This window comes from Leptodactylus fuscus, chromosome 5 (assembly GCF_031893055.1).
Source record: "Leptodactylus fuscus isolate aLepFus1 chromosome 5, aLepFus1.hap2, whole genome shotgun sequence".
Taxonomy (NCBI): Eukaryota; Metazoa; Chordata; class Amphibia; order Anura; family Leptodactylidae; genus Leptodactylus; species Leptodactylus fuscus.
Window position 1 is genome coordinate 26,496,850 of NC_134269.1, and position 144,179 is coordinate 26,641,028.

The 144,179-nt window shown below is 45.3% G+C and overlaps 1 protein-coding gene across 2 annotated transcripts; it reads left to right on the plus strand.

Moving 5' to 3' along the window:
• Positions 1 to 25,780: 25,780 nt before the first annotated feature.
• DPYSL2 (dihydropyrimidinase like 2) lies at positions 25,781 to 101,573 on the plus strand. Of its 2 annotated transcripts, none has more exons than XM_075272679.1 (14): positions 25,781 to 26,083; positions 78,199 to 78,287; positions 78,629 to 78,813; positions 79,288 to 79,452; positions 82,151 to 82,212; positions 83,379 to 83,459; positions 86,185 to 86,253; positions 88,380 to 88,500; positions 89,201 to 89,357; positions 91,028 to 91,169; positions 94,083 to 94,253; positions 94,335 to 94,514; positions 96,248 to 96,413; positions 100,499 to 101,573. In XM_075272679.1, exons 1-14 carry the CDS (start codon positions 25,805 to 25,807, stop codon positions 100,588 to 100,590), a joined length of 1,959 nt encoding a protein of 652 aa, XP_075128780.1. In that variant the 5' UTR covers positions 25,781 to 25,804; the 3' UTR covers positions 100,591 to 101,573. The 2 variants fall into 2 exon arrangements, with proteins under 2 accessions (XP_075128780.1, XP_075128781.1); XM_075272680.1 differs by lacking the exon at positions 25,781 to 26,083 and adding an exon at positions 54,041 to 54,226.
• Positions 101,574 to 144,179: the final 42,606 nt, after the last annotated feature.

Sequence of the window (144,179 nt, forward strand, 5' to 3'; positions counted from 1 at the left end):
ACTGTCAGGGCTCCTAGGAACCTATCTATAAAACATAGTGTAGAATACTGTCAGGGCTCCTAGGAACCTATCTATAAAACATAGTGTAGAACACAGTCAGGACTCATAGGGACCTCTCTATTAAACATAGTGTAGAGCACTGTCAGGGCTTCTAGGAACCTATCTATAAAATATAGTGTAGAACACTGTCAGGACTCCTAGGAACCTATCTATAAATCATAGTTTAGAATACTGTCAGGGATCCTAGGAACCTATCTATAAAACATAGTGTATAACACTGTCAGGGCTCCTAGGAACCTATCTATAATACATAGTGTATAACACTGTCAGGGCTCCTAGGAACCTATCTATAATACATAGTGTATAACACTGTCAGGGCTCCTAGGAACCTATCTATAAAACATAGTGTAGAATACTGTCAGGGCTCCTAGGGACCTATCTATAAAACATAGTGTAGAACACTGTCAGGGCTCCTAGGGACCTATCTATAAAACATAGTGTAGAACACTGTCAGGGCTCCTAGGAACCTATCTATAAAACATAGTGTAGAACAGTGTCAGGGCTCCTAGGAACCTATCTATAAAACATACTGTAGAACACTGTCAGGGCTCCTAGGAACTTATCTATAAAACATAGCGTAGAACACTGTCAGGGCTCCTAGGAACCTATCTATAAAACATAGTGTAGAATACTGTCAGGGCTCCTAGGAACCTATCTATAAAACATAGTGTAGAACACAGTCAGGACTCCTAGGGACCTCTCTATTAAACATAGTGTAGAACACTGTCAGGGCTTCTAGGAACCTATCTATAAAATATAGTGTAGAACACTGTCAGGACTCCTAGGAACCTATCTATAAAACATAGTGTAGAACACAGTCAGGACTCCTAGGAACCTATCTATAAAACATAGTGTAGAACACTATCAGGGCTCCTAGGAACCTATCTATAAAACATAGTGTAGAACACTGTCAGGGCTCCTAGTTACCTATCTATAAAACATAGTGTAGAGCCCTGTCAGGGCTCCTAGGAACCTCTCTATAAAACATAGTGTAAAACACTGTCAGGGCTCCTAGTTACCTATGTATAAAACATAGTGTAGAGCCCTGTCAGGGCTCCTAGGAACCTCTCTATAAAACATAGTGTAAAACACTGTCAGGACTCCTAGGAACCTATCTATAAAACATAGTGTAGAACACTGTCAGGGCTCCTAGGAACCTATCTATAAAACATAGTGTAGAACACTGTCAGGGCTCCTAGGAACCTATCTATAAAACATAGTGTAGAACACTGTCAGGGATCCTAGGAACCTATCTATAAAACATAGTGTAGAACACTGTCAGGGCTCCTAGGAACCTATCTATAAAACATAGTGTAGAACACTGTCAGGGTACCTAGGGACCTATCTATAAAACATAGTGTAGAACACTGTCAGGGCTCCTAGGAACCTATCTATAAAACATACTGTAGAACACTGTCAGGGCTCCTAGGAACCTATCTATAAAACATAGTGTAGAATACTGTCAGGGCTCCTAGGAACCTATCTATAAAACATAGTGTAGAACACAGTCAGGACTCATAGGGACCTCTCTATTAAACATAGTGTAGAACACTGTCAGGGCTTCTAGGAACCTATCTATAAAACATAGTGTAGAACACTGTCAGGACTCCTAGGAATCTATCTATAAAACATAGTGTAGAACACTGTCAGGGCTCCTAGGAACCTATCTATAAATCATAGTTTAGAATACTGTCAGGGATCCTAGGAACCTATCTATAAAACATAGTGTAGAACACTGACAGGGCTCCTAGGAACCTATCTATAAAACATAGTGTATAACACTGTCAGGGCTCCTAGGAACCTATCTATAATACATAGTGTAGAACACTGTCAGGGCTCCTAGGAACCTATCTATAAAATATAGTGTAGAACACTGTCAGGGCTCCTAGGAACCTATCTATAATACATAGTGTAGAACACAGTCAGGGCTCCTAGGAACCTATCTATAAAACATAGTGTAGAATACTGTCAGGGCTCCTAGGAACCTATCTATAAAACATAGTGTAGAACAGTGTCAGGGCTCCTAGGAACCTATCTATAAAACATACTGTAGAACACTGTCAGGGCTCCTAGGAACCTATCTGTAAAACATAGTGTAGAATACTGTCAGGGCTCCTAGGAACCTATCTATAAAACATAGTGTAGAACACTGTCAGGGCTCCTAGGAACCTATCTATAAAACATAGTGTAGAATACTGTCAGGGCTCCTAGGAACCTATCAATAAAACATAGTGTAGAATACTGTCAGGGCTCCTAGGAACCTATCTCTAAAACATAGTGTAGAACACTGTCAGGGCTCCTAGGAACCTATCTATACAACATAGTGTAGAATACTGTCAGGGCTCCTAGGAACTTATCTATAAAACATAGTGTAGAACACTGTCAGGGCTCCTAGGAACCTATCTATAAAACATAGTGTAGAATACTGTCAGGGCTCCTAGGAACCTATCTATAAAACATAGTGTAGAACACAGTCAGGACTCCTAGGGACCTCTCTATTAAACACAGTGTAGAACACTGTCAGGGCTTCTAGGAACCTATCTATAAAATATAGTGTAGAACACTGTCAGGACTCCTAGGAACCTATCTATAAAACATAGTGTAGAACACAGTCAGGACTCCTAGGGACCTCTCTATTAAACATAGTGTAGAACACTATCAGGGCTCCTAGGAACCTATCTATAAAACATAGTGTAGAACACTATCAGGGCTCCTAGGAACCTATCTATAAAACATAGTGTAGAACACTGTCAGGGCTCCTAGGGACCTATCTATAAAACATAGTGTAGAACACTGTCAGGGCTCCTAGGACTCTATCTATAAAACATAGTGTAGAACACTGTCAGGGCTCCTAGGAACCTATCTATAAAACATAGTGTAGAACACTGTCAGGGCTCCTAGTTACCTATCTATAAAACATAGTGTAGAGCCCTGTCAGGGCTCCTAGGAACCTCTCTATAAAACATAGTGTAAAACACTGTCAGGGCTCCTAGTTACCTATCTATAAAACATAGTGTAGAGCCCTGTCAGGGCTCCTAGGAATCTCTCTATAAAACATAGTGTAAAACACTGTCAGGACTCCTAGGAACCTATCTATAAAACATAGTGTAGAACACTGTCAGGGCTCCTAGGAACCTATCTATAAAACATAGTGTAGAACACTGTCAGGGCTCCTAGGAACCTATCTATAAAACATAGTGTAGAACACTGTCAGGGCTCCTAGGAACCTATCTATAAAACATAGTGTAGAACAGTGTCAGGGCTCTTAGGAACCTATCTATAAAACATAGTGTAGAACACTGTCAGGGCTCCTAGAAACCTATCTATAAAACATAGTGTAGAACACTGTCAGGGCTCCTAGAAACCTATCTATAAAACATAGTGTAGAACACTGTCAGGACTCCTAGGAACCTATCTATAAAACATAGTGTAGAACACTGTCAGGGCTCCTAGAAACCTATCTATAAAACATAGTGTAGAACACTGTCAGGACTCCTAGAAACCTATTTATAAAACATAGTGTATAACACTGTCAGGGCTCCTAGAAACCTATCTATAAAACGTAGTGTAGAACACTGTCAGGGCTCCTAGGAACCTATATATAAAACATAGTGTAGAACACTGTCTGGACTCCTAGGAACCTATATATAAAACATAGTGTAGAATACCATTATGGTCTGTTCACACACAGTTTTTTTGGCAGTGGATTTTGACACAGAATTTGCCTCAAAATCCGCTGCCAAAAATGGCTCCCGTTGACTATTACATTCTGGGGTTTCCGCAATCACAGGCAACAGCAGTGACCCTGGGCACATGATGTCACCAGAAGAGTACCGGACACCAAATGGAGGCTCTAAAGTGGTAAGGGAAGGTGAGTATGAATGTTATAAATTTTTTATATCTTCCCTGGGCCTCCAAGTATTATATTCTGGGGTCTGAAGAGACCCCAGAACATAATGCGGTGGCCATATTAGCTCACCCTACTCAAATCTCTATTCTGTAAAAATACAAAATTTGCAATATTCAAGTCGAGCCCATCTTGGTACAAGTTGAGTCACCCATCTCTAATGCTAATGAGGACCACTTTACAGAGCAGCTCAAGAAGATAGCCATTGATTCCCAGTACTGTAGTGCAGGAGTACATTTATTTAACCCTCTAGTAGCACATTCTTATTTTTCTTTTTCATCACCATCTTCAAAGGATGCAACCGATTCTCCGCAGTTGTGCCAACCCAAGTTGTTAAAATTACCTTGGGTACAGTAGGAAGCTATAGACTTCTTGTCATACCACTCTTCTACTTGTCTTAGTCTTGGTGGTGAGAACATAGACAAGACCAGTGGCGTAACTAGGAATGGCGGGGCCCCGTGGCGAACTTTTGACATGGCCCCCCCCCCAACCGACACTGACGCCGTAGACCTCGACCGACCCCTCCTCCACAGTCTATTATGTCCCTTAGTAAGCCCTGAACACAGTATTATGTCCATTAGTGGCCCCTGCATACAGTATTATCACCCATAGTGGCCCCTGCATACAGTATTATGTCCCTTAGTGGCCCTGCACACAGTATTATGTCCAGGATCGGCAAGTAAATAGGGCCCGTAACGGCCTATTTAAAAAAAAACCAGCTGTAGCAGCTGTCACCGGGCCCCCTAATGGCCCGGGCCCTGTGGCAGCCGCCTCCGCTGCCTCTATGGTAGTTACGCCCCTGGACAAGACGTCTGTGATGACATCACTGCACCGTGATGCTCAGTGGTCCTGGGTATTTTGCTTATTGGGGAGAATATTAATATAAAGGAGATATTATGGGGAATAATAATATACAGGGACACTGACGGGGAATAATAATATAGGGGCATCAGTGGACATTGGGGCAAATAATATAGGGGGCATCAGGGGGAAATAAGGCAGGAATATCCATATAGGGGGGAGTCAGGGGGCATTAAGGATGTGTGGCCATCCTAATGTATGGAGAGGGCTGCCCCATACATCCCCCGTGGGCATGTAATATACATAAGCATCACATGTTACCAAGATGTAGAAGTTTGTGAAAAGAAAGGAAGAAGAACAGACACAAGTATTATTTTCTGAGCTGGAGGTTTCCTTTAATACTTAAAGGGTTTGTATAGTAGTATTAAAAAGTCATTGATTTGTTCCACAAACAGCGCCACCTCTGTCCATTGACCATGCCTGGTACTGCAACTAATTCAAATGAATGGAGCTGAGCTGCAATACCAGACACAACCACATGGACAGATGTGGCGCTCTGTTGTGATGGATTTTATGTCTATGCTTTATAAATAGGGACATACTAATGATATTAGATGTTATCGTAGTGGAATAGTCTCCTTGGGTCGGCCTCAAGCAGGTCTGACTTTGCCTTGGGATTCTCTAATGCCTTGTGTCTGATCGGCCATGATGGCGGTGTAATACACCCGGCCTGGTCCTGAGCACAATGTAATATACCCTGCTTCATCTTATGTATTGTGCGTGGCAGCCAAGTGCGGGGATTGGCTGCCTGTTCGGTGGCCTGACAGCAGATGTCACCACGTCTGGGCCATTAAAGCCTTCAGCAGCTTTCTGCCTGCACTTATGCTAATGCCTAGCGAGGGGGCATCTGCTATAGATCCGCTGTCTCCCCTGAGCGTGCCTGGGAAAGCTCCTATGGCATTAGGTTACAATAGAAGGGGCAGTGACAGCTTGGTGAGCTCACACCCCATTATGCCATGTGTTTATTAGCATTTCCTTATAGTTTCCAGACCTTTCCATGTTCTCTGATCATTAGCATGCCGCACACGGCTATAGACCATGTGACTGGAGAGCCATGCCGAATAATGAGGAGCAAGTCTCACAATGCAATGCTGATACCAAGGGCATGGCTGCGTCTGGTCAGGGGGGGATAGATGGCCCCCGGAGGACAAGGGACCTGCTAGAGAGATCATGGGCTCCAATGCAATATTTGTAGCAGGTCTCCCACCATACTGGTGTCCCCGCATGTGGCAAATGGACTTTAGGGCCCCCTTAGGTTATTAAAAAGAACATTTTATTCCCAACCCTGAGCCAAGCTTTACCTGCCTGATAGTGCTGGGACAGAGCAAATTTGCTGAGATTGGCACTTAAAAATTGGGACGGTTCTGAAAAATACAAGACTGTTTGCAAAAAGGTCTCCTCTATAGTAACAGCCATGGGAGTAAGTACCAGGTACAGACCTAGCAGCTACAGTATGTGGCCCTACAACTAAAGGGGCCACAGAGACCAAGGGTGAAATCAGTGAGAGCTATGGATGTTCATGTGGAAATCTGACTGCACCTCCACTGGAACATCATCAAACCTGCAGGTGACATCATTACATTAACCTTCGTAATATGCTGTGATGTCACAGTAATCTGTGCTCTATCCCTGTCTGGTGATGTTAAAACTGGCAATAAACATGTACTATGACATCACTGTGTGTATTATCTCTGTACTGTGACATCACTGTGTGTATTCTCTGTACTGTGATATCACTGTGTGTATTATCCTGAACTGTGACATCACTGTGTGCATTATCCCTGTACTGTGACATCACTGTGTGCATTATCCCTGTACTGTGACATCACTGTGTGTATTATCCCTGTACTGTGACATCACTGTGTGTATTATCCCTGTACTGTGACATCACTGTGTGTATTATCTCTGTACTATGACATCACTGTGTGTATTATCTCTGTACTGTGACATCACTGTGTGTATTATCCCTGTACTGTGACATCACTGTGTGTATTCTCTGTACTGTGATATCACTGTGTGTATTATCCTGAACTGTGACACCACTGTGTGCATTATCCCTGTACTGTGACATCACTGTGTGTATTATCTCTGTACTGTGATATCACTGTGTGTATTATCCCTGTACTGTGACATCACTGTGTGTATTATCCCTGTATTGTGACATCACTGTGTGTATTATCCCTGTACTGTGACATCACTGTGTATTATCTCTGTACTGTGACATCACCGTGTGTATTATCTCTGTACTGTGACATCACTGTGTGTATTATCCCTGTACTGTGACATCACTGTGTGTATTATCCTGTACTGTGACATCACTGTGTGTATTATCTCTGTACTGTGACATCACTGTGTGTATTATCCCTGTACTGTGACATCACTGTGTGTATTATCCCTGTACTGTGACATCACTGTGTGTATTATCTCTGTACTGTAACATCACTGTGTGTATTATCCCTGTACTGTGACATCACTGTGTGTATTATCTCTGTACTGTGACATCACTGTGTATTATCCCTGTACTGTGACATCACTGTGTGTATTATCCCTGTACTGTGACATCACTGTGTGTATTATCCCTGTACTGTGACATCACTGTGTGTATTATCCTGTACTATGACATCACTGTGTGTATTATCCTGTACTGTGACATCACTGTGTGTATTATCCCTGTACTGTGACATCACTGTGTATTATCTCTGTACTGTGACATCACTGTGTATTATCCCTGTACTGTGACATCACTGTGTGTATTATCTCTGTACTGTGACATCACTGTGTGTATTATCTCTGTACTGTGACATCACTGTGTGTATTATCTCTGTACTGTGACATCACTGTGTGTATTATCTCTGTACTGTGACATCACTGTGTGTATTATCCTGTACTGTGACATCACTGTGTGTATTATCCTGTACTGTGACATCACTGTGTGTATTATCCCTGTACTGTGACATCACTGTGTGTATTATCTCTGTACTGTGACATCATAGTGTATTATCCCTGTACTGTGACATCACTGTGTGTATTATCTCTGTACTGTGACATCACTGTGTATTATCTCTGTACTGTGACATCACTGTGTGTATTATCCTGTACTGTGACATCACTGTGTGTATTATCTCTGTACTGTGACATCACTGTGTGTATTATCCTGTACTGTGACATCACTGTGTGTATTATCTCTGTACTGTGACATCACTGTATTATCCCTGTACTGTGACATCACTGTGTGTATTATCCCTGTACTGTGACATCACTGTGTGTATTATCCCTGTACTGTGACATCACTGTGTGTATTATCTCTGTACTGTGACATCACTGTGTATTATCCCTGTACTGTGACATCACTGTGTGTATTATCTCTGTACTGTGACATCACTGTGTGTATTATCCTGTACTGTGACATCACTGTGTGTATTATCCTGTACTGTGACATCACTGTGTGTATTATCTCTGTACTGTAACATCACTGTGTGTATTATCTCTGTACTGTGACATCACTGTGTGTATTATCCTGTACTGTGACATCACTGTGTGTATTATCCTGTATTGTGACATCATTGTGTGCATTATCCCTGTACTGTGACATCACTGTGTGTATTATCCTGTACTGTGACATCACTGTGTGTATTATCCCTGTACTGTGACATCACTGTGTGTATTATCTCTGTACTGTGACATCACTGTGTGTATTATCTCTGTACTGTGACATCACTGTGTGTATTATCCCTGTACTGTGACATCACTGTGTGTATTATCCCTGTACTGTGACATCACTGTGTGTACAATCCCTGTACTGTGACATCACTGTGTGTATCATCCTGTACTGTGACATCACTGTGTGTATTATCCCTGTACTGTGACATCACTGTGTGTATTATCCTGTACTGTGACATCACTGTGTGTATTATCCTGTACTGTGACATCACTGTGTGTATTATCCTATACTGTGACATCGCTGTGTGTATTATCCTGTACTGTGACATCACTGTGTGTATTATCCCTGTACTGTGACATCACTGTGTTTATTATCCCTGTACTGTGACATCACTGTGTGTATTATCCTGTACTGTGACATCACTGTGTGTATTATCTCTGTACTGTGACATCACTGTGTGTATTATCCCTATACTGTGACATCACTGTGTGTATTATCCCTGTACTGTGATATCACTGTGTGTATTATCCCTGTACTGTGACATCACTGTGTGTATTATCCCTGTACTGTGACATCACTGTGTGTATTATCCTGTACTGTGGCATCACTGTGTGTATTATCCCTGTACTGTGACATCACTGTGTGTATTATCCCTGTACTGTGACATCACTGTGTGTATTATCCCTGCACTGTGACATCACTGTGTGTATTATCTCTGTACTGTGACATCACTGTGTGTATTATCTCTGTACTGTGACATCACTGTGTGTATTATCCCTGTACTGTGACATCACTGTGTGTATTATCCCTGTACTGTGATATCACTGTGTGTATTATCCCTGTACTGTGACATCACTGTGTGTATTATCTCTGTACTGTGACATCACTGTGTGTATTATCTCTGTACTGTGACATCACTGTGTGTACTATCCCTGTACTGTGACATCACTGTGTATATTATCCCTGTACTGTGACATCACTGTGTGTACTATCCCTGTACTGTGACATCACTGTGTGTATCATCCTGTACTGTGACATCACTGTGTGTATTATCCCTGTACTGTGACATCACTGTGTGTATTATCCTGTACTGTGACATCACTGTGTGTATTATCCCTGTACTGTGACATCACTGTGTGTATTATCCCTGTACTGTGACATCACTGTGTGTATTATCTCTGTACTGTCACATCGCTGTGTGTATTATCCTGTACTGTGACATCACTGTGTGTACTATCCCTGTACTGTGACATCACTGTGTGTATCATCCTGTACTGTGACATCACTGTGTGTATTATCCCTGTACTGTGACATCACTGTGTGTATTATCCCTGTACTGTGACATCACTGTGTGTATTATCCCTGTACTGTGATATCACTGTGTGTATTATCCCTGTACTGTGACATCACTGTGTGTATTATCTCTGTACTGTGACATCACTGTGTGTATTATCTCTGTACTGTGACATCACTGTGTGTACTATCCCTGTACTGTGACATCACTGTGTGTATTATCCCTGTACTGTGACATCACTGTGTGTACTATCCCTGTACTGTGACATCACTGTGTGTATCATCCTGTACTGTGACATCACTGTGTGTATTATCCCTGTACTGTGACATCACTGTGTGTATTATCCTGTACTGTGACATCACTGTGTGTATTATCCTGTACTGTGACATCACTGTGTGTATTATCTCTGTACTGTGACATCACTGTGTGTATTATCTCTGTACTGTGACATCGCTGTGTGTATTATCCTGTACTGTGACATCACTGTGTGTACTATCCCTGTACTGTGACATCACTGTGTGTATCATCCTGTACTGTGACATCACTGTGTGTATTATCCCTGTACTGTGACATCACTGTGTGTATTATCCCTGTACTGTGACATCACTGTGTGTATTATCCTGTACTGTGACATCACTGTGTGTATTATCCCTGTACTGTGACATCACTGTGTGTATTATCCTGTACTGTGACATCACTGTGTGTATTATCCTGTACTGTGACATCACTGTGTGTATTATCCCTGTACTGTGACATCACTGTGTTTATTATCCCTGTACTGTGACATCACTGTGTGTATTATCCTGTACTGTGACATCACTGTGTGTATTATCTCTGTACTGTGACATCACTGTGTGTATTATCCCTATACTGTGACATCACTGTGTGTATTATCCCTGTACTGTGATATCACTGTGTGTATTATCCCTGTACTGTGACATCACTGTGTGTATTATCCCTGTACTGTGACATCACTGTGTGTATTATCCTGTACTGTGACATCACTGTGTGTATTATCCCTGTACTGTGACATCACTGTGTGTATTATCCCTGTACTGTGACATCACTGTGTGTATTATCCCTGCACTGTGACATCACTGTGTGTATTATCTCTGTACTGTGACATCACTGTGTGTATTATCCCTGTACTGTGACATCACTGTGTGTATTATCCCTGTACTGTGACATCACTGTTTGTATTATCCCTGCACTGTGACATCACTGTGTGTATTATCTCTGTACTGTGACATCACTGTGTGTATTATCCCTGTACTGTGATATCACTGTGTGTATTATCCCTGTACTGTGACATCACTGTGTGTATTATCTCTGTACTGTGACATCACTGTGTGTATTATCCCTGTACTGTGACATCACTGTGTGTATTATCCCTGTACTGTGACATCACTGTGTGTATTATCCCTGTACTGTGACATCACTGTGTGTATTATCCCTGTACTGTGACATCACTGTGTGTATTATCCCTGTACTGTGACATCACTGTGTGTATTATCCCTGTACTGTGACATCACTGTGTGTATTATCCCTGTACTGTGACATCACTGTGTGTATTATCCCTGTACTGTGACATCACTGTGTATATTATCCCTGTACTGTGACATCACTGTGTGTATTATTCTGTACTGTGACATCACTGTGTGTATTATCTCTGTACTGTGACATCACTGTGTGTATTATCCCTGTACTGTGACATCACTGTGTGTATTATCTCTGTACTGTGACATCACTGTGTGTATTATCCCTGTACTGTGACATCACTGTGTGTATTATCCCTGCACTGTGACATCACTGTGTGTATTATCTCTGTACTGTGACATCACTGTGTGTATTATCCCTGTACTGTGATATCACTGTGTGTATTATCCCTGTACTGTGACATCACTGTGTGTATTATCTCTGTACTGTGACATCACTGTGTGTATTATCCCTGTACTGTGACATCACTGTGTGTATTATCCCTGCACTGTGACATCACTGTGTGTATTATCTCTGTACTGTGACATCACTGTGTGTATTATCCTGTACTGTGACATCACTGTGTGTATTATCCCTGTACTGTGACATCACTGTGTGTATTATCCCTGTACTGTGATATCACTGTGTGTATTATCCCTGTACTGTGACATCACTGTGTGTATTATCTCTGTACTGTGACATCACTGTGTGTACTATCCCTGTACTGTGACATCACTGTGTGTACTATCCCTGTACTGTGACATCACTGTGTGTATCATCCTGTACTGTGACATCACTGTGTGTATTATCCCTGTACTGTGACATCACTGTGTGTATTATCCTGTACTGTGACATCACTGTGTGTATTATCCTGTACTGTGACATCACTGTGTGTATTATCCTGTACTGTGACATCACTGTGTGTATTATCTCTGTACTGTGACATCACTGTGTGTATTATCTCTGTACTGTGACATCGCTGTGTGTATTATCCTGTACTGTGACATCACTGTGTGTACTATCCCTGTACTGTGACATCACTGTGTGTATCATCCTGTACTGTGACATCACTGTGTGTATTATCCCTGTACTGTGACATCACTGTGTGTATTATCCCTGTACTGTGACATCACTGTGTGTATTATCCTGTACTGTGACATCACTGTGTGTATTATCCCTGTACTGTGACATCACTGTGTGTATTATCTCTGTACTGTGACATCACTGTGTGTATTATCCTGTACTGTGACATCACTGTGTGTATTATCCCTGTACTGTGACATCACTGTGTTTATTATCCCTGTACTGTGACATCACTGTGTGTATTATCCTGTACTGTGACATCACTGTGTGTATTATCTCTGTACTGTGACATCACTGTGTGTATTATCCCTATACTGTGACATCACTGTGTGTATTATCCCTGTACTGTGATATCACTGTGTGTATTATCCCTGTACTGTGACATCACTGTGTGTATTATCCCTGTACTGTGACATCACTGTGTGTATTATCCTGTACTGTGACATCACTGTGTGTATTATCCCTGTACTGTGACATCACTGTGTGTATTATCCCTGTACTGTGACATCACTGTGTGTATTATCCCTGCACTGTGACATCACTGTGTGTATTATCTCTGTACTGTGACATCACTGTGTATTATCCCTGTACTGTGACATCACTGTGTGTATTATCCCTGTACTGTGACATCACTGTGTGTATTATCTCTGTACTGTGACATCACTGTGTGTATTATCCCTGTACTGTGACATCACTGTTTGTATTATCCCTGCACTGTGACATCACTGTGTGTATTATCTCTGTACTGTGACATCACTGTGTGTATTATCCCTGTACTGTGATATCACTGTGTGTATTATCCCTGTACTGTGACATCACTGTGTGTATTATCTCTGTACTGTGACATCACTGTGTGTATTATCCCTGTACTGTGACATCACTGTGTGTATTATCCCTGTACTGTGACATCACTGTGTGTATTATCCCTGTACTGTGACATCACTGTGTGTATTATCCCTGTACTGTGACATCACTGTGTGTATTATCCCTGTACTGTGACATCACTGTGTGTATTATCCCTGTACTGTGACATCACTGTGTGTATTATCCCTGTACTGTGACATCACTGTGTGTATTATCCCTATACTGTGACATCACTGTGTGTATTATCTCTGTACTGTGACATCACTGTTTGTATTATCCTGTACTGTGACATCACTGTGTGTATTATCCCTGTACTGTGACATCACTGTGTGTATTATCCCTGTACTGTGACATCACTGTGTGTATTATCCCTGTACTGTGACATCACTGTGTGTATTATCTCTGTACTGTGACATCACTCTGTGTATTATTCTGTACTGTGACATCACTGTGTGTATTATCTCTGTACTGTGACATCACTGTGTGTATTATCCCTGTACTGTGACATCACTGTGTGTATTATTCTGTACTGTGACATCACTCTGTGTATTATTCTGTACTGTGACATCACTGTGTGTATTATCTCATGGTCATGGTTACAGGAGGACCCCATTACAAATGATACTATGAGGCCCTGTGATTACTTATTACTCCCTGGCTACCCCCATGCTGCCGGTCTTGGGTACAACATTAATGAGAGGAGGTGATGATAATTTCAATGCCCTTCCCTGACTGCAGGGGGAGCAGTATTTTGGTAGATATACTGACCCATCCCTCTGCTAGCAGTAAGGGCTCGTTCACATCTGCGTTCATCTGTCCTTATTGCAGGTTTCCATTTCCTGCATAAAACAGATGCAGGAGACGGAAATCTGCAGGAGTCTCTCTCAACCATTCATTTGAATGGGTGAGAAAGCTGTCCGGCTGTGAGCGGCGGTGAGCGTTTTACGCTCTCCGCCGCGAACCCGGGTTTTATAATCCAGACACAGAGTCGGACATGCACTACTCTGTGTCCGGATTAAAAAATCCGGTTTCGCGGTGGAGAGCCTAAAACGCTCACCACCGCTCACGGCCGGACCCGGTCTGTGGTTTCCGTCTTCTGCCATGCAGAAGACGGAAACCATAGAACGGAGACATGAACACAGGTGTGAACCTAGCGTAACTATCATTAATAATGGCGGCATATACATCCTGAGACACAAATCTCTCTGACAGACCGCTCACATCTGCCAATCACTTTAGACAGCTGATCGGCCAGCAGCTATTCCTCTCATCCTCACCATGTGTGTGCACACTTGGCTTGTCAGCGCAGGCGTCTCTTCAGAATGAGGGGAGGGGAGTAAGTCGCGGTCATATTGCTCTGGCCGTGGCTTATCTCTTGTGAGAACAAAGGACCTGTGCATTTATTTCTCTACATAAACCAAAAACTAACATTGGGCTGGGCCTAGTCTAGTGTGTGTGTCCACTTCATGGTCGTAGCCAATATTTTCCAGACGAGTGTCCCCCTACTTCAAGTCCCAATGAAGGATTGGTGGCCCTTGTAGGAAATCAGGCTGCCATACTACTGCACAAGGACTTCTGGAAAGGAGAGTCCATAGTAGACGGGAGACCAGAAATAGAACCACAAGACCACCACCATCTTGAGGATGATCACCATCGTCATTCAGGAGAGCGATGGCAGGTCGCAGACCCAACCAACCAATCCTTGGTGTACAGGGTCACTGTATCTTCAATCCCTCTTTCCTACCTTCAGCTGTAGGGGGCAGCCTTTCGATTTCCATCTTGAGAGTAAAGTGGGCAGGTGGGGGATGTTGCCCAGGAATTGGGTGGTGTTGGCAATGAGCCATCCAAGAGTCAGAACTGATTGTCTGCCCCAGTGATGAAGAACAAATAACCTTCCTATGGTGGGAATCAGAATTGCGCCACTTTAGGGCACATCTGGGGCTGGCACTAGTACAGGGAATTTTCCATATTATGGGTTATTCCGTCAGGACTCAGCAAAACGGGCCGTGAGAAAGGTAATGGATTGATTTCAGTAAAACCTCCGAGCTTCCAAGTAGATCAGAGCTGATGACTCAGGGGAGGTCAGAATCCAATATCCATTATCCGTAACAGGAGGGGAAGGGGGCGGCAGCGCGTGCGAGAACATTGAGGAATGGCAGACACTGGAACCATAGTAATGATGTAGACATTATAGAAATTGTACCTTGTAGTATAGATGCAATGAGGTCTATGGAGAGAAGGAGCTCCGCTCTATTCCCTTTGATACTGAGAGGCTAAAACCTGTGCAGGACTCCCCTCTCCGTAGTATTAACACAAGGGGTAGGGAAATTTACCCCAGGTCCGTTTGAACATAGCCAGGCAGACAGCCATACCGTACCTTCTTAAAGGGGTTGTCCAGTCCAATACTTAGGATAGGTCCCACACTTGGCGATCCCAGCTATTCAAAAAGGCTTCAAGAGTCTCCAAACACAGCGCCGTACATTGTATAGTGGCTGTTTTTGGTATTGCAGGTCATTCCTATTCACTTCAATAGAACAGAGATGCTAACACACAACGTGACGAGTAAGGTTCATTTGACACAGCACCATGGTCTCTTCAGAAACGCTGATCAGCAGGGGTACCAGGTGTTGGACTTCCACTGATCAGATATTGATGACCTATCCAAATATAATTGTTCCATGATCAGATGTCATGTTATGGAGGTATTCTATCTATCTATCTATCTATCTATCTATCTATCTATCTATCATCTATTTATCTATCTATCTATCTATCTATCTCCTATCTATCTATCTATCTATCTATCTATCTATCTATCTCCTATCTATCTATCTATCTATCTATCTATCTCCTATCTATCTATCTATCTATCTATCTATCTATCATCTATTTATCTATCTATCTATCTATCTATCTATCTATCTATCTCCTATCTATCTATCTATCTATCTATCTATCTATCATCTATCTATCTATCTATCTATCTATCTCCTATCTATCTATCTATCTATCTATCTCCTATCTATCTATCTATCTATCATCTATCTATCTATCTATCTATCTATCTATCTATCTATCATCTATCTATCTATCTCCTATCTATCTATCTATCTATCTATCTATCTATCTATCTATCTATCTATTATCTATCTATCTATCTATCTATCTATCTATCTATCTATCTCCTATCTATCTATCTATCTATCTATCTCCTATCTATCTATCTATCTATCTATCTATCTATCTATCTATCTCCTATCTATCTATCTATCTCCTATCTATCTATCTATCTATCTATCTATCTATCTATCTATCTATCTATCTATCATCTATCTATCTATCTATCTATCTATCTATCTATCTCCTATCTATCTATCTATCTATCTCCTATCTATCTATCTATCTATCTATCTATCTATCTCCTATCTATCTATCTATCTATCTATCTATCTATCTATCTATCTATCTAAGTATCTATCTATCTATCGTATTAGAATAGTAGAACAGTTGGGGTGTCTACTACACATTTGGGGTGCCCACTATTATTAAAACAAAGCTGCTTTCTTCTTCCAATAGTTTCTCATCTGTCCATAAGTTTTGTCTTGTATTACAACTGAATTTGATTGAAGTGAATGCAGCTCAGCTGCAGTACCATGCACAGCCTGTGGACAGGTGTGGTGCTGTTTTTGGACAAAGTAGTCATGTTTTTGTTATCCTGTAACTTTACCTACTGCTGATGATAAGTGTGTATTCCTATTTATGTCTTGTATCCCCCCCGGGTTTTAGCTGTTGTCTGATGCCTACTACAGACAGTCTGAGACTAGCTATCCTCTTTATCAAAGGCCCATTCAGTGGTGGGCCTGCGGCACTGCCATTCCTGCACGTGTCTAGACTGTGTTGTCCAGTGTCCTATGATATATGCAGCAGATTGGCCTGCTGGGATAGGGTGGCGCCAGGGTTGGCTGGCACATTAGAGAGGACAAGGCTGCGCCCTACCATCAGGCCCCCACCTATTGCTGGTTCTTAGATGAAGATTCAGACTCGGCCACTTCTCTCACAAAAAAATCTGCAAATGTCAAATGAAATTAGTTTTCGGCGCAGTGAGTGACCCAGGTTCACGTGTTTCAGCTGCTCCTTTTTTTCTCTGGGGTCTCCTTGTTTTGCCCTTTTTGAAAGGCATGAAAACCGGAGCTTTATGTGTGCGGGGCCTGAAGGGCAACACACAGGCAGCGGTGTACGGCAGTCTGAATGTACACACCGGTGCTTGGAAATTTGTGAATCCTTCAGAATTTATAGTTTTGCTTAAATTTGACCTAAAACTATATCAAATGTTCACGAGTCCTAAAACTACATAAAGAGAACCAAATCTAATAAAGGGGTTAAAAATATTAGACTTTATAGAAGAAAATGACCCAATATCAGAAGTAGCAGTAGGGTTGAGCGATCGGGATTGGGAAAGATCAGATCTCGATTGGCGATCGAGCAAATTTCACGATTGGCTGGAAAATGATCGTAAATCGGATTTTAAAAATGATCCTGAAACCTCAAGATCGGCTCAACCCAGTCATAGACAAACTGCTGAGTAGGGTTGAGCGATCGGGATCGTGAAAGATCGGATCCCGATCGGCGATCGAGCAAATTTCACGATCGGGATCAGGATCGGCTGGAAAATGATCGAAAATCAGATTTTAAAAAAGATCCTGAAATCTCAAGATTGGCTCAACCCTAACCAGCAGACAATCTGAAGATGAAATTACAATCAGGTTTTTTCATTTTAGGGGATGACATGGTGTGAATGGGCGACATGTTTTATTTACCAAGCAGGGATCTGTCAAAGTTTGATCTACACAACACGTGGTTGTGGATCATGGTATGATCAAAGGAGAGTGCTGAGGACCTCAAAAGGAGAGTTGCCGATGCTCGTCAGGTTGGAAAAGGTTACAAACGCATTTCTAAAGAATTTGGACTCCAAAAATCCACAGTCAGACAGATTGTATACTAATAGAGGAAATTCAAGACCATTATTACCCTCCCTAGGAGTGGTTGACCACAGGGGCATATCTATAGAAGGGGCAGAGGTCGCAGTCACCACCAGGCCTTGGAAAATAAGGGTGAAGCATAAAATATGCCACTATTCTATATTGCACAAGATAGGCCCCTTATAGACTTTGCACCGGGGCCCAGGAGCTTCAATTTAGGTCTCTAAGATCAAGAGCAAGGCGTATAATAATCCATGAGATCAGAAAGGAACCAAATGTAACCTCTAAGCAACTAAAGGCCTTTCTCATTTGCTATTGTCAATGTTTAAGAGTCCACCATCAGGCGGACACTGAACCACAATGGTGTATACGGCAGGATTACAAGGAAAGAGACAATGTTCTCCAAAATGGACATTGTTTGGTGAAAAATCACCTGGACAAACCAGAAGGCTATCGGTACTATGAGACGAAAATAGAGGCTTTTGGCGTAACTGAGAAACATTATGGTTGGAAACACCGTATTCTAGCATCAAAATCTCATACCATTTGTAAAACACGGTGGTGGTAGTGTCATGGCTTGGGCCTGTTTTGCTGGCTCTGGACCAGAATGGCTAACCATTAGGGTTGAGCCGATCTTAACTTTTCAGGATCGATTTTGAAATCCGATTTCTGATCATTTTTCATTCGAATCCGATCTCGATCCCAATGCAAGTCAATGGGATTTTTTTACTAATCGGAGATCGGATTTTAAAAACAATCCTATTCATTATACAGCATGGAATCTAACAATTGAACGCTTTAATTGTTAGAATCCACGCTGTGTAGTGATTTTTTTTTAATCACTAAGTAGCCAGAAGATTTTTTTTTAATCCTCTCTCTACTTAGTCCCCCCTGGTGTCCACTTACCTGCAGAGATGGCTGGTCCGGTGCCTGGTGTTCTCGTTCTTCTTCGCCTCACTGCCCCCTGCCTCCCAGGTTAGGAGGGTGTGGGCGGGTTAGGAGAGTGTGAGCCGGTACTGGGAGGGGAGACGTCACATCTCCCAGCCCTGTACCCGCCCACACTCTCCTAAGCCACAAGCCCCGCCTTCTTCCTAGCTCTTTAACACTAACCTGGGAGGCGGGGGCAGCGAGGTGAAGAAGAACGAGAACACCGGGCACCGGACCAGCCATCTCTGCAGGTAAGTAGCTATTAGAGATGATAGCTAGTCTCCCATTAGAATGAATGGACGCAGCCAGCGCGCAGGGGGTTAAGGCTGTGCACCGGCTGCTTTCATTCATTCCTATGGAACCGCAGCGGAGCCTTCACACTGAGTATACACTCCACTCAGAATGAGTGGAGCGTACCAGTAGCAAAGCATTGTGGGAAATAATCACCGATCTCGTTCCCATCTAAAAAGATCGTGTTCGGAATTCCGATTGCGATCGTGAAATTTTCTTGATCACCGATCGGAATCCGATCTTTTCTGAACACGATCGCTCAATCCTAGTAACCATCAGTGAAGGAACAATGAATTCTGACTGAAGGAGAATGTCAGGACATCTGTCCATGGCCTGAATCGATGGAGAATATGGGTCAGGCAGCAAGACAATGACCCTAAACACACAAGTTCTTCTACCAAAGAATGGTTACAGAAGAATAAAGTTGAAGTTTTGAAATGGCCAAGTCAAAGTCTTGGTCTTAATCCAAGAGAAATATTTTGGAAGGACCTAAAGTAAGAAGTTCATGGGAGGAAAACCAGCAACAGAACAGAGCAGAAGCTATTTTGTATGGAGGAATGGCCAAAAAGTTCTCCAAGTCAATGTACAGGATTAAACAACGCTCACTGGAAATGTTGAGATGCCGCTTTTGCTGTACAAGGAGGTCACCAGATATTGAAAGCAAAGGTTCACATACTTTTGCCACTCACAGATAGGTTATATTGGAAGAAGTCTAATATTTTTGAGTCATTTGTTTAGTTTTTGTTCTCTTCATTTACTTCTTGACCTTGAGTGAACATCTGATGTAGTTTTAGGTCAAACCCGTGGAGAAATATAGAAAAGTCTTAAGGGTTCACAAACTTTCAAGCACCAATGTGTTCCACCCAACCTCCTCCAAACACATCATGGCATTCTTGGCTGGAATCCAAAAAGTTTGGCAAACGCTAATCTAATGTGTATGGCCAGCTTTACCCCATTGGTGCCCATGAAGGGGCAGTTCAGTAGACCCTGCTGTAGGTGATATAGGCGTCATCTCTGCCCCTCCCTGCATTGTGGGCACTCCGCTTATGTTATGCATGGTGTGGTGCATTTCGTAATACAAGCAAGCATGAAGTCTCCTGTGGACCTCCTACTCCTCCTGGGCACATGGTTTGGTAGAGTGGACACTCTACTGTGTGGGGGCACTATGGTGGCATTATTCAGTGTGTGGGTACTAATGGGGTGCTGGAACTATACTGCGAGGGGCCAACAATTAAGCATTATACCATTGGAGGCCGCTAAAGAGGGTATTTATACTGTGTGGGAGCATGACAGGGAATTATACCGTGTGGGGTAACTAAGGGGGCATTATATTGTGTGGGACATTATAGAGTGTGTAGAACATCATACTGTCTGTATACGGGGAAATATAGTGTGTGGGCGACCTAAGGGGGTATTATACTGTGTAGGATACTAGGGGACATTACACTGTGTTGAGACCAATAGGACATTATACCAAGTGGAGCCCACTTTGGGGAATTATACTGTGTCAGGCACCAATGGGATATTATACCATCCTAAGGCCATTAAGCGGGCACTATTCTGGGTGTTGGATAGGGTTTTAGTGATCGGGATCGGAAAAGATCGGATCCCGATCGGCAATCGAGCAAATTTCACGATCAGGATTGGCTGGAAAATGATCGGAAATCGGATTTTAAAATCAATCCTGAAATCTCAAGATTGGCTCAACCCTAGTGTTGGACATTATAGTGTGTGGGGGCACTAAGGTGGTATTATACTGTGTGGGGGCACTGAGGTGGTATTATACTGTGTGGGGGCACTGAGGTGGTATTATAGTGTGTGGGGGCACTGAGGTGGTATTATACTGTGTGGGGGCACTGAGGTGGTATTATACTGTGTGGGGGCACTGAGGTGGTATTATAGTGTGTGTGGGCTCTAAGGTGGTATTATAGTGTGTGGGGGCTCTAAGGTGGTATTATAGTGTGTGGGGGCACTGAGGTGGTATTATAGTGTGTGGGGGAACTGAGGTGGTATTATACTGTGTGGGGCTCTAAGGTGGTATTATAGTGTGTGTGGGCACTGAGATGGTATTATACTGTGTGGGGCTCCAAGGTGGTATTATACTGTGTGGGGGCACTGAGGTGGTATTATACTGTGTCAGGGCACTGATGTGGTATTATACTGTGTGGGGGCACTGAGGTGGTATTATACTGTGTGGGGGCACTGAGGTGGTATTATACTGTGTGGGGGCACTGAGGTGGTATTATACTGTGTGGGGGCACTGAGGTGGTATTATAGTGTGTGGGGGCACTGAGGTGGTATTATAGTGTGTGGGGGCACTGAGGTGGTATTATAGTGTGTGGGGGCACTGAGGTGGTATTATACTGTGTGGGGGCACTGAGGTGGTATTATACTGTGTGGGGGCACTGAGGTGGTATTATACTGTGTGGGGGCACTGAGGTGGTATTATAGTGTGTGGGGGCACTGAGGTGGTATTATAGTGTGTGGGGGCACTGAGGTGGTATTATACTGTGTGGGGCACTGAGGTGGTATTATACTGTGTGGGGGCACTGAGGTGGTATTATAGTGTGTGGGGCACTAGGCAAAATTACACAGTGTTGGGACAAAAATAGGACATTCTGCCATGTGGAGGGCACTATGGAGTATTATACTGTGCTGATGTAATTAAGTGGTCATTATACTGTGTAGGCCAACCAAAGGGGCATGTCACCATATTGAGGACACTAAGACCATTATGTGGGGCCGTATACTGTGTGAGGGCACTAAGGAGGCATGACACTGTTTTAGGCCCTAAGGAGGCTTTATCACTGCATGTTACATAAAGGAAGCCATTATTACCAGGGGCACAAACGGAACTGGGTGGGGGTCATAAGTTATAGGAGTGAGACTGAGCGAGGTTAGAGGCATGTCTTAACACACACATATATATATATATATATATATATATATATATATATATTGGACACGTTCAGCTTGGTGCAGACCCAGGTCTGTGGACCTTTAGTAAAAGTAGACGAGTACCCCTGATCAGCAGGGATTTTTTCCCCATGACTATTCCTCGCATTCAGTTTTTAACCTGGATCAACAACTCCGCCATCTCCGGCAATTCAACTTTTTGCATAATGCATTGGGCAAATTTTATGGCGTTAATGTGCAAACCTTTCATCATGAATACTTTATTCATCTCTTCTGTATTATGAAGAGCTCAGCTCATGGGGAAAAAGCAAATCACGAAGTAGACTGAACCTTGACTGTAGAACACGAGACCCTCCCCGTCTCTTACACGGAGTTTTCCTGAGAACAATGCGAAACTCGGCTTACCATGGCAACTGCAAATATCAACCATGAAAGCCAACTGAGACAGAAGCTGGTAATGTCACATATAGGGATCGGGGACGTGGGGGGGGGAGTCTTACATGATAGGGTCAGCTAAAGAACTGCCCATAGGTCATAGTCAGGCGGCCATTATATGGGTGTTAAAGCCATAAAACTTGGACTTGCGTGAACCAAATTTGCTTCACCGTAACCGCCGATGTTGATCTAAGTCCGGTTTGCTTATACCGTGGCCAGTGCGATGGTCTGAGTCTTACGTCTATGGTATACTGCCACTTTTTAGACGCCTACGTGAAACCTTACACTCCATTCACAGGAATGTCAAAAACAATCGTGCGGGGAATTCGTTGTTCCCCCTACTCCAATTTTCTGATGTAGAGCGTTGATATTGAGGCCCATGTTTGGCGCAAGGCCAATAGTGCACCACAAGCCCCGATACATGCCTTCTCCGCCATATTGTGCCACAGTGGGGCAGATCAGGGTGGGGGCAGCCCAAGGCCCAACTGAGGGGTGAAGAAATTTACAAATGTTGAGCAATAAAAGTCAGGGGGTCTGGAAGAGAGCCCGGGCACTTCAGTCTAAAAAAAAAAATATCTCAAGTACCATTTGGCAAAGAGGCTGAAGGGAAGTTCATTTTAATTTTTTCTTGAAACCCATGAATTTCCTATTTGCTAGTTGACATAGTTTTAAGAGGGCTTGTTTTTTGTGTGATGAGTTTTTTTTCCAAATTCCTACCAATTTTATATCTTTTATTTGTGTTTTTTTCCCAAAGCTATACAAATTTATATTTTTTCATGTTTTTCTACTTTTGTTCCATAAAATGCTTTAAAACAAAATTACTTATTTCTTATGCGGCCATAGTATTTTTTTTTTTTTTAGTTTTTCCTAACAGGGATTTGTGAGAACTTCTTTCCCCGGTCTATTTGGATAGTATTCACATTTAATAGTTTTTTGTTATATTGATCAGCAGTTTTATCTCTGGGGTTCGGACAACCGGTTTATTAGGTACTTGATGGATGATGTAGGTTGAACTCTGATACACAAAAAATTGAACTATGGATTGGATAATACTCGTATTAGGATCCACTTGATTTATCACGAAAGAATGCTGCAACTACAAATCTGTCACGGGAAATCTGGACAGATGTAAGGGATCTAGACAGCCTTTTGGAGAAGTTTCACTGTGGATGTGAGATAGTGGGAGAGCAAGAGAGAGGGAAGAGAGGTAAAAACTGAAAAATATGACGGATTATAGATAGATAGATAGGTGGATGGATGGATAGATAGATAGATAGATAGATAGGAGATAGATAGATAGATAGATAGATAGATAGATAGATAGGAGATAGATAGATAGGAGATAGATAGATAGGAGATAGATAGATAGATAGATAGATAGATAGATAGGAGATAGATAGATAGGTGGATGGATAGATAGGAGATAGATAGATAGATAGGAGATAGATAGATAGATAGATAGATGGATAGGTGGATGGATAGATAGATGATAGATAGATAGATAGATAGATAGGAGATAGATAGATATGAGAGATGATAGATAGATAGGAGATAGATAGATAGATAAATAGATAGATGGATAGATACCAACTCTTCAAGAATGGAAGCTCCTTCAAGACCTCCCAGACACCCACAAGTGTTGGCTCATCTCCAAGGGCCATAGAAGCTTCCCAACATGCAACATATTTTTGTGCATGACACTAGGAACTGGCAACATAAGATGAAGCCCAATAGCTAAACAAACATTCGAGAGATGGTCGTGAAAAGTAGGTGTGGCTGTTGATAAAGAAGTGTGGTTATGGATATGATAGCTATCTATAATATAGAGTAATAGCATCAGGATATGAGACAGATAGACATAAAAAGAATGAAAAGACTAGATAATATAGAAATACGTGAGAGATAGATAGATAGATAGATAGATAGATAGATAAATAGATAGATGATAGATAGATAGATAGATAGATAAATAGATAGATGATAGATAGATAGATAGATAGGAGATAGATAGATAGATAGATAGATAGATGACAGATAGGAGATAGATAGATATGAGATAGATCGATAGATAGATAGATAGATAGATAGGAGATAGATAGATAGATGATAGATAGATAGATATTAGATATATAGATAGGAGATAGATTGATATTAGATAGATAGATAGATAGATAGATAGATAGATAGATATGAGATAGATAACAGACATATAGATAGACAGATAGATAGATAGACAAATAGACGGATAGGTGGATGGATAGATAGATAGATAGATAGATAGATAGGAGATAGATAGATAGGAGATAGATGACAGACATATAGATAGATAGATAGATAGATAGATAGATAGATAGATAGATAGGTGGATGGATATATAGATGATAGATAGATAATAGACAGACATATAGCTAGATGGATAGATGGTCAGACATGCAGATGAGACCCCACATGATGACGGGCACATGTCTCCTCTCGGGGGCGCTGTCTCCTGTGTCTTCTGGGTGGTGCTGAATGGACAGCGCCCGGAGGTAGCCGAGTACCGCGCCTGCAGTCACTCCTATCTGCTCCATGTGCAGCGCTCCTCCTATTGTTCCTTACCTAGCAGCCCCTGCACCCCCAGGAGGGCCCCCCTGTAGGACAGAGGCAGGTGACCCCAGCCATACTCTGCAGCCTGTCCCTGCCACTTGCTGTCCTCATCACTTCCGGATCTGGGTAGCTTTCTGCTGCAGACCCCCCCACCCCCCACCCACACTCTTCCTTCCTTCCCTCCCTGCTCCTTAATTCTGCTAAGTTGAGGAGCAGGCTGTGCACTTGAGGAGGATCTGAGGAGGCTCCCAGCAGATTCTTCAGTGGTCTCAGCATGGTGTGAGGAGTAGTCCTCCTTTCTTTTGTTTGCTCCTAACCTGCAGTGCCTTCTCCTCCCACCTCTTCTCAGTCCTCCCCCTGCAGTCTCTAGATTTTTTCCCCCATTTTTTGAATCTTTTTTTTTTTTTGTGTGTTGTCTGATCTACCTGGTCCATCTTGTCCATCTCTAGGGGAGGGGGTGCAGGATGGCAGACAAGAGGCAACAAGGTGGGGAGGAGGTCCCAGCCTTCTTCAAGAACATGGGCTCTGGAAGCCCCAAGCCAAGGCAGAAATTCTGTGGGATGTTCTGCCCTGTGGAAGGGTCTTCTGAGAACAAGACCATCAATTTTGACTCTCTATCTGCCTGTCGGGGGTCAGGGAAAGTCATTGAGCAGCAGAAGGATGTGACACCCTCAGACGTAGGGAGGAAGATTGAGATCAAGTGCTCTTATGGCAAAGAAGCTCTCCAGTACCTCAATGATAAGGTGGGTGATGTCTCCTGACTATGTCCATACAGGTTCCTGGGCAGGGCATTGACCCTTTCCTTGCTGCAGGGGTGTGGGTATAAAGTTGATTGATTGGCATGTGGGGGTGTCGGTGCCCTTTGTGTGGCCCGACCTCTATATACCCCTTCCTCCCCGCCTGTATACTCCCATGGCTATGCTGTATCCTCCATGGCTTAGACTCCAGCTGTATTGATAAGGCTGTCCATGTGGACTCCACCCTATAGGTGGCTTCAGATTTACTGCAGATGAACCAGGACCTATATAATCCGTAATAAATCTCATATCATCTGTAATCAACCCCATACAATCTTTCTTCATGAGACCCCCCCAAAAAAGTTTGGGATTGGTGGGAAGTGCTGAGAAAGTACAGACTACGGTACGGGGACGTAATCCAGATACAATGTTTCTCTATAAATGTATCCATCATGTCATAATTCCAGATATTTAGCTCTGAAGAGAATGCTAGAGTCGCAGTTAAGACTGACACAAGAGAGGAAGGTGTCTCATTCTGCATGACGGTACAGATTTAGGTTTGGTAGAAATCTGGCAGACAATGCATGTGATAGTTGCCATTGAACTTTTTAGGCCCCAAGCAAAATCTGTGATCACCCCCTCCTAGAATTCTGGCTTGGGACCTCTGTACGCCCTATAACTACGCCCCTGGTTGTTACCCGGCATCTGTTCCATAGCTGAATGGGATAGATACACAAGTCAGGGACACCCTAAACATACGCCTTTGTTGATCTTGAGTTTACTGGTTTATGAATAGAATGCTAAATCTGCAGTAAAGACTGACACAGACAGAACCCTACACTAAAATAGGCATTTGGATAAATATGTACCTCTGAAACTTAATAGACAGCCCCTATAGACAGTATAATGGCGGCCATTAGTGACTGTCTCCTGAAATGATGGATGCATAAGAGAAATGGCAGGAGGACATAGGGATTCTTTATGTTTTTGGGAAGTTTTCTGCATGTTATATAACACTTGTAAAGTTCAGATCGAGTTCTTTTATTGGCCGGCCTTGAATTCAGGAAAATTGCACGGACAGGGAAGGGTTTAGTGGATGACTTGCACTTTTAATGTGCTGAACATTAAAGGGGGCCTCTGCCTAGTCACCACTCCTACAGGGACTGCTGGGATCTGAGCGCACACACCCATCTCTGTATATAGGACTGGAGGCATGGTCTTCTCTCCACTATCATTCTCATTTTTGGGGGTCTCACGGGGACTAAGACACTAGGAGACAAAGTTTTTTGACATGTCTCGTACTCGTTTTTTTGGGAAAACATATGGATGGACTATTATTAGGTTAAAGGGGTTTTCCAAAAGTTACTAATTGATGACCAATTCTTAGAAAAGGTAATCAATTGAATATTAACGGCGGGTCGACACCCAACACCCTAACTCAACACCCAGCACCCCCACAGATCAGCTGTTTGAAGTGGCAACAGTGTTCCCTAAAGGCTGTTTCCACTTCACAGGCCATGTGATGTCACGTTCATGGGTCATTCGGCCTGATCACAGGTCAGTCCCATTCAAGTGAATGGGCTGAGCTGCAAAACCAAGCACGGCCATTATATCAATGTACGGCGCTGTGCTTGGTAAGTAGTGAAGAGGCTGCAACTTTTTGAACCAGCTGATAAGAAGGGGTCCTGGGTGTAGGACCCCTGCCAGTCTTCCATTGATGACTTATGCTAAGGAAAAGCCTGAAAATGGAGAGTTATATCTCCGATTCACCGGACAAGGGAATAAGTGTTCGATTGCTGGGGGGCCCAATTGGCGGGTTCCCCCAGTTATAAGAAGGGTAGAGGTTGAAAGTCCACCTAAGGCCTCCTTGTGAATGGAGTGCCCTTGTTTGACCAGCGCTCCATACACTTCTATGGGGCTGTAATTTTCAGCAGCACTCACAGCCCCATAGAAGCAAATGGAGCACTGGTCATTCAATTGCACTGGTGCCCCATTCACAACGAGGTCTTAGGGGGACTTTGGTCCTCCGTCCTCCTGATCCCTGGGGGATCCACCAATTGGGTCCCCAGTGATCAGACTTGTGGATAGAGGATTAGTGGCCATATTGGTACAAACCCTATAGGCCTGTGTGACTGGTCGGGTACTATCTACTAAGTCGACAGCATATTAAGTACGGGATTAAAAAAAAACATAGCTTGTTCCTACCAAAAACAGCACCACACCAGTCCATAGGCCACGTCTGGTATTGCATCTCAACTACATGAAAGTGAATAGGATTGAGATGCAATACCGCAAACAACCTGTGGTCTGCTGTGGCGCTGTTATCTACTAGCCAGAGTGGAGAGAAGCTATTAAGTTATATATTATATTCTAATGTAATTCTTAGTTATCCTTGTGGGGGCGCTGTAGAGATAGGGTTCACTTGCTGCCAGCCCCCCCATAGCAGATGGTTGGGGGTCCCAGTAATAGGACCCTCTGTTATCAGTATTTTGTCAGGGGTCTCATCTTGCCAAAAAGGAATCCAAACTTTACAGAAGTTCTCAAAAATTTCCTCTTTATTTGTGCAAAAAAATCGGAATAGGAAGAATAATGACTGAACAAACATGGCCGCCGGGTCGGTCTGGTAACATACAGGTCATAGCGGAAGTAGAAGGGGTGCGGTTTATGTAAGCCCCACCCAAAAGTGGACATTCGTGGGGGTCGTGTGACGTCTCGAAAGTGTCTCCATGTTTGCTTTAGTAGTTGATGGAAATCTCCTGCCCGACATTCACATATCAAAGGTTATAGCTGACTGAGCTGAACTATGAGGCTGTGAGTTTGGGAAATGCGGCCTATCATCGGACCGTGTTTCCTAACCCGAAAATGGCTGCCTGCGTGGGGCCTTAAACAGTGTAACCATAGCAACCGGTCTCCTCAAAAAACCACACAGGATCCTTATGCAAAAGGAACGTGAGACCGTCAACGAATAGCGGAGGTGCCCGTCTGTAACACCCCAAAATGTATACAGACCCCCTAAGCCAAGCGAGACGCCATAACAGATTTCCTTAAAGGGGTTGTCGAGCGAATGAAAATGACGTTTTTAAAACAGCTAAAAATAATGGCCACAAATAAAGTCACCTCACCTCTACTCCGTCACCCCCCCCAAGACCCTGCCGAAACAGAGACGTGACTGGTTACAATGGCGGCACGTCCCTGCATTGTGATGTCATCGCTGTCATCGGAGATATGAGGTGAATGACTATATAATGACTAATCTTATAAAGACCCCCGACCAGACCCCTCAAAGTAATACGGACCCCAGAACAGACCTTTCAAAGTAATATGGCCCCAGACACGACCCAAAGTGAACAAATACAGACCTTAGACCAAACCCACTACCAGAGACCCCAAATACAGACCTCACATCGACCTGCTAAATAGAGACTCCAAATAGAGATCTTAGATTGGACTTGATAAATAGACATACTAAGTGCAACCCTTAAAGAGGACCTTTCACCACTTTTGGGCACATGCAGTGTTATATACTGCTGGAAAGCTGACAGTGCGCTGAATTCAGCGCACTGTCGGCTTTCCCGATCTGTGCCCGGTGTAAAGAGCTTACGGTGCCGGTACCGTAGTGCTCTATGGTCAGAAGGGCGTTTCTGACCATTAGCCAGAGACGTCCTTCTGCCTCGCGGCGCCAATCGCGCTGTGCTGTGGAGCGGGGAGGAACTCCCCCCTCCCTCTGCTCACACAGCTCGTCCATAGACGAGCATTATCAGGAGGGGAGGGGGGCGTTCCTCCCCGCTCCACAGCACAGCGCGATTGGCGCCGCGAGGCAGAAGGACGTCTCTGGCTAATGGTCAGAAACGCCCTTCTGACCATAGAGCACTACGGTACCGGCACCGTAAGCTCTTCACACCGGGCACAGTTCGGGAAAGCCGACAGTGCGCTGAATTCAGCGCACTGTCAGCTTTCCAGCAGTATATAACACTGCATGTGCCCAAAAGTGGTGAAAGGTCCTCTTTAAACCAAACCCACTAATAGAGACCCCAAATACAGACCATACACCAGACCCCCTAAATAGAGACCTAATATACAGACTTTAGACCAGACCCGCTAAGTAAACATTCAAAATACAGACCTGAAAAGAGACCTGCTAAATAGACATCCTAAATGCAGACAATACCCCAGACCCTCTAAATAGAGACCCTAAATACAGACCTTACATGAGACCTAATAAATGTAGACGCTAAATACAAACCTTACATCAGACTCCCTAAGTAGAGACTCCAAATGCAGACCTACCTTATACCAGAGCCTCTAAATAGACATCCTAAGTATAGACCTTAGACCAGACCCCCTAAGTAGAGACCCAAAATACAGACCTTAGACCAGATCTGCTAAGTAGACATTCCAAATACAGACCTGAGAAGAGACCTGCTAAATAGACATCCCAAATACAGACCTTACCCCAGACCCGCTAAATAGACACCCTAAATAAAGACCTTACCCCAGACCCGCTAAATAGACACCCTAAATAAAGACCTTACCCCAGACCCGCTAAATAGACACCCTAAATAAAGACCTTACCCCAGACCCGCTAAATAGACACCCTAAATAAAGACCTTACCCCAGACCCGCTAAATAGACACCCTAAATACAGATCTTACACCGGACCCGCTAAGTAGAGACTCCAAATATAGACCTGAGACCTAACCCGCTAAATAAAGACCCCAAAAACAGATCTTAGACAGGAGTCTTTGTGAGACAAGGAAATATTGTAGTTGGAGGTTGTATGAGATTGTCGGCCTCAGCTGCTGTTTCTCTGAGATGGTCTTCTTAGAGTCCATACTGGAGTCCATGTTATTACTTTGCCCAATGATATTGGCAATTCGGAGTATTCAGAACAGTCCCTGAAGCTCCTACACCAGACCCTCTAAATAGGGACCCCAAATACAGATCTTACACCAGATTCAGATTCGCTAAATAGAGACCTTACACCAGACCTGCTAGAGACCCCAGATACAGACCTTAAGCCAGATCCACTAAATAGAGACCCCAAAATAAAGACTTACCCCTAGTCTTAGAAGTCAGTACAAGTGTACGTACTTGGGCTTTGAGTCCATGTTATGGCTTTGCCCAATGATATTGGTGTGTTCAGATTACCCCTGAAGCTCTCAGACCTTCTAAATAGAGACCCCAAATACAGGCCTGGCTCAAACCAGACTGGCTCAATAGAGACCCTGAATCTAGACCTTAGAGCAGACCCTCTAGAGACCCCAAATACAGACCTTGGCCTCATCTGCTGATCCTCTGAGATGGTCTTTTTAGAGTCCATATTGGAGGCCATGTTATGGCTTTGCTTGAAGTTATTGGTAGGGGATTCAGATCTTCCAAGGCTATGGTTTGAAGTTGTCACACGGGATGGCCCATAATACGGCAGTGATTGGTAGGCCCATGAACCCCTTTAATTATTAAGCATGATACAACCCATTTATAGGAGCAATCTATGGGCCCCCTTATGATGTTGGCTCCTCGGTGTACGTGGTGAGTCTATATACTGTATCTAGCATATCCCACATGACGCCATTCCTGTACTTTACAGCTTCCCATCAGAGGGTCTCCCCAGTGCTCACCGATAGGATGTTGGTAAATAGGAGCTAATTGAGATCTAATAGCCGATAATGACTGACATAATCCTATTTCTGCTGGTCTTGCACTCACTAATGAGTGAGGAGCGGTCACTGACTATTATCTCACAGATGGACTTACTAATGGGTATATGGATATCAGAGAACTGCATATACAGCGGATTCCTAATATATATCTATTCCAGAACCATCTGATCCCGATCGACCTGTCACAAGACATAGAGGACTGTACTATATACAGGATACAGGCTGCTGTAAATGGTACCGTATTGTACCGACAGATTCATGGGGCATTAGATTCCCCCACAATGTCCTGCTCTATTATATGATTGGATCTCCAGGACGTATTTTTCTATAGGCTTTGTAGGCCTTTGCCTAAGGCGTCTCTTAGAGAGGAGTCTGCTAAAGGGTCAAGTGCCGTGGGCATAAAAGGAAAATACTGCTGTACATGTATGTGCCTATAGGCACACGTGCACTACCGAATTTTTTTGCAATGATTTCACACCCCCTGCCCCCATTCTAAAAATAAATGGGGGCTAAGAGTCTAAAGTGAGATAACCCCTTCAACCAGTTAGCTAACGTTTGATTCAACGGGGAGCGCGCGTATGCCAGCACCCATTCAAGTCAATGGGATCTGTTTTTTACGCCGCTCACTCTGAACGATTTTTACCTTCAGAATGAACGAGCGTAAACTCCATGTGAAGGCTCGTGGCGAACATTTATCAAACTGCACCAGAAAAGTGACCTGACGGCGGAGATTTATCAAAACTAGTGCAATTGAAAAGTGGAACGGTTGCCCATAGGCTTGTGACCACCACAAATGACTTGTATAACAGTATTATGTATGTACTAACAGGGTTAGTACTAGCGGTGTGTGACCTCTGAGGTTACGCATGTTGCATCACCTATCTTAACTGAAGCAGTGAAGGGGAGTTGGACCACACCCTCACCAATTTGTACCCATAAAGTGCACCTCCAGTTATAAACAATCTGTCATAAATGGATAGTACAGGTGAATATAAGAAACTTCGTAATATATCTTATTAAGGAGATCTGTTTCCTTCACCACTTATTCAGCTGTTCTCCTGTTCCTTATCTTTAAAGGGATTCTACCATTAAAACTGTTTTTTTTGTGGATAAGATGTCGAAATAGCCTTTAGAAAGGCTATTCGTCTCTTACCTTTAGACGTGGTCTCCGCTGCGCTGTTCCTCAGAAATACCTGTTTTTACCGGTATGCAAATGAGTGCTCTCGCAGCGATGGGGGCGGGCCCACTGCTGCCAGAGAAGTGTCTCCAACGCCACCTCCTTCTTCGTCCGCAGTGTCATCTTCAATGTCTTATTTTGGTGCAGGCTCGCAACTAGCAGACCAGAGCAGACTGTGCAGGCGCACAGGCCACGGGAAAATGGCCACTAACAATACTGTGCAAACGGACATTTTCCCGTGGCCTGTGTGCCTGCACAGTCTACTCTGCTCTGCTAGAAGTTACGAGCATGCTCCGGAAGACAATGAAGATGACGCAGCGGACGAAGAAGGAGGCTTCGCTTGGATACACTTCTCTGGAAGCGGTGGGGAGGCCCTCATCGCTGTTTGAGCGCTGGCGCCCACCCCCATCACTGTGAGAGAACTCATTAGCATACTGGTAAAAACCGGTATTTCTAAGGAACGGCGCGGCGGAGACCATGTCTAAAGGTAGGAGACAAATAGCTAGCCTTTCTAAAGGCTATTCCAACGTTTTATCCACAAAAAAAATGTTTTAATGATAGAATCCCTTTAATCTGACTACTTGTTTACATTCTATCTATCTTCATATTTAGCCTCACACATGGAATTCTATGGAGCAAGTGGGGTGGAGTAGGCTTTTCCTACTGACTGGTTATGATTTAATGCCTCATTCTGTGCACTGGAAGCCTCTTATCTACAACCTAGCAGTGATAAAAGAGCACAGAGTATCAGCCTCATCCTCCACTTTCCATGTTCCATGTTTTATATGTAGAAAGTAACTGCCTAAAAAACAGGAGAAAATTTACTTCTTTAATAAGATACAATACAAAGTTTGTTATATTCACTTGAACTATTCATTTATGCAAAAATTTTATAGCTGGGAGATCACTTTAAGTGTGTATGACTTCTGTAACTGTTGTGAACGGCTGTGAAGTCCTGCGTCAAGTAGAGTGCCCAATATAATTGTGACCTGCAAGTGTCGGTGTGCTTTTTTTTTGGAACTGACTTCTGGTAGTGCTGGCATATTGGGAAGACTGTTGTAAAAGGAAGCACAATGTCCCTGCCTGGTGCTGTTAACGGGGGGCGCTATAGGCTAGTCCTGGGCGGTTAATGGAAAAATAAGCGAAACCGAACATCAATTGAAATACCTTGTCGCGATTTTGTGTATTTCGGTTATTTCTGTTTGGTTATTACAACATTTGTGAGGTTCCACCTGCACTGTCATTCAGAATGAACACGTCTAAACCAAAACTGATATTATGATACTGAGGGGTCTCTTTAGACTCCGGAGTACAATAATCGGAGGTCCAGGGGAGGTGACGAACATAACTAAGACTGTTACTCACCTCTCCTGGGCTCCAGTGTGACTCCTTGCTCTGTTTGACATCAGACCCAATCACATGGGTCACACACCGTGACAATGCTTGTGTCTATGTGTCACAACACCACGTGACCGCTGAGGCCTAATCACAGGCCTCAGAAAGCCCAAAGAGAACAGGGGGCTGTGTCGGAGCCCAGGAGAGGTGCGAGACGTTTTGGGATATTTGAGTTGAACCCGTCTTATGACTAAACATTTTACACATTTCTATTCCTCATTAATATTCACAGCAATGAGATGACATCATAGTACAGCGAATACTAATGAGCAGCTGTCACTGAAGGGCACATAAGGCGTCACTTTTCGTAATTCGCATCAAACCACAAATAACACTGAATGTTGTTGCATCACCTCAGGAAGTTTCGCTAGTCTTTTATTCTGGGGTATCATGTGTGTCTTGCAAGACCCCTGATGAAGCTCCGCTTATCTAGGAGGGGGGAGACATTGGACCAGTAGAAATGGGACATTGGGTATCTGTTATCAGCACATGGGGATGACACCATGGTCACTACTTATCATGTATGAGTATTATCTTCATCAAGGAATGAGTCGCCAATTTTAGGGCTATCTAGGGATACCGATTTGGAGTCGTCGTGGCATTATCATCATGAAACTCAATTTTGGACTATAGTATGATCGTACTGCTGCCCCCTGATGAGTACTAGCAACTGTGAGTAAGTAGCACCTTCAATTCTGTTAAAGGGGTTGTCTAGATGCACACCAATATTGAGAGACCAATGTTATAAGTTATAACATTGTTCAATATACTTTCTGGATCAATTCCTCACAGTTTTCTAGATCTCTGCTTGTTGTTAATCATTGTTTACTTCTAGTAGATAAAGATCAGTCCATGGTCATGTGATATACAGTCCATGGTCATGTGATATACAGTCCATGGTCATGTGATGAATACACAGCACAGCACAGTAATCAGACATCTGCCTGGTAATGAGTTGTGCACCTGTGTGTACATCACATGACCATGACAGTACATCACATGACCATGGACTGTATATCACATGACCATGGACTGTATATCACATGACCATGGACTGTATATCACCTGACCATGGACAGTACATCACATGACCATGGACTGATCTTTATCTACTAGAAGTAAACAATGATTGACAACAAGCAGAGATCTAGAAAACCGTGTGGAAATGATACAGAAAGTACAACTTTTTATCACACAAGCAATAACATTTATCTCTTACTGTCCTGAAAGTGGACAACCCCTTTAAGCTGATGTGTTATGGGTTATGGTTGGTTCCTTATGTGATTTGTGAATATCCAGTTTTATTGGGTTGGTTATTTATGAATTTATGAAATGTGACGTGTTATGTGCCTTAGTACAGGCCTAGGGTGATTTTGTATTTCACCACTTTTTTTATACTATGTATTTCATAGTAATGAGCTGACATGCGGGGTACAAGTGAAGTTCGGATGAGGGAACCTGAAAAATGGGAGACTCCCTTGTGCTGTGTAAGGCCGTTTCATCATAATGGTGGGACCAGTGCAAAGGTGTCATAAGTGAGTCCCCCCATCACCACCAAATAGACATAAATGACCCCCACAAATTATAATCCACCCTCAGTGGCCCCATACAATATAATATAATTTCATGACCCCCCAGGTAGCCCCACAGTTTCATGTAGGCCTCCGGATTGACCTCATAGTTTCATGTAGCCCTCCAGGTTGACCTAATAGTTTCATGACCCCCCAGGTTGACCCACAGTTTCATGTAGGCCTCCAGGTTGCCCCCACAGTATCATGTCTCCCTTCCAGGTTGCCCCCCCCCAGTTGCTCCCACAGTTTCTTGCCCCTTCCTTCCCCCAGGTTGCCCTCATCGTTTCATGTAGCCCTCCAGGTTGCCCCCACAGTGTAAGTGACATCATTACATCGAGCCTCCTGCTCCAAGGACACCTGGAGCAAAGACAGCAGCTGAATGTTGACGCAGGCAATGGATTTCCCACTGCTTCATCATTGTCTTCAACTCATCGGCATCTTGCAGCAAATGCAGGACCGTCCCGCTGCCCCAAGAGGGGGCACCTGCAACCATAGGGAGAATGGATGACAGCAAGTAGAGACTTAGAAAACAGAAAGTATATTGGAAAATTGAAGAACTTTTTATTATACAAACAATAATATTTGTCTCTCAATATTGGTCTGAAAGTAGACAACCCCTTTAAGAATTTAAAGAAGTCATTTCACCATAAATGCATTATTTTTTTGCAAATGCGTACCCCTCCCCGAGAAGAAATCTTCAAATTCCCTACATCCTAGTGTTATCCTAGTACATCCTAGAGGTATTGAACTGTAGAAAACTTCTAAATCTATGCTCACGAGCCTGTATCTCTACTGACAGTATACACCGTCCAAGTGATGTAGGTCATCATCGTAACCCTAACCAAGGACAGAAGTGACAACACAAATGGCCTCAAAACTTGGTTTCCCTTTGAGGTAAATTTCCCCCTTATGGATTTTTTGGTAATGAGTAGAACGTCGATATTTGGAGCCTTTACTGAGACATAAAGGAACACTCTTTGTCAATCATCCTCAAAGCTTCTGTTGGAATTCCGAGGTTCCGAGGACAAAACTGCATAGCATGAGCTATTACTCAAAATCTGATAACAGTCTATGGGGTTTGACTTAAAGAGCGGTGTCTGTGCTTATTTTTTTATGGCGTATCTTCAGGATAGGCCATAAATAACTGACCAATATGGTGCCAGCACCCATCCCCATGGACAGATCATCTGTATAGAGCCATCTACCTGATCGATGGGGACTGACACCCAACCCCTTAATCTGTATAGAATCAGTTCCAATACCCATCCTGAATACAATATGGGGCCAGAAACAGAAAGCTCTGTCCACTGTATAGCAGCCTAATGCCTTCGCTCAGCTTCCACTGACTTCACTGGTTGCTGACCTGCAGTGATGGAGTCCAACCACTAGACAATGGATGGAGCATCCTGCTTCCAGCCCTATATTGCATACAGGAGAGGAGCCGGAAGCTGCTCTGTACAGATAATTGGTCAAGGGGCTGGGTGTCGGCCCTCTATTGATCAGACTCTATATGGATGATCGGTCTTAGAGGCTGGGTGTCAGCTCTCTATTGATCAGGTAGATGGCTCTATACGGAGGATCGGTCTTAGGTTGGGTGTCGGCCCTCTATTGATCAGGTAGATGGCTCTATACGGAGGATCGGTCTTAGGTTGGGTGTCGGCTCTCTATTGATCAGGTAGATGGCTCTATACGGAGGATCGGTCTTAGGTTGGGTGTCGGCCCTCTATTGATCAGGTAGATGGCTCTATACGGATGATCGGTCTTAGGCTGGGTGTCGGCCCTCTATTGATCAGGTAGATGGCTCTATACGGATGATCGGTCTTAGGCTGGGTGTCGGCCCTCTATTGATCAGGTAGATGGCTCTATACGGAGGATCGGTCTTAGGTTGGGTGTCGGCCCTCTATTGATCAGGTAGATGGCTCTATACGGATGATCGGTCTTAGGGGCTGGGTGTCAGCTCTCTATTGATCAGGTAGATGGCTCTATACGGAGGATCGGTCTTAGGTTGGGTGTCGGCCCTCTATTGATCAGGTAGATGGCTCTATACGGAGGATCGGTCTTAGGTTGGGTGTCGGCTCTCTATTGATCAGGTAGATGGCTCTATACGGAGGATCGGTCTTAGGTTGGGTGTCGGCCCTCTATTGATCAGGTAGATGGCTCTATACGGATGATCGGTCTTAGGCTGGGTGTCGGCCCTCTATTGATCAGGTAGATGGCTCTATACGGATGATCGGTCTTAGGCTGGGTGTCGGCCCTCTATTGATCAGGTAGATGACTCTATACGGATGATCGGTCTTAGGCTCGGTGTCGATCCTCTATTGATCAGGTAGATGACTCTATACGGATGATCGGTCTTAGGCTGGGTGTCGGCCCTCTATTGATCAGGTAGATGTCTCTGTATGGATGATCGGTCTTAGGGGCTGGGTGTCGGCCCTCTATTGATCAGGTAGATGGCTCTATACGGATGATCGGTCTTAGGGGCTGGGTGTCGGCCCTCGATTGATCAGGTAGATGGCGCTATACGGATGATCGGTCTTAGGGGCTGGGTGTCGGCCCTCTATTAATCAGGTAGATGGCTCTATACGGAGGATCGGTCTTAGGTTGGGTGTCGGCCCTCTATTGATCAGGTAGATGGCTCTATACGGAGGATCGGTCTTAGGTTGGGTGTCGGCCCTCTATTGATCAGGTAGATGGCTCTATACGGAGGATCGGTCTTAGGGGCTGGGTGTCGGCCCTCTATTGATCAGGTAGATGGCTCTATACGGAGGATCGGTCTTAGGTTGGGTGTCGGCCCTCTATTGATCAGGTAGATGGCTCTATACGGAGGATCAGTCTTAGGGGCTGGGTGTTGGCCCTCTATTGATCAGGTAGATGGCTCTATACGGATGATCGGTCTTAGGGGCTGGGTGTCGGCCCTCTATTAATCAGGTACATGGCTCTATACGGAGGATCGGTCTTAGGAGCTGGGTGTCGGCCCTCTATTGATCAGGTAGATGACTCTATACGGATGATCGGTCTTAGGCTCGGTGTCGATCCTCTATTGATCAGGTAGATGACTCTATACGGATGATCGGTCTTAGGCTGGGTGTCGGCCCTCTATTGATCAGGTAGATGTCTCTGTATGGATGATCGGTCTTAGGGGCTGGGTGTCGGCCCTCTATTGATCAGGTAGATGGCGCTATACGGATGATCGGTCTTAGGGGCTGGGTGTCGGCCCTCTATTAATCAGGTAGATGGCTCTATACGGAGGATCGGTCTTAGGTTGGGTGTCGGCCCTCTATTGATCAGGTAGATGGCTCTATACGGAGGATCGGTCTTAGGTTGGGTGTCGGCCCTCTATTGATCAGGTAGATGGCTCTATACGGAGGATCGGTCTTAGGGGCTGGGTGTCGGCCCTCTATTGATCAGGTAGATGGCTCTATACGGAGGATCGGTCTTAGGTTGGGTGTCGGCCCTCTATTGATCAGGTAGATGGCTCTATACGGAGGATCAGTCTTAGGGGCTGGGTGTTGGCCCTCTATTGATCAGGTAGATGGCTCTATACGGATGATCGGTCTTAGGGGCTGGGTGTCGGCCCTCTATTAATCAGGTACATGGCTCTATACGGAGGATCGGTCTTAGGAGCTGGGTGTCGGCCCTCTATTGATCAGGTAGATGACTCTATACGGATGATCGGTCTTAGGCTCGGTGTCGATCCTCTATTGATCAGGTAGATGACTCTATACGGATGATCGGTCTTAGGCTGGGTGTCGGCCCTCTATTGATCAGGTAGATGTCTCTGTATGGATGATCGGTCTTAGGGGCTGGGTGTCGGCCCTCTATTGATCAGGTAGATGGCGCTATACGGATGATCGGTCTTAGGGGCTGGGTGTCGGCCCTCTATTAATCAGGTAGATGGCTCTATACGGAGGATCGGTCTTAGGTTGGGTGTCGGCCCTCTATTGATCAGGTAGATGGCTCTATACGGAGGATCGGTCTTAGGTTGGGTGTCGGCCCTCTATTGATCAGGTAGATGGCTCTATACGGAGGATCGGTCTTAGGGGCTGGGTGTCGGCCCTCTATTGATCAGGTAGATGGCTCTATACGGAGGATCGGTCTTAGGTTGGGTGTCGGCCCTCTATTGATCAGGTAGATGGCTCTATACGGAGGATCAGTCTTAGGGGCTGGGTGTTGGCCCTCTATTGATCAGGTAGATGGCTCTATACGGATGATCGGTCTTAGGGGCTGGGTGTCGGCCCTCTATTAATCAGGTACATGGCTCTATACGGAGGATCGGTCTTAGGAGCTGGGTGTCGGCCCTCTATTGATCAGGTAGATGACTCTATACGGATGATCGGTCTTAGGCTCGGTGTCGATCCTCTATTGATCAGGTAGATGACTCTATACGGATGATCGGTCTTAGGCTGGGTGTCGGCCCTCTATTGATCAGGTAGATGTCTCTGTATGGATGATCGGTCTTAGGGGCTGGGTGTCGGCCCTCTATTGATCAGGTAGATGGCGCTATACGGATGATCGGTCTTAGGGGCTGGGTGTCGGCCCTCTATTAATCAGGTAGATGGCTCTATACGGAGGATCGGTCTTAGGTTGGGTGTCGGCCCTCTATTGATCAGGTAGATGGCTCTATACGGAGGATCGGTCTTAGGTTGGGTGTCGGCCCTCTATTGATCAGGTAGATGGCTCTATACGGAGGATCGGTCTTAGGGGCTGGGTGTCGGCCCTCTATTGATCAGGTAGATGGCTCTATACGGAGGATCGGTCTTAGGTTGGGTGTCGGCCCTCTATTGATCAGGTAGATGGCTCTATACGGATGATCGGTCTTAGGGGCTGGGTGTCGGCCCTCTATTGATCAGGTAGATGGCTCTATACGGATGATCGGTCTTAGGGGCTGGGTGTCGGCCCTCTATTGATCAGGTAGATGGCTCTATACGGATGATCGGTCTTAGGGGCTGGGTGTCGGCCCTCTATTGATCAGGTAGATGGCGCTATACGGATGATCGGTCTTAGGTTGGGTGTCGGCCCTCTATCAATCAGGTAGATGGCTCAATATGGATGATCACCAGTCTTAGGTTGGGTGTCGGCTTCCATTTCTGTTCTTGTAATTTTGTATATTGGTTTGTTTTTAATCTGCCTAAGATGCTGAATTACCACTTTAAAAAAGACATCAATAGGGGTGTTCTCACTCACTGGAGGACGTGGAAGTGTCCAATCAGAAAATGCACCATTACCCAGATCATTCTGCTCTTCCTCCCACAGGGACCCTGACCAGTTTAATATCAGAAGTGCTCTCTAGTTTAACACCTCATGCAATGGATATAGGTCAAAGAAACATTTCCTCTCGGAGAGGGGTATGCATTTTCAACAACTTAATTTATTTGTGGTGAAATTTCTACTTTTCTTTCTTGAGCATAATTAGACCACAAGTACTTCCACCAGCTCAGGGGAGGAGCGATGGGCAGCCCATGTGTGGCCACGTATGGCAAACTCTTCCTGAGATGGAGGAAGGAAACGGTTGTGATCAAAGCTGGAATAAACTCTGAAGGTTTGTTTTGGGTTTGGGTAGCCTGGACCAAAGATTTGTTTTGGACCAAACAAGTTTGTCACAGATCAGAAATTTAAAACATAATGTATGACACTGTCAGGGCTCCTAAGGCTCTATCCACAAAACATAGTGTAGAACACTGTCAGGGCTCCTAGGAACCTATCTATAAAACATAGTGTATAACACTGTCAGGGCTCCTAGGAACCTATCTATAAAACATAGTGTAGAACACTGTCAGGGTTCCTAGGAACCTATCTATAAAACATAGTGTAGAACACTGTCAGGGCGCCTAGGAACCTATCTATAAAACATAGTGTAGAACACTGTCAGGACTCCTAGGAACCTATCTATAAAACATAGTGTAGAATACTGTCAGGGCTCCTAGGAACCTATCTATTCAGTATAGTGTAGAACACTGTCAGAATTTCAAGAAAAACAAATAAGGGTCAGCCTCTTCCTCAGCTGTGAAACATCAAGGGCCCCCTCTGTATCCAAAGGAAAGTCTTCCTCCTCCAGTCTAGGAGTCCCAGGCCCTTCACCACCACCCAGAGCCAATTCTCCCTCTTCCTCAAGTTCTTTTTACACCATCCAAGGGGGTAGGGTCAGTGGTGAACCTAGCCTCTCTGCTGCCTGAGGTGGACGATTGAAAGACGCCCCCCCCCCCCCAATTTAGTCCGGGGTGTGTGTTCATCTCTTGATCATCCCATCGGGGGGGGGGGGGGGCACATTACAATAAATACAATGCAGTAATACTCACAGGAGATGTCTCCCCACATTTCCCGTCTCTTCTCTTTAGACCACCATGACCACTTCTTTCAGCTGTGTCTTGACTCTGTAAAGTTTGAAACGTAGACATCTTTGACTCCTCACTTCTCCACACACCCGACCTCTCTCTCTCTATATATATATCCCACAGTGGCACAGTGGCACAATAGACTGTGGGGCATGATAGAGGTTGTAGGGGGCCGCTATGGGGCATAATAGAGGTTACAGGGGCCATAGTGGATGCTTCAAGCTCTATTATTATACTCAGAGGTCTTTTTAGACCCCAAAGTATAATAATCGGAGCCCCAGGGGAGATGAGGGAACATAATAAACACTGTTACTCACCTCCACGGGATCCAATGTTAAAGAGGACCTTTCATGGTTTTGGGCACAGGCAGTGGAAAGCCGAGAGTGTGCTGAATTCGGCTTTTATGATCTGTACCCTGGGTGAAGCGCTATCGGTGCCGGTACCGTAGCTCTTCACAGTCAGAAGGGCGTTCCTGACAGTCTGTCAGGAACGTCCTTCTTCCCAGCAGTGCCTATCGCCAATAGGCGCTGCTGGGAAGAAGGACGTTCCTGACAGACTGTCAGGAACGCCCTTCTGACTGTGAAGAGCTACGGTATCGGTATTCAGTGCACTGTTGGCTTTCCAGCAGTATGTAGAACTCCCTGTGCCCAAACCCATGAAAGGTCCTCTTTATTAGAAGCAGGCTTTGGGCCTATATAGTAATATTCCAGACCATGTGACGTCTGGACATTACCATATAGGCCTGAAGCCAGCTAAGATTAACATCGGATCCCAGAGAGGTAAGTAACACTGTTTATTATGTTCCCTGACCTCCCCTGGGGCTCCGATTATTATACTCGGAGGTCTGAAAAGCGATCCCACTGCAGCTATTATTATACTCGGGGGTCTGAATAATAGCGGCAGTGGGATCACGGCCTGGCCCGTGCCTATTTACTGCCGGCCTCCGCGGCCTATAGTATAAGGGGAAGTGGGGGTGGCAGTGAGCAAGTCCAAGGAGGTTGGTAAATAGGCCGCTACCTGCTGGAGAACCTGCTGGTTCAAAGAAAAAAAAGTAAAAAAAGAAAAAAATCGCCCGGGCTGCCGCCCCACTCCCATGTGCCGCCCAAGGCGGGCGCCTCACCTCACCTCATTAGAGGTGCGGCGCTGGGTAGGGTGGTGGTGATGGTAATCAAGAGGTAGTAGTTTTAGAAAGGGATACAGTAGATTCCAAGTAGTGAAGTAAGGGTCCCAACCCGTCTTGTAGTATAAAGAAGAACTTCACGTTTGTCAGTGTCAAAATTTTTTTTATTAGTAAAGTCAAGTGAACGTTTTCGGTCCCATGGACCTTCATCAGACTCTACATTTGGGATAACAGAAAAGAAACATAAATTTTTTGTAATTTCTATTTCTTTATGTTTCTTTTCTGTTATCCCAAATGTAGAGTCTGATGAAGGTCCATGGGACCGAAAACGTTCACTTGACTTTACTAATAAAAAAATTTTTGACACTGACAAACGTGAAGTTCTTCTTTATACTACAAGATGTAGAAGTTGTTATTCCTCTTCTATCCCTCATTGCATGACTGGGTATCCTATAAGATGTGTATTAAGGGGATGATAGCCCTGTGTCGTCACTTCTGCTGACACATTTGGTAGCCTCCTCCAAAAGGCTTCAGAATACAACTCACTGCTTACAGATCTTGTACCTTGCCATGGTTTTGTCATTTGCTAATTCACAAAAAAATTCCCACATGGGAGATGAACCTCATGTAGTTTTTGCTACAGCAGCACTGGAAGCTTGTCTGCCATAGCTACCGTCACCAACACTGGAGCTTGCCTTTGTCTGCCCCGGGCAGGTTTTTTTGATGTTGGGTTGCACATCAGATGGAATTGTTACCATTGGCGTTGCCACCACTCTTTTCTTCTGATATCATCCTGTCACCCTGACCCGGTTCTTGTGTCCTATCTGCAACAGAATCATCTTCACTTTGGTAATGTCATAATCTTCATTTATTTCTGACTCATCATGGCCATGGTATTCTTGCATAACCTCATAAATACCACTGTCAGATCTTCCCCTAATGTCCCTACCAGCACAGCTACCAGTACCACACCCTATGCCTTTACTACCACCACTAACACCACCAGTTATGACTTCCACCTCTTCCTCTACATCCAAAAAACACTGTTCTCATCCAATTCATCTAGAAGGAGAAGAAGACGAAGACTTGGGCTAAGAGGAATATCTCTCTCAGCAGATGCCATATCACTACTAGGCAATGGGATCTGTGTCAGAGAAGATGAAGGCACAGCTGACAGCACTGAAAGGCTGTGGAGTAAATTACTAGTTACAACAGCAAGGAAGAATGGAGGGCGTCATATCTCATATTCCACTGTGACTAAGATGAGCGAGAAAAGTAATCAAAAACTTCATCTGTTTTCTCAGGAAGAATAACAACCCTGTGGATACTAGCAGTGCTGTCAAGATAAGAAGTAGTGTTGCTGTGGCCACTCACATTCTTATTGTTAGTACTTGCAATGATGCATGTCATGAAAATAGTACAAGTGTTCCTCTTCCTCCTAATATAAGATAATCCTTTAATAGTCGCACAGTGGGGAAATTTCAGTATGTTACAGCAGCATAGTAATACTGATACAGGATAATACACAGTAATATATTACAGACGTAGACACACATATGCTGAGAAGAGAAGATATACAAGGAGTCCATATCAGCTAAGGAACAGAAGAAGAAAGAAAGAAGACGTCATAATCATAATCATTAGTTCTCTGTGCGGAGTGATCTTCGCTTGGTCTGATGTAGATTATACAGCCTGGTCGCGGTTGGAAGGAAGGACTTGCGATAGCTCCTTCTCACACTTGGGGTGAAGAAGACGGTCACTTACAGTGCTGATAAGTGCCATCAAGGTCTCATACATGGGGTGGGATTTGTTCTCCTGCATGGAGGTCACCACGGACAGTGTCCTTCTGTCACCCACCACCTGTACTGAGTCCAGGGGGCTCCCCAGGCCAGAGCTGGCCCTTCTGATCAGCCTGTCAAGTGTATTTCTGTCCCTGGTTGATATACTGCTCCCCCAGCAGGCCACATCGAAAAAGATGGCTGAAGCAACCATAGAGTTGTAAAAGGCCCTAAGAAGTGACCCCTGGACTCCGAAGGCCCTCAGCCTCCTGAGCAGGTAGAGCCTGCTGTGGCCCTTTCTGTGCAGCGCCTCCAGGTGGTCAGCCCAGTCTAGTTTATTATTGAGGAGCACACCCAGATACTTATAGGTCCTGACTATCTCAATGCATGTCTCTTGGATTTCCACCGGGGTCGGAGTCCCCTGCCCTGTTTTTCTCGGTAATTTTACTGCACTGCATATATAATAGTGATCGATGACAACTACACAAATACACGTTTTTGTTTTTTTTTTTAATTCTATTTGAAGATAATTGGGAAAAAAATGAAATTTGGCACTGAAAGCATGACCTGGCCAGAGAGTATTATAATAGAACACATTGCATGAGTCAGTTTGCATTTTGGAAATGGCAGTGAGTAGTTTTACGTTCTAAGCTCTAGTGGATGGTGAGATATGGAGCCTAAAAGTCAAAAGTTCTAAAGATTGTTACCCTTTTGCTTGTCAATGTAGTCAAAATAACGTAAACCATTCTGTGGACAGTCACATATCACCCCGCAGCAATACTAATGGCAGATCTGACACTGTATTTAAAGGGATTCTACCACTAAAACACTTTTTTTTCTAGTTACCATGTCGGAATAGCCTTTAAAAAGGCTATTCGTTTCTTACCTGTGGAAGTGCTCTCCGCCGCGCCGTTCGTTCAAAATACCGGTTTGTACCGGTATGCTAATTAGTTCTCTTGCAGCGATGGGGGCGTCCCCATCGCAGGAGCAGCGATGGGGGCGTCCCCATTGCAGCTCGAAAACCGGTGTCTCTGGTCTTCGGTGTCCTCCCCTTGCCTCTTCAGCGTCTGTCGGACGCCTGCGCAGTATGCTCTCTGTTCGGCGAAGATTGCCGAACGTACTGCGCATGCGCAGCACTATGGCTGGGACCCGCAATTTCGCGCATGCGCAGTACGTTCGGCAATCTTCGCCGAACAGAGAGCATACTGCGCAGGCGTCCGACAGACGCTGAAGAGGCAAGGGGAGGACACCGAAGACCAGAGAGGCGGCGCTGCGGTCGGTTTTCGAGCTGCAATGGGGACGCCCCCATTGCTGCGAGAGAACTAATTAGCATACCGGTACAAACCGGTATTTTGAACGAACGGCGCGGCGGAGAGCACTTCCACAGGTAAGAGACGAATAGCCTTTTTAAAGGCTATTCCGACGTGGTAACTAGAAAAAAAAGTGTTTTAGTGGTAGAATCCCTTTAAGAAACTATTTCAAAAAGAACCTTAGCATGATGATGTTTTTGGCACTGATAGGGTTCCCTAGTAAACACCGCAGACACAGTACAGTGCAGATCTTCTCCCATCCCCACTCCTATGATTTCTCTGTTCCAGACTAGTCTTCCTCTCCGATAATTCCGCGGTACTAACACAATCTTGGTGTTTTTTCCATCAGCGTAATACAATTGTTTTAGCTAAACTGAGACCTCTTAGCTCATTTGACTTCCTTCGATGTTCTAAACTCTAAGATGAAAGCTGGTGGGGCTTATTTACACCCACCGGCAATATTTTACTTACCTCAATAAAAGATATTGTGATTTGGAATTTGCTTCCATGGCTTTTGGATTGCTGTGGTAGTATATGATATTAGGAATACTTTCCATGGCTTTGTGATATGTCATTGAATACGTTTACAGCCAGTTCGGAGGTTCCTGTGGTAACATGATGTCGGTGATCAGGTGGGCAACGCTGCCCCTTCTGGCTGTAATGGGATTGGTATAATAGAGTTGAATTTCAGAGGGTGCTGTTGGTCTCAGTCTGGCACACCACATATCTGTGGTAGGAGGGGTTGCTTTATAAAACAGGCTTCAGATGGTGCAGTGTTATGGGATCTTGCCATCATGCGGCCATTTGTTATATGGGCCAGACAAGTGCCTTGGTGGCCCCGAACCGCAGCTTATACTGACTGCAGAGTGTAACCTCTGTCCTGACAAAAGCCACGATGACGTAAGTCATTGGTGCCTGTGATCTGAAGAAGAAGGAGGACGCTCTTTGTGGGACTGCAGTCATACTGGGTAAGTAGCATAAACTACTGTGTGGAAGTCCTATATGGAGCATACAATATTGTGTGTGGGGTCTACTGTGGAGCATATACTTCTGTGTGGGGGCCACTATGGACCATATAATACTATGTGGAGGTCACTGTGGAGTATATAATACTGTGTCGGGCCCACTGTGAAGCATATAATACTGTGCGGGGGTCAATGTGGAGCATATAATACTGTTTGTGATCCACTGTGGAGCATATAATACTGTGTGTGGGTCATTGTGGAGCATATAATACTGTTCGTGAGCCACTGTGGAGCATATAATACTGTTCAGGGGCCACTTTGAAGCATATAATACTGTGCAGGGGTCAATGTGGAGCATATAATACTGTGTGGGCATATAATACTGTCTGGTGGCCACTTTGGAACGAATTGCACTGTCTGGGGCCCACTGTGGAGTGCATTGTACTGTGTGGGGGCCGATCACTATTTATATCATACAGTATCTGTTTTATAGCAGGCATTTAATATTATTATAAGCTTTACTAAAATTGCATGGTCAGTATTAAACAGATCCTGGTTAATTTAAGGTTAAATTGCTGTGTTGGCACTTGGCGATCATTTAGTAGGTTTTGGGTTGCAGTTTGGGCACTTGGTCTCTAAAAGGTTTGCCATCACTGGTCTAGGAATTAGAAACCTCCTAGAAAGTACGCCACACCTGAAGACATTTATGGCTTTAACCCCTGATCAGCCCTCTATGTCCCCTCTACCATCATTGTGACATCAATTACATCACTACCTAATAAAACCTCCATTATTGTAACCCCGTTATGATGTCATATTCAGTACTGGATGGTCTGGGGTTTCCGTCCACCAACTCGGCCACACCTTACGTTACATATGGGTGTTGTCTCATACCAGACATTTACTCTTGGTTGACAATTCCCTAATGTATACCTATTACCTAACAGCACATACAGGGAGATCAAAGTGGGAATAGTATACAGTATATATAGTATCTGTATACTGTCAACAACAATTATAATGGCATGTAAGTCCCACCGCGCAGACTATCCTTAAACCAGATGGGAATTTCCTCTTTTGGGTGAAATTTGCAAAAAAAAAAAAAAAAAAATCACTTTATATTTGCCTTCAGAGGAAAGTGGACAGGCATGTGCGATGATGTCACTAGCTGTGCCTTCCTCTTCCATTTACTTATGGTGATGATGTCATCGGCTATGCCTGTCTCTTCTTTTTACTTATACTGCTTATGTCACCGGATGTGTCTGTGCCTTTTACTTATATTGCTTACGACTAGAGATGAGCGAACAGTAAAATGTCCGAGGTTCGATATTTGTTTTGAGTAGCCCCTCAGTATTCGACTACTCGAATCGAATATCGAACCCCATTATAGTCTATGGGGGGAAAATGCTCGTTTCAGGGGTAGGCAACATTCGATCAAATTACCAAGTCCACGAGTGAGGGTCGGGCTGGATCCTCCGAGAAGTCTTCTCCGTGCAGCGTCCCCACGGCGTCTTCCGGCTCTGAATTCACTCTGCCAGGCTTCGGGCCTGGGCAGAGTTGACTGCGCATGCCCGAACTACAAGCGGACATGCGCAGTCGGCTCTGCCCAGGCCCGATGCCTGGCAGAGTGAATGAAGAGCCGGAAGACGCCGCGGGGACGCTGCACGGAGAAGACTTCTAAAGGTAGGAGAAGAACCAGCGTTGATTGGCCGACTGTATAGAATTCGGCCAATCAATGCTGGTTCTGCATCAAACTTTTACATTCGAACAGCGAGTGGTACTCGATCGAGTACGACTATTTCGAATACCGTAGTATTCGATTGAATACCTACTCGATCGAGTATTACTCGCTCATCTCTACTTAAGACATTTGCTGTTCCTGCCCCCATTTACTTACAATGGTGATGTCATCAGCGACGTTTGCCCCCTCCATATACCTACATTATTCTGATATCTTTTTACATCGTTCGGCTTAATAAACTACCGCTCCCGTCTGCTACGGAAAGGAGGTGGTAGTCTGAAGTCATGGCCATATTGCTTTCCATGACTACCACCAAGATCATAACTAAAAAGCACTGCTGCAATACTATGGGGCAAGGGTTGACCTAGGCAGATCAGAATATCATAGATTCTATTATGGCGCCCCCAGACTGCTATGGGCACAAACGGTATTTCATGGAATGTTCCATCACAGCCATAAATGACAAGTCTCTATTGTTCCACTGATATAAATCTGTTTTTTAGACCATGCATGGTATTTGCTGTAAGACAATTTTAACAATCTAGGAATATGCGGATGAAGCGACTGCGGTAAATAATCGCCTAAAATTTCAGATTTGCACAATGTTCCTTTGACATAATTATCACGATGAACAGGAATGTATTGTCAGAACCTGGCACTGGATGGCACTGAGTCATCAGGAGCTGGTGCGGCTGGCATTGGCGTGGCTAGACTAGCTGTCACTGTGAAATCACATAGATGGCAGTGACGGTGAACACTCACTGCATTACACTGCAATAGTAGGTTGTGTCACTGGGGCAACAGGGAATGACACTGTAATGCCCAAGCCTGGCACTGTATCACACAGGAGCTAGATCAGTTTGTCGAGTTGGAAAACACTGGCACTGGATCACAGTGTGATATGTAATTCCTTCACTGCAGGCTACAGGATATAGATGGCTCTCACTCCCACTGTAATTTTTTTTAGCACAGGTTTAAGTCACAGCATAAAGCCAGAACATGGCACTGGATTACACTGCAATTGTATTATGTGAGCACTGCATTGTACCAGTTGTGGCGTGTTTTGGCAGTAGGTGACATTGATAATGTATATCACAGTGCAGCTCTGGATGAATCTCGAGGTGAATCAAATGCACAGTCCTCCAAAAATTCAGCACTGGATGACACTGTAACATCAGAACTGGGACAACGCATCATGTGATGACAGAATTGGGACCAGGGTCGTCACTACTGCCATAGCAGCAGTAGAGGCTGCTATGGGGTCTACCCAAGCACACAATATAGTGCCCCCCACCCCTCATATTGACCCCCACAGAGATACGTTAGGCTGCTACCTACTGGATTATTCATGAGTATATGAGAATTGTCTGTTACCTGCTGGAGTAATCTAGTAGGTAGCACCCTAAAATACCTCTGTGGAGGCCGGTATGGGGGGCACTATATTGTGCGGGGGGCCGGTATGGGGTGTGCTTGATGTACGGGGGACTGTAACAAGAGCACTTGCTATACAGGGGCCTGTAACAAAGGCACTTGCTATTTGGGGTTCAGTAAAGGGGGCATTGTACCATGTGGGGGCAGGAGGGTGCCCAACCAAAAGCTTAGTTAGTCTTTCCTAGTTACGCCCCTGATTGGGGCACTTAGTTCACACTGTACCATAAAAGCCCAACACTGAAAAATCACTGAATGTTCCAGTTACACGGTAATATTAAACATTACCACTGCATTGCACTGCATGGTTCTACAATACCCAATCACACTATACTACCAGAACCATAGTCCTGCTGGAAAATCAGCACCTGACACTGGAGCGCACTGTAATAAAAGAGTCTAGAACTAGCACACACTGTAATATAAAACTTATCACTAGATGATACTGTAAAACTAGAGCCCAGCATTATACAATATATATTGTACAAGTCTAGTGCTGGATGACACTGTAATCTAAGAGAAGGCAATATAATAGTACAGCACTGAATAATATAACAATACAAGCAGCCACTGGCATTATATTATATTTCACCACTGTAATATCAGAACCTGGCACTGGATGTTACCGCAATAGCAGAACTCAGTGCTGAATGGTCGAGTAACATCAGAAATAGCATCTGGACCAGGTAGTAATGTCACAGTATAGCAGTGAGATATCAAGGTAGGTCACCTTATACTGTAGCATAAAACAACATCAGAGTCTATCACTGCATCACACTGCAATGTCAGAGCCGAGAAGCACTGAATCACAGTTTAATATCAGAGCTCTCTACTAGATCAAATTGCTATATCAGGGGACAACAGTGGATCATACTATAAGATTAAAGACCAGCAAAACAATAATTGCTCCCACTGAAAGATCTGAGTCCTGCAGCACTGGATCACACTGCTAGATCAGAGTCCATCACTGTATCATGTTGTTATAGCAGAGCGCAGCAGAACTGGATCACACTGATATGTCTGTGCCCATTAGTGGATCACACTGCAATAGCAGTGGCCAGCAACACTGTATGATCAGGGTTCTCAGCACTGGAGCACACTGTTAATATCAGAATCCATTACCGGCTCACGCTGCAAGACCAGTGGTCAGCATTACTGGTAATCAGAACTCACCACTGCCCCATACTGTGAGACACTGGCTTAGCATCACTGGATTAAACAATATCAGACTCTATCACTGCATCAACCATATAATCTGGATCACACTGTTATGTCAATGCCTGATCAGTATATCAGACTGTAATATCAACACTGGATCACAAAACAATAATCAGAACCCATCACTGTAAGACACCAGCTAAGCTTGACTGGCTTTATTTATTTATTTTATGCTTACTTGTTATAGTGCCATCATATTCCTCAGCGCTTTACTGTAACAGAGTCCACCACTGCTTAAACTGTACAACCAGAGACCTTAACCACTGGCTCACACAGTTATATCAGTGCTCAGCACTGGATCAGGCCAGCAGCATTTGATCACACTGTAATATCAAAGGTCAGCAGCACTGAATCACACTGTAATACCAGAGGCCAGCAGCTCTGGATAACAATGTACTATCAGAGGCCAGCAGCACTGGATCACACTGTAATATCAGATGCCAGCAGCACTGGATCACAAATGTACTATCAGTGGCCAGCAGCACTGGATCACACTGTAATATCAGACGCCGGCAGCACTGGATCACACTGTAATATTGAAGCCCAGAAGCATTGGATCTCACTGTAATATCAGAGGCCAGCAGCACTGGATCTCACTGGAATATCAGAGGCCAGCAGCACTGGATCACACTGTAATATCAGAGGCCGGCCGCACCGGATCACACTGTAATATTGAAGCCCAGAAGCACTGGATCTCACTGTAATATCAGAGGCCAGCAGCACTGGATCATACTGTAATATCAGAGGCTGGCCGCACCGGATCACACTGTAATATTGAAGCCCAGAAGCACTGGATCTCACTGTAATATCAGAGGCCAGCAGCACTGGATCACACTGTAATATCAGAGGACAGTAGCACTGGATCACACTGTAATATCAGAGGCCGGCCGCACCGGATCACACTGTAATATTGAAGCCCAGAAGCACTGGATCTCACTGTAATATCAGAGGCCAGCAGCATTGGATCATACTGTAATATCAGAGACCAGCAGCACTGGATCTCACTGTAATATCAGAGGCTGGCCGCACCGGATCACACTGTAATATTGAAGCCCAGAAGCACAGGATCTCACTGTAATATCAGAGGCCAGCAGCACTGGATCATACTGTAATATCAGAGACCAGCAGCACTGGATCTCACTGTAATATCAGAGGCCGGCTGCACCGGATCACACTGTAATATCAGAGGACAGCAGCACTGGATCACACTGTAATATCAGAGGCCGGCCGCACCAGATCACACTGTAATATTGAAGCCCAGAAGCACTGGATCTCACTGTAATATCAGAGGCCAGCAGCATTGGATCATACTGTAATATCAGAGACCAGCAGCACTGGATCTCACTGTAATATCAGAGGCCGGCAGCACTGGATCACACTGTAATATTGAAGCCCAGAAGCACAGGATCTCACTGTAATATCAGAGGCCAGCAGCACTGGATCATACTGTAATATCAGAGACCAGCAGCACTGGATCTCACTGTAATATCAGAGGCCGGCTGCACCGGATCACACTGTAATATCAGAGGACAGCAGCACTGGATCACACTGTAATATCAGAGGCCGGCCGCACCGGATCACACTGTAATATTGAAGCCCAGAAGCACTGGATCTCACTGTAATATCAGAGGCCAGCAGCATTGGATCATACTGTAATATCAGAGGCCGACAGCACTGGATCACACTGTAATATTGAAGCCCAGAAGCACTGGATCTCACTGGAATATCAGAGGCCAGCAGCATTGGATCATACTGTAATATCAGAGGCCGGCAGCACTGGATCACACTGTAATATTGAAGCCCAGAAGCACTGGATCTCACTGGAATATCAGAGGACAGCAGCACTGGATTATACAGTTATATCAGGTCCTATTAGTGAACCACACTGTAAGCACTGTATGATGACAAGCTATTAGTGGCAGCCCTGCATCACACTGCTATCACTGGACCACTATTACATCACACTGTGGGATCAGAGCCCAGCCCTGGACCTTGAGGACACAGCCCGTCACCACTGGATCGCACTGGTCTCTCAGCAGTGGATCCCCGGTTACTATCAGGGCTCGGTATTATTATAGCACAGCCTGGCACTGGATTGCAGCGCATCAATCTCAGCCCCACTGCATTGCAGTGGTTGCATCCTTCGCCGCGGCCCCGCCCATTCTCCAGGCTCCTCATTTGCATAGCGGCAGCCGCCTCAGCCAATCAGGAGCTCCGGGAGCTGTTGCCTCGGATGAGGACAGGGAGTGGCGCGGCGCATGCGTACTGGTGCCTGCTGCAAGTCCTTTATTGCAGCCAGGGTATAGGGAGACCGGGGGCAGCGCATCCTCATCCTCCTCCTCCTCAGCCCTCCGTCCGCAGCACCGGCCTGTGTCCGCCAGCCCCCCGCCCTGCTCCGAGGGGACAGCCGCCAACATGTCCTACCAGGGCAAGAAGAACATTCCCCGCATCACGGTGAGTGCCAGGGCAGGGATTGGCGGTACCGGAGACGTCTGCCGGGGGTGCCAGGGGGCATTGTTATGTGGGCTGAGTGCCCTGGCATCACTGGATGGGGTAGTAGTGTCAGCATAGAGCTGTATACGGTGCATTAGAGGAGGGGGTAGTAGTATCATCACTGGGCTGTATACTGTGCATTAGAGGAGGGGGTAGTAGTGTCATCACTGGGCTGTATACAGTGCATTAGAGGAGGGGGTAGTAGTGTCATCACTGGGCTGTATACTGTGCATTAGAGGAGGGGGTAGTAGTGTCATCACTAGGCTGTATACTGTGCATTAGAGGAGGGGGTAGTAGTATCATCACAGGGCTGTATACTGTGCATTAGAGGAGGGGGTAGTAGTGTCATCACTGGGCTGTATACTGTGCATTAGAGGAGGGGGTAGTAGTGTCATCACTGGGCTGTATACTGTGCATTAGAGGAGGGGGTAGTAGTGTCATCACTAGGCTGTATACTGTGCATTAGAGGAGGGGGGTAGTAGTGTCATCACTAGGCTGTATACTGTGCATTAGAGGAGGGGGTAGTAGTATCATCACTGGGCTGTATACTGTGCATTAGAGGAGGGGGGTAGTAGTGTCAGCACAGGGCTGTATACTGTGCATTAGAGGAGGGGGTAGTAGTGTCAGCACAGGGCTGTATACTGTGCATTAGAGGAGGGGGTAGTAGTGTCATCACAGGGCTGTATACTGTGCATTAGAGGAGGGGGTAGTAGTGTCATCACTAGGCTGTATACTGTGCATTAGAGGAGGGGGTAGTAGTGTCATCACTGGGCTGTATACTGTGCATTAGAGGAGGGGGGTAGTAGTGTCAGCACAGGGCTGTATACTGTGCATTAGAGGAGGGGGTAGTAGTGTCAGCACAGGGCTGTATACTGTGCATTAGAGGAGGGGGGTAGTAGTGTCAGCACAGGGCTGTATACTGTGCATTAGAGGGGGGGGTAGTAGTGTCAGCACAGGGCTGTATACTGTGCATTAGAGGAGGGGGTAGTAGTGTCATCACAGGGCTGTATACTGTGCATTAGAGGAGGGGGTAGTAGTGTCAGTGCAGAGCTGTATACTGTGTATTAGAGGAGGGGGGTAGTAGTGTCATCACTGGGCTGTATACTGTGCATTAGAGGAGGGGGTAGTAGTGTCATCACTAGGCTGTATACTGTGCATTAGAGGAGGGGGTAGTAGTGTCAGTGCAGAGCTGTATACTGTGTATTAGAGGAGGGGGGTAGTAGTGTCATCACTGGGCTGTATACTGTGCATTAGAGGAGGGGGTAGTAGTGTCATCACTAGGCTGTATACTGTGCATTAGAGGAGGGGGAAGTAGTGTCATCACTGGGCTGTATACTGTGCATTAGAGGAGGGGGGTAGTAGTGTCATCACAGGGCTGTATACAGTGCATTAGAGGAGGGGGAAGTAGTGTCATCACTGGGCTGTATACTGTGAATTAGAGGAGGGGGGTAGTAGTGTCATCACTGGGCTGTATACAGTGCATTAGAGGAGGGGGAAGTAGTGTCATCACTGGGCTGTATACAGTGCATTAGAGGAGGGGGGTAGTAGTGTCATCACTGGGCTGTATACTGTGCATTAGAGGAGGGGGGTAGTAGTGTCATCACTGGGCTGTATACAGTGCATTAGAGGAGGGGGGTAGTAGTGTCATCACTGGGCTGTATACAGTGCATTAGAGGAGGGGGGTAGTAGTGTCATCACTGGGCTGTATACAGTGTATTAGAGGAGGGGGCCTAGTGTCATCACTGGGCTGTATACAGTGCATTAGAGGAGGGGGGTAGTAGTGTCATTACTGGGCTGTATACAGTGCATTAGAGGGGGGGGGGTAGTAGTGTCATCACTGGGCTGTATACAGTGCATTAGAGGAGGGGGTAGTAGTGTCATCACTGGGCTGTATACTGTGCATTAGAGGAGGGGGGTAGTAGTGTCATCACTGGGCTGTATACAGTGCATTAGAGGAGGGGGTAGTAGTGTCAGTGCAGAGCTGTATACAGTGCATTAGAGGAGGGGGTAGTAGTGTCAGTGCAGAGCTGTATACTGTGTATTAGAGGAGGGGGAAGTAGTGTCATCACTGGGCTGTATACTGTATTAGAGGAGGGGGTAGTAGTGTCATCGCTGGGCTGTATATAGTGCATTAGAGGAGGGGGTAGTAGTGTCATCACAGGGCTGTATACAGTGCATTAGTGGAGGGGGGTAGTAGTGTCATCACTGGGCTGTATACAGTGCATTAGAGGAGGGGGGTAGTAGTGTCATCACTGGGCTGTATACTGTGCATTAGAGGAGGGGGGTAGTAGTGTCATCACTGGGCTGTATACAGTGCATTAGAGGAGGGGGGTAGTAGTGTCATCACTGGGCTGTATACAGTGTATTAGAGGAGGGGGCCTAGTGTCATCACTGGGCTGTATACAGTGCATTAGAGGAGGGGGGTAGTAGTGTCATTACTGGGCTGTATACAGTGCATTAGAGGAGGGGGGTAGTAGTGTCATTACTGGGCTGTATACAGTGCATTAGAGGAGGGGGGTAGTAGTGTCATCACTGGGCTGTATACAGTGCATTAGAGGAGGGGGGTAGTAGTGTCATCACTGGGCTGTATACAGTGCATTAGAGGAGGGGGTAGTAGTGTCATCACTGGGCTGTATACTGTGCATTAGAGGAGGGGGGTAGTAGTGTCATCACTGGGCTGTATACTGTGCATTAGAGGAGGGGGTAGTAGTGTCATCACTGGGCTGTATACTGTGTATTAGAGGAGGGGGTAGTAGTGTCATCACTGGGCTGTATACAGTGCATTAGAGGAGGGGGTAGTAGTGTCATCACTGGGCTGTATACAGTGCATTAGAGGAGGGGGTAGTAGTGTCAGTGCAGAGCTGTATACAGTGTATTAGAGGAGGGGGAAGTAGTGTCATCACTGGGCTGTATACAGTGCATTAGAAGAGGGGGGTAGTAGTGTCATCGCTGGGCTGTATACTGTGCATTAGAAGAGGGGGGTAGTAGTGTCATCGCTGGGCTGTATATAGTGCATTAGAGGAGGGGGTCTGTAGTGTCACCACAGGGCTGTATACAATCTCTTAGGATGGGAATAGTACTACACTGTATATAGTACTGTGATGTATCGGGATGGGAGTTGCTGTAAATCACAGAGCTGTATACAGCGTAGTAGAGGGTAGAAGTAGTAGTGTCATCCCGGGGGCTGTATACAGTGTATCAGAGGATGGGGGTAGTAGTGTCATCACAGGAGTTGTATACAATGTATCAGAGGATGGGGGTAGTAGTGTCATCACAGGAGTTGTATAGCTACTCCCATCCTTTGACACACTCTTGATAGCTTATATGATGACACTACTACCCCATCCTCTGATACACTGTATACAGCACATGTGATGACACTACTACCCCAATCCTCTGGTGCGCTGTATACAGCACATGTGATGACACTACTACCCCAATCCTCTGGTGCGCTGTATACAGCACATGTGATGACACTACTACCCCAATCCTCTGGTGCGCTGTATACAGCACATGTGATGACACTACTACCCCAATCCTCTGGTGCGCTGTATACAGCACATGTGATGACACTACTACCCCAATCCTCTGGTGCGCTGTATACAGCTGTGTATATCACAGGGCCCTTATACAGTGTAATAGGTGATGTGAGTAGTAGCGTCAACCCAGGAGATGTATACAGTGTATAGAGGATGGGAATATCTGTATATCTCAGGGGCTGTATACACTGTTGCAGAGGATGGGAATAGCAATGTTATTGCAAGCTGTATACAGTGTTTCAGAGGGTGGGGGTAGTAGTGTCACGAAGGCTCTGTACACTGTATGACATGATGGGAGTAGCTGTACATCACAGGGCTGTATACAGTGTATGAGATGATGGGAGTAGCTGTACATCACAGGGCTGTATACAGTGTATGACATGATAGGAGTAGCTGTACAGTACAGGGCTGTATACAGTATATGACATGATGGGAGTAGCTGTACAGTACAAGGGCTGTATACAGTGTATGAGATGATGGGAGTAGCTGTACATCACAGGGCTGTATACAGTATATGACATGATGGGAGTAGCTGTACATCACAGGGCTGTATACAGTGTATGACATGATGGGAGTAGCTGTACATCACAGGGCTGTATACAGTGTATGACATGATGGGAGTAGCTGTACATCACAGGCCTGTATACAGTGTATGACATGATGGGAGTAGCTGTACAGTACAGGGCTGTATACAGTATATGACATGATGGGAGTAGCTGTACAGTACAGGGCTGTATACAGTGTATGACATGATGGGAGTAGCTGTACATCACAGGGCTGTATACAGTGTATGACATGATGGGAGTAGCTGTACAGTACAGGGGCTGTATACAGTATATGACATGATGGGAGTAGCTGTACAGTACAGGGCTGTATACAGTGTATGACATGATGGGAGTAGCTGTACATCACAGGGCTGTATACAGTGTATGACATGATGGGAGTAGCTGTACATCACAGGGCTGTATACAGTGTATGACATGATGGGAGTAGCTGTACAGTACAGGGGCTGTATACAGTGTATGACATGATGGGAGTAGCTGTACATCACAGGGCTGTATACAGTATATGACATGATGGGAGTAGCTGTACGTCACAGGGGCTGTATACAGTGTATGACATGATGGGAGTAGCTGTACATCACAGGGCTGTATACAGTGTATGACATGATGGGAGTAGCTGTACATCACAGGGCTGTATACAGTGTATGAGATGATGGGAGTAGCTGTACAGTACAGGGCTGTATACAGTGTATGACATGATGTGAGTAGTAGCGTCAACCCAGGAGATGTATACAGTGTATAGAGGATGGGAATATCTGTATATCTCAGGGGCTGTATACACTGTTGCAGAGGATGGGAATAGCAATGTTATTGCAAGCTGTATACAGTGTTTCAGAGGGTGGGGGTAGTAGTGTCACGAAGGCTCTGTACACTGTATGACATGATGGGAGTAGCTGTACATCACAGGGCTGTATACAGTGTATGAGATGATGGGAGTAGCTGTACATCACAGGGCTGTATACAGTGTATGACATGATAGGAGTAGCTGTACAGTACAGGGCTGTATACAGTATATGACATGATGGGAGTAGCTGTACAGTACAAGGGCTGTATACAGTGTATGAGATGATGGGAGTAGCTGTACATCACAGGGCTGTATACAGTATATGACATGATGGGAGTAGCTGTACATCACAGGGCTGTATACAGTGTATGACATGATGGGAGTAGCTGTACATCACAGGCCTGTATACAGTGTATGACATGATGGGAGTAGCTGTACAGTACAGGGCTGTATACAGTATATGACATGATGGGAGTAGCTGTACAGTACAGGGCTGTATACAGTGTATGACATGATGGGAGTAGCTGTACAGTACAGGGCTGTATACAGTGTATGACATGATGGGAGTAGCTGTACATCACAGGGGCTGTATACAGTGTATGACATGATGGGAGTAGCTGTACATCACAGGCCTGTATACAGTGTATGACATGATGGGAGTAGCTGTACAGTACAGGGCTGTATACAGTATATGACATGATGGGAGTAGCTGTACAGTACAGGGCTGTATACAGTGTATGACATGATGGGAGTAGCTGTACAGTACAGGGCTGTATACAGTGTATGACATGATGGGAGTAGCTGTACATCACAGGGGCTGTATACAGTGTATGACATGATGGGAGTAGCTGTACATCACAGGCCTGTATACAGTGTATGACATGATGGGAGTAGCTGTACAGTACAGGGCTGTATACAGTGTATGACATGATGGGAGTAGCTGTACATCACAGGGCTGTATACAGTGTATGACATGATGGGAGTAGCTGTACAGTACAGGCCTGTATACAGTGTATGACATGATGGGAGTAGCTGTACATCACAGGGCTGTATACAGTGTATGACATGATGGGAGTAGCTGTACATCACAGGGCTGTATACAGTGTATGACATGATGGGAGTAGCTGTACAGTACAGGGCTGTATACAGTATATGACATGATGGGAGTAGCTGTACAGTACAGGGGCTGTATACAGTGTATGACATGATGGGAGTAGCTGTACAGTACAGGGGCTGTATACAGTATATGACATGATGGGAGTAGCTGTACAGTACAGGGCTGTATACAGTGTATGACATGATGGGAGTAGCTGTACATCACAGGGCTGTATACAGTGTATGACATGATGGGAGTAGCTGTACAGTACAGGGGCTGTATACAGTATATGACATGATGGGAGTAGCTGTACAGTACAGGGCTGTATACAGTGTATGACATGATGGGAGTAGCTGTACATCACAGGGCTGTATACAGTGTATGACATGATGGGAGTAGCTGTACATCACAGGGCTGTATACAGTGTATGACATGATGGGAGTAGCTGTACAGTACAGGGGCTGTATACAGTGTATGACATGATGGGAGTAGCTGTACATCACAGGGGCTGTATACAGTGTATGACATGATGGGAGTAGCTGTACGTCACAGGGGCTGTATACAGTGTATGACATGATGGGAGTAGCTGTACATCACAGGGCTGTATACAGTGTATGACATGATGGGAGTAGCTGTACATCACAGGGCTGTATACAGTGTATGAGATGATGGGAGTAGCTGTACAGTACAGGGCTGTATACAGTGTATGACATGATGGGAGTAGCTGTACATCACAGGGCTGTATACAGTGTATGAGATGATGGGAGTAGCTGTACAGTACAGGGGCTGTATACAGTATATGACATGATGGGAGTAGCTGTACAGTACAGGGCTGTATACAGTGTATGACATGATGGGAGTAGCTGTACATCACAGGGGCTGTATACAGTGTATGAGATGATGGGAGTAGCTGTACAGTACAGGGCTGTATACAGTGTATGACATGATGGGAGTAGCTGTACAGTACAGGGCTGTATACAGTGTATGACATGATGGGAGTAGCTGTACATCACAGGGGCTGTATACAGTATATGACATGATGGGAGTAGCTGTACATCACAGGGCTGTATACAGTGTATGAGATGATGGGAGTAGCTGTACAGTACAGGGCTGTATACAGTGTATGACATGATGGGAGTAGCTGTACAGTACAGGGCTGTATACAGTATATGACATGATGGGAGTAGCTGTACATCACAGGGGCTGTATACAGTATATGACATGATGGGAGTAGCTGTACAGTACAGGGCTGTATACAGTATATGACATGATGGGAGTAGCTGTACAGTACAGGGCTGTATACAGTATATGACATGATGGGAGTAGCTGTACAGTACAGGGCTGTATACAGTGTATGACATGATGGGAGTAGCTGTACATCACAGGGGCTGTATACAGTGTATGACATGATGGGAGTAGCTGTACATCACAGGGCTGTATACAGTGTATGACATGATGGGAGTAGCTGTACATCACAGGGCTGTATACAGTGTATGAGATGATGGGAGTAGCTGTACATCACAGGGCTGTATACAGTGTATGAGATGATGGGAGTAGCTGTACAGTACAGGGGCTGTATACAGTGTATGACATGATGGGAGTAGCTGTACAGTACAGGGGCTGTATACAGTGTATGACATGATGGGAGTAGCTGTACAGTACAGGGGCTGTATACAGTGTATGAGATGATGGGAGTAGCTGTACATCACAGGGCTGTATACAGTGTATGACATGATGGGAGTAGCTGTACATCACAGGGCTGTATACAGTGTATGACATGATGGGAGTAGCTGTACATCACATGGCTGTATACAGTGTATGACATGATGGGAGTAGCTGTACATCACAGGGCTGTATACAGTATATGACATGATGGGAGTAGCTGTACATCACAGGGCTGTATACAGTATATGACATGATGGGAGTAGCTGTACAGTACAGGGGCTGTATACAGTGTATGACATGATGGGAGTAGCTGTACATCACAGGGCTGTATACAGTGTATGACATGATGGGAGTAGCTGTACAGTACAGGGCTGTATACAGTGTATGACATGATGGGAGTAGCTGTACAGTACAGGGGCTGTATACAGTATATGACATGATGGGAGTAGCTGTACAGTACAGGGGCTGTATACAGTGTATGACATGATGGGAGTAGCTGTACAGTACAGGGGCTGTATACAGTGTATGACATGATGGGAGTAGCTGTACAGTACAGGGCTGTATACAGTGTATGACATGATGGGAGTAGCTGTACATCACAGGGGCTGTATACAGTGTATGACATGATGGGAGTAGCTGTACATCACAGGGGCTGTATACAGTATATGACATGATGGGAGTAGCTGTACATCACAGGGCTGTATACAGTGTATGACATGATGGGAGTAGCTGTACATCACAGGGCTGTATACAGTATATGACATGATGGGAGTAGCTGTACATCACAGGGCTGTATACAGTGTATGACATGATGGGAGTAGCTGTACAGTACAGGGCTGTATACAGTGTATGACATGATGGGAGTAGCTGTACAGTACAGGGCTGTATACAGTGTATGACATGATGGGAGTAGCTGTACATCACAGGGCTGTATACAGTATATGACATGATGGGAGTAGCTGTACATCACAGGGCTGTATACAGTGTATGACATGATGGGAGTAGCTGTACATCACAGGGCTGTATACAGTATATGACATGATGGGAGTAGCTGTACATCACAGGGCTGTATACAGTGTATGACATGATGGGAGTAGCTGTACAGTACAGGGCTGTATACAGTGTATGACATGATGGGAGTAGCTGTACATCACAGGGCTGTATACAGTGTATGACATGATGGGAGTAGCTGTACATCACAGGGGCTGTATACAGTGTATGACATGATGGGAGTAGCTGTACATCACAGGGCTGTATACAGTATATGACATGATGGGAGTAGCTGTACATCACAGGGCTGTATACAGTGTATGACATGATGGGAGTAGCTGTACAGTACAGGGCTGTATACAGTGTATGACATGATGGGAGTAGCTGTACAGTACAGGGCTGTATACAGTATATGAGATGATGGGAGTAGCTGTACATCACAGGGGCTGTATACAGTGTATGACATGATGGGAGTAGCTGTACATCACAGGGGCTGTATACAGTGTATGACATGATGGGAGTAGCTGTACAGTACAGGGGCTGTATACAGTGTATGACATGATGGGAGTAGCTGTACAGTACAGGGCTGTATACAGTGTATGACATGATGGGAGTAGCTGTACATCACAGGGCTGTATACAGTATATGACATGATGGGAGTAGCTGTACAGTACAGGGGCTGTATACAGTGTATGAGATGATGGGAGTAGCTGTACATCACAGGGCTGTATACAGTATATGACATGATGGGAGTAGCTGTACAGTACAGGGGCTGTATACAGTGTATGACATGATGGGAGTAGCTGTACAGTACAGGGCTGTATACAGTGTATGAGATGATGGGAGTAGCTGTACATCACAGGGCTGTATACAGTGTATGACATGATGGGAGTAGCTGTACAGTACAGGGCTGTATACAGTGTATGACATGATGGGAGTAGCTGTACATCACAGGGCTGTATACAGTGTATGACATGATGGGAGTAGCTGTACAGTACAGGGCTGTATACAGTGTATGACATGATGGGAGTAGCTGTACATCACAGGGCTGTATACAGTGTATGACATGATGGGAGTAGCTGTACATCACAGGGCTGTATACAGTATATGACATGATGGGAGTAGCTGTACAGTACAGGGCTGTATACAGTGTATGACATGATGGGAGTAGCTGTACAGTACAGGGCTGTATACAGTGTATGACATGATGGGAGTAGCTGTACATCACAGGGCTGTATACAGTGTATGAGATGATGGGAGTAGCTGTACATCACAGGGCTGTATACAGTATATGACATGATGGGAGTAGCTGTACAGTACAGGGGCTGTATACAGTGTATGACATGATGGTAGTAGCTGTACAGTACAGGGCTGTATACAGTGTATGAGATGATGGGAGTAGCTGTACATCACAGGGGCTGTATACAGTGTATGACATGATGGGAGTAGCTGTACAGTACAGGGGCTGTATACAGTGTATGACATGATGGGAGTAGCTGTACAGTACAGGGCTGTATACAGTGTATGACATGATGGGAGTAGCTGTACATCACAGGGCTGTATACAGTGTATGACATGATGGGAGTAGCTGTACAGTACAGGGGCTGTATACAGTGTATGACATGATGGGAGTAGCTGTACATCACAGGGCTGTATACAGTGTATGACATGATGGGAGTAGCTGTACATCACAGGGCTGTATACAGTGTATGACATGATGGGAGTAGCTGTACATCACAGGGGCTGTATACAGTGTATGACATGATGGGAGTAGCTGTACAGTACAGGGCTGTATACAGTGTATGACATGATGGGAGTAGCTGTACAGTACAGGGGCTGTATACAGTGTATGACATGATGGGAGTAGCTGTACATCACAGGGCTGTATACAGTATATGACATGATGGGAGTAGCTGTACATCACAGGGCTGTATACAGTGTATGACATGATGGGAGTAGCTGTACATCACAGGGGCTGTATACAGTGTATGACATGATGGGAGTAGCTGTACATCACATGGCTGTATACAGTGTATAGGATGACGCTAGCAGGTAGTAGCAGTATACAGTGCTGGCAGTCTGGGGTAATTATGTGCTGGGCAGGAGGCGGCGGGTACAGGTAATGTTACATCATGTGTACTGTGATATATATGATACTACTGTATATAGATGATTATATTCCCACAGCAGTATATTGTGTGAGAGTATATCATACAGTCGTGTGCAGTCTATATATACACAGCACAGCAGTATATTGTATATGGTACCAGACTCCCTCTCTACTATATACAGAACTATACACAGTGTATCTGTGTGTCCCATTGGCCACTGAGTCGCCCGTAGTAACCAATCATAGCACAGTTTTCACTTTCCTTCAGCACAATATGAAATGAAAGCTGCGCTGTGATTGGTTGCTATGGGCAACAAGGACAGATTGTATTGTGTAAGGTGCTCTAGGCCACCACAGCAATGTACAGTCTATATACAGTCCTATGAAAAAGTTTGGGCACCCCTATTAATCTTAATCATTTTTTGTTCTAAATATTTTGGTGTTTGCAGCAGCCATTTCAGTTTGATATATCTAATAACTGATGGACACAGTAATATTTCAGGATTGAAATGAGGTTTATTGTACTAACAGAAAATGTGCAATATGCATTAAACCAAAATTTGACCGGTGCAAAAGTATGGGCACCTCAACAGAAAAGTGACATTAATATTTAGTAGATCCTCCTTTTGCAAAGATAACAGCCTCTAGTCGCTTCCTGTAGCTTTTAATCAGTTCCTGGATCCTGGATAAAGGTATTTTGGACAAACAATTCAAGTTCAGTTAAGTTAGATGGTCGCCGAGCATGGACAGCCCGCTTCAAATCATCCCACAGATGTTCAATGATATTCAGGTCTGGGGACTGGGATGGCCATTCCAGAACATTGTAATTGTTCCTCTGCATGAATGCCTGAGGATTTGGAGCGGTGTTTTGGATCATTGTCTTGCTGAAATATCCATCCCCGGCGTAACTTCAACTTCGTCACTGATTCTTGAACATTATTCTCAAGAATCTGCTGATACTGAGTGGAATCCATGCGACCCTCAACTTTAACAAGATTCCCGGTGCCGGCATTGGCCACACAGCCCCAAAGCATGATGGAACCTCCACCAAATTTTACAGTGGGTAGCAAGTGTTTTTCTTGGAATGCTGTTTCTTTTTGGACGCCATGCATAACGCCTTTTTTTATAACCAAACAACTCAATTTTTGTTTCCAAAATGAAGCTGCCTTGTCCAAATGTGCTTTTTCATACCTCAGGCAACTCTATTTGTGGCGTACGTGCAGAAACGGCTTCTTTCTCATCACTCTCCCATACAGCTTCTATTTGTGCAAAGTGCGCTGTATTGTTGACCGATGCACAGTGACACCATCTGCAGCAAGATGATGCTGCAGCTCTTTGGAGGTGGTCTGTGGATTGTCCTTGACTGTTCTCACCATTCTTCTTCTCTGCCTTTCTGATATTTTTCTTGGCCTGCCACTTCTGGGCTTAACAAGAACTGTCCCTGTGGTCTTCCATTTCCTTACTATGTTCCTCACAGTGGAAACTGACAGGTTAAATCTCTGAGACAATGTTTTGTATCCTTCCCCTGAACAACTATGTTGAACAATCTTTGTTTTCAGATCATTTGAGAGCGGGCTGTCCATGTTCGGCGACCATCAAACTTAACTGAACTTGAATTGTTTTGTAGAAAGAAATGGTCCAAAATACCTTCATCCAGGATCCAGGAACTGATTAAAAGCTACAGGAAGCGACTAGAGGCTGTTATCTTTGCAAAAGGAGGATGTACTAAATATTAATGTCACTTTTCTGTTGAGGTGCCCATATTTTTGCACCGGTCAAATTTTGGTTTAATGCATATTGCGCATTTTCTGTTAGTACAATAAACCTCATTTCAATCCTGAAATATTACTGTGTCCATCAGTTATTAGATATATCAAACTGAAATGGCTGTTGCAAACACCAAAATATTTAGAACTAAAAATGATTAAGATTAATAGGGGTGCCCAAACTTTTTCATAGGACTGTATATATAACTCAAATCCTGTAGTATCTGCTCTATACAAATCCACAGTTCTCGCCCGATTTGGGTGAAATTTGGCATGCCCCCTCTCCACCCATAGGAGCAGAATACTGCGCACGTTACATCTCGCTAGCGTCCCCCCGTCATGAGATTTGGGCCCCCGAAGTTAGGCCCTATACATATAATGGGGAAAAGTGAAAGTGAAAGCGCTGAGGGGAAAACAACAGATGTGACTGACAGGGACGGATTATAGCGATGGCGCCAAAGAGTCACTGCTAAAGGGGTCGCACCACAACACACAACACACAAACACCATATAAGCATCACACAGACAGCACACATACACCAACCCACAAGCACAACACCCCACAAATGCCGCAACACCACACAAACACAAGTCCACTCTAGACACACACAACACAAACACCACCCCACAAATACCACATGCACACCACACACACGCATGCACGCAAACACACTCGGATGGATGCACACTATACACACGGACGAACAGAGCACACACAACTACTGCACGCATAGACACTTGCACTGCACACGCACATACACATGGATCACATGCGCGCATACATATACATGGACCACACACGTGCATGCACAGATACATATATACCCATGGATCACACGCATGCACAGACACACACACGGACCACACACGTGCACACACATACACAAGCACGCACTGACGAAACACGTCTGGTCTCCTTAGTGGCTGCTTGCACACTGCAGTATTTTTCACGGGCCTCCAGGCCAAGGATTTTGCAGTTCCATAGACTTCTTTGTGCACAAAGCTGTGAATTTTGCAGCTCTATAGAAGTCTATGGAGATGTAGAATCCACGGCCCAGAGACCCGTGAAAAATCCTGTAGTGTGCAAGCAGCCTTACTGAGCAGCCATATTGGTCAGGCGAAAACTGCTCCATAGCAAGATTGTCATTATTCTTGACTATACAGGGAGCTTTCATCACTGAAGCTGCTGAGGTAAAGCGAAAGCTGAGCTCTGATTGGTTGCTATCGGCCTGTGAGGGGGTTTTCATTACTGAGATGTCCACTCCTTCAGGTCATAGTAAGGGTCCATTCACACGGAGGAAAATGGTGAGGAATTTGGTGTGGAATTTCAACACTGAAAAAAAGCCTCCCATTGACTTGAATGTTTTTTCTTTTTTCTGCTAGAACGGAGTTTTTTGGTGAGGAAAAAATCTGCTTCAGGAATTAAGAAATGGTTTTTTGAAGTGGTTTTCGGAGCTTTTTTTTTTTTTTTTTCCTTCAGCACAATGCATGGACTCTGAAGAAAACCGCTACCGTTTTTTTCCGTGCAGTTTTTGTCAATTCTGTGCCCAAATCCGCGATGTGGATTGTACGCCACCCATTAACTGCGTTGGTTTTTGGAGGCAGAATCCGCCTGAAGGAAGCTTTTTTTTCCGCAAGTGGACAAATAACGCGAGTGGAACCCATAGAACTCTATGGGGCGGTATTTTTTTCCTCGTGGATTCTGACGCGGATTCAGTGTCAAAATCAGTGCCAAAAAAGTAAAATGGCGCTGAATTTTTAGCTAGCCGAAAATTACGTGAGTGGAAAAAAAGGTAGCCAAACCCATTGAAATCAATGGGAGGCTTTTTTTCAGCTCTGAAAATTCAGTGCCAAATACGTCATTTACCTCCGTGTGCACGAGCCCTTATACTGTGTGAGGGCTGCTCTGTATTACTATTCCTCCTATTATATCTCTTATCAGGGTCAGGTGTTGCGACCAAGCGACATGCCCTGCAATTTTAAGCGTCTGCAGTTCCCAATCCGTCTTGCATTTGCTATGACTTTAAAGCATGGGCTGGAAATGCAGCGCTAAAGCTTTGGCGTGAACGCATCGCGGTTCTTCCCGCAGTGCTTAGAACAGAAAGTTCACGGAGTTCTCCTCTGCGGACTTTCTGTTATCATTATATCTACGGGGAAGCCACCGGCGTTTCAGTAGATATAATTGACATGCTGCGATTTTCAAAACCGCAACGGTATTGGAAATCGCAGCATGTCTGTGCTGCAATTTTTTCCACAAAGTGGGGATGGGATTCACATGAATCCCATCCACTTTGCAAGTACTGTAAAACGTTGCGATTTTTCCCACAGCGTTTCCGCCATGGGAAAATCACGACGTTTCCGGTCCGTGGGGCTCTGGCCTAAGGGTAAGTTCACACAGGGTTTTTTGGTCAGGATTTCGAGGCTGTATCCGATTTCAATGGGAGCCGCTCAGGTATTTTTTTCCGGGAGCCATTTTTTTCCGGCTCCTGGAAAAAGAAGTGAGGTGCTCACTCTTCAGGCCGTTTCGCCTCACGGCATCCACCTGAAGACACTCCCTCCCAACTAGGCTCATTCACACCAACTATTCACGGGCCCATGTGGCCCAATCACAGGCCCAGTCTTAGCTACCCGTATTTTGGAGCGCTTCAGGTTCTGGTCCAAAAAACCCAGTGTGAACTTATCCTAAACAAAGCACAAGGTCGATCACTTACAGTAGCCGGCATTAATTTGGAGAGCCCGCGTTTCTCACATGGACAGTGGTACGTTGCTTGCTCTAGAGTGGGTAACCCCAAAAATCTTTTCATATACAGGTACCTGAAGGTCAATCCAGAAACATTGTTACCAAAAAGCCCCACAATAGATAGTTGTGTAACTGGAAACCAATGTTACTCTTTGATCCGTGAACTACTTATAGATGACACTGGAGGGAGGGGGAAGGGTTGCATTATGGTGTTAATTGGGTGTAAAGGTTTTATATGTTTGTGTAAGGGGCAGACATTTTAATTTTTGATAAAAAAAAAATAGTTCAAAAAATAGTTGTAATAGTTTATACTACATAATATGTATTGAATATAGAAAATCAATAAAAACATTGAAATGAAAGAAAAAGTTGTTGTTCACATCAATGTCACGACAAATTAGGAAAATGACAAAATAAAAACGTAAATGCAAAATAAAATTTACTGTAGCTCTGAGAATGGCAATTTCACTGTGACACTGAAAATATTACTTTAGCATAACCAACAATTTAACATGTTTTACGCGAGTGAAGCCGCCGGGTATTCTGCTAGTATTATATATATATATATATATATATATATATACATACACACACACTCACACACTATATTGTACTATATATACACCCACAACACTATATTGTACTATGTATACACAGCATTCTATTGCACTAAATATACACACACATCACTACATTATACTATATATACTATACTACTAGCAGTACCCGCGACTTCGTCCGCCGCCCACTGATCTCCTGCGCAACCCACCTCCTGCGCACGCCCACGCCCACCGTCTTCAACGCACCCCCCCATGTGTCTCCCCCGCCGTGGCGCACCCTTTGCCGCCAGTCCTGCCCGAATGCTCCACCGTCCCTTCTCCGCAGCTTGCGACAATGGCCCCCGCCGGTTGAAGATATGCAAAGCACCCCCCACTGCACCCCTACCACAGTTTCCTGCAGGCCCACCACTGAATACCTGGCCCCCCTTTCCCTTCTGGACCTCCAACAACCCTCTGCATCCCCGGACCCCCAACATCCCTCCCCCCCCAACAACAATATAGACACACATAACAGAAGTGTATTGTACTAATATATACTATATATACAGCCATCACAGCAGTCTGTTGTACTGTATACTGTATAAGCACAGATCATATCAGTGTATTGTCCTATAGGCCACATGTACACACAGCATAGCAGTATATCGTACTATATACCATATGTACAGATTGTTCAACAGTATATTGTACCATATATATATATATATATATATATATATATATATACATCACTGTATTCTATTGTACTATATACATCATGTATACACACAGCACAGTAATATATTCTATTCTGTATTCTATGTATCACTTGTTGGATGAGACATTATAGATGATATTGCTGAATAGAGGACACTATTACATGATGGAGACTGCACAGGAGCGACCTACTGACATAAGATCCATTCACATACCTACAGTACATAAGGGGGGGACGCCTGGTATTCTAGATGGGCAGACATAAGGCTATTTGATGCCATGTGAGGTGCACTGCGCCATATATACACACATCATAGCAGTGTATTGTACACTATATACCCACATACCCCTATTACAACAGTGTATTTATACTAATATATATACTCACACCTATATATAAATACAGGTCCAGTCTTAGTGTGTCGTCTCGGTGGCGTATCTAGCTTCCACTATTTTTTTTTTATTTTCGTAGACATGGAATGGATTCTCAGAATAAAAATCAACCCAAACATGATATAAGCTCAGATATGCCAGCTTTATTATCCAGTATCAGTCACTGTGATAAATCTGGTGTACTGTCAGACTGTCTATCTATCAGTAAATCTGGGTCAAAGATATATGCACAGCCACCGTACAGTCAGTGTGTATGGTGGCCGATACAGCCAGGTCTATTCTCTGATATAAGAGTGAGCAGCCAGTGTTGATGCAGTTACGTAACACATTTGGGTCTGCTCGGGGTATGGTGCCAGCTATATCCAGGGTATTTTCCAGGGCGTGTGGCGTTGCTCTGTGCTCTGGATTGATTTGCATTCTTTTTTCGGGGGGAGGCTGTGTGGGATTGTAGTAATAATAGTGCCATGTAGTGGTGGAGGGTCTGCCTAGTAATGAACAGATGGGAGGACTGTGACACACATAGGAGGAGGGGGCAGCAATCTGACAATAGAGGAGTGTCACCCGTACACACCAGCCGTCCTGCAATTATACTGTTATAATGGGTGCACTGCTGAGCCTGACACTTACTGACACCGTCCTGACTGTCACATGTAGGCACCAGTGCTTGTCACCTGTATGGGGTATATATATGTACATCATGGTTACAGCTACACCCTGCCCTGACATCTATAATACGTGTACTATCCCCCGTATATACTCAGTATCACAACATATGTCCATATGGCGTACTGCAGGCAGAACCGATACTGTATCTATGCCAATTATACAGCGACCCACTTAGGAAATCCCTGGCTGAATGTTAGAATTGTAGCGATATCCACCAAAATATCTATCTATCTATCTATCTATCTATCTATCTATCTATCTATCTATCATCTATCTATCTATCTATCTATCTATCTATCTATCTCCTATCTATCTATCTATCTATCTATCTATCTATCTATCTATCTATCTATCATCTATCTCTCTATCTATCTCCTATCTATCTATCATCTATCTATCTATCTATCTATCTATCTATCTATCTATCTATATATCATCTATCTCTCTATCTATCTATCTATCTATCTATCTATCATCTATCTATCTATCTCCTATCTATCTATCTATCTATCTATCTATCTATCTATCTATCTATCTATCTCTATCTATCATCTATCTATCTATCTATCTCCTATCTCCTATCTATCTATCTATCTATCTATCTATCTATCTATCTATCTATCTGTCTATCTCCTATCTATCAATCTATCTATCTATCTATCTATATATCTATCTCCTATCTATCTATCTATCTATCTATCTATCTATCTATCTATCTATCTATCTATCTCTATCTATCATCTATCTATCTATCTATCTCCTATCTATCTATCTATCTATCTATCTATCTATCTATCTATCTATCTATCTGTCTATCTCCTATCTATCAATCTATCTATCTATCTATCTATCTATCTATCTATCTATCTATCTCCTATCTATCTATCTATCTATCTATCTATCTATCTATCTATCTCCTATCTATATATCTATCTATCTATCTATCTATCTATCTATCTATCTATATATCTATCTCCTATCTATCTATCTATCTATCTATCTATCTATCTATATATCTATCTCCTATCTATCTATCTATATATCTATCTCCTATCTATCTATCTATCTATCTATCTCCTATCTATCTATCTATCTATCTATCTATCTATCTATCTATCTATCATCTATCTATCTATCTCCTATCTATCTATCTATCTATCTATCTATCTATCTATCTATCTATATATCTATCTCCTATCTATCTATCTATCTATCTATCTATATATCTATCTCCTATCTATCTATCTATCTATCTATCTATCTATCTATCTATCTATCTATCTCCTATCTATCTATCTATCTATCTATCTATCTATCATCTATCTATCTATCTCCTATCTATCTATCTATCTATCTATCTATCTATCTATCTATCTATCTCCTATCTATCTATCTATTGCCTATCTATCTATCTATCTATCTATCTATCTATCTATCTATCTATCTATCTATCTATCTATATGTCTGTCATCTATCTCCTATCTATCTATCTATCTATCTATCTATCTATCTCCTATCTATCTATCTATCTATCTATCTATCTATCTATCTATCTATCTATCTCCTATCTATCTATCTATTGCCTATCTATCTATCTATCTATCTATCTATCTATCTATCTATCTATCTATCTATATGTCTGTCATCTATCTCCTATCTATCTATCTATCTATCTATCTATCTATCTATCTATCTATCTATCAATCTATCTATCTTCCTACTGCATATCTGGCCCCCATCTACACCCCTCCCTTATATCTGGATACGCCCTTGGTCACGTTGCATATATCCGGTGTGTCACCGGTGTACCTCCCTGTATTTTATTGTGTGCTTTTGTATATGGATTGGGGGGGGGGGGGCGCAGACACCCTGTGACACCCCAGGTCGGGGATAGAGCAGTACGGCACCATTGGCACAATACATGGCGGGGTCTTGTTTCCATGGCGGCCGCTGCCATCTGATGGGAGACGCTGTGCATTAATGCCTCTCCTCCTCTTCTTCGCTGGAGCAATCTGGAGCATGTCATTTATGTGGAAACGCCCAGCACCCGCACGGTTTACACCATTATCAGGCCGAGAAATGGGAATAAAAGAGCTGAAATCGCTGCGGGTTGTTGATCCGAGCTGGAGGGGTCTTGTATCTGACAGGCGGATCTGAATTACATGTGTCTGGATGATGAGAATATGCGGTGTATGTGGACCAGACTAATGTGAGCCATACGTTATCGCCTCTGCTATAAATAAGTCATGATGATTCTCGAGATGCTGTGGTGAGAAGACGTCTTAAAGGGCCAGTGCTTAATTTCCTTGCAGATGGGCCTATAGGGACACGGCCTCTCGCAGTTTTCGCTTAAGTCACCATGTTGCTGTAGCCTCTGACATAACTCCTAAAAAAGGGCTGTCAGCTCCAGTTTGTTCTATACAAAGGGGGTGATTTCATGGGTACAACTGCCCCCTTGGGTTGTTGGGGGGCACTACTGTGTCTTCAAGTGGTGGCTTCAAACTTCTAGGCCTTGGGCCTAGGGCAAAGCCTGCCGGCCACAAGAAAATGGCCGCTTACACAGTATTGTGCCCCTGTAACACCCCTTTGCCCCTTTCCAAATGGCTATATTTTCACTAATGGCCATTTCTGTTGGTTTTGCAGATTTTTACAGACTTCTATGAAAACTTTTTATCTAATTTTTCAAATCTGTACTAAAACGTGTAAAATCTTTAGTGATTTGCGGGGTTCCGTCTTTCGATAGGTGGCGTTCAACTGATTCCTGCACCGTTGGAATTTTTTCTCTAGCCCCCACCGTTCCTGAGCAATTCTTTTTGTTAGTTTCAGCAGCAATATGCTAATTAGGCTCTCTACTGTCAGGTGGGCGGTCCTTGGCTGGAGCAGACAGCTTTGGACCATCCGCCTGAAAATAACAAAATGATTGCTCGGAAACGGTAGGGGCTAGAGAAGACTTTCTAACTGTGCCGACATCGGTGGAGCGCAACTGTTGAAAGGGGCAAAGAGTTGAAGATGGTGGAGATGGTGAAAGGTTCCCTTTAAGTGGGTCCTTGTACTCTCCAGGACATCGGGGTCACCTTAGTGCTGTTGGTATATTTCTGACGCTATGTAAGAAGCCTTGACTAAATAGGCATTTCCCTTGCAGTGACCACTATTGGGGAAATGTGGTATTACATGGTGACCATTTAGATTAAGCTTAGGCCCTGGTTTTTGCTGAGCTGTTGACCCCCAATCCCTTTATGACATGTATATGGTTACAATGCCATGGGGGGCCTGAGGTGACGGTGCTCCTGGCATAGCATCATGATCCCATTGCCCTTATGTTATTTAGGGGAAGACGTCCCCTCTGATTTTACATAGTGCCGTGTCATAATCTTCTCGTACATTACTTAACCAGGCTGTCGGCACCGGTGAAATTCCTCCGACACTGATCTCATACCGTCTCTGTCCGCCAATGTGCTGAATGCTGGCATCATGACCGTGTTCATAGGAGAAATGTGAGTGAGCTCCTGCCAGGGGTGCGGCAGACCTTCCTTCATTAAAACCTCTCAATATTTAAAGAACATTTCCCTCTTGAGTCTTCCTAATCGTAAAATTAAAGCAAATGGGCGCGAACTAGGTTTTGTCACCCAGCTTGTCTAGAATTCTTAAAGGGGAACCATCATTTCCTTATTGTGGACAGGTTGTCAGGCAGGGACACAATAAGGAAAGCAAGGCTGGGTTAGTGACGATTCCCAGACCATAGAAAGTTCCTGCATTCGTGGTTTTATCCATTGGCAACCGATCAAGACAACAGACTGTCAGCACTAAGATGCTTAGAGAAAGTCTTTCAAACTTGGCAATTTTTTTAAAATTAATTTATTTTTTATTATTGCTAATTAATATCTGCAAAAAATGTGAATTAATTGTGTGCAAATTCATGGGCAAAATCCGTTTAAAAAGGAGCTTTCATGTCCTCAGGCACACGTGGTTTTATGTACCGCTAGAAAGCCGACAGTGCGCTGAACACAACGCACTCTTGGTTTTTTTGTTGTGTGCCATTATGTCGGCACCGATCTCTGCCCACTGTCAGAATGGTGTTCCTGACAGTCTAACTGGGCTATGAGAACCGCCCCCCTCGACAGTACTCGTCCATAGCCCTGTACTGTCAGAGCTTCCTTACCGCCCAGTGAGGACACTAAGCTATGAGGAACGCCCACCCCCTGACTGTACATGTCCATAGACTAGTACTAGTGGACGTTCTTCACAGCTTAGCATCCTCTCTGGGTAGTAAGGAACACCCCTCTGACAGTACAGGGCTATGGACGAGTACTGTCAGGGTGTGTTCCTCACGGCCAAGCTAGACTGTCTGGAACGCGCTTCTGACAGTGGGCAGAGATCGGTGAACAGCACCGATATCTCCAGCCCCGGGGCACATAACGGGGGATGGAGATATTTGTGCCATTGTAACGGCACCGAAGCCCAGGCAAGGGGTATGTTAGGATGAGTTTGAGCTATGAGCTAGTTCACACGGGGCACGGAATGGCGGATTTTGGTCCTGATTCTGATGCGGGAAGCATAAATGCGTCTGCCACGACTGTCGCGGCTTCCAACAGTCGCGACTTCCCCCTCCGGAGTAGGCTCAAATGAATGGACCCAGTCCGGAGGGTGCTGCCGCGAGGCGGACGCGGGACTGACTCAGTCGCGGAATCCGCCTGAAGAAAGGGCAGCTCGCGTCTCTACATAGACCTCCATTGTGAGGGGGCGGATTCTGAGGTGGATTCGGTGTCAGAATCCGCCCCCTCTTGCCCCGTGTGAACGAGCTCTTAGCTTGTAAAATTGGGTGTGACCTGTGTCGTAAGTCTAAGCTAAAAAGTGCACATTCTGATCACGCTGGAAATGTCATTGTCATTGTCCTGTTTGTGCGTAGCCTGGCAGTGCCAGCCTCATCTGCATGGCAGACACATCCCATAGCCAGCAGTGCATCTCGTGGAGCTGTCAGCCTCCGCCCTGGTCCAGGATTCTTCTGTTTGTATGTCGGTCTCCTCTGGTTACCAGACATGGGGTTTGTGTCCTACATGTGACTCACACACAGACCAGCGTTTCCTGTGAAGAGCTGGCACGTTGCGGTCTCTGCTGCCTGTCTGGCTCAGGAAGCCAACACCCTGGCATCTATGGTGGTGCTGCCCACAGTAGTGACACTGGATGGAAGACTGGGCCCTGTACAGGGGGACGATGTGTCACACATAACATAACAATGTACCACCAGTATTAGGCAATTGCAGTATAATTTTTGGGGTCGGACCCTCCTATAACAACAATGGAGACAAAGGCCACTGTGGTCTTGACATATACGGTTCATATACGGACTCGGACCAGAACTAGCTCCTATACAGATCTGTGTTTCTCTAGGGTAACAGACAACAAACTAACTCTGCGGTCTGGTCCTGCAGTCATACGTATTTTTATGGGATATCTCCTACTGGGTGTACGGTAGGAAAAATTGGGGAGCAAATGGAAGTATATGTGTTACTAGGACATATACAAGGCGGGTGTATACTAATGTGTAAGTGATATTGTATGTTCCTAAAGGGATTTTATCATTAAAATTCAATTTATTTCTGGGTACCACATCGTTATAGCCTTAAGAAAGGCTATTCTTCTCCTACATTTAGATGTCTTCTCCGGGCTACCGTTTGGTAGAAATCCTGGTATGCAAATTAGTTCTCTCGCAGCAATGGAGGCGGGCCCCAGCGCACAAACAGCACTGTGTGCATCCCCAATGCTGTGAGAGAACTCTCCAGCGCTGCCTCCATCTTCTTCAGGAACAGGTCTTCTTCTGGCGTTGGCTTCAAACTTCTAGGCCTCGGGCCTAAGGCAAAGTCGACTGCGCAAGCCCGCCAGCCACATGAAAATGGCCGACTACACAGTATTGTAAGCAGCCATTATCTAACGACTGGTAGGCATGCGCAGTTGACTGCCCAAGTCCTAGAAGTTTGAAGCCAGCGCTGGAAGAAGACGCAAAGAGAGGCCGTTTCAGAAGAAGATGGAGAGTTCTCTCGCAGCATTGGGGACGCCCCCAGTGCTGTTTGAGTGCTGGGGCCCGCCCCCAATGCTGCGAGATAACTCATTTGCATACCGGAAAAAAAAACGGGATTTCTACCGAACGGCGGCGCGGAGAAGACATCCAAAAGTAGGAGTAGAATAGTCTTTCTTAAGTCTATAATGATGTAGTACCCAGAAATAAATTGCATTTTAATGATAGAATCCCTTTAGGAACATACAATATCACTTACACATTAGTATACACCCGCCTTGTATATGTCCAGAAAAAAATCTGCACTTCAATGATAGAATCCCTTTAACCGTCTTTATGTCTTTCCTTTCAGAGTGACCGACTCCTTATAAAAGGGGGCAAAATCGTCAACGATGACCAGTCATTTCATGCCGACATTTATATGGAGGATGGGCTCATCAAGTAAGTAGGCTATTACATGGGGTTGTCTCTTTGAGCCAAGCTATTCTGTCTTAGGCTGCCTGCACACGGCCGAGGGGGACACTGATGTCATGGCGGAAAAGATTCGGAAGACATCCAAGTGTCCGCTGCCTCCAGTTGACTTCCGATGCCGCAGAACAGGACTAGATTGGAATGGAATTGGACCCCCCGGGGCAAGAGACTCTGTGTGCACCCTCGGCCATGTGGCCTTATACTATTCGGCACTGAAGATCTAGCTTGTTGAATGTTACCTCAGTATGGTGAAGACATGGTGTAGATGTGACCACAGATCATCTCCTTGATTTCTTATCACTCTCCTACAGGCAGATTGGTGAAAACCTCATTGTGCCGGGTGGTGTGAAGACCATTGAGGCTCATGGCCGGATGGTAGTACCAGGGGGCATTGATGTCCACACCTGCTTCCAGAAACCATGCAACGGGATGGTGTCCGCCGATGACTTCTTCCAGGGAACCAAAGCATCTTTGGCCGGTGGCACGACCATGATCAGTGAGTGGGAATTTGTAGCTTGTCTTATCCTCTATGGGTTTTGCCTTCTGAACATTTTTCATCATTTTGAGATACCCAAATCCCATCTGAATTAGAATCCCCATAACAGTGAAAATAGTGATGTAGGGGGCATTCGGCAGCGCCATTGCTGGACACTTCTTCTCTTCCACAGTCTCATGAAGGACGAGCCCTGTGTCCCCCTGACGTCAGTGTCCATAGAGCATGTAGTGTCCCCATACCCAGCGGCAGGAATGCCCTGCCCCATCCGGGAGCTCCCACCATTGCTCAGACATGACCTTTTAGTAGACAGAGCCATCATACACTGCGGAGAACCGTGCAGCTGTGTGAGCGGGACAGGTTTTCAGTCTCTGTATATACAGTATTGCTTCCATTCACTTACATTATCATTGCGCTCTTCAGGATGAAGGTTTGCAGAATCTATGCTCATCTTTTTTTTTTGCCCCCTGACCACAGTTGACCATGTTGTGCCGGAGCCGGGGACCAGCTTGGTCAGCGCTTTTGACCAGTGGCGAGAGTGGGCCGACAGCAAATCCTGCTGTGACTACTCCTTGCACGTGGACATCACCGAGTGGCACAAGGGGGTGCAGGAAGAAATGGAGGCTCTGGTGAAAGACCATGGTAAGTTCGAGGCACGCATTGGGGTCAGGGGCTTCACGTACGTGGCCGCTCCTATTCCTGTTACAGTTGAAGTTTAAGGGGTTGGCCAGAATGATTATTTTATGTATGGCTTATCTTTAGGATAGGCCGTGAGTATGATCGGTAGGGGGGCTGTCGGGCGACCCCCGGATGGATGAACTGTAAGGGGCCGCTTTAGAGTGTAGAACTGTGGCCTGGCGCCAATATTGCAGCTCAGCCCCTATTGACTTCAGTGTCAATTTCACTGATCTACGGCTCAGTTTGATGGGCTATTACTTGGCTTGCGCCGGGGATGTAATATGTACAATGCTTGGTATGGGGCATGATGGAGGACAGTTATGTGGGCACTGCTGCGGTTAAAGGGCTTCTCCAGACCCTCCACATTTTTTATACTAATGTGCAGGATCTGATCTGTAGGGGTCAAAGCCTGGCCCCCGCACAGATTATCTTCCTCCAGGCATCTCCACGTCTCTTCTTTATCTGTTGAACAGACATAAAAAACATGATCTGAATAGAAGTGGAGCTGCTGCCCCGTTGTATAGTGGCCGCACTCGGTACTGCAGCTCTTACATGAGTAGGTGTAGACTGCTTCTACTCCACGTCCACTGCCTGATAAAAGCTGGATCAGCAGATCCTTGCAAGTTCCCAATGTTGCACCCCATAGATTAGATACTCATAATTAGAGATGAGCGAGTAGTATTCGATCAAGTAGGTATTTGATCGAATACTACGGTATTCGGTATTCGAAATACTCGTACTCGATCGAATACTACTCGCTATTCGAATGGAAAAATTTGGTGCAGAACCAGCATTGATTGGCCGAATGCTATACAGTCGGCCAATCAACGCTGGTTCTTCTCCTACCTTTAGAAGTCTTCTCCGTGCGGCATCTTCCGGCTCTGAATTCACTCTGCCAGGCATCGGGCCTGGACAGAGCCGACTGCGCATGCCTGCGCTACAAGAAAATGGCAGCTTTAACTGTAAGCGGCCATTTTCTTGTAGTGCGGGCATGTGCAGTCGGCTCTGCCCAGGCCTGATGCCTGGTAGAGGGAATTCAGAGCCGGAAGATTCCGCGGGGACGCTGCGCGGAGAAGACTTCTCGGAGGATTCAGCCCGACCGTCACTCGTGGACTTGGTAAGTTCAATTTGATCGAATGTTGCCTACCCCTGAAACGAGCATTTTTCCCCCATAGACTATAATAGGATTCGAGATTCGATTCCAGTAGTCGAATATTGAGGGGCTACTAGAAACGAATATCGAACCTCGAACATTTTACTGTTCGCTCATCTCTACTCATAACAGCACGCTCCCATAGAAATGAATGGTGCTTCCATTCATTTCTATGGGAGCGTGCTGTTCGCTCATCTCTACTCACAACCCATCCTGTGAATAGTTCAATAGTATCAAACATACATATGGGGGCGGAAAATCCCTTTAAGATTCCAGTATGGGCATTTTTGGTCTGGTGGTGGGGGCACTGTATAGTCACTAGTCTTTAGACATGACTAATATATGTATACACACACCGTATTTTTCGGACTATAAGACGCACCTAGGTTTTAGAGGAGGAAAATAGGGAAAAAAAAATTTGAAGCAAAAAATGGTCAAATATTTAATATATGGGAGTTGTAGTTTTGCAACAGCTGCAAGGCCACATTGACAGGTGACCCTGCAGCTGTACGGAGACGCATAGAGCGTTTTTTTTTTTTGCGGGGTCAGATGTACTTTTTAGTTATACCATTTTGGGGAATATCTATTGCTTACATCACCTTTTATTTAAATCAGAGGGAAAACGGTGAAAAAACCCCGGCAGGTTTAGCACTTTTGATTTTGACGTTCACCGTACAGGAAAACTATTAGTAGTCCGGGCATTTTCGGACACAGGGATACCTAATGTGTATGTGTTTCACAGTAGGGAGGTGATTTAGAACTTTTCTTTAATTTATTTATTTTTTTTAACTATTTTATTAGTCCCCCCCCTGTGATAGAACGACGGATGCCGGGGAGAGTTTTAGACGCAGACACAGGTACCGGGGCCTGCGGCATCGCTACACTCCTGTCCTGCAGGAAGCCAGCAGTGGCAGCAGTGTGGCGATGCTGCAATTCTGCTCCTCCACATTCGGACTATAAGACGCACCCTCATTTTCCCCTAAAATTTTGGGGAAAAAAAGTGCGTCTGATAGTCCGAAAAATACAGTATATATATACTGGCTTTCTTGGGGACCGTGTAAAAATACGCACTGCACTGGTTGCCATACACGTGAACGGTCACACAATTCCTCCATTATTGTAAGGGGATTGTCACAGCGCCTCCCATCTGACTTTGTTTATTCATTTAGTATTATCCCAAAGGGGTTGTATAGGATCAGCAAAACATGGCTGCTTTTTTCTGGGAACAGCGCCACCCCTGTCCATGGGATGTGTCTGATATTGCTGAATGGGACTGAGCTGCAATACCTCACACAACCTGTGCACAGAGGTGGCGCTGTGTTTGGAATTAAACCTATATATATATATATATATTTATTAACCCCTGTACAAACTGTAGTCTAAGAGACTGCTGCCATATCATTGCTGGCACCTGGCATCTCTCATAGGTGAAGTCGTTGCATCACCAGTCTCTTTTTGTTGCGTCTTGTGTATTCTTGTATGTTAATGTTGGATCATGTTTTTCTACAGGTGTTAACTCCTTCCTGGTGTACATGGCCTACAAGGACCAGTACCAGCTCACTGACTCCCAGGTAACGTGGTGCGGTCACATAGTCGGGGGAGGCCCGGGGTCAGTCTCTGGCTGTATTGTGCACGCTCTGTCAGCTTTCTGTGTCTGGGTGTGGAATAAGAATGAGCTGGCTCCTGCCAAGAGTCCTGGCCACCTCACAGGCGCAGCACATATTCGGCATTCCTATGACACAGCCTGCACGCCGACCTCTGCCGGCCTCGCTCACTTGTTTATGGAATCTCTTCTGACGTTTCGTTAAAGGGGTGCGATGACATCGGGAAAACTCCGGATACAGCGCCACACATGTCCATGGATCATATCTGGCATTGCAGGTCATGGACAGAAAAAATCAGTTTCAGAATTTTTTTTCCCCGTAAGGTTTTGACTACATGATCAATTGATCACTAGCACAATACACTGCAATACTGTGTAACCCTTGACAGGCCCAGGGCCTACTGGATGTACTAACATAGCAAAGCTAGGGCTCCAAACTAACTGACACCCCCCAGTCCTTCCTTTGGATGTTGGCGCTGGCACATATAGGTGTTGTGCCATGATGGACACTTATTCCCTAACCACAGGATAGAGAATAAGTGTCTGATCACTACCGTGCTGGAAAATGGAGGGCCGATAGTCCTCCTTGTAAATGGAGCACCAGTGCGCGTGCGCTTTTATTTTTATGAGCTTCAGGCGCTGACAGAGTCGTCAGTCCCATAGCAGTGAATGGAGCGTGGGTCGTACAAGCACACTGGGGCACTATTCACAAGGAGGCTTTAGGGGGCGTTGGGTCCTCCGTTCTCCTGTTTACTGGGGGACCCTGTGGTGGACCCCCGACGATCAGACACTTATCCCGTATCATGTGGATAAGGGGATAAGTGTCCTTACTGGCATAACCATTTTATCTATATATATCAATATATATGTAATATATAGATAGATAGATAGATAGATAGATAGATAGATAGATAGATAGATAGATAGAATGATTTGTATGTATACGGTGTAATGCTTCATTTCACCTCTGGGGGTGCTGTAGGCAAATTCAATTTTCACATTGCACTTCATGGACTGATGGATTTGCTGATCATTCCTATTATTATTATTAATAATAATAATAATAATAATTCTTTAATACTATTTTTATAATTATTTTATTTCTGTTTATATTATGTATTTTTTTACTCTCAGATCTACGAGGTGTTCAGCGTGATCCGGGACATTGGTGCTATTGGCCAAGTACATGCTGAGAACGGTGATGTCATAGCTGAGGTAAGACGTCTTCTCTGACCTCTCTGTAGAGATTGTGCTGTCGTTTTAGTAATATGTGAGAATACTTGGTATTGTGTATAATGATAACTAACAGCAGCGTCTTAAAGGGGTATAAGAGACTGGAAAAAAAGTACCCTATTTTCCGGACTATAAGGCGCACATAAAATACTTCGATTTCCTCAGAAATCGAAAGTGCGCCTTATAGTCCGGTGTGCCTTATATAAAGCTTGAAGCGGCGGCACGCGAGGAGTTAAGCAGCGGCCGCCGGCAAAGTCTCCATGCCGCTTCCATACATTGCATGGGAGCGCGCTATTCAAATAGTATTCGTTCATCTCTAACTATTTGAATAGCGCGCTCTCATTGTAATGTATGGAAGCGGCATGCAGACTTTGCCGGCGGCCGCTGCTTAAAGGGATTCTACTAGAGATGAGCGAGTACTGTTTGGATCAGCCGATCCGAACAGTACTCGCTCAACTCTAGATTCTACCATTAAAAGAACTTCTTCCCCCTGACCACGTCGGAATAGCCTTAAAAAGGCTATTTGTCTCTTACCTTTTCCATAGCCAGCGCCGCCTTCTCCCTGAGCTGTGTTCGCGCCTTCCGTGTCCCCGTCTGTGTTGTCTTCTTTGGGCCTCATGGATGACGCATGCGCAGTCGGCTCTGGCTGCGAGAGCCTGTTAGAGCCGACTGCGCATGCGTCATCCATGAGGCCCAAAGAAGACAGAGACGGAGCTGCGGAAGAAGGCGGCGCTGGCTATGGTAAAAAGGTAAGGAGACTATTCCGACGTGATCAAGAAGGAAGAAGTTCTTTTAATGGTAAAATCCCTTTAACTCCTCGTGTGCCGAGCGCTTCCATTCATTTCAATGGAAGCGTGCCATTGAAATGAATAGAAGCGGCTGGCACGCGGGGGGTTAAGCGGCCGCCGGCAAAGTCTGTGTGCCGCCGCTTTCAATCACATATAAGACGTACCGGACAGCGCTGCGCCTTATAGTTCGGTGCGCCTTATAGTCCGCAAAATACAGTAAAGTGGTCAGCTTTTTTTTTTTTCTAGAAACAGCGCCACTCATAGCTATGGCCATGTCTGGTAATGCAGCTAAAACTAAATTCATTCCTTTTTTGTGTCCTGTCTATCTTTACTTATGGAGTGTAAGCCTGTATCATAAGCAGACACTGTAAGGGTATGTTCACATGGAGTTTTTTGCAGGCCGATTTTGACGTGGCATCTGCCTCAAATTCCGCCTGTAAGGCTGCGTTCACACAGAGTTTTTTGGTAAGGAATTTGGTCATGAAACTGACTCAAATTCCTCCTCCTAAAAAACGCCATAGGACTGTATGGTGAGGCGTTTTTTTTGGAGGAGGAATTTGAGTCAGATTCCTGACCAAAAAACTCAGTGGGAACGCCACCTAATAAAGGCTCCCATTCACATGCCCTATCTTGCCGCCGATTCCGTGGCGTCCGCGGCTCGAGACGCGCTCCTGGTCAGGCCCATTCGTTCGGGCCTAGTCAGGAGCAGGATGCTGCGACAGAATGCCGATGCATAGCCCTTAGGACTACCAAACCTGGAGAAATTGGTTTCAGATTGTATCAAAATCTGTTAACCCCTTCTCCACCGCGGACGATTTTTGATTTTGATTTTCTGCTCTCCGTCTTCCTAACCCCATAACACCGTATTTACATACCGGACATCTGACGTAATAGGACGGGTGTCCGGAAAGTGTTAACCAGTGGATTTTGTGGGGTTATCGGCAGTCGTGTTCCACAGGTCAAGGTTTTGTTAATGTTTTTGTTAAAGGATCGAAAGAGATGGCACGTAGAGGTCATTTTATTATGTTTGGGGGTAAGTTGTGGGCCCTGAGGATGAAGCGGGCCGCGGTTCTGATTTACTGCAGTATCTCCTATTTACAAGACGAGATAATAATGTCTGATCAGTGAAGGTCAGGAGGAATCAGGACACCCATGACCCCTGACTGATCCATGTGAATGGAGTGGGGGTGCGCTTACATTGCAGGAGATTATCCTGGTGCTCCCATAGAAGTGAATGAATTGGTGACTCTGTAGGCACACCTCTGGGAGATTTTGGGACCCCCAGCTGTCAGACATTTATCCCCTATCCTGTATCCACAAAACCCTGTCTTTCCTTGCACAGCACTGCCCCCAGCCACCTGGCTGAACAGGGAACTACACTTGGTCCCATTAAGTTGAATGGGGATACATTTACATACATACAAGTCTGCAGTCCGTCTTGGTACAGACCCTGCGGTCACTGACAGTATCTTATAGGTTGCTCATTAGGCACTTGGCATTTTGCTAGTTGTCAGGAACAATTTTTTGAGTCATGTTTATTATATTTATTATATTATATTTTTATTATATTTTTGGATAGAGATTTGAGACCCCTCACTAGTCGCCTGGTTTTCTCTGCCGCACTAACGCCGTAGTCACATCCATTGAAAAGCAGTTTCAACAGTGACATCTACTGGTTAAAATGAGGTGTTGCATCTTGTATACTCCCAGTATCAGCCATGATGTCCCGTAGGAAAACATAGCTGTCTGAGGATACAGATGTAGCAGAGATGGGTTTGTCATTGGGCACAACAATGGTAATACTATACGTTCGCTGTGGTTTTCCATAGGAATGAACATGGGCACGTTCAGCTCTGCTATATCCGTATGTATACAGTGTTAGCGTATGCGTCTCTGAAATCCTTTTATTCTTCTTCCAGGAGCAGCTAAGGATCTTAGAACAAGGAATCACCGGCCCAGAGGGACACGTCCTGAGCAGGCCAGAAGAAGTGAGTGGATTCTTATATAGGTCAATGCAGTTTTGTCATATTGATGCACATGTATGTCTCAGACTGGTTAAAGGGATTTTCCAGCCCCAATTGTATTTTCTACAGGAGAGGTCGTCAGCATGCCTTCTGTATGAAAAACTCATCTAGGGCCAGAAAACCCCTTTTAACTTTCTACAATTAAGGCCATATACAGGGGTTCCCCACTTTGGATTGCCTCTGGACGCCCCCATAAACTGGTGACAGCAAGTCTTGATATCAGTCAGCTGTAACCTGTAGGACAACCCATCAACAAGTGCTTAGTTTCCTTGCAGCGCCACCACGTGGACAAATAAGGATTATTCAGTTTCCATTGACAGTGACTAGTAGACATGGGGAAAGGGGGGGATGTCTCTGGTCTGGCATGTGGTCAAGAACCCTCAGGAGGATCTGGACTGCCTGTACGTATCCCAGGGGCCCCCAATACATTGGGATTTTTCCAAGGAGTCAGTGGGAGAGGCAGTGACATGTTCTGATGCAGGGACAACTCTCAATTTAGCCAAAATGTCATCAAGAGTAGGGGAAGAGCCATCAAGTTTTTGGCCGAAGTGAGAATATGTTGGATCAACCTGGCTGCCTGCTTTCCCATAGTTTTAGGGGGTACGTTCAGTAAGTACTGGAGAAGAAACAATGGGACTTCATGTCAGCTAAATGTAAGAACCCCACAGTCATCCAATCACGTGTGATGTTAGAATATAGTCACTCTGGGATCGAGGGGTTAAAGAGAGCCATTATGATTTTTGCAAGGGTGGTCCAGCGGTTAGCACCGGGGCCCTGGGTGTAAGGTGGACCAGTCATGTCCTCTCACCGGGCATGTTATATAGACTTACAGAGATGTATTCAGCACACTTGTTCTGTTGGTGTCTCGCCCCATTAGGCCAGAGATGTTGGTGCCATTATTTTCAGCTATCGATATCTTTGTATGGTCAGGGGGGCGGCCTTACAGCCCAGCATAATCAATGGGTAGTGGAGACCACCCCCTTCGCAGTACAAGACTATACAAGTATATGGTCAGGGGGGGCGGCCTTATAGCCCAGCATCATCAATGGGCCATGGAGACCACCCCCTTCGCAGTACAAGACTATACAAGTGTATGGTCAGGGGGGCGGTCTTACAGCCCAACATCATCAATGGGCCATGGAGACCCCCCCCTTTACAGTACAAGACTATACAAGTGTATGGTCAGGGGGCGGCCTTACAGCCCAGCATAATCAATGGGCCGTGGAGACCACCCCCTTCACAGTACAAGACTATACAAGTATATGGTCAGGGGGGCGACATTATACCTCAGCATAATCAATGGGCAGCGGAGACCTCTGCCCTTCACAGTACAAGATTATACAAGTATATTGTCAGGGGGGCGGCCTTATAGCTCAGCATCATCAATGGTCCCTGATTTAGGAGCCTCATCTGTCACAGCTACTGACATGTCTGAACTACAAGGACTGCTCATTTGTTCTAGTGGTTACTGTAATTCTTTATTTCTCCTGCGGGGGCGCTGCAGTGATATCCTATCCTTACTGGTGGGTCCAACAACAGGATACTGCAATCTGTTTGTCAAGAAAAACCTCAAAAGGGATATTCCAAAGCAGATAAAGCCATATATCTGGTCCTCTGCTTTGGACAATCCCTAATGTTAGACGATACCTTTGATAATAAGCCGATCCCAAAGTGTATGGGGACTTCAACAATCAGATGTAACTGTTTGTAAGTGTTGCAGTTTCCCTGCAGCGCCACCACAGGGGAAATCAAGCAATACACAGAGCTGGTTACCATCAGTGGGTTGTCTGTGTAATACAGGACAAGTCCTCCACTGCAGGGGACGCTCTTTACAGCTGCCCTCCACATTGGTCAAGAGATGAGAATCCTGAATGGAGGACCCCCTATATTATCCCAGAAGTCCCTACTAGTGCATTGAACTGGGCAACCCCTTACATGTAGAAAACTACAAGATAGGGGGTGTCCTCATCACAGTGGAGTTCCCCTTTAATTTGATGCACAAGGTACTGTCATGGTGAGAGGTGGTCATTGCCGTGGTTGAGGTTGTCTTCTCTCTTATTGACTGTATGACCATTGCCGTCCCTGTACAGGTGGAGGCAGAAGCCGTCAACCGTTCCATCACCATCGCCAACCAGACCAACTGTCCGCTCTATGTCACCAAGGTGATGAGCAAAAGTTCTGCGGAAGTGATCGCACAGTCCAGGAAAAAAGGTGCGTTGTGGCTGCACATCCAAGAGTGCATGTACATGAACATCTAAGGAGGTCGCCCCCTCCTCCCTCCCCTCTCTGTCTGCAGTAAAACAAAAATTAGTTAAGCCCCACCCCCTTGGCTAAGTCCAGTCCCTGCCGTAAGTCTCCAGATCAAGATGGAACAGACTGGCAGAGAATTAACACCTTGTTCTCTGGAGGATTTTTATGGGACAGGTTCTTGCAGAAAATGCTGCAGACTGACAATCCATGAGGATAACAATATATATATTTTTTGTATTTGGTCTGAACCCTTTACTTGAAAAGCCCTTAGGCCAATTTGAAGAGAAAATAAGGAATTAAAGGGTTGTCCAGGGGGAGACAGGGAAGTTGAAACAGTAAAAAAAAAAAAAAATACACCGGAAGTTCTGCACTGCTACATGACAGCTGAGACCAATCAGTGGCCTCAGCAGCCACAGGAAAGGACCCTGTGATGTATGTGAGTGACCGACATCACTAGGTCCTAGTCAGCCAATCAGTGGCCTCAGCGGTCATGTGCAGTGCAGGACTTCCGGTGTACTCTGGAGTTCTATGTGTACGGGGCCATAGAAATTTATGGGTCAGTACTGTTATACCCAATTGTGGATAACAGTGTGGTCGTGTGTATGAGGCCATGTGATGATACGTGTGTGACCCTGACGTTTGTGACCTTTTCTATTCGCAGGTGCTGTTGTCTACGGAGAGCCCATTACCGCCAGTTTGGGCACTGATGGCTCTCACTACTGGAGCAAAAACTGGGCTAAAGCTGCCGCGTTTGTCACATCTCCTCCCCTGAGCCCCGATCCTAGTACTCCTGATTTTCTCAACTCTCTGCTTGCCTGGTAAGGGACGCATCAATGATGTCCTTCGCTTGATACAGGTCAATGTGGTATAGAATAAGTTGTGTCCTGTGACCTCCTGGGGTCTGGTAAGAGGGGCTGGGGGTCTCACTATACAGAAACACATACAAACACTGGTAGGGTCCATTCACAGGGAGGAAGTTGGTGCCGATTCTGGCGTGGAATCCGCTTTAGAATCAGCGCTGAAAAGTAAGCCTCCCATTGACTTCAATGTGTTCCGTGTGGAAAATGGAACCCATTGAAGTCAATGGTAGTCTTTATTTTTCAGCGCGGATTCCGTGCCAGAATCGGCACCAACTTCCTCCCTGTGAATGGATCTTTAGCATTCTAGACCGGAATTGGATGTTCTAAGATTTTGTTTGTGCCATACTATACAGTGCCATAATAGTACCGAGCTGTAATGCCGCGGGCACAGGAGCTGTAGTATACAGTGAGACCCAGAATTATTGATCGGAGTCAGAAAATACTCTGAATCTGGCAGCTTTACCCCCTCAGAGGCCGCGATCAATAGCGATCACGGCATGTGGGTGGTTTGGGGACTTGGTTGACCTTCCCCTGCGCACCCCTCATATCGCCTGCGGTGTGATGGTGGGATCCAGGGGGTTATCATGGCAGCCTATGTTTATTGTACTGCAGTACATTGTACTGGGGATCAGCAGATCCCAGGTTCAAGACCCCTTGTGGGACTGAAAAAAGTGAAAAAAAAAAAGTTGTAAAAGTTAAAAATAAAGTAAAAAAAAAATTAAACAAATAATAATAATAATAATAATTAATAAAAACATATAACTTAAAATAAATATGTTAGGTATCCCTATGTGCGCATAAGTCCCCAAAAATAGCATTGTTTATCCCATTTAGTGAATGCTGTAAAAAAAAAAAATACCGCAATTTACAGATTAGTGTAGTTTGGTCACATCAATTCCCCCGACAAATGACAACAAAAAAAATGTCATACATACCAAAAATTGGTAACCATAAAAACTACAACTTGCCCCACTAATAAAAAAAAAAAAAAAGTAATAGGTGTCAGAATTACGGTGACCGTAGGAAAACTGTTCACTTTCAAAAAGTGAGGTTTTATAAGTAAACATGGTTTGGCTTCCCCCATCGCGTCACGGTTATCTTCCTATATGGCCGCTCTGTCAGACTGATTTATATCTGTATATTATTGGTGGGCATCTAAGTATCGATTTATTTATGTTTTGATGTAAATGTATAATGTGTCCTCCAAAAGTGCCGAATGCTCGTGGGGTAAGGTGGGCGCTGTATGTTGAGCCCTCTCTTGTGGGCACCTCCTGCATAGTAGTTATTGTACATTGTCGTAAAAATGTGACACATGAGGACAATGTTAGGGCCACACGGGGGCTTTGGCCATGACAGTGCTGCCCTGTGACTCCGTCGCTAGTGTACGTGAATGCTGTCGCAAAAAAAAACTTCAACAGTGCTCGACTTCCTTGCCCCTGCTTAGTTCACGTTGCGACTCCATTAGTAAAGGAGTCACGGGATGACTCTGTGATCTCTGGTTATATGATAAGACTCGCCGTGTGGCCCTAGTGTAAGTCCTGTTGCCGTAAAGAGCAGGGTCTGTGGTCACAAAGGGGTAACAAGGAAGTGGGTACTTGGGATTCTAATGTTTGTCGCACTTTTTCCAGCGGTGACCTGCAGGTCTGCGGGAGCGCACACTGCACTTTTAACACGGCTCAGAAAGCTGTTGGAAAAGACAATTTTACAATAATTCCAGAAGGGACCAATGGAGCGGAGGAGAGAATGAGCATCGTGTGGGACCGAGCTGTGGTGGGTATACAGAGCCGGCGTGGTGCATGCTCTTAGAATAGTACATTAAAGGTCAAGCGCATAGATGAGAACATATAAAACAGGGTATTCACCTTTTTGTACCCCAGGGTAGAGGCCGGGTGTGCGTCGCTTCATTTGTTTCTATGGGAGTGCCTAAGATAGGTGAGTGCTTTACTGCAGCTATCTCCGGTACTCCCATTGATATGAAAGGAGCGTTGCGGGAGCTGCCCAACCACCACTCCATTCAGAGCTAGGACCGAAATTCCCCCATTCTCCTGATTAGTGGTCAGAACCCCTCCAAGGGATAACTTCTTAAGGTGGGGATACTCCCTAAAAGGTGTTGTCTGGGGAGTTAAGATTCACTTACCTGTTCTTCGGATCCCAAGGTTCCGGCCTGGTCCCAACTCGTGGATCACTTGATCGGAAGCAGCGTTCTGACTCATGGGTCGCTTCACATCCCCTGACAACCCCTTTAAGTGAATGCCACAGATTCATTCAAGGAGAAGTGTACATTAAAAAAATGAAAACTGATTTTTTTTTAAAGGGATTCTACCATTAAAACCTCTTTTTTTTTGTGGATAAGACATCGGAATAGCCTTTAGAAAGGCTATTTGTCTCTTACCTTTAGATGTGATCTCCGCCGCGCCGTTCCTTAGAAATACCGTTTTTTACCGGTATGCTAATTATTTCTCTTACAGTGATGGGGGCGGGCCTTAGAGCTGAAAATGCGATGGGGGCGTCCCCACTGCAGCTCGAGAACACGATCCTGCAACGCCTCTATCTTCGGCTGGATCCTCCCCTTCTCTGTCGTCTTCCTCCTGCGTCACCTCCGACGCCTGCGCAGTTGGCTCTGCTAGTGAGACACCAGCAGAGCTGAGTGCGAATGCTGGCTGGCGGCCATTTTTGGGAGGCCGCTCCTGTATTGAACTACAAGAGCAAGAGCGGCCTTCCAAAAATGGCCGCCGACCAGCATGCGCAGTTGGTTCTACTAGTGTCTCACTGGCAGAGCCAACTGCGCAGGCGTCGGAGGTGACGCAGGAGGAAGACGACAGAGAAGGGGAGGATCCAGCAGAAGATAGAGGCGTCGCAGGATCGCGTTCTCGAGCAGCAGTGGGGACGCCCCCTTCGCATTTTCAGTGCTGGGGCCCGTCCCCATCGCTGCCAGACAACTAATTTACATACCGGTAAAAAACGGTATTTCTAAGGAACGGCGCGGCAGAGATCACATCTAAAGGTAAGAGACGAATAGCCTTTGTAAAGGCTATTCCGACATCTTATCCACAAAAAAAGAGGTTTTAATGGTAGAATCCCTTTAAGCAGATATATGAGCACTTGATGTTGCAGGCCGATTGCCTGGGGCTTCCCTACTGAGACGTTCTGATGACCACTGTCACATGGTGTGTTCTCATAGAGACCTTGTAGGGGGTCCATTTCCACATGTAAAAAACGGAGGCTTTTTTGTTTTTTTTTGTTGATCCAGTGATCTCCATGACAACACAGTACCTGACTTTACTCAATATCAGGCTTTGGGCCTGTAACTTTCAATGTCTAAGTTACTAGTAATGTGGGCAAGTGCAGAGAAATGGTTAAAGTAACAAACCTCCGTATACCCAACCTCCTTATCGTGGCTTCCAGTGTTTGCCACCGTCTTCCCTTCTTGGATTTGTTTACATGGCTACAACAGTGACGTACCGTATACATACACGCATCACAGCTGCAGCCGATCGTGGCGTAAACCTCTGAGGCCACGGTGGTGAGGTTTGTGTAAGGACAGCTCCTCGCCGCTGCCATGTAAACCAATGCCAGGAGGGAGCACCGGAGATCAACGCTGGAAACTGTAGGTGGGAGAAGGGGTGTGTATAGGTAGGGCTGGGCGGTTAATCGAAAAATGTAGTATTACAGTATTCGCTTCTACCTACAGTTTAATTTGGACCGAACACGTCCAAGCCAGAACTGCCATTATAATACAATGGGATCTCTTTGGACCCCAGGGTATAATAAACAGAGGCCCAGGAGAGGTGAACAAACAGAAAAACCTGTTAGTCACCTCCTCTGGGCTCCAGTGTGAGTCTTCGTCCTCTTCCAGCCTCCTGTATGATGTCAGTGACCACTGAGGCCTGTGATTGGCCCTCAGAGGTCATGTGGCATTGTGACATTTGCCCAATCATAAGCCTGCATTCAGGAGACCGGCAGAGGACAAAGACTCACACTGGAGCCCAGGAGAGGTGAGTAACAGTTTTTTTATGTTTACTCACCTCTCCTGGACCTCCAATCGTTATACTCTGGGGTCTGAAGAGATCCCAATGTATAATAATAGCAATTTTGGTTTGGACATGAGACAGATCTCGTGAGGTTTGCCCAAAACATACTTGCTTTCGGTAGTCTCCTGAGCCCCACAATCCGAATTAACTGTTTCCATGCAGTTGATTACAAGGTCGTATTACAAAGGGGGCCAATGTCCTTATTATAAATTGACCCTGGGGGATGTGGTGGTGTAAAATTTACATGAATCCTAATTGAGGTAACATATCCAATTAATTGTGATTTCAATTTAGGAGATAATTGCTCAGTATAAATCGCAAGTATATTCCAGTCCCAAGGATAGAGAGTAACTCGCTGACTGATGAAGGTCTGACCCCTGATAGCCCCACTGGTCACAAGAGCTGGAGCACTTTACACCCCAGTTTTGGGGTGAATACCCCTTCATTCATTTGGAAACACTACACTTGACTATTACCGGTGGTCTCAGTTCTTGTGATCAGTGGGGTCCCAATCGTTGGCCATTCTTTGTATAAGGGGTACCTTGCTCTGACTGGAGCACCCCTTTAAGTATAGAGCAGCTGGTCTTATTGGGGTGCGGGCTCTTACTCTCTTTCTGATCTAAATCTCCATTGTTGGCTTCCATCTCTCTAGGTGACTGGGAAAATGGATGAAAACCAATTTGTTGCGGTCACCAGCACCAACGCTGCCAAAATCTTTAACTTGTACCCTCGAAAAGGCCGCATTGCTGTCGGATCTGATGCTGATCTGGTGATTTGGGACCCGGATAGCATAAGGACAATCTCAGCCAAAACTCACAATAGCGTAAGTGATTTCTGGTTCCTTGTGAAAGCTAGCACTAGTAATGGGCAGTGTCCTTGACTTTCGCTATATGTCCTCTTGCAGTCAGTGGAGTACAATATCTTTGAAGGAATGGAATGCCGTGGAAGTCCTCTGGTGGTGATCAGCCAAGGAAAGATTGTTCTTGAAGAAGGCACCCTGCATGCTACTGAGGGATCTGGACGCTACATTCCCAGGAAACCCTTCCCAGACTACGTGTACAAGAGGATCAAGGCCCGAAGCAGGGTGGGTGTTTAGGAGGTCAGAGGTTGATCCAGGGATTTATTCTAATTTCCAGCTTTGGCGTCTGTAAGGAATTTTCCACTATTTGACATTCTCCTTGTAAGGGTTTTTGCCGTCTCGTTCAACTCTGTAGGGTTATAGGTTGAACCTGAAGGACTGTGTAACTAGACATAAACAAACATAATTTCACACCCATGTACATGTGGGCTTGAAGGCCAAGTTTTTTTCTTCTTTGACATACAAAATTGTGTCAGTTTTCCACAATTTTTCTCTGTTTTTGTAAAAATGCCACTAATATACCTATTTAATTTGTGTCCCCCTTTCCTTTATGTTAGGAATATAAAGTTCTTGTTCCTCGGGGGCAGGACTCTAGTTGCAGTTTTTGCTTATGGTTCTCAGTGACTGGACTCTAGTTGCAGCTATGCTTATGGTCCTCGGGGGCGGGACTCTAGCTGTAGTGTTTTCTTATGGTCATTGGGGCGGGACTCTAGCTGTAGTGTTTTCTTATTGTTATTGGAGGCAGGACTTTAGCTGAAGTTTATACGTATCGTCCTCAGGGGTGGGACTCTATCTACAGTTTGTGTTTATGGTCCTCAGGGGCGGGACTCTAGCTGCAGTTTATACGTATGGTCCTCGGGGGCGGGACGTTAGCTACAGTTTATGCTTATGGTTCTCAGGGGCGGGGCTCTAGCTGTAGTTTATGCTTATGATTCTCAGGGATGGGACTCTAGCTGCAGTTTATACGTATGGTCCTTGGGGGCGGGACACTAGCTGCAGTTTATGCTTATGGTCCTCGGGTGCGGGACTCTAGCTGTAGTTTATGCTTATGATTCTCAGGGGCGGGGCTCTAGCTGTAGTTTATGCTTATGATTCTCAGGGGCAGGACTCTAGCTGCAGTTTATACGTATGGTCCTCGGGGACGGGACGCTAGCTGCAGTTTATGCTTATGGTCCTCGGGTGCGGGACTCTAGCTGTAGTTTATGCTTATGATTCTCAGGGGCGGGGCTCTAGCTGTAGTTTATGCTTATGATTCTCAGGGGCAGGACTCTAGCTGCAGTTTATACGTATGGTCCTCGGGGACGGGACGCTAGCTGCAGTTTATGCTTATAGTCCTCGGGGGCGGGACTAGCTACAGTTTATGCTTGTGGTTCTCAGGGGCAGGGCTCTAGCTGTAGTTTATGCTTATGATTCTCGGGGGGGGGGGGTGGACTCTAGCTGCAGTTTATACTTGTGGAGGCATTATTGTTTTTATCTGTATTTTGTATATTTTATATATATTTAGTTTTTATTCATTTTTTAACTTTTTTGTTACTGATTTTGGCCAATAATACATCCTCTGTCTCTTTTATGGGGAGTTTTGCTCTTACAGACAGCTCCTCTTTGATCTACATGCGGCTTCAGATTCTGCAGAGACATTTAGAGACCTCTCTGCAGAAATATAGGAGGACCAGCTTGAGGTTAACAAGTGGTTAATAGTTAAAGGGGAAATCCATTTTTTGCTACAAAATCAGACAAAAGTCAAGAGCTGTGGTTTAGGCCCAAGACTGCTTGACTACTGCCAAAGGATTTCAGGTCCATTACTAAACAAGGGTTGGGTCTAGCTTTGTTATCTTGAATGGTCAGCTCCTACAGGTGGTCTGTGGGGTGGTCTTGTAAGTCCATCAGGAGTAGAATGTGGATGGATATATTATAGGATGGTCTGTCTTACAATAAATGATAAGATGATGTCTCTCCAGCTTGCTGAGCTACGAGGAGTTCCTCGTGGACTGTATGATGGACCCGTCTGTGAAGTCTCTGTGACTCCAAAAGCCGTAACACCCGCCTCCTCTGCCAAGACCTCACCTGCCAAACAACCAGCGCAGCCCATAAGGAACCTCCACCAGTCTGGATTCAGCCTGTCAGGTGAGACCTTAACCCCTTCACGCCGATGGCATTTTTTGATTTTTGTTTTTCGTTTTTGACTCCCCTCCTTCTAAACCCCATAACTTTTTGATTTCTCTGCTCCCAGAGCCAGATGAGGTCTTAATCTTTGCGGGAAAATTTTTCTTCATGATGCCGTCATTAATTATTGTGTATAATGTACTGGGAAGCTGGAAAAAAATTCAGAATGGAGTGGATTTGAAGAAAAAATGCATTTCTGCGACTTTCTTACGGCATTCACTGTGCAGCCAAAATGACATGTCTTGAACCCCAGGAAGTCTGATCACTAATGCAATGCATTACATTACAATGAAAATACATTGCAAAGTACCGGCACTTCTATTGCAGGCTATGTAGTATAGCCTTCAATAGAAGCAATGTAATGACAAGCCGGGGAGCCTTCACAAGGCTCCCGGCTGTCATAGTAACGTGACATTGGCGCCGGAGCTTACTCCGCGTGCCGGCGACCACCAAGAAAATGGCGGCACCCATGCGCCGCTGGGAAAATGGCGCCTCGGTCAGCTTTGAGAGCTTGAAGAGTTAATGTGCCGGAAGAGTTAAGCGCCATTGTCTACTGTTGTGTAAAGCAGTAGACACCCGGCGGCTATGGCGGGCGCCATAGTTACACACCCGGCATGCGCTGTACTATTGCGGCGGATGTCGGGAAAGGGTTAAAGGCTATGAACTGAAAATGCTTCCTAAATACCAAATTACACAACTTTCTAAATAGTCTTTATTAAAACTGTCCTAATGTTTTGCCGCTGTAGAGTTTTGTAACTCCTTCACCTAGCGGGCTGTCCTGCTGAATATGACAAAGATTTGACAGCACAGTGATCCCAGTTGTGTCATATCTTGCTGCTTTCTCCTTCCATTCACTCAGCTTCATGCTGCCTATACACATTACATAGCTGTTGGCCAAACCCACCATTTCTGCAGAATTGACAAACCATGCATTGTGAATGGGGACCTAAGGGCAGATGGATTTCAGCTGATGATCCTTGAGATCCGCTGCAGTCAGGGGAGATTGGTAGTAACTTTAGGGTTCATTCACACAACTGGATTCCAGGTCAGTTCACGGCCCCATATGACCATTGTTTCACCATGTGAGTGATCTGATAATAAATAGAACATGCTATTTTACGGATTCCTCAAAAGACTCGTGCCTATGAGAGATCCGTGGAAATGGATTACCTTAGGGCAGGGGTAGGCAGCCTTTTTTGTGTTGTGTGCCAAATTAAAAAATCAAAGATGAGGTCCTTGGAGATCCGGTCAAAGGCTGTCGACCCCCATACTAAAGTCCTATACCACAAACCATAAGACATAAGTGCTGCCACCAGATGCTTCAGGACACATGTGGTTACTGCTATTTCCTGGGACACAGCTGTACTTTCCCTTTAAATGCAATGAAGGTCCATGTGCAGCCCCATAATTAGTGGTAAATGGATGTGTCCAGGAGCACCGTATGGTGGCATCCTTATGGTGGAAACACACTATGTATCTGGATACAGCTATATTCTTGGGCCACTGGAACTTTTAGTTTGATGTAAAACTGCATTCACATGGTGCGTTTTGCCCCCCCCCCCCCACACACAAAAAGCCTGTTTTTTGTGCAAAAACACACCTTTATACAGAATAATGGCCCCTGCACACGGCATTATGTCCCACAGTGGCCCCTGCAAGCAGCATTAGGTCCCACAGTGGTCCCTGCACCCGGTATTGGGTTGCACAGTGGTCCCTGCACCCGGTATTGGGTTGCACAGTGGTACCTGCACATGTTATTAGGTCCCACAGTGGTCCCTGCACCCGGTATTGGGTTGCACAGTGGTCCCTGCACGCAGTATTAGGTCCCACAGTGGTCCCTTCACCCGGTATTGGATTGCACAGTGGTCCCTGCACCCGGTATTGGGTTGCACAGTGGTCCCTGCACGCAGTATTAGGTCCCACAGTGGTCCCTTCACCCGATATTGGATTGCACAGTGGTCCCTGCACCCGGTATTGGGTTGCACAGTGGTCCCTGCACACAGTATTAGGTCCCACAGTGGTCCCTGCACCCGGTATTGGATTGCACAGTGGTCCCTGCACCCGGTATTGGATTGCACAGTGGTCCCTGCACCCGGTATTGGGTTGCACAGTGGTCCCAGCACCCGGTATTGGGTTGCACAGTGGTCCCTGCACCCGGTATTGGGTTGCACAGTGGTCCCTGCACCCGGTATTGGGTTGCACAGTGGTCCCTGCACCCGGTATTGGGTTGCACAGTGGTCCCTGCACCCGGTATTGGGTTGCACAGTGGTCCCTGCACCCGGTATTGGGTTGCACAGTGGTCCCTGCACGCGGTATTAGGTCCCACAGTGGTCCCTGCACCCGGTATTGGGTTGCACAGTGGTCCCTGTCCACAGCGTCCCCTGCACGCTCTATTAGGTCCCACAGTGGTCCCTGCACCTCGTATTGGGTTGCACAGTGGTCCCTGCACCCGGTATTGGGTTTCACAGTGGTCCCTGCACCCGGTATTGGGTTGCACAGTGGTCCCTACACCTGGTATTGGGTTGCACAGTGGTCCCTGCACCCGGTATTGGGTTGCACAGTGGTCCCTGCACCCGGTATTGGGTTGCACAGTGGTCCCTGCACCCGGTATTGGATTGCACAGTGGTCCCTGCACCCGGTATTGGATTGCACAGTGGTCCCTGCACCCGGTATTGGGTTGCACAGTGGTCCCAGCACCCGGTATTGGGTTGCACAGTGGTCCCTGCACCCGGTATTGGGTTGCACAGTGGTCCCTGCACCCGGTATTGGGTTGCACAGTGGTCCCTGCACCCGGTATTGGGTTGCACAGTGGTCCCTGCACCCGGTATTGGGTTGCACAGTGGTCCCTGCACCCGGTATTGGGTTGCACAGTGGTCCCTGCACGCGGTATTAGGTCCCACAGTGGTCCCTGCACCCGGTATTGGGTTGCACAGTGGTCCCTGTCCACAGCGTCCCCTGCACGCTCTATTAGGTCCCACAGTGGTCCCTGCACCTCGTATTGGGTTGCACAGTGGTCCCTGCACCCGGTATTGGGTTTCACAGTGGTCCCTGCACCCGGTATTGGGTTGCACAGTGGTCCCTACACCTGGTATTGGGTTGCACAGTGGTCCCTGCACCCGGTATTGGGTTGCACAGTGGTCCCTGCACCCGGTATTGGGTTGCACAGTGGTCCCTGCACCCGGTATTGGGTTGCACAGTGGTCCCTGCACCCGGTATTGGGTTGCACAGCGGCCCCTGTCCACAGCATCCCCTGCACGCTCTGTTAGGTCCTACAGCAGCCCCTGCATACAGTTTTAGGTCCCACAGGGGCCCTTGCACACAGTATAATACTCTAACTTTAATAAAATCCCAATTTGTGCCACTCACTAGCTATTATTCTACTGTGGGGTCTCTTCAGAACTCAGAGTATAATAAGGGGAGGACCAAGAGACAAACATAAAAAAATGACGTAACTCCCCTTCCCTTCCCCTGAGGCCCTAGCAGCGGTCTCTTACATCAGGCAGAAACGCTGAAAAGAACGGAGCATCTCTGGAGCGCAGGGAAGGTGAGTAACATTATATTTTTAGGTTTGATCACCTCCGCTTATTATACTGTGGGGTCGGGGGTTGCCGTCCCCTGCCCTAGGGAGTAGTTACCTGCAATACCAGGTGTAGCCACTAGTCCTGGTGTATGGTAAACTATGAAGACTGACCCTTCACTGTGCTGATCATACCTGGATTATCTGGGGGGCTAATTTCTTATGTAACTCCCGTTACAGGAGGAATACCGCCTTCTAGTACACACTGCAGAGCTGATCTGGCTTCTCTAGGACCCAGCAGCTCCTACGATTCTTGACCTCAGCGGATCACATGACTGCCAGCCTACTCTTTCTAGCGCCCTCTAGTGTCTGCTGCGGGCAGCCCAAATTTGATAACTACTTTTATGCTGCGTGGTTGGAGCTCCAACCACCATACACCTATATAGATTCCTTGGACTAGAATTTTAGGGGTTGGGTCCCCCGGCAGCGCAATTTGTATCTAACCCTTCCTCTCGTTCCGTTCTTGCAGGAGCACAGATTGATGACAACGTTCCTCGTCGCACTACTCAGCGCATCGTGGCGCCTCCCGGTGGCCGTGCCAACATCACCAGCCTAGGCTAGACCCAAAACTAATTCTCCTGCCCCAGGATTCCGTTCCTTTTCCGAGAAAAAAAGATTTACCGATTCCTGGCATTTGTTGTTTTCTAATCTTGGGGGGCAGTGACTTTTCTAGGAGCAGATACCAACAGTCTAGGAGACGCCGAGTGTGACGTCGCTCATACACACATATATGTATGTATGTATATGTACCTCCGTGCATATACTCGTATGTTAATGACGCCTGCGGTGTGTTCATTGCGGGTACCGGTCGGTATGTTTGCATGTGTGTGGGCAGAATTGGGTTGAATTAGAGAGCCCCACAAGACCTGTCCTTCCTAGTGACCATTCACCCCCCCCCCCCCCTCTCTAACGCGACACCCCTCCCCCCCATCCGGTCGTTCTTTTGTACTTAGGTGAAAGGTCACCTTATAGAAAACATCTCGGTCTTGCTACGATCAGGTTATGGATTTAGGATTATACATCTCTATGAGAAAATAAATCAGTGCTTAGAAGAAGACATGTCATCTACTAAACAATCGCGTCGATACGAGTCGCCTCTGGTAGTTCAATTGCTTTTATAATTGACCCTATCACGAGTCTAGACCAGGTACTTACGCGACGCCATCCTTACTTAGCGACTAATACGTCTCCGAAAGACCTTAACGCAAGACTAAAGGCTTAACCACGGCAAAGACCTCCTGCCGAGAACGCCGATCGTTCCAGTTCATGTGGGTGTAGGGTGTTCAGAGGGGGTCCCCCGGTGCTGACATTGCAGGGTAGATGTTCCATTCGACCAGTTTTTAACCCATTGTGGGATTTGTGGTTGTGTTCCTGAGTGCAGGAGATGTTGTGCTTATGCTAATAAATGTGTCTAGAATGAAAATGTGCTCTCTCCGATGTCTTAAATAGCAAAGAGATAAGTCTTGTGTCTTTTTTCCCTGTAAACACTGTGTTCTTATTTCTTATCACAGGATCCACTAATAAAATGTTGTGCTTTCAACAAAGGTTCTGGCTTCTTACTAAGATGCTGACATGATAGGTTAAAGGGTACCGGCTGTATAAGTCTTCATCCGTAGTGTCCTATCAGTCTTTCTGCTGCTAATAATCACATTACGGCTGCAACACATTTTACCTTTGTCCCTCAGACAGGCAGCGTGTACAAGATGGAACAGTCTGCCCCCTCTCCTCCATGACTGATAATGTTCTGCCAGGAGTAACTACAGTTGCAGACAAACACTTGAGAAAAGCCCAAGTTTCCATAATATAGGAACACTGGCCTATAAATACAGGGCTAATACATGCACGCAAGCAGAGAAAACACAGGAAAAAAATGTATCTATGAGTTGCTGTATATGACTAACATCCCATGGGTAATCACACCAGTAGATACAAGTACATAGACTTGTATTACATTGTCAGCCGTGAGATTTGCAGGATCCTCAGCCTTTTGCACAAAGCAACGGTTTGTAGACATGTCTGTGCGGGCTGTGAGGAGAATCAACCCCTCCCCTCTCCATTCAAAGTGTGAAAAAGACCGCACCCCCTACACTCACTGAGGTACCCAAGACAGAATGGAATCTAGGGACAGACTTCCTTAGTAACAAGAGTGGACTGTAAATTAGATAGAAGGGAGACACCTAGTGGTGGGAACTTAAGAATTAGCCGCATTTTTAATTAAACTGCATTAGGTTTTGGTCCAGAATCACTTGACTAAGTTCCCTGAAAAGTTAGAGATCGTTTACGGGAGTAGGTAGTTACTATTCATTGTTTAATGAGTATTAAGACGACAGTGGTGGCCGTACAGATTAAATCATTTTTGGTCAAATCCACTGTTTTTGATGGGACTAACCAATCTCTTGTAAATATACGTCTTCTGGTTCTCCCTTGTTAGCTGATTTTGAGGTATGTTGGATTTCCAGATAACATTCAACAGAACCAAGGGTTCCCATGTATGAGAGAAATTGCTATTGGAAGAACAAGCTTTCAGCTAACTACTGTCTAAAGGGCATCACCCTCTATTTGTGTTCTCCAAAAATGTAGGCAATGTGTTGCCACTACTATATTGAGAGATGCGCCGATCATTTAATTCAGTCGTTTTATTCAGTCCAGTGCCCCTTGCGTATAAAATCCAGCCCCTCGCCCTGCAGTCGCCTCTACTAACAGTGACAGTATGACCAGTTGTCTGGAGGTCACCGAAGTCCACTGTGGTCCTGTAATAGGAGTCACTGCTGCTACAAGTCCATTTATAAAGTGTCTTCCCTCCTAGATATCAGGTGTGAGTGGTCTTATTGAGAAGTGGAAGGAACCTGCAGTAACTCGAAGTCCTGATAGACCATGTAAGGTGTGGGCACCAAGTGCTGAGGAACAGCAGAAAAGTCAATGGTGCAACTGCAAAGACCAGGCCTCCTCTGATATTAACATCCGCACAAAACTGTGCCCGCCAGGAGCTTCTTGGCAGATGAGCATCTACGTTCAAGACCTACATCACCAAACACTGTGCAAAGCGTTGGACCAGAGGGGTGTAAGACAATGTCACCATTGGAGTCTTGAGCAGTGGATACGTGATCTATGGAGTGACCGATTAGACAGAATTCTATCTGCCTGACTGCCTTGTGCCACTGGTGGAGGAGGGGCACTGCCACGGGTTTGGTCATCAGTGGTTGTCCTAAGAACCTCAGTTCCAGTGTAGGGAAAACTTAAAGGGTTGTCAAGGCTCAATCCAACAGGCCATCAACATCAGACTGGAGGAAGTCTTGACACCTGGACCCCACACTGATCAGCCGTACATACCACAACCCATTAAACACTACTGGGATGAACTAGAATGGATATGGCGAGTCAAGACCTCTCATCCACCATCTGTGCTCTTCTGAATGAGTGGGGGAAACATTTCCAGAGACACAATTCTCCTGACCTATTCTTCCTTGTGTAGACGCATGCTTGGTCTGGCCCACTGGTCTCTCCATCATCTGAGAGGGCCCTAGTTCAAGGCAAGAGCCAGGACCCTAAAATAGAAACAGAGGCAAAGGCTAGGTAGCAGGCTACTACTAAAATATCATTTTGGTAGGCCTCAGAGTGATTCTTACTGGTGGGCCTTGGGCACCCTAGTCAAACAATGTCTCGATGGGTCCCAGATATTTCGAGGTTACCTCGGCCATTAGCTTTTAGAAGCTTTGGAGTTTTGATGTTATCGCTCCATCTTCATAGCCTAGTGACCGCTCTCTCTACCCCCGCTGATCTTCTGACATCTATGTGGTCAATCGGCAAACATTGTTATACCTATTTAGAAAAAAATGGTGTTCAAGGATGGACATTTATCATGGGTGGGCCACACAAGCCCATAAGTAGATGGACCAAGAGAAGTTGTCTATGTTACTCTGAATGAACGTATAGAAGTGGCACATCTGTGGTGTGCGGCCTAAGTTGCACCATAAATGCACCACATGCAGGGGTGAACCTGGGCTTTCTGCCCCCCCCCGGAGGGGGCGGCGCTGAGGGGGCGGGGCCAATCGGAAGGGGCGGGGTCGAGTGGAAAGGGGGCATGGCGGAGCGAGCGGCGTTCGCAGGCAGAGAGCAGGCAGGGAGAGGACCTGCTCTCTGCCTGAGTGTGAGGGGCGGCTGCTGGAGCAGCGCTGCATCCAGCAGGGCCGCCCCAATACACCGCTCGCTTCCCGTGTCGGGCTGCAGACACAGTGACGCTAAGCCAGTCCAGGACAGCTTGTCCTGGACTGGCTTAGGTCAGCAAAAATGCCGCCCTCCCGAGGCCCTGGCATAGCGTCGCCTGAAGCGGTCGCTTCAGGTCGCCTCATGGGAGGTGCGGCGCTGACCACATGCCTTGCTTGCCTTTTCTTAAAGACATTGGTGGACTGGGGAAAGAGTAAAGGTGGTCCAGGTTTGTGAGACTTGGTTAACGTTAGATCTGAACACTAAGCCAGTCCATTTAATTTCTGGTGTATGGGACCTCCTGAGATGGGCCCGAAATATAAACAGGTCTCTTAATATTTGTCATATCGCGCTCCAGCAGGGGTATGGATTAAGAACGAAGTGGTAAAAGCTGGTCTAAGCAGTCATGGACACGTCCAAGTCCCGTTCAGGAACAATGGACTTTGTGTGGGTTCTGTTTTCCTGGACCGAGCTCGCCCATGGGCGGGACATCACAGAACTCCTGATGCCGTGAACTCCTGATCGGCCCGATCGCTACTCTACCAAACTGATACAAAGCTGTCAGATCAGTATAGTAGTGATCAGGCCATTGGGGAATTCACTGCACCATAACGGACTATCGCTAGGTTCACACTAGCTTTCAGGCTTCCGCTCTACTTGGGGACCCAAAAAAACTGAAATCCTAACTGCTTAAAAAGTGGATACCCTTGAAAACTTGCAACTTCGTAGTCTATAATGGGGTCCACTGGGGAAACCTGGACAAAAACAGATCACTAGTGTGAACCTAGCCTAGTCTACATTGAGTTCTGTGCTCATGGCCTGGAGCCTTGGTCCGGGACACATGGCCCACGCACGGACCATATTTCCCAGACGGGACTCGGTCATGTGACTGGCCAACTGTAGGAATGGAGGGCATCCAGTGCTCGGGGGTAAAATCCAATGGTTTTACTTAGGACACATATGAAAATTTCAATCCAGGTAGCCAACATGTTTCCCTCCATGGCATAAAATCATTCCGATCCTCCCGAGGTTAACAAGAGGTAGAGTGGGACTTATCAAAAATACCATCCCCAAAATAATGAGGATAATAACCATAATGATAAAATATCACCTAGAGACCAGATATATTACTCTGGGACGGCTCCTAAATATAAGCCACATCATATTTCACATGTGACCCCTGGGATGAGGTGCGACGTATTCTTTATTCTCATTAACCACTTCAGGATTGGGCCATTTTCCCTGGTGCCGGGCCGGACACATTTTTAGGTTTTTTCGTGCATGTGGTTTAGAAGGAGGTAATAATTTTTTTCATTCGGATTATTCGAATGGGCTTTGGTTTTATGTTATTTTTCTTTTTTTTTCTTTGATATTTTTTGGTATCTTGGAAAATGTAGATTAAAAAGGAGGGGAAACGTGTCTGTTTTTCACATTTTTCACATTTTTTAAATAGCGCAAAGGGTTACTAAAAAAATTTTTGAAATAGTTTCGCCATTAGTTATTTTGACGTAGGTGACACACAGTGATGTGCTGCCCTCCAGACAGAGTATGAACCTGGTATGTGGGTGTGTAGCAGAATTTTTTCTACTTTATTTTTGATTTATCTTTTTATTTAGATTTTTTTTATATACCGTATATACTCGAATATAAGCCGACCCGAATATAAGCTGACCCCCCTAATTTTACCATAAAAAACTGGGAAAACTTATTGACTCGAGTATAAGCCGAGGGGGGAGATGCAGCAGCTACTGGAAAATTTCAAAAATTACAATGGTCTGAGTTTTTTGGTGCAGTAGTTGCTGGGGAAGAGGAGGGGGTGTTTTGGTTGTCTGTCTGCCCCTTCCCTGAGCTTGAGGGCTGTTTTTTTTCCCCCCACTTGGAATTCAGCCTGGCTGTACATAGGGTGTCTGCAGTGCTCCTATTAACCCTTTCCCGGTGGAACAGGAGCACTGCAGATACCCAGTGGCGTAACTAGGAATGGCAGGGCCCCGTGGCGAACTTTTGACATGCCCCCCCCCCCCCCCCCCCGACACCGACGACCTCAACCGACCCCCTCCTACACATTCCTGCACACTCTATTATGCCCCATAGTGGCCCCTGCACACAGTATTATGTCCCACTGTGGACACCCATGAACAATTATTATACTCTAGGGTCTACGCTGTCGGCCTCCGAAGTAGTCCATCTTCAATGACATCAGACGTCACATGACCCGGGACGCAGGCCCGGCTCATGTGACGTCGGACGACAAGGCCGAAGCCTGTACGGATTGTGGAGAGGTAAGTAACAGTGTTTTTTATGTTTCTTACCTCTCCCGGTCCGCCAATCATTATACTCGGGGGTCCGAAAAGACCCCCGAGTATAATGATAGCAGCGGTAGCGGCTGTCACCGGGCCCCTAATGTCCGGGCCCTGTGGCAGCTGCCTCTGCTGCTATGGTGGTAGTTACGCCACTGCAGATCCCCTCTATTCAGTAGACCGGGCACTGTCAGACACAGGGATACCTAATGTGTTTGTGTCTCACAGTCATTTTCTACTTTTATATGTATTCTAGGGAAAGGAGGGATTTACAACTTTTATTTATTTTATTATATTTTTTTAAAGTTTTTTTTTCACTATTTTATTAGCACCCCATGTGACCGCTGAGACCCAATCACAGGCCTCAGTGATGATCCTGGAATACATGGCGTCCGCCAGAGGCTGAAAGATACCAGAGATGTTGCTGTATGCCGTGAGGACGCCCAGGATTGGTGAGGCGAGGTGAGTATGAGTGTTTGCTATGTTTGTCACCTCCCCGGGGTATGAAGAGCCTCCATAGTATAATAATAGCAGTTCTCATTGTATAGTACAATGGCCGACGCTATAAGTCATAGGACTGCAATTGTTCTGGATGTCTCAGGTTTAGAAATGTGAAAATTCTCTTGGGCCTTTTCATGTGTAGTATTATAAAATGGCCACTAGATGTCACTCTGCATAGACAACAGATATGTGTAATTCAGTAGAAGATTTTATAATTAATATCCCTTCTGGTACCTAAGGAATGAGGACGATGCAACGTAATGAACAAGGAGAGAAAATCCGTACATGGGCCAGTTATTTCCTATGGGAGCAAATGTGTCAGGGGGAGAACTGAGCACACTGTAACAACACTGTCATGTAGCTGTCACTAGAGGGAGCCACTAAACTGATTTATACGGTAGCTATTGAGTTCTGTGCTAGCAGTATAAATCCATAGGCAGTTCACGCCACCTAGTGGTGGCTAGGAAGAATGCATTGTGTAATTTTGTCTGTCCTTCACCCTGTCTGTCTGCAGTCTCATTTGTCAGTTCCTCTCCTGACTGCGTTTGATCATGAGGACCTATGAGCGCGTAGGCCGGTGAAGAAGACATTACCTGCTCTTCAGTGCTGGAATAGAGAGTAAAGTTTGTCTGTTTGGATGTTTGTTCCTCAATCACGCAAAAACAGAACATCCCCTCTTCACTAGAGATGAGCGAACAGTGTTCTATCGAACACATGTTCGATCGGATATCACGCTGTTTGCCATGTTCGAATCTAATCGAACACCGCGTGGTAAAGTGCGCCATTACTCGATTCCCCTCCCACCTTCCCTGGCGCCTTTTTTGCTCCAATAACAGCGCAGGGGAGGTGGGACAGGAACTACGACACCGGTGATGTTGAAAAAAAATAGTAAAAACCCATTGGCTGCCGAAAACATGTGACCTCTGATTTAAAAGAACAGCGACGCCCAGCTTCGCGTCATTCTGAGCTTGCAATTCACCGGGGACGGAGGTTTCCGTCCAGTTAGCTAGGGCTTAGATTCTGGGTAGGCAGGGACAGGCTAGGATAGGAAGGAGAAGACAACCAACAGCTCTTGTAAGAGCTAAATTCCAGGGAGAAGCTTGTCAGTGTAACGTGGCACTGACGGGCTCAATCGCCGCAACCCAGCTTTCCCAGGATCCTAAATGGAATACACTGACAGTGTATTCCCGTATACCCTATATATACATCCCCGATCCACGTTCCAACAGTGTGCCCCCCCACCCACCTCCACCCCAGAAACTAACTTGAATACACTGGAAGTCCCCTAGCAATAGAATTGGAGCTATATACACCCTCAATTCTTGCTACTGGTATATAGTGCCATTTTCTGACTGGGAATTCAAAGAATATATTGGGGCTATATACACCCTCAATTCTTGTTATTGGCATATAGTGCCAGGGTCTGACTGGTAATTCCCCAAATAATTTGGGGATACATTCACCCTACATCTCAGGCTCTTGCCATATTCACCCAGGTTGTCAGTGCTGCACCAGCTCGTTCCCAGACAGCTCGGCCCAAAAAACCCATTACCTATATAGAGGATTCGGACAATGAAGACAACATGTTCTAAATCTAAAAGTATACACAACTAAATATAGGGCAAAAAATTGGCAAAGCAATATAAATAGAACACTATGCTAAAAAAGCGCACTGCCACAGAAAATGTTTAGCAAAAAATATATAAAGCTTTATTTAAATACATTTTAAAACATATATAAGACAGAAATAATGAATGGGGTGATACAACCAAACAGAACAATGAAGGCCCAAGATGGAATACTAATGGTTGATGATGAATAAATGACACTTACATTACATATATATAAGGATATGTGAAACATCCATGGTTTCTAAAGTGCATATATAACATATAGTTTTTTAAAGTGCAAATATTCTGTGAAATAACATGATACCAAGTGGTAAATTACCTATGGGTGGACCTTCATGTAGTGAACGCGCCCCGACGCGCGTTTCGCCACTACCGCGGCTTCGTCAGGGGGAAAAAAAAGATGATCACATCATCTTTTTTTCCCCCTGACGAAGCCACGGTAGTGGCGAAACGCGCGTCGGGGCGCGTTCACTACATGAAGGTCCACCCATAGGTAATTTACCACTTGGTATCATGTTATTTCACAGAATATTTGCACTTTAAAAAACTATATGTTATATATGCACTTTAGAAACCATGGATGTTTCACATATCCTTATATATATGTAATGTAAGTGTCATTTATTCATCATCAACCATTAGTATTCCATCTTGGGCCTTCATTGTTCTGTTTGGTTGTATCACCCCATTCATTATTTCTGTCTTATATATGTTTTAAAATGTATTTAAATAAAGCTTTATATATTTTTTGCTAAACATTTTCTGTGGCAGTGCGCTTTTTTAGCATAGTGTTCTATGTTCTAAATCTAATCTGTCTGCACCTTCTCCTTAAAGGGGTATTCCCACCTCACATACTCATCAGTCTTTACTGCTGTAAAATCTTCTTTCTTCCTGGTTTCTTGCATCATTTGGTGGGTGGGGTTTCACATGCAACCTGCCGTTTAGCTACGCCCCCAAATTAACATGTAGCTCCGCCCACCCATATTGGACTATGAAGTACAGGCAGCAGCAACTCCATTCTGTGTTACATACGGAGGCTGCCTGTCTCTGCCATAATGAACACAAATGAGTTAGCTAACCTGATAACTGGGAGAACAGAAGAAATGAAAGCAGCTCCTCTCCCCTATCTGAGAGCAGGAAGCTAGGTGGTGTAGACACAGGAATAGCTAGATACACAGGCTCGCTCCCTGCACTTAGCCCCTCCTCCCTCCCCCCTGAGAGCAGCAGATACATCACTTGACTCATGAGCAGCTAAGTCAGGGCTATGGCCACAAAGAATTGAATAAAGTAAGATAGTGGAGAAACAAAGCAGTTTTGCTGAAGCAGTGTATTTAGGAAAAGTCTTACATCCACATTAACCAGCAGTATAGATAGGATCCTTGTGATGGGACAACCCCTTTAATTAAAATGAAGGCAGCTATTAACTTTCAAATAGCACTGCACAAAGGAAGATCTTATCAGCTTGTCTCATACTGGGGTGAACCATTTGTTTCTGATGCCTGAAGCAGACGTCAGAAAGCCGCCCCCCCCCCCCAGGAGGGGGCAGGGCCTAGCGGAGGGGGCGGGACCTAGCTGAGCGAGCATCTTAACAGGCAGAGAGCAGGCATGGAGAAGACTTGCTCTCTGCCTGAGCGTGAGGGGCGGCCGCTGGAGCAGCGCTGCTCCAGTGGCCTCCCCAATCCACCGCTCAGTAGCAATTGGGACTAGAACTATGGACTAGTGAGGGAATTTGACTGATGGAGTTGATGTTGATTGGGTATGAAGCGCTGTCATTAGTGCTCCCAATAGGCCTGGTATGGCTCCGATTCCAGCATCATGATCGGGTGTAAAATGCTGACATATTTACTCCTATGGAAACGTGATCGTATGATATACTGTGAACGGTCTGCGGCTGCGTTACCCTGTTTAATCATGGCTCAGTAGCCCCTGTCCTGGACACCTCAGGGATCAATTGTCCGGGATGTTAACATAATATGTATCAATGAGACACCCACCACTTGTTATACCTACCTATTCAGAGATCCACTACGTTGTTTTTCTTCGTAGACTAGTACGGCGATTGTACGAGGAACAAGACTCCGCCCCAATCACGCCCACCATGACGCTGCCAGACCTGCGATATCCTGTATGGTCGGTTTGTGATGGGTGTGCTTTGAGGGGGAGGAGCAGAGACCGGATCCCGGCCTTTTTAAACGCAGCTAAGACAGCAATCAGCATCGGACTCGCTTCTATACTGCAACCCACCATTTGGGTTGCAGGAAATGTGGTTTTTACCGCAGCTGTTTATTATTTTTTGACGCTCATATCTGAAACTTATATATCACTTTCCTGAGGAGTTAAACACGAAACGCGTAGAGAGGGACAGACCGCAATATCAATTGATAGATCCTGGCTAAAAAAGCGCCGGGGCTACCTATGCCTAGCTAATGCAGTCCAATATCAACCCCCCTAGCTAGAGAGATTCCCCAACGATTCAGGGGTTTGCAACAGAGAACTCTCATTGGTTTGTGAGATTGATTAGGAGTTATGGGGTATATTTGTACACCAACCTACAAATGAATGTGAAGGTGTTACAATGTATTCCTGATTCATCTGCTAATACTTACCGACCACTTGAACACAGGCGTAGGGCTGCATGCAGGCTCAACTGAGTGTCAGAGGGGATATGGAGTGGGGGTCTCATATAAGATAAGATAATCCTTTAATAGTCCCACAGTGGGGAAATTTCAGTTTTTTTTTATTTTTTATTTTATATAAGTTCTATTGTTAGTATATCGCCAGTGATGTATTGTAGGCAATAACATAGAACTGATTAGGAACACCCGTACCCTCCCCTCCTGTATTATTGTATTCTACATGTAGCGATAGGCGTGTGGATATTACATAATTCCTACCCCTTGTTTTCTTTTTTATTTTTATTACTTGAGGTGGGACGAGCTTTGGATATTTTATTGGTACTATTAGAAGTTATGTTTTAGCGATTTTGTACTTTAGGAGTAGCTCTTCATGTGTTACCAATCAATTTGTATAGTACTACCAACCCAGTGTGTATAAGTTAGAAACCAACGCCATGAGGATGGTATGAGGGCCCGACATCCGCAGATGGGGGTTGTGCTCACAGCCCAACACCGTGCAGGACGCTTAGCATTTGCCACAGAATACCAGGATTGGCAATTTCTCCACTGGCACCCTGTGCTCTTCACAGATGAAAGCAGGTTCAGACTGAGCACATGTGAAAGACGTGACAGAGTCTGGAGACGCCGTGGAGGGCGATCTGCTGCCTGCAACAACCTTCTGCATGACCGGTTTGGCAGTGGGTCAGTAATGGTGTGGGGTGACATTTCTTTGGAGGGCTGCACAGCCCTCCATGTGCTCGCCAGAGGTAGCCTGACTGCCATTATGTACCGAGATGAGATCCTCAGACCTCTTGTGAGACCATATGCTGGTGCGATTGGCCCTGGTTCCTCCTAATGCAGGACAATGCCAGACCTCATGTGGCTGGAGTGTGTCAGCAGTTCCTGCAAGATGAAGGCATTGAAGCTATGGACTGGCCCGCCCGTTCCCCAGACCTAAATCCGATTCAGCACATCTGGGACATCATGTCTCACTCCATCCACCAACGTCACGTTACACCACAGACTGTCCAGGAGTTGGCAGATGCTTTAGTCCAGGTCTGGGAGGAGATCCCTCAGGAGACCATCTGCAACGTCATCAGGAGCATGCCCAGGCGTTGTAGGGAGGTCATACAGGCACGTGGAGGCCACACACACTACTCAGCCTCATTATGACATGTTTTAAGGACATTACACCAAAGTTGGATCAGCCTGTAGTGTGTTTCCACTTTAATTTTGGGGGTGACTCCAAATCCATTGGTTAATAAATGTGATTTCCATTGATGATTTTTGTGTGATTTTGTTGTCATCACATTCAACTTTGTACAGAACAAAGTATTCACTGAGAATATTTCATTCCTTCAGATCTAGGAGATGTTATTGGAGGGTTCCCTTTATTTTTTGAGCTGTGTATAGCCCTATAATAAGTGTTTATGTAGAGATATTCCAATTATACAACCGGATGAAGATAGATGAATGGAAGTATTAGGCAATCGTATTGTGTCTGCGCTCTAACCATGGGGGCTGGGGGCTTCCTGACTGTGCGATACAAATATTCTCCGCTGCCAGACTGTTCTAATTCTGCATATATCCCTCTTCCTAACGCATGGGGAGCTGAGCTAAACATACAAGCCAATGAGCATTTATGGCTATAGCCATGTTATTGTAGTCACTGGCAGTAGAGGTGATATACCAAATAGCTATGTACAGTATTAAGAGAGAGATCACGTTACAATCCCTGATATTTTGGCCACATTGCCTACAGACCAGAGGTATCCTGCCATGTGTATCTCTAGTTTAGAAATTCTCAGAAGAAATATAGGAAATTTCAAAGTATTATAACACAAAATTAATCAAGGAGTTTTTCCTTGCCTCATAGACTTCACTGGTGCAAAGCTGCAGTACCGACACTCACCACTAGAGTATGTGTGGCGACCACTATATCACCAAATTTTCTCCACTAAAGGATTTAAAATATACAAATATTGTATAAATCATCAAGTTATATTCACATGGCTGAATCTGAGTTGGATTTTGCCTCTAAATCAGCCCCTAATTCCGCCTGAAATCTGCCTCCTATTAATTTAATTTAAAAAATGCAGATTTTTTTTACTCTTAGTTTTTCAGCTAGCGGGAAAAAATAATCATCACCCTCGATCTTCAGGCAGATTCCACCTGATAACTGCTCTTGAAGTAAATAGAAAGTAGAAATATATTGTCTGGCCAATGTGGAATTTGCAAATGACAAGTTGGAATTAGGTCAAGCAGAAAAATTCTGAGTTAAATACCTGAAGCTGAATGTTTTAGCTTGTACAAATTCCACTGTGTGAATATACCCTTAATCCTGCATGACGGATATATCCATCCTGAGCCAGGGTCAGTTAATGCTCTATGATGTCACTGCCATTGTACCTGCATGCTCTTTGATAGGTATGTAACGTGGCAGAAAATTGATTCCGTTTGTGAACATACCGCGAGGGTAGCCGCGACGGAATGCCAATGCAGTGCACCAGCATTAAGTAGCGGCATTCCACTCCAGATTAGGCCTGAATGACTGGGCCAACTCGGGAGAGAGTCTCACGCTGCGGCTGAGTCCTTCACGGAATCCACGGGAAGAAGGGGCATGTGGCTTCTTTTTTCCGCTACTAGCAATCAGAAAAAAGAAGCGAGCGTCTCTCATTGAAGTCAATGGGAGCCATTTCTGGCAGCGGATTTTGAGACGGATTTTGCATCAAAATCCTCTGCCAAAAAACTCCCTTAGGAGCCCAGCAGACATATGAAACTAGGTTCCTGCCACAGCTGCTGGGGGCAGATTACTCCATTTAGTCCCTTAGATGCCATTACATCTAAGCCATACTAAATCATATCACTGTACAATGAGTGTGGTGTCTTTTCAAAACACATGTGGTGCACAAAGAGCTCAGATACAAGAAGTTACAATATAAACAGAGTTTTATTGAGGAATACATCATTTCTCATTCACATTGTAAGTCAATAACAATCAAGGTCCAACCCTTGTTGACTCACATATAACCAAAAATTTATTTTATCAAAATTATTTTATCAAAGTATTATACAGCACTGTACAGATATTCATTACTCAAATAAGTCTCTCTCCCTATTAGGGCTCACAATCTAACCTTCTAAATACAGTTTTCCCTTGCGGTGAAAATGCACAGAGTCCATATCGGGTTCCAGGGTCTGGCTAAACACCATTCGTCTAAACCTTCATGTCGTGGCCAAACTGCCACACGTCCATGTCACGAATCCAGGTAAATACAATTTGCTGCTGAGTTTCAACACACATAGTTTATTCTGCAGCACTGTACATTATCATTGAGTCACATCAGATCCTGTCCCCATTAGGGCTCACAATCTAAACAAAATACAGTTTGCCCATTAGATGCTAATGCACAGAGTCGACACCGGGTTCTAGGGTCTGGGAAAACACCATTACTCTAAACCTCTAAAACCTTCATGTCATGGCCAAACTGCCATGAGCTAATGTCGAGTCCAAACTGAATCAGCACCTCAGGGGAGCCCATTCTAATGAAGACAATGTCCTCCACCCATTTCCAAAACATTGAGGGGCCACTCAAAGAAAAGGGCAGTCGGACCGAAGCCACAGACGGTTGTCTTCATCCTGTATTTTTATAATTTATTTTATGTAAATCTGAAAATAAAATGTTAAAGAAGCCTAATACTTTTTAGCAAGGATTTCTTAAGTTGAAACTCATTAAGGTAAATACAATTTGCTATTGAGTTTCAACACACATAGTTCAATCTGCAGCACTGTACATTATCATTGAGTCACATCAGATCCTGTCCCCATTAGGGCTCACAATCTAAACAAAATACAGTTTGCCCATTAGATGCTAATGCACAGAGTCGACACCGGGTTCTAGGGTCTGGGAAAACACCATTACTCTAAACCTCTAAACCTTCATGTCGTGGCCAAACTGCCACGAGGTAATGTCGAGTCCAAACTGAATTAGCACCTCGGGGGAGCCCATTCTAATGAAGACAATGTCCTCCACCCATTTCCAAAACATTGAGGGGCCACTCAAAGAAAAGGGCAGTCGGACTGAAGCCACAGACGGTTGTCTTCATCCTGTATTTTTATCATCTATTTTATGTAAATCTGAAAATAAATAACATGTTAAAAAATCCTAATACTTTTTAGCAAGGCTTTCTTAAGTTGAAACTCATTAAGGAAAAAAACAATTTGCTGTTGAGTTTCAACACACATAGTTCAATCTTCAGCACTGTACATTATCATTGAGTCACATCAGATCCTGTCCCCATTAGGGCTCACAATCTAAACAAAATACAGTTTGCCCATTAGATGCTAATGCACAGAGTCGACACCGGGTTCTAGGGTCTGGGAAAACACCATTACTCTAAACCTCTAAACCTTCATGTCGTGGCCAAACTGCCACGAGCTAATGTCGAGTCCAAACTGAATCAGCACCTTAGGGGAGCCCATTCTAATGAAGACAATGTCCTCCACCCATTTCTAAAACATTGAGGGGCCACTCAAAGAAAGGGGCAGTCGGAGCGAAGCCTCAGACGGTTGTCTTCATCCTGTATTTTTATAATTTATTTTATGTAAATCTGAAATTAAATAAAATATTTTGAATCCTAATACTTTTTAGCAAGGTTTTCTTAAGTTGAAACTCATTAAGGTAAAAATAATTTGCTGTTGAGTTTCCGCACACATAGTTCATTCTGCAGAACTGTACATTATCATTAAGTCACATCAGATCCTGTCCCCATTAGGGCTCACAATCTAAACAAAATACAGTTTGCCCATTAGATGCTAATGCACAGAGTCGACACCGGGTTCTAGGGTCTGGGAAAACACCATTACTCTAAACCTCTAAAACCTTCATGTCATGGCCAAACTGCCATGAGCTAATGTCGAGTCCAAACTGAATCAGCACCTCAGGGGAGCCCATTCTAATGAAGACAATGTCCTCCACCCATTTCCAAAACATTGAGGGGCCACTCAAAGAAAAGGGCAGTCGGACCGAAGCCACAGACGGTTGTCTTCATCCTGTATTTTTATAATTTATTTTATGTAAATCTGAAAATAAAATGTTAAAGAAGCCTAATACTTTTTAGCAAGGATTTCTTAAGTTGAAACTCATTAAGGTAAATACAATTTGCTATTGAGTTTCAACACACATAGTTCAATCTGCAGCACTGTACATTATCATTGAGTCACATCAGATCCTGTCCCCATTAGGGCTCACAATCTAAACAAAATACAGTTTGCCCATTAGATGCTAATGCACAGAGTCGACACCGGGTTCTAGGGTCTGGGAAAACACCATTACTCTAAACCTCTAAACCTTCATGTCGTGGCCAAACTGCCACGAGGTAATGTCGAGTCCAAACTGAATTAGCACCTCGGGGGAGCCCATTCTAATGAAGACAATGTCCTCCACCCATTTCCAAAACATTGAGGGGCCACTCAAAGAAAAGGGCAGTCGGACTGAAGCCACAGACGGTTGTCTTCATCCTGTATTTTTATCATCTATTTTATGTAAATCTGAAAATAAATAACATGTTAAAAAATCCTAATACTTTTTAGCAAGGCTTTCTTAAGTTGAAACTCATTAAGGAAAAAAACAATTTGCTGTTGAGTTTCAACACACATAGTTCAATCTTCAGCACTGTACATTATCATTGAGTCACATCAGATCCTGTCCCCATTAGGGCTCACAATCTAAACAAAATACAGTTTGCCCATTAGATGCTAATGCACAGAGTCGACACCGGGTTCTAGGGTCTGGGAAAACACCATTACTCTAAACCTCTAAACCTTCATGTCGTGGCCAAACTGCCACGAGCTAATGTCGAGTCCAAACTGAATCAGCACCTTAGGGGAGCCCATTCTAATGAAGACAATGTCCTCCACCCATTTCTAAAACATTGAGGGGCCACTCAAAGAAAGGGGCAGTCGGACCGAAGCCTCAGACGGTTGTCTTCATCCTGTATTTTTATAATTTATTTTATGTAAATCTGAAATTAAATAAAATATTTTGAATCCTAATACTTTTTAGCAAGGTTTTCTTAAGTTGAAACTCATTAAGGTAAAAATAATTTGCTGTTGAGTTTCCGCACACATAGTTCATTCTGCAGAACTGTACATTATCATTAAGTCACATCAGATCCTGTCCCCATTGGGGCTCACAATCTAAACAGAATACAGTTTGCCCATTAGATGCTAATTCACAGAGGCGGCACCGGGTTCTGGGGTCTGGGAAATCACCACTCTTTAAAACCTTCATGTCATGGCCAAACTGCCACGAGCTAATGTCGAGTCCAAACTGCATCAGCATCTCGGGGGAGCCCATTCTAATGAAGACAATGTCCTCCACCCATTTCCAAAACATTGAGGGGCCACTCAAAGAAAGGGGCAGTCGGACCGAAGCCTCAGACGGTTGTCTTCATCCTGTATTTTTATAATCTATGTTATGTAAATTTGTAAATAAATAAAATGTTTACTTTACATTAGGAACTGAAGGGTTTCTTTTAGTGACACATTCCCTTTTAAGAGCACTGTGGGGTGTTGGTGAGCGGATACAACACATAATATAGGGGACAGTTTCCCTTTAAATCCATGACAACTATTTCAACCAACAATTAAGTTGCTTAAAAGTGTTGTCAAACCAGTCATGTGCACATGTACCAATAATCTACAACATACAATGCCATCCGATAGTGGAGACCTAACCCCAGGAGATGTGAGAGTCCTTCCTCTGGTCGGAGCCCAAGTGTCTTGAGGTTGTCGTCCACTGCTGAGGATCAGGACTCCGGCTGTAGTGAGGTAGAGTTCTTCTCCGTCTAGGATCAGGTCCATGTTTGCAGGTCTGTAGTGACTGTGGACAGGAGATGAGCAGTCTCTATAGTACGAGCAGCTTTCTTCACATGGATCCTGGTCTCGCTCCTCTCAGACTTCACAATCTAGAAATGAATCAGAAAGACAGACCATCACCACAACAAAGTCCCAGTCCTCAGTATTAGCACAGGCGGACTACAATACCAAGCAAACACTTCATTGGTACAACACAAAGAAACGCCCTCACATAACAGGAAAAGGCCTATCCTGAATGGGGACTTCTCATCTGTCCCACACATAAGTCTATGTAACGTGTTAGGCTGCTCTTACACGGCTGTAATGTACCGTATATACTCGAGTATAAGCCGAGTTTTTCAGTACAACACTGCCCCCCACGTTCCATATAATCCCGACACTGTCCCTATGACTGTCCTGGGGCCTCAGTAGTAGCATTAGGTGGATGTTACTCTTAGATAGGGGCGTAGTATTTGGGGTTTGCTGGACATGTACCCCAGGTGCCGGTACCCACAAGTCTGGTCTGTGATTGTGAGAAGATACAAAGCTATTGTCATTAACTAGAGATGAGCGAACACTAAAATGTTCGAGGTTCGAAATTCGATTCGAACAGCCGCTCAATGTTCGTGTGTTCGAACGGGTTTCGAACCCCATTATAGTCTATGGGGAACAGATACTCGTTAAGGGGGAAACCCAAATCCGTGTCTGGAGGGTCACCAAGTCCACTATGACACCACAGGAAATGATGCCAACACCTCTGGAATGACACTGGGACAGCAGGGGAAGCATGCCTGGGGGCATCTAACACACCAAAGACCCTCTATTACCCCAACATCACTGCCTAACAACTACACACTTTCCACATTCAAAAAAACCTCTATCAAAGTGGGAAAATACCTGGAAACCTTCTTTACTCCCCAAATGGATGGACACAAACCCCAATTTAAGCTCAACAAACAGTAACAACCACCCCTTTAAATCACGTTCCCCATGACAACCACAAATGGAATAGGCAATGGGAATTCCAAAAGCCCTCACCCTTAACTGTCATTTTGAGTGTGTGTGTGTGTGTGTGTGTGATGTGGTAAGACCTTCCAAAATTCACTTTTCTAGCCCTTAACATGAGCCCTTCCAAACAAAGTTACATGACCTTAAGCTGAGCGACCAGCAGAGATTGAGGCCCTTGGCATGAGTAGAGCCTTGCACCAGCAGTGTTTTTGGCACTTAGGGTGAGTTGAGCCTTGTACCAGCGTGTGTCCCTTAACATCAGGCGGGCCCTAAGTTCTGCGCTTTGCACAAAAGTTCCACATTAACTAGGCTGAATGGTACAAAGATTAGTAGGCCCGAGAACCAGGAACAGGTCTTGCAATGGCTGTCGGATAACGCTTAAAGCACATTGTCCACCAGCCAGTCAGCCTCTACCTCCTCTTACCCAACAGTCTTGTCCTCCTTCCACCCAAAATTCCCAATCTTCTCAGAACAATAACCCCAACTGTCCCTGCTCCCCAGAGCTGTTCTCCCTTCCTTTGACTGTACCGCAACCTGCCCCTCCATTTCGCGATTCCACGGACCTAACAGACGAGTATCTGTGTCCAGATGCTCAAACACTAGAGTCTCCTCCATTCCATCTCCGGTCGATTTGGTGGCGGATGACCAGCAACCCACCCTCATCGACGACGATGAGACGCAGTTGCTGTCAGGGCAGCCAGTTGACATGCGCATTGTGCAGGAGGAGGAGGCGAGACAGGAGTTGGAAGAGGAGGTGGTGGACGACGAGGACACCGACCCCACCTGGACAAGGCAGATGTCAAGCTGGGAAAGTAGTGTGGATGTTGAGGCAGGTGCAGCACCAAAAAGGGTAGCTAGAGGCAGAGACATGTCCAGAGGCAGAGGTCAGCTGCTTTGCCGAAGCCAGGCCAGACCCGGAATGTCCGAAGATGTTCCCTTTTGTACCCAGCCCAGAAAAACTCCCCCATCGAGGGCACGTTTCTTGAAGGTGTAGAGTTTTTTCAAGGAATGCGCCGAGGACAGATATAGTGTCGTCTACACAATTTGCCTCTCGAAATCGAGTAGGGGCCCTGAGAAGAGCAACCTGTCCACCACTTCAATGCACCGTCATTTGGAATCCAAGCAATGGAATCAGTGGCAGGCAGCAACGGCAGGACAAACGTCGCCCGCCGTTCATGCCACTGCCTCTGCTCACAGTGCTGGCGATGCACTCCAGAGGACGAGCCAGGACATCACTTCATCTGCCTCCGCCACTTTGTTGACTTCTCCCTCATCCTCCCCTGTTTCTGTCTTATCTCCTTCTCCTGCACCATCAAAGGCACCATCAGGCGCTTCTTTACAACAACCCACCATCTCTCAGACATTGGAGCGCCGGCAGAAATACACCGCTAACCACCCACCCACGCAAGCCTAGAACGCCAACATCGCTAAACTGCTGGCCCAGGAGAGGTTGGCGTTCTGGCTTGTTGAAACTCCCGCCTTCCCGGACCTGATGGCAACTGTGGCACCTCACTATGCCGTCCCTAGCCGTCTCAACTTCTCCCGGTGTGGCGTCCCCGCCTTGCACCAGCACGTGTCACTCAACATCAGGTGGGCCCTTAGTTCCGCGCTTTGCTGCAAGGTCCACTTGACCACCGACACTTGGACAAGCGCCTGTGGTCAGGGATGCTGCAGTGCTTATCTTTAATGACAGGCAGGGTGAATGTGGTGGAGTCTGTTCCCCGGGTGCAAACTGGGGTGGCCTATCTCCTCTCCCAGGCCAAAATTCATGGCAGGAGTAGACTGAAACCCTACGACGCTGCAACCTCCACCACAGCTACTAGCGGCAAACGCTAAAACACTGGTGTGGGGAGACGTCAGCAGGCGGTGCTGAAGCTCATCAGCTTGGGGGACAGACAGCACAGTGCCTCCGAGGTCAGGGATGCCATCCTGGCTGAGATGGCATTTTTTTTTCCCTGCTACACCTGGGGCCTGGCATTTTTACGCCTGTGATAATGGCTGGAACCTGGTAGCGGCTCTGGAGCTTGCCAGCCTCCAACACGTTCCATGTTTGGCCCATTTCTAACCTAGTGGTGCAAAGTTTTTTAAAAACATACCCAAATGTACCGAAGCTACTGTTGAAAATGCGGCGCTTGTGCGCCCACTTTTGCAAGTGCACAGGAGTCGCTGCTAGCCTAAAAACACTCTAGCAAGGCCTACATCTGTCCAAACACAGGCTGTTGTCCGTCATTCACACACGCTGAAACCCTACAATACCATATCTTGAGCAGGGTGTGTGAGCTGCACAGACCTTTGATGGAGTTCCATCTACAAAACCCAAGGGTTCCTCAAAGTCAGCAACCAAAGTTTCTGCACCATGAGTTTCCAGGGGTGGCAGAGTTATGGCTAGGGGAAGAGGCATGGATAGGGATGATGTCTAGGGGCAAAAGCAGTGTGGATGTGGAGGCAAGCTAAGCAGGAAAAACTGGGGGTACAAGCTAAGGCATGGACTGGGGTGATGTCTAGGGGCAAAAGCAGTGTGGATGTGGAGGCAAGCTAAGCAGGAAAAACTGGGGATACAAGCTAAGGCATGGACTGGGGTGATGTCTAGGGGCAAAAGCAGTGTGGATGTGGAGGCAAGCTAAGCAGGAAAAACTGGGGGTACAAGCTAAGGCATGGACTGGGGTGATGTCTAGGGGCAAAAGCAGTGTGGATGTGGAGGCAAGCTAAGCAGGAAAAACTGGGGGTACAAGCTAAGGCATGGACTGGGGTGATGTCTAGGGGCAAAAGCAGTGTGGATGTGGAGGCAAGCTAAGCAGGAAAAACTGGGGGTACAAGCTAAGGCATGGACTGGGGTGATGTCTAGGGGCAAAAGCAGTGTGGATGTGGAGGCAAGCAAAGCAGGGAAAATGGTGGCTAGAGGCAAAGGGATGTCCATAGGCAGCAAGGGCAAAGATGCAAAACTCTCCCGTTTCAAGAATTTTCCTGACTTGTTTCCCCACAAAACATTCCTGGGAGGAGGGCTGAAACACCACCCTCCTCCTCCTCCGCTGTTAGATTTACCCCAGCTACGAGCTGAAAACGCTGCAACACTGGTGTGGGGAGACGTCAGCAGGCTGGGCTGAAGCTCATCAGCTTGGGAGACGGACAGCACACTGCCTCTGAGGTCAGGGATGCCATCCTGGATGAGATGGCAATTTGTTTATCCCCGCTGCCCCTGGGGCCAGGTTTTTTAGCTTGTTGGAGGGCTCTGGAGCTTGCCAGCCTCCAACACGTTCCATGCCTGGCCCACATGTTCAATGTAGTGGTGCAATGATTTTTAAAAACATACCCCAAATTAGCTGAGCTAAGGGTGAAAGTGCGGCACTTGGACACCCACTTTCCCAAGTCTACAGTACCTGGAGCTAGCCGCAATACACTCCAGCAAGGCCTACATCTGCCTGAAGCACCTACTGTTGTGCGAGGTCACCACACGCTCTAACCCTAGATACCGTATGTTCAGCAGGGTGTGTGAGCAGCAGAGACCTTTGATGGAGTACCAGCTACAAAACCCAAGGGTTCCTCAGAGTCAGCTCCCTCACTTTCTGCACCATGAGTTTCCATGGGTGGCAGACTTATGGCTAGAGGCACAGGCATGGATAGGGGTGATGTGTAGGGGCAAAAGCAGTGTGGATGTGGAGGCAAGCTAAGCAGCAAAAACTGGGGGTACAAGCAGCCGGTGACATCATCACTGACAAGCACAGCTGTCTGTCAGCTGACAGGCTGACTTTCACCAAAATGAACAGACAATGGATAGACTCATCATATACATGTCAGTTACATGACAAATTTAGTGCAATTTGCAAGTCCAAGATGGTTTGGAGATCTGCGGAGAGGAATCTCACCACCTCTTGCGGGTGCCATCATTTGGAAGGCAAGCCCTGGGCTCAGTGGGTGAGAGCAAGCGCAGGATAATCGTCGTTTGGCCTGGCGGCCACTGCCTCTTCCACTGTTGACAGGGCTGGCGCTGCAGTCCAGACCAGGAGCCAGGACACCTCCACATCTGCCTCTGACACTTTGGGGAGTTCACCCTTATCCTCACCTTTTCCTGCCATTTCTCCTTTTGCCCGCGCCATCATGCGCCTCTTCCCAGCAACTCCCCATCTCCCAAGCCTTTCATTTCATGCTAAAGTACAGCGCAACCCACCCACATGCCCAAGGCTTCAACGGCCTCATCTCAAGAAATCTGGCCCAGGAGATGTTGGAATCCCGGCTGGGGGACACTCTGCCCTTTTTGGGCAGAGTGTCTACTGCGCCACCGCACTGTGCCGTCCACACCAGCACTTTCCCCCAAACATGAGGCAGTCCCTAAATTCAGCGCTTAGCCCTAAAGTTCCATGTGACCAGTTACGAATGGACAAGTGCATGCGGACAGGGACGCTACCTTTCAATTTGGGCACAGTGGTTGAATGTAGTTGAGGCGTGGACCGGGTCGCAAAATGTGGTGGCCTGACTTGTCTCCCCACACAACATTCCTGGGAGGAGGGCTGAAACACCACCCTCCTCCGCTGTTAAATTGACCCCAGCTACGAGCTGGAAACGCTGCAACACTGGTGTGGGGAGACGTCAGCGGGCCGTGCTGAAGCTCATCAGCTTGGGGGCCAGACAGCACACTGCCTACAAAGTGAGTCATGCCATCCTCGATGAGACGGCAATGTGGTTTTTTGCCACTGCACCTGGGCCCAGGCATGTTGTCATGTGTGATAATGGCCGTAACCTGGGATTGGCTCTGTAGCTTGGCAGCCTGCAACATATTCCATGCCTGGGCCACGTTTTTAACTCATTGCTGCTAATCTTTTGAAAAAGGTACCCCAATGTTCCTGAGCTACTGGTGAAAGTGTGGCGCTTGTGCGGATAGTTTTTAAAGTGTATAGTTGCCGCTGCTAGCCTCTATGCACTCCTACAACGCCTGTACCTGCTGGAACAACGGCTGTTGTGCGACGTCTCCACACTGCTGGCACTAAACATATCATGTGTTGAGCAGAGTGTGTGAGCAGCACAGACCTTTGATGTAGTTCCAACTCCAAAACCCTCGGGTTCGTCAAAGTCAACTCCCTCAGTTGCTCAACCATGAGTGGCCATGGGTGGCAGACTTATGTGAAATCCCATCCCATCCATTGCACTGGACACGAAACATTAGCATGCGCTCAGCACAACTTCGGATATGGCAGATGCGTTAAGCAGGGTGCAGGGTACAACACAGACCAGGCCCGAGCACCAGGAACAGGTGTTAGAAATACTGCAGCATCTGCCATTTCCTTCCAATTTTGGGGTTTTGGACCCGCCACCGACTTGTCTGGACCTAAGTGGGGATCATGAGACACAGTTGCCATCAAGGCAAGCTGTGGTCATGTGCGGTTTGCAGTAAGGGGGCAGTGCGCAATTGGAAGAAGAGTTGGTGGATGACGAGGCCACCGACCCCACATGGACAGGGGTGATGTCTAGGGGCTAAAGCAGTGTAGATGTAGAGGGAAGCTAAATCAACAAAAAACCTGGGTAGAAGCAAAGGCATAAACTGGGGTGATGTTTAGGGGTGAAAGCAGAGTAGATGTGGAGGGAAGCTAAGCAGCAAAAACAGTGGGTAGAAGCAAAGGCATGCAAAACTCTACCCTGTTGGAAGACTTATTCCTAGGTCTGGAACACGTTAATGGCCCCCCTGGACAAATTACTGCCACTCAGGGGCCTAGTGTCACCAGGAGGGACAAGTACAGTCCTATGAAAAAGTTTGGGCACCCCTATTAATCTTAATCATTTTTAGTTCTAAATATTTTGGTGTTTGCAACAGCCATTTCAGTTTGATATATCTAATAACTGATGGACACAGTAATATTTCAGGATTGAAATGAGGTTTATTGTACTAACAGAAAATGCACAATATGCATTAAACCAAAATTTGACCGGTGCAAAAGTATGGGCACCTCAACAGAAAAGTGACATTAATATTTAGTAGATCCTCCTTTTGCAGAGATAACAGCCTCTAGTCGCTTCCTGTAGCTTTTAATCAGTTCCTGGATCTTGGATGAAGGTATTTTGGACCATTTCTTTCTACAAAACAATTCAAGTTCAGTTAAGTTTGATGGTCGCCGAACATGGACAGCCCGCTCTCAAATGATCTGAAAACAAAGATTGTTCAACATAGTTGTTCAGGGGAAGGATACAAAACGTTGTCTCAGAGATTTAACCTGTCAGTTTCCACTGTGAGGAACATAGTAAGGAAATGGAAGACCACAGGGACAGTTCTTATTAAGCCCAGAAGTGGCAGGCCAAGAAAAATATCAGAAAGGCAGAGAAGAAGAATGGTGAGAACAGTCAAGGACAATCCACAGACCACCTCCAAAGAGCTGCAGCATCATCTTGCTTCAGATGGTGTCACTGTGCATCAGTCAGCAATACAGTGCACTTTGCACAAGGAGAAGCTGTATGGGAGAGTGATGAGAAAGAAGCCGTTTCTGCACATACGCCACAAATAGAGTTGCCTGAGGTAAGCAAAAGCACATTTGGAGAAGCCAACTTCATTTTGGAAACAAAGATTGAGTAGTTTGGTTATAAAAAAGGCGTTATGCATGGCGTCCAAAAAGAAACAGCATTCCAAGAAAAACACTTGCTACCCACTGTAAAATTTGGTGGAGGTTCATGCTTTGGGGCTGTGTGGCCAATGCCGGCACCGGGAATCTTGTTAAAGTTGAGGGTCGCATGGATTCCACTCAGTATCAGCAGATTCTTGAGAATAATGTTCAAGAATCAGTGACGAAGTTGAAGTTATGCCGGGGATGGATATTTCAGCAAGACAATGATCCAAAACACTGCTCCAAATCAACTCAGGCATTCATGCAGAGGAACAATTACAATGTTCTGGAATGGCCATCCCAGTCCCCAGACCTGAATATCATTGAACATCTGTGGGATGATTTGAAGCGGGCTGTCCATGCTCGGCGACCATCTAACTTAACTGAACTTGAATTGTTTGTCCAAAATACCTTTATCCAGGATCCAGGAACTGATTAAAAGCTACAGGAAGCGACTAGAGGCTGTTATCTTTGCAAAAGGAGGATCTACTAAATATTAATGTCACTTTTCTGTTGAGGTGCCCATACTTTTGCACCGGTCAAATTTTGGTTTAATGCATATTGCACATTTTCTGTTAGTACAATAAACCTCATTTCAATCCTGAAATATTACTGTGTCCATCAGTTATTAGATATATCAAACTGAAATGGCTGCTGCAAACACCAAAATATTTAGAACTAAAAATGATTAAGATTAATAGGGGTGCCCAAACTTTTTCATAGGACTGTATAGGCGCATGTTGTGGGAATACCTGGCCGACACCAGCTCTGTCCTCTCCGATCCCTCTGTGCTCTACAGCCTAAACTTATTTTCTCATCTTTTTTTCTGAACTGCACATCTCTTGCCTGCTTCCTTTGGGATCTTAGAAATGGTGGTCCACTTCCACAGATGGTAACTTCAATAGACAGTGTAACGGGAGTAGCTGAGGGATCGCTGTCTTAACCACTTTTTGGCACAAAATTAACTTCCAAAGCCAAATATGGTGCAAGTATATGATGCAAGGACACCTACACACCTATCTCTGACACATTGGGGAGTTCACCCTCATGCGCCCTTTTGGCCTGCACCATCATGCGCCTCTTCCCAGCCACTCCACATTTCCCAAGCTTTTCATTGCAGGCAGAAGTACAATACAACCCACCCCCATGCCCAAGCCTGTAACAGCCTCATCGATAAACTGCTGGCCCTGGAGATGTTGGTGTTTGTTTATGCTTCTGGAGACCCAGGCCTTCCGTCAGCAGATGGCAGCTGGGGCACCTCCCTATGCTGGGCCTAGCCGTTACTACTTCTCTTGGTGTGCTGTCCCTGCCTTGCGCCTGCATGTGTCCCATAACATCAGTCGGGCCCAGAGCTCTGCGCTTTGCTGCAAGGTCCACTTGACCACCGACACATGGACAAGCGCCTGTGGTCAGGGATGCTGCAGTGCTTATCTTTAATGACAGGCAGGGTGAATGTGGTGGAGTCTGTTCCCCGGGTGCAAACTGGGGTGGCCTATCTCCTCTCCCAGGCCAAAATTCATGGCAGGAGTAGACTGAAACCCTACGAAGCTGCAACCTCCACCCCAGCTACTAGCGGAAAACACTGTAACACTGGCATGGGGAGATGTCAGTAGGCCGTGCTGAAACTGATCAGCTTGGGGGACAGACAGCACAGTGCCTCCGAGGTCAGGGATGCCATCCTGGCTGAGATGGCATTTTTTTTCCCTGCTACACCTGGGGCCTGGCATTTTTGCGCCTGTGATAATGGCTGGAACCTGGTAGCAGATCTGGAGCTTGCCAGACTCAAACACGGTCCACGCATGGCCCACGTTTTCCAACTTGTTGGTGCCATGTTTCTTTGAAACCTACACCATTGTGCCTGATATACAGGTCAAAGTGGGGCCATTTTCGTAAGTGAGAACTAGCCTCTGCTAGGCAGAAAACATTCAGAGCACACTCCTCTCATCTTCGCACCGTTGGCTGGCGGAGGAAGACGAGGGGGTTGGAGTGGCATCTGATGTCCCTATCCCACACGAGGCTAGAGGGTGCACTTCAGTGCATCCCATTGCTTCACCACAAATGGTGTGAAGGGGAGTGGAAAATGGAGGAAATGGAGAGTGACCCTTACAGTTGGGGCCAGCAAAGGCATGCCAAGTAACACACTGGCACACATGGCTGACTTCATCTTGGGTTGCTTTTCAACACATATTTCACATCATGAAGAACAAATAATACTGGATTTTTTCAAGCCTCGAACCCCGGTCTAGGTCTAATGTCTGTTCCTTTCTTATATTAGGGGAGAGGGAAAAAAAATTACTTCAGTGATACGTTTAGCGTACATAGACTGACTATTAATGTGTATCCCACTTAGTGTTGTTAGGGTTACACACCGTCACAACCTGGCTAAAGCTTCTATAGCTGTTAATAAAGTCAACATAACTTTACGGTATCCAAAAAGACAGCTGGTACCGACAGAGAGCAAGACAAATGTCACCCAAAGCTGTGAGCTCTGAACACCCACAGTGACTTTGGCGTCATCATCATTATAAGGGAGCGGGTGGTAATAAATAACTTGGCAGTGCCTAAAACCCAAAAAGCTTATACAACTATATTTACATTAAGATACACAAATGAAACTTTTCAGTAGCATGTCATGAGACAAGCTGATAAGCTCTTCCTTTGTGCAGTGCTATTTGAAAGTTAAACGCTGCCTTTATTTTAATTCTGGAGAAGGTGCAGACATTAGATTTAGAACATGTTGTCTTCATTGTCCAAATCCTCTATATAGGTAACGTGTTTTTCGGGCCGAGCTGTCTGGGAACGAGCTGGTGCAGCACTGACAACCTGGGTGAATATGGCAAGAGCCTGAGATGTAGGGTGAATGAATCCCCAAATTATTTGTGGAATTCCCAGTGAGACAATGGCACTGTATACCAGTATTAAAAATTGTGGGTGCACATAACCCCCATATATTCTTTGAATTCCCAGTCAGACAATGGCACTGTATACCAGTATTAAAAATTGTGGGTGCACATAACCCCCATATATTCTTTGAATTCCCAGTCAGACAATGGCACTATATACCAGTAGTAAAAATTGTGGGTGCACATAACCCCAATATATTCTTTGAATTCCCAGTCAGACAATGGCACTGTATACCAGTATTAAAAATTGTGGGTGCACATAACCCCCATATATTCTTTGAATTCCCAGTGAGACAAAGGAACTGTATAGCAGTATTAAAAATTGTGGGTGCACGTAACCCCCATATATTCTTTGAATTCCCAGTCAGACAATGGCACTGTATACCAGTATTAAAAATTGTGGGTGCACGTCACCCCAATATATTCTTTGAATTCCCAGTCAGACAATGGCACTGTATACCAGTAGTAAAAATTGTGGGTGCACATAACCCCCATATATTCTTTGAATTCCCAGTCAGACAATGGCACTGTATACCAGTATTAAAAATTGTGGGTGCACATAACCCCCATATATTCTTTGAATTCCCAGTCAGACAATGGCACTGTATACCAGTATTAAAAATTGTGGGTGCACATAACCCCCATATATTCTTTGAATTCCCAGTGAGACAAAGGAACTGTATAGCAGTATTAAAAATTGTGGGTGCACGTAACCCCCATATATTCTTTGAATTCCCAGTCAGACAATGGCACTATATACCAGTAGAAAAAATTGTGGGTGCACATAACCCCCATATATTCTTTGAATTCCCAGTGAGACAAAGGAACTATATAGTAGTATTAAAAATTGTGGGTGCACGTAACCCCCATATATTCTTTGAATTCCCAGTCAGACAATGGCACTGTATACCAGTATTAAAAATTGTGGGTGCACATAACCCCCATATATTCTTTGAATTCCCAGTCAGACAATGGCACTGTATACCAGTATTAAAAATTGTGGGTGCACATAACCCCCATATATTCTTTGAATTCCCAGTCAGACAATGGCACTGTATACCAGTATTAAAAATTGTGGGTGCACATAACCCCCATATATTCTTTGAATTCCCAGTCAGACAATGGCACTATATACCAGTATTAAAAATTGTGGGTGCACATAACCCCCATATATTCTTTGAATTCCCAGTCAGACAATGGCACTGTATACCAGTATTAAAAATTGTGGGTGCACATAACCCCCATATATTCTTTGAATTCCCAGTCAGACAATGGCACTGTATACCAGTATTAAAAATTGTGGGTGCACATAACCCCCATATATTCTTTGAATTCCCAGTGAGACAAAGGAACTGTATAGCAGTATTAAAAATTGTGGGTGCACGTAACCCCCATATATTCTTTGAATTCCCAGTCAGACAATGGCACTGTATACCAGTATTAAAAATTGTGGGTGCACATAACCCCCATATATTCTTTGAATTCCCAGTGAGACAATGGAACTGTATAGCAGTAGCAAAAATTGTGGGTGCACGTAACCCCCATATATTCTTTGAATTCCCAGTCAGACAATGGCACTGTATACCAGTATTAAAAATTGTGGGTGCACATAACCCCAATATATTCTTTGAATTCCCAGTCAGACAATGGCACTGTATACCAGTATTAAAAATTGTGGGTGCACATAACCCCCATATATTCTTTGAATTCCCAGTCAGACAAAGGAACTGTATAGCAGTATTAAAAATTGTGGGTGCACATAACCCCCATATATTCTTTGAATTCCCAGTCAGACAATGGCACTGTATACCAGTATTAAAAATTGTGGGTGCACGTCACCCCAATATATTCTTTGAATTCCCAGTCAGACAATGGCACTGTATACCAGTAGTAAAAATTGTGGGTGCACATAACCCCCATATATTCTTTGAATTCCCAGTCAGACAATGGCACTGTATAGCAGTATTAAAAATTGTGGGTGCACATAACCCCCATATATTCTTTGAATTCCCAGTCAGACAATGGCACTGTATACCAGTATTAAAAATTGTGGGTGCACATAACCCCCATATATTCTTTGAATTCCCAGTCAGACAATGGCACTGTATACCAGTATTAAAAATTGTGGGTGCACATAACCCCCATATATTCTTTGAATTCCCAGTGAGACAAAGGAACTGTATAGCAGTATTAAAAATTGTGGGTGCACGTAACCCCCATATATTCTTTGAATTCCCAGTCAGACAATGGCACTGTATACCAGTATTAAAAATTGTGGGTGCACATAACCCCCATATATTCTTTGAATTCCCAGTCAGACAATGGCACTATATACCAGTAGTAAAAATTGTGGGTGCACATAACCCCAATATATTCTTTGAATTCCCAGTCAGACAATGGCACTGTATACCAGTATTAAAAATTGTGGGTGCACGTAACCCCCATATATTCTTTGAATTCCCAGTCAGACAATGGCACTGTATACCAGTATTAAAAATTGTGGGTGCACATAACCCCCATATATTCTTTGAATTCCCAGTGAGACAAAGGAACTATATAGCAGTATTAAAAATTGTGGGTGCACGTAACCCCCATATATTCTTTGAATTCCCAGTCAGACAATGGCACTGTATACCAGTATTAAAAATTGTGGGTGCACATAACCCCCATATATTCTTTGAATTCCCAGTCAGACAATGGCACTGTATACCAGTATTAAAAATTGTGGGTGCACATAACCCCCATATATTCTTTGAATTCCCAGTCAGACAATGGCACTATATACCAGTATTAAAAATTGTGGGTGCACATAACCCCCATATATTCTTTGAATTCCCAGTCAGACAATGGCACTGTATACCAGTATTAAAAATTGTGGGTGCACATAACCCCCATATATTCTTTGAATTCCCAGTCAGACAATGGCACTGTATACCAGTATTAAAAATTGTGGGTGCACATAACCCCCATATATTCTTTGAATTCCCAGTCAGACAATGGCACTATATACCAGTATTAAAAATTGTGGGTGCACATAACCCCCATATATTCTTTGAATTCCCAGTCAGACAATGGCACTGTATACCAGTATTAAAAATTGTGGGTGCACATAACCCCCATATATTCTTTGAATTCCCAGTGAGACAAAGGAACTGTATAGCAGTATTAAAAATTGTGGGTGCACGTAACCCCCATATATTCTTTGAATTCCCAGTCAGACAATGGCACTATATACCAGTATTAAAAATTGTGGGTGCACATAACCCCCATATATTCTTTGAATTCCCAGTCAGACAATGGCACTGTATACCAGTATTAAAAATTGTGGGTGCACATAACCCCCATATATTCTTTGAATTCCCAGTCAGACAATGGCACTGTATACCAGTATTAAAAATTGTGGGTGCACATAACCCCCATATATTCTTTGAATTCCCAGTGAGACAAAGGAACTGTATAGCAGTATTAAAAATTGTGGGTGCACGTAACCCCCATATATTCTTTGAATTCCCAGTCAGACAATGGCACTGTATACCAGTATTAAAAATTGTGGGTGCACATAACCCCCATATATTCTTTGAATTCCCAGTGAGACAATGGAACTGTATAGCAGTAGCAAAAATTGTGGGTGCACGTAACCCCCATATATTCTTTGAATTCCCAGTCAGACAATGGCACTGTATACCAGTATTAAAAATTGTGGGTGCACATAACCCCAATATATTCTTTGAATTCCCAGTCAGACAATGGCACTGTATACCAGTATTAAAAATTGTGGGTGCACATAACCCCCATATATTCTTTGAATTCCCAGTCAGACAAAGGAACTGTATAGCAGTATTAAAAATTGTGGGTGCACATAACCCCCATATATTCTTTGAATTCCCAGTCAGACAATGGCACTGTATACCAGTATTAAAAATTGTGGGTGCACGTCACCCCAATATATTCTTTGAATTCCCAGTCAGACAATGGCACTGTATACCAGTAGTAAAAATTGTGGGTGCACATAACCCCCATATATTCTTTGAATTCCCAGTCAGACAATGGCACTGTATAGCAGTATTAAAAATTGTGGGTGCACATAACCCCCATATATTCTTTGAATTCCCAGTGAGACAAAGGAACTGTATAGCAGTATTAAAAATTGTGGGTGCACGTAACCCCCATATATTCTTTGAATTCCCAGTCAGACAATGGCACTGTATACCAGTATTAAAAATTGTGGGTGCACATAACCCCCATATATTCTTTGAATTCCCAGTCAGACAATGGCACTATATACCAGTAGTAAAAATTGTGGGTGCACATAACCCCCATATATTCTTTGAATTCCCAGTGAGACAATGGCACTGTATACCAGTATTAAAAATTGTGGGTGCACATAACCCCCATATATTCTTTGAATTCCCAGTCAGACAATGGCACTGTATACCAGTATTAAAAATTGTGGGTGCACATAACCCCCATATATTCTTTGAATTCCCAGTCAGACAATGGCACTGTATACCAGTATTAAAAATTGTGGGTGCACATAACCCCCATATATTCTTTGAATTCCCAGTGAGACAATGGCACTGTATACCAGTAGTAAAAATTGTGGGTGCACATAACCCCCATATATTCTTTGAATTCCCAGTCAGACAATGGCACTGTATACCAGTATTAAAAATTGTGGGTGCACATAACCCCCATATATTCTTTGAATTCCCAGTCAGACAATGGCACTATATACCAGTAGCAAAAATTGTGGGTGTATATAGCCCCAATTCTATTGCTAGGGGACTTGCAGGGTATTTCTGAGGTGAAGGTGGGGGGGCACACCGTTGGAACGGGGATTTGGGGTGTATATATGGGGTATACGGGAATACACTGTCAGTGTGTTCCATTCAGGATCCTGGGAAAGCTGGGTTGCGGCGATTGAGCCCGTCAGTGCCACGTTACACTGACAAGCTTCTCCCTGGAATTGAAGTTATATGTAACCCCAATATATTCTTTGAATTCCCAGTCAGACAATGGCACTATATGGCAGTAGCAAAAATAGTGGGTGTATATAGCCCCAATCCTATTGCTAGGGGACTTGCAGGGTATTTCTGGGGTGAAGGTGGGGGGGCACACCGTTGGAACGGGGATCAGGGGTATATATCGGGTATACGGGAATACACTGTCAGTGTATTCCATTCAGGATCCTGGGAAAGCTGGGTTGCGGCGATTGAGCCCGTCAGTGCCACGTTACACTGACAAGCTTCTCCCTGGAATTTAGCTCTTATAAGAGCTGTTGTGGTTGTCTTCTCCTTCCTATCCTAGCCTGTCCCTGCCTACCCAGAATCTAAGCCCTAGCTAGCTGGACGGAAACCTCCGTCCTCGGTGAATTGCAAGCTCAGAATGACGCGAACCTGGGCGTCGCTGTTCTTTTAAATTAGAGGTCACATGTTTTCGGCAGCCAATGGGTTTTGCCTACTTTTTTCAACGTCACCGGTGTCGTAGTTCCTGTCCCACCTCCCCTGTGCTGTTATTGGAGCAAAAAAGGCGCCAGGGAAGGTGGGAGGGGAATCGAGTAATGGCGCACTTTACCACGCGGTGTTCGATTCGATTCGAACATGCCGAACAGCCTAATATCCGATCGAACATGAGTTCGATAGAACACTGTTCGCTCATCTCTATCATTAACCCCTTGTCTCCCCCTCTTAGCTCCACCCACTGAGGCACCATCTTTTAGCCACTCCCCTTACACATATGAAGGAGCCCTCCAGTGTCAGAGCTGACCTTACCTCCATGTTGTCAGGCTTTGGGCCTATCTCTTGCTGGCTCAGGCCGGGCTCTGTTGCTCTTGTATTTCCCTTTCTCCAGACCGGTGTCGGCCAGAAGAGATGGCAGTTGGAGCAGAAAAAGGGGGCGGGGCTTATGCCTAAAGACAAGACGTGCCATAGAGGACCGTAACAACCAATCAGTGCACTGCTTTAAAACTGTATTGCAATAATGAAAGCTGCAATCTGATTGGCTATAGGGGACAACAGCAGTCAGCCAATCTCCAATCGGTTTATACAGACTGGGTAATGTGCAGGTTACTGAGTCGGCATCTCTGGGGCCCCAAGCAAAGTTATATGTGGGGGTGTCCTTATTCAGTATGTTTAGGCCACGCCTCATGATTACATGAACTGCCCCCTATTACCAGCTCAATAAATCTGCCCAAAATAGTCTCCCTATGCTACACCCTCTACATGTTACTATAAATTACCACAAGTTGCCCCCAGGTCTGTATTCCCTGCCCCCGAGCACAGGAATATGTTATTTTTGCTGTAGATCCCTGCACCGCTGCCATAAGCAGTCAGGGATTCATGGCCGGCATCAGAACCCAGAGAATCTGCCCTGCTATCTACACTGACAGCATGGTGGCAGCGTGCGGGCGGCGATGGAGAGACAATGCGGATGAAGCCTCCCCCTAGAACAGAGTATATGGTGTATACGTATAGGGGTTTGGGGTAATGGGCACAATGGGGGCACATTAGGGAGTATTACTTGGCACTAGGGACATATGTGTGGTATTACCGTATATACTCCAGTATAAGGTGACATATGTGGGCTATTACCGTATATACTCCAGTATAAGGTGACATATGTGGGGTATTACCGTATATACTCCAGTATAAGGTGACATATGTGGGGTATTACCGTATATACTCCAGTATAAGGTGACATATGTGGGGTATTACCGTATATACTCCAGTATAAGGTGACATATGTGGGGTATTACCGTATATACTCCAGTATAAGGTGACATATGTGGGGTATTACCGTATATACTCCAGTATAAGGTGACATATGTGGGGTATTACCGTATATACTCCAGTATAAGGTGACATATGTGGGGTATTACCGTATATACTCCAGTATAAGGTGACATATGTGGGGTATTACCGTATATACTCCAGTATAAGGTGACATATGTGGGGTATTACCGCATATACTCCAGTATAAGGTGACATATGTGGGGTATTACCGTATATACTCCAGTATAAGGTGACATATGTGGGGTATTACCGTATATACTCCAGTGTAAAGTGACATTTGTGGGGTATTACCGTATATACTCCAGTATAAGATGACATATGTGGGGTATTACCGTATATACTCCAGTATAAGGTGACATATGAGGGGTATTACCGTATATACTCCAGTATAAGGTGACATTTGTGGGGTATTACCGTATATACTCCAGTATAAGGTGACATATGTGGGGTATTACCGTATATACTCCAGTATAAGGTGACATATGTGGGGTATTACCGTATATACTCCAGTATAAGGGGACATATGTGGGGTATTACCGTATATACGCCAGTATAAGGTGACATATGTGGGGTATTACCGTATATACTCCAGTATAAGGTGACATATGTGGGGTATTACCGTATATACTCCAGTATAAGGGGACATATTTGGGGTATTACCGTATATACTCCAGTATAAGGTGACATATGTGGGGTATTACCGTATATACTCCAGTATAAGGGGACATATGTGGGGTATTACCGTATATACTCCAGTATAAGGTGACATATGTGGGGTATTACCGTATATACTCCAGTATAAGGTGACATATGTGGGGTATTACTGTATATACTCCAGTATAAGGTGACATATGTGTGGTATTACCGTATATACTCCAGTATAAGGTGACATATGTGGGGTATTACCGTATATACTCCAGTATAAGGTGACATATGTGGGGTATTACCGTATATACTCCAGTATAAGGTGACATATGTGGGGTATTACCGTATATACTCCAGTATAAGGGGACATATGTGGGGTATTACCGTATATACTCCAGTATAAGGTGACATACAGTATGTGGGGTATTACCGTATATACTCCAGTATAAGGTGACATATGTGGGGTATTACCGTATATACTCCAGTATAAAGTGACATATGTGGGGTATTACCGTATATACTCCAGTATAAGGTGACATATGTGGGGTATTACCGTATATACGCCAGTATAAGGTGACATATGTGGGGTATTACCGTATATACTCCAGTATAAGGTGACATATGTGGGGTATTACCGTATATACTCCAGTATAAGGTGACATGTGTGGGGTATTACCGTATATACTCCAGTATAAGGTGACATATGTGGGGTATTACCGTATATACTCCAGTATAAGGGGACATATGTGGGGTATTACCGTATATACTCCAGTATAAGGTGACATATGTGGGGTATTACCGTATATACTCCAGTATAAGGTGACATATGTGGGGTATTACCGTATATACTCCAGTATAAGGTGACATATGTGGGGTATTACCGTATATACTCCAGTATAATGTGACATATGTGGGGTATTACCGTATATACTCCAGTATAAAGTGACATATGTGGGGTATTACCGTATATACTCCAGAATAAGGTGACATATGTGTGGTATTACCGTATATACTCCAGTATAAGGTGACATATGTGGGGTATTACCGTATATACTCCAGTATAAAGTGACATATGTGGGGTATTACCGTATATACTCCAGTATAAGGTGACATATGTGGGGTATTACCGTATATACTCCAGTATAAGGTGACATATGTGGGGTGTTACCGTATATACTCCAGTATAAAGTGACATATGTGGGGTATTACCGTATATACTCCAGTATAAGGTGACATATGTGGGGTATTACCGTATATACTCCAGTATAAGGTGACATGTGTGGGGTATTACCGTATATACTCCAGTATAAGGTGACATGTGTGGGGTATTACCGTATATACTCCAGTATAAGGTGACGTGTGGGGTATTACCGTATATACTCCAGTATAAGGTGACATGTGTGGGGTATTACCGTATATACTCCAGTATAAGGTGACATAGGTGGGGTATTACCGTATATACTCCAGTATAAGGTGACATATGTGGGGTATTACCGTATATACTCCAGTATAAGGTGACATGTGTGGGGTATTACCGTATATACTCCAGTATAAGGTGACGTGTGGGGTATTACCGCATATACTCCAGTATAAGGTGACATGTGTGGGGTATTACCGTATATACTCCAGTATAAGGTGACATGTGTGCGGTATTACCGTATATACTCCAGTATAAGGTGACATAGGTGGGGTATTACCGTATATACTCCAGTATAAGGTGACATATGTGGGGTATTACCGTATATACTCCAGTATAAGGTGACATATGTGGGGTATTACCGTATATACTCCAGTATAAAGTGACTTTTCAGCACAGTTTTCAGCTTATACTCGAGTCAGGGTCCAACTCAGGATCGGACTGGCAAGGACATGCATATATTAAACAAAGGGGGAGGTCCTTAAGTGCTACTGCTCTGTGATTGGCTTGTCATGTAAGGTCATGTGATTGTGATGTCATCATCATAATTATTACCTCCATATGTCCCACATATCAGTAACTCTTATGTTAGGTACACAGGGGGTTAATGTGAGGGACATGATGGGGTTAACTGCTATTCCTATGATTATTCCTATGAGGCCATGGAGTTACTAAGCTGTAATGCACATGACCAGGAGGGCTCAGGTAATGGCATTTTATTGGGATCTAGTTTAATTTGTAAAATTTCCCAGTAGCTGCTGCATTTGTCCCCCCTTCCCCCGGGTTATACTCGAGTCAATAAGTTTTCCCAGTTTTTGTGGTAAAATTCGGGGCCTGGGCTTATATTTGGGTCGGCTTATACTTGAGTATATACGGTATATTAGTCTTGTAGCACATGAGGGAGCATTAATAGAGACTGGGGCACAGGGAGGGCACCTCGGGTGTCCAGTGCTCAGCTATTGGCCCAAAAGAGGTAACGGAAGGTGAGTATAAATGTTTTTTTTTTATTTTTGTGCCCTCCTCTGGGCCTCCAGCTATGATACTCTGGGGTCTGAAGAGACCTGAAACAGGCCCTAGATAAAAATTTTAATAGCGGCGTTTAAAACAGATCCCATTGCTTTCTATGGGAGCCAGCATACGTGCGCTCCCCATAGAAATGAATGGAAAAAAGCAGACCATTCATTTCTATGGTTCCATCTCCCATAGAAAGCAATGGGATCTGTTTTAAACGCCGCTGATTCGGAACGTTTACGCCGTGTGAAGGGGCCCTAAGGCCCCACATTGTAAAAACGCAGTGTTTTTAGGCAGCGGCGGAATAGCTATGGCTAAAAACACAGCATTTTCCAGTACCAGCAATGTGGAGGGGACTCTGGCTTATCCCATTCACACATTACAGAAAAAAAATCCGCAGTGGAAATTCTGCGATTTCAAAAACCTTTTCTGTAAATCGCAGCATGTTATTTATACCTATGAAGTCGCTGGTGTCTTTCCGTGAAAAACACTGCAGAAGTAGACGCAATGTGGTTCCACCGTGGTCTTTTCTGCAGTGTTTTTTTGCCAGAGATTCGCTGCATGAGGCCTTAGCCTAAAGTAATGTTTCACAAGACTGCTTTACATGGAGGGAGAGGTAGCAGTCCTATGTAAGTTACCATGTCAGACTGAAACTGTGACTTACACAGGACTGCTGCCTCTCAATCCATGTAAGAAGATATTTCTGTTACACAGGGATACCTGCTTTATATGTAAAGGCAGCAGTCCTATGTAAGTAACCTTATAGGTAGTGGGGTCAGGGCGGCCATTAAGCTTTAGGTGCAGCAGCCGCCACCACACTCACAGTCCAGTGACTCCTCAATCTAGACACCCTCAGGACCTGGACAAATTCCATAGGGGTCCAGGACAGGTGTAATATAAAAAAAGAGAAATATATTCCCTGGTGGTCTGGTGTGCCCTTCCGCAGCCCATTTGGTCGCACTCTGTGCTTCAGTCCTCTATGTACCCCACGTCACCGCTGAGACCGGTTGTGTCATGTGTTTTATGTATTTTATTGTTTTGCAGCTTCCCCTATCAGATACAGTGCCAGGAGGAGAGAAGGAGTCCTGTCTGCCCACCTCATAAGGTTACTGTGCCCAGAAAGGATTTCCTTATTCACAGCTCTCAGAACCATCTACTGTCTAAGGCTAAGATTCTGAGAGAGTTGTTGGAGTGAAGTACATCAGGTCTGGGCCTCCCTCATTGCCAAGTCTGGGCATACCAAATGCTTGGGAGACTACTACCCCCATCAGGAGGCTGCTCAGGTTTCCAGTTGCCACAGTACAAATGATCCTGTTTCTGCACTGCCGCCTCCTGAGTCATTCCTGCTGTTACCATTATGGCCCTTCCAAACAGCATCACACCAGCTCAGGGTAAGAGAGGACCCCTCTGCAACTGGAAGCGCCCCTGGGGTACTCCTACCACCACTATCCGGTAGCACGCAGGCCCCCTCGTCAGTGTGTGATTCTCTAGACATCTACTCTATTCTATTCTACCTGGTGTACCATGACACTACTGTACCATACATGATACTGTATCACTGACATTTCCCCATTGTGGGACTATTAAAGGGGCTCTATCAGCAAAATCATACATGACATACATGACAAGTCACATACATGACAAAAACAATGAACACTACATAATGAATCGAGTTCAGCTCACGTGTTTCAAGCCACAAGCCCCTTAGTCAAGGTCTGGAATTCTAGGTCTAGATTCAAGGACCCTGTGAGGACCTCAAGGCAGCGGACCCTATGCCAGTGTAGGAGACGTCATGTTGGATCTTCTTCCACTCTTTACACCATTATCAGCATTGTGAATATTGCAGTAAGGTAGGTCTTCCATGACAAGGTCTTACCACTATCTGGGAGCAGAGATGGGGGAATATGAAACTGGGGAACAGATGGGGACATGAAACTGGGGGAAGAGATGGGGGACATGAAACTGTGGCGAGATAAAGGGGGGGGGGTACGGCATGACACTGGGGGCCGAGATGGGGGGACATGAAACTGGGGACAGAGATGGAGGGACATGAAACTGGGGGCATAGATAGAGGGGGGACATGAAACTGGGGGCAGATGAAGGGGTTATATGAAACTGGGGAGAGATGGCGAGGGGACATATAATGTACGGGTGACTGTAGGAGGATTATACTGTGTGGGAACACATGGAAAATGAATGAGAATGGGCGGAGTCAACATGAAAGTGGGCGGAGCTAAATTTGCGGCAGCACGCTGCGTGCACTGCATATTTTGTCCCTCTTTCTAATCTTCAAAAGTTGGGAGGTATGCCTAAAGCCATCAGAAAATACATATTTCCAATGGCTTTAGACACTCTGAAGCCACGCTACTGTCTGCAGCAACGCTATTCAGCTGGAACGCACGACGTTATGGATGCACATTCCAAACTGAATTGGGTCACTGCAGCATGAGGAACTGTATTGCAGGGTCGCCGCATTAGAAAGGTTGAAAACCACTGGTCTAGACGCTACAGCGAGGCCTCTGGTCTGTGCCAGTCACTACATTGGCTGCCTATTCATTATAGAGTAAAATATAAAGTTATCACTCTCATCCACAAGGCTCTCCATAATGCCGCACCTCCATACATTTCCTCCTCCGCCCGGGGGCGGAGCCTGACCGCGCGCCGTGATGGATGCACAGAGCTAGAGCTCCGTCACACTAAGCCTCCTGAGAGCCGCAGAAATACACCTGTGTGAGCCGAAATGGTAAAGCCTGGGAAGGAAAAGATAGGGGAACACCCCAGCACCCCAAAACTCCAAAAATCACAAGGAGATCTACAACGTTTTATAAAAAAAAAGAACTTACCTACTCCTCTGATGTTATCCAAGATGGCGCCTGATCGCAGACCGGATGCAGAGACAGGGGACGAGTCGGAATCTGAAAGCATTATGGAAGGTGAGCAGTCTGACTCTGGACATATTTCTAAGACTTTTCTCCAAAAAACCCTCACCAAAGCCCTTGCAAAAGCCCTAAATCCAGTCCTCACTGACCTAGCCGAAATCAAAGCTGAAATGAAATCAGTGAGCCACAGAGTCCAGACTTTGGAGGACGCTTACACTGCTATACGCTCCAACTCTGACGATGTTTCAGACACGTTACAGCAGCATAGAGACCTCATAGATAGGTCCCTGACTTTAGCTGAGGATCTGGAGAACAGAAGCAGAAGGAGAAACCTAAGAATAAAAGGGCTGCCCGAGACTTACCTTCAGGACGACCTCCCTAAAATGGCTGAAACACTATTCGCTGATTTATTAGGCCCCGAAAGAGCAGCAAAAGTGGTCATTGAAAGGATCCATAGAGCCCTCCGTCCCAAGCCTAAGCAGGGAGAGCCCCCTAGAGATATTATTTGCGGGCTACTATCCTTTACAGATACGTCGGCCATTTTAAACGCCTCACGGGTAGCAGAAAAAGTTGCAATTGCAGGGACTGAACTTTCTATATACCAAGACGTAGCGCCATCTATACTAGCTAAAAGGCGCCTCCTCAGACCCCTACTAGAAGAATTGCGCTCAAGAAACATACAATATGCCTGGCTGTATCCCTTTGGTTTAGCTATCTTATGCGGAGGGAAAAGGATGACAGTTTACACTCCAAAGGATTTACCAGCGGTCTGGGACATGCTAGACATAGACCCCATAGACATACCATCATGGATGCCGTCACGAGACCTTCAACCCCCTCAGGACTTGCCGGATCTCTCCTTGGGGATGGGTCAGCAGCGTCACAGATCCCCGAAAGCGAAGAAACAAGCTATGAGAAGGAGACTTCTCACTCCGTGATGGAACTACCCATATATATTCTTTGCTTATTAGCTATTGGCGAAATGAGAATGTTTTTTTTGATAAGAGCCAAATCTTATCACTCAGTATTGAATCTCACAGACTCTCTACTTACTTAGTATGTTGATTTACATCAGTTTCATAGTTTGGTTAACATTGCCCATTTGTTGCTTGGTTCTGTTCATATGATAGTGGGTCTAATATAATGATCTCCAGATTGTATTTCAAGCAGAGTTTAACTTAGAAGTTTAAATTTTGTAAGAACTTATTACAAATTTAACACATGGCTCCAGTTAGGATGCTAGTCTCCTTCCATACTAATACCTTCTCTTTCTCTCCCACCTTAACCCCTTCTTCTCCCCAAACCTCCTTCTCATTTCTTCCCACTTTGCCTCCTCTCCTTAAGTATGAGATTCCTTCTACTCCCCTTTATATTTTTTGTATGTTCTTTATGTTTAAGATTGTATACCTTGCGATGGTTTTATTACAATCCTTCCCAATAGTCTTTGCTATTGGGCTCATTTGATATATTACTAACTGTTTCTAGTGCGGCTACTCGGAGGCTTGTACTCCGATCAGGACCAACTTCGTTCCCAAATTAGTTCGGTTACTTACTGAAGTTATTTCTTATAGCTGTTAATTACTGTTCTATACCTCAGATACTGCCGGTTTGGTTCATTGTAGGTGTAACTGCAAACTTACACTCTCTGGTGTTCCCACATCACCTCTACCCCTCCCAAACATCCCTTCTCCTTATCACTCACTCCCCCCAACCTCATTTCCCCCCCCCCCCCCCCGGTAAAGAAGCCAGTTCTAGATAATTGCACTGAGCACAGATTAGTATCTAAAGCGTTTAAAGGATGACACCTCAAAAAGGTTGCCCCTTAAAAGTCACTTCTTATAATATTAACGGTCTTAACTCACCGGAAAAAAGGAGATGGCTGGAGAGATTCACAAAAAGCCAAAAAACGGATATTTTGATGCTCCAGGAAACGCATTTTAAACACGACAAAATCCCTCGCATGCCACGTTCGCATTTTAACCAGTGGTTCCATTCGTGTCACCCGGATATAGCGGCTAGAGGAGTAGCAATTGCAATTAACGCATCTACTCCCTTTACTTGCCTAAAGCAACACATAGATGCAGCTGGTAGATACATTTTTATAAAGGGCAGGATCTCTAACAGAACTCTCACGTTAGCTGCCATTTATGCACCAAATAATAAGCAGATTGCTTGGTTAAAAGACGCCCTCACAGAACTTTTGCTTTTCGCAGAAGGTGAAATTATACTGGGAGGAGACATGAATGTGACCCTGGACCCTTTATTGGATGCCTCATCCGGGAAGTCCGTGCACTCTCAGAGAGCCTTACGTAGCCTACACCTTAGTTTGCAGAAACTTTATCTATGTGACGCCTGGAGACTATCTAACCCTAGATCTAAAGACTACACCTTCTTTTCAACTCCTCACCAAACTTACCAGAGGTTAGACTATATATTTTGTTCACATTCTCTAATTCAATCTGTCCGCAACTCTTCCATTGGTACGATTTGTTTTTCGGACCATGCCCCAATAACCACGACCTTCTCTCTCCCAGACCTGACCCCGAGGCAGTGGTCATGGCGCCTAAACGAATCTATCTTGGATAAACCAGAAATTAAATCAGAATTGGCCAAGGAGCTAATTACCTTTTTTCAAATCAATGGCACCGAGGACGCTTCCCCCACGTTAGTTTGGGAATCCCATAAGTCCTTTATAAGAGGTCTCCTCATTGCAAAAGCCTCTAAACTCAAAAAAGAGAGACAAAAAGAAATTGACTCACTTCTAGCACAAATTTCCACCCTAGAAAGGATACACAAGAAATCCATC

Excerpts from the sequence above, each read along its gene's own strand:
- DPYSL2 (XM_075272679.1), top strand. The coding sequence starts at position 25,805 with ATGGCAGACAAGAGGCAACAAGGTGGGGAGGAGGTCCCAGCCTTCTTC. Across the intron at positions 26,084-78,198 it reads TCCAGTACCTCAATGATAAG|AGTGACCGACTCCTTATAAA; the intron begins GTGGGTGATGTC and ends CTTTCCTTTCAG. Across the intron at positions 83,460-86,184 it reads ACGGTGATGTCATAGCTGAG|GAGCAGCTAAGGATCTTAGA; the intron begins GTAAGACGTCTT and ends TTCTTCTTCCAG.